Source organism: Molossus molossus, unplaced genomic scaffold (assembly GCF_014108415.1).
Source record: "Molossus molossus isolate mMolMol1 unplaced genomic scaffold, mMolMol1.p scaffold_m16_p_13, whole genome shotgun sequence".
NCBI lineage: Eukaryota > Metazoa > Chordata > Mammalia > Chiroptera > Molossidae > Molossus > Molossus molossus.
Genome location: NW_023425348.1, coordinates 71542421 through 71686599, shown reverse-complemented (window position 1 = coordinate 71686599; position 144179 = coordinate 71542421). Strand labels below are relative to the sequence as shown.

General features: G+C 36.8%; 2 protein-coding genes across 5 annotated transcripts; one reads left to right on the top strand and one right to left on the bottom strand.

Moving 5' to 3' along the window:
- The first annotated feature begins 23733 nt into the window (after window positions 1-23733).
- Window positions 23734-120011, top strand: CCDC73 (coiled-coil domain containing 73). The gene is made up of 17 exons (XM_036258588.1): window positions 23734-23871; window positions 42885-42956; window positions 45922-45993; window positions 47786-47821; window positions 48689-48763; window positions 58778-58816; window positions 76101-76236; window positions 76479-76558; window positions 95783-95911; window positions 96388-96447; window positions 98130-98234; window positions 104604-104714; window positions 108376-108507; window positions 109824-110007; window positions 110884-112353; window positions 114829-114962; window positions 119796-120011. The coding sequence occupies exons 1-17, from the start codon at window positions 23734-23736 to the stop codon at window positions 120009-120011; spliced, it is 3189 nt and encodes a 1062-aa protein (XP_036114481.1).
- Window positions 120012-120357: 346 nt separating this feature from the next.
- EIF3M (eukaryotic translation initiation factor 3 subunit M) lies at window positions 120358-138475 on the bottom strand. Of its 4 annotated transcripts, none has more exons than XM_036258584.1 (12): window positions 138354-138470; window positions 137472-137574; window positions 135599-135731; window positions 134009-134147; window positions 133361-133484; window positions 133123-133217; window positions 128370-128453; window positions 127327-127426; window positions 126647-126728; window positions 121951-122094; window positions 120974-121034; window positions 120358-120552 (listed from the first exon to the last, which is right to left on the bottom strand). In XM_036258584.1, exons 4-12 carry the CDS (start codon window positions 134131-134133, stop codon window positions 120432-120434), a joined length of 936 nt encoding a protein of 311 aa, XP_036114477.1. In that variant the 5' UTR covers window positions 134134-134147; window positions 135599-135731; window positions 137472-137574; window positions 138354-138470; the 3' UTR covers window positions 120358-120431. The 4 variants fall into 4 exon arrangements, with proteins under 4 accessions (XP_036114477.1, XP_036114478.1, XP_036114479.1 ...); XM_036258585.1 differs by lacking the exon at window positions 137472-137574 and adding an exon at window positions 137895-138004 and having other exon boundaries at window positions 138354-138446; XM_036258586.1 differs by having other exon boundaries at window positions 137472-137542; window positions 138354-138436.
- Window positions 138476-144179: the final 5704 nt, after the last annotated feature.

The following is a 144179-nucleotide window of genomic DNA, read 5'->3' as shown; positions in this document are numbered from 1 at the left end:
GCCAAACCGGCCAGGGCAGATCCTCTAAGGATTACCAGCCCTTCCATAAAAAATCCTGGGCTGGGGTCAGATGGGTAGAATGAAGCCCTCCTTTAGAATGTTCCCCTTTTAGTCTTTAGGCTTTCTTTTGCCTCTTCCCCACATAATTTACTAATACCACCAATTAGATCAGTGACAGATACAGAGGAGTAGGTAGCCTTGCTTCTAGTATGAGTCCTTTAAGCAATTATGAAAATTAGGTAATTAAGTAATCATGGTAATAATGTGATAAATACAAATTATATACAATAACAATGTTATGATTACAAAAAAGGTTTCCTCACAATAATTTTTCTAATTTCTTATGTAATCTTTAAGATGCCATTTTAGTGTAACTTAATTTACTGAATCATTCTTCTTTTATTATGATACTTAGGTTATTTCCAATTTCATTCTATTATAGATAGCACTGTGATAAATATCTTAGCAAACATAATTTTTTTCTCATGTTATTTCTTTTGTATAAACTCCCTGGAGTTGGAGGGGAAAATGAACATTTTCATAGTTTTTCTTGTGTGTGACCATATTGTTTTCTAAAAAGTTTGTATCAATTGTAAAGGCACCAGAGGAGTGATCAATTTAATCACATACTTCACTGGCATTGGGTATTATAATTCAACAAATAAAAAACAGTACTTATATAATTGGAGTAGAATAGTACTTCACGTTCATTTTGACTTGCAATTCTTTGAGGAGCTATAAGAATAGTCATTTTTATGGGTTCTCTCATTGTATGTAACAGAAAATTTCAATTATGGCTTAAGGCAAATCTACATAGTTATAATTTAAAAGAACAAGGCATTAGAATTATTCACATTTTATTAAGTACTTTCACAATCAAAAAAAGAATTTGATAAATTTTAATGAAGTTATATTGTGATAAAGTTTTCTCTGAGCCTTTTCAGAATTCAAAGATACATTTATAGTATCAATCAGTGTACCCATTGTTGGGTCCTGTCTTTTTCATTTGAGATTACATTTTAATGCATTGAAACAGTATACTTACTTTTAAAATGTTATAAAGGGTATGAACTTATTGATATAGTATGTTTTTCACATATCAACTACTTTAGGATGATTATTTTTAAATTTTCATTACTATAAATAGCACTGCTATAAACACCTTTGTAAAAATTGTTATTCTTTCTTCTGTCTCCATTTGATTATTCCCCTTGGAATGTTATCTCAAAAGTAGAATTATGGGGTCAAAGGATATATTTAATTTTATTGTTCTTATTAACATAATGATGAAGTTATTGTGATTAAACTCATTTAAAAATATTCACATCAATTGAAACCAAGGTGTTTTCCATTGAACTACAACTATTTATAGTGAATATTTTAGAAAAGGAGAAGTGGAAAAATATTATAAAAATTATTTTAAATAACTCTTATAAGAATAAGTTATATTTTATATTTACCAGTCATTGGAAAATTTGCATAGAATTAGAAGAGGTCCAGAGGTTATTAATTTCAACTCCTTAACCTCTCTACACCTTAGTTTCCTATTATGCAAAAAGTTTATAGAATTGTTGTGAGACTAAAACAAGAAAATATATGTAAAACACAGCTCATTGTCTGACACAAGTAAATTATCAGTAAATATTCATCATTATTACAGAATAGCTGTTATAGTTAGCATATACCAAACTGGTAGGTCATATTCCATCCATTTATTTGGCATTTAAATGCAAGGTATCGTGATAGAATTTGGTAAGCAAAAGTGAGAAAAGTTGTCTCTGCCTTCATGGAGCTTATGTTCCAGGATATAAACAATAAACAAATATATCATGTTAGATAGTGATTATATTATGGAGAAGAAAGCAAAATCCAGAAACTAGAGTATGTATGTGGGTATTACTATTATATATATAGTAGTCAGGGAAGGTCTCCCTAATTTGGTCACATTTGGGCAAAGACCTGAAAAAAGACAGGGAGTTAAAAGAGAGTGCCGGATAGACTTTTACTCAGAAATATGGTTAAACTTTTTAGTATAGGGACCAATTCTTTTGGATTTGGTAGCACAGCCAAAATTATCTATATAAAAGACCTGACTATATTGCATTCTATATTAGGTGTTGGAATAGCCGTGTTCATCAGTATGGTGATAGCTACCGTTTTCTCTTTATTTTTTCACTTAAAAATCAACATTTAACTTTTTGCATGGGTAGCACTTTTACACAATTCAAACATAAAAGGTATAAATAGGTAGAGAAGCTGCTCTATCCTGTCCTCATCTATATGGTTCTCATTGATCTCAGCAAACAGGTTACACATTAGATTTTAAAAAAATCTTTCCAAGTATTTTAATTCTTATTTAATTGGTTGATTTTAGAGAGGAGGGGCGGGGGGTAGACAGAGAGATATCAGTTTGTTGTTCCACTTATTTATGAGTTCATTGTTTGATTCTAGAGTGTGTCCTGATCGTGATGAAACCCACAACCTATCTGGAGGACTCTCTAACCAACCGAAGTATCTGGCCAGAGCCCCAAAGATGAAAAAACACACAAAAATCATGAATATGTAAGCTCGTAAATGTTTTGCTTAAACAAAGAAAACCATCCAACATCCAGAGATAGCTTTCCAGGAGCCTGTACCTTTAAAAAAGTCAATTCCATTTTGTCCCAGCGGTCCAGCTCAGCCAGGGATGCTGACTGGAAACCGGAAATGCCCTGGGGTGGGTAAAGGTCAACCGGAAGTCCTTCAGGGGAGACCGAGAGGCGCGTGGCTGAGGTAAGTGAGCGGGCAGCCGTAACTCGAGGGTGGGCTGTTGGGAAGCGGTCCTAATCTCTTCGTCCAGGGTTCGTTTAAGGGTTTCACCTGCTTCAGTGGTTGCCTGACCTTCCCCTTCCTCGCTCTGGCTGCTGAGCGGTTTACTTCCCGGGAGTCTCCTGACCAGCGTTGATGGTCTAGAACCTTCCATCACCCGCAGACCTCCCTCTCTGCTTGGGCTTTCGTGGCTTTTCCCGAGCCGCTGTCCAGGCTGCTGGTTTGCAAAGCGGGTCTTGTCTGTTCGTTAGAGAAGCGCCGTTCCAGAAAGGCGCAGATGCCGCCTGTACTTCTTTACTGGTTAAGGTTTTGTTTCATTTTGAAACATCATGTTTTCGTTGTGAACACAAGGCAGTAATGTTGGTCCTTCTTGGGGAAAATTTCAGACCAATCTGTTGCTCCAAGTCTGCAACATTTTGAACGGTGGTGAATCCGGACTTCCTTTGGCGGATGTTAACTCTGTGGCAGGTTTCGAGTGTAATGTCGACATTCTGCCGAGGCGATGAGCAGTTAGGCGAGTACATCCCCCAGAGAAAATCTCTCCCGTTTTCTTTACTCTCACGGCATTTTATTCCTTTGCAAGTGCTTTGCACAAGCAAACTGGAATGGAATTTCCCGCTAATTCTGGTAATGCCGAATTGTAGGTGTAAATGATCCCTGTCATTGTTTTAATCTTCGACTTGGTTTTTGGGAAACAGAAAACTCTCAGGGCATTTATGGGAGCCTTTATACAGGCATAACTGGGAGATATTGTGGGTGTGGTTCCAGACCAATGCAATAAAGCGAGTGGTAATCTTTCTGCAGGTGGAGGGTCTTGCCCTTAAATCTGTAAAAAACTGCAACATCTGTGAAGTGCAATAAAGCAAAAGTCAATAAAGTGAGGTATGCCTGTAATGGGTACACTCCATTTAGAAAGAAAGTGTGAAGATTCCACTAAGAATCTTCCACTTAGATTAATGGAATCTTATTTTTTTTTTTTTTTTAACTCATCCGAGGACATTTTTCCATTTTTTGTTCAGATAGAGTGGGAGGGAGAGAGAGAGAGAGAGAGAAACATCAACGTGAAAGGGACACATCTAGTGGTTGCCACCCACACGACCCAACCAGGGCCGGGGACAAACTGCAACAGAGGTACGTGCCCTTAGCGGAAACCGAACCCAGGTCTCTCTGGACCGCAGGCCGATGCTCTAACCGCTGAGCCAAACCGGCCAGGGTGGAATCTTTTAACTTTTGATTATTTGCTATGTTGCCTTAGTTGTGATAAATTACTATGATGCGTTTCTTTTGTACCTTTAAGGAAAAACCCTTACTGAAACAGTAGTCCAACCTATGGGGTGGAATTTTTCGGCAGCCCTTCACAGTTTTCTCCTCTGCCCATTTATTTAGTCAATTTGAGTGTTATAATAATCCTTCCTGGTTTCAGGATTGGCTTAAAGTATTATTGAATTTTTAAACATTGTATTTCTCACTTTAATGATTTATAAACGGTGCTGATGTAATGAGAGAATATTTTAATTTTTATACTGCTTCATACTATATCAGGAAGGAACCTGTTTTTAATTTTTATATCATAGTGTCCACTGGGTGGCAGCATAGTGTTTTTAGTTTCTTTAGTTTTGACTGGATGTGGTAACTACTGATGCTGTAGTAGTGTTGTTCTGATTGTAATAGATATCTATCATATTTTTAATGCTTATTATATGCCACGTGCTGGGCTAACTTTTTTTTATGTGTATTTTCTCATTTAATCCTAAATAACAAATTCCGAAACCTGTGACTTGAGTGTTCCTATCATTTTTTTTTTTTGGTTAATTCTAACCCGAGGATATTTTTCTATTGAGTTTTTTTTGTTTTTTTATCCTCACCCGAGGACATTTTCCCATTTTTTTGTTCAGGTAGAGTGGGAGGGAGAAAGAGGAGAGAGGAACAGAGAGAGAGAGAGAAACATCGACGTGAAAGGGACACATCGAGTGGCTGCCACCCTCACGACCGACCAGGGCCGGGGACCAACTGCAACCGAGGTACGCGCCCTTAGCGGGAACCGAACCCGGGTCTCTCAGGACCGCAGGTTGACGCTCTAACCGCTGAGCCAAACCGGCCAGGGCTTTTCTATTGAGTTTTAAAGAGAGTGGAAGGGAGGGCGGGAGGGAGAAAGAGAGAGAAACATCGATGTGAGAGAAACACATCAATTGGTTGCCTCCCACATGACCCAGACCAGGGCAGGGGATTGAACCTGCAAACCATGTATGTGCCCTCGACTCAATTGGAACCCATGACCCTTTGGTCCATGGGGCGACCCTCTAACAGCTGAGCCAAACCAGCCAGGGCATTCCTGTTATTCTTTTTTTTTTTTTTTACCATATGAGGAAGCTGTGTGAAAGAATAAATAATGTAAGGCTGATAACTACAAGCCAATAAAGTGATAGAGCCAGAATTGAAACGCAGGTACTTGCTACTTCGTGCTAATCAAATTAAAGCCACTGTAAATTTGACCAAGTAGTGAAGAACCAGCAGTTAATATGAGAAATATGGATATTCTGAAAGAGGTAAAAATTGAATACTGGTTTTATCTAATGGGCCTCAAAACAGTTGGGGGTGCATGGTTTCCAAAAGGGAGTTTTTCCTAAATTGTGTTCTAAGAAACACTAGTCCTGGGAGATGCTTCAATAAAAAAAAGGTTCCTATGGTCACAAATGCTCTTGATAATTCTTTAAAGGCTCTAAAAAGTCCTGCAGTAAAGGACCCTGTTTAACTCAACTGTTTTTGGACTCATAGCATTCTTAATTTTTTTTCTTTTTTTTTATCCTCACCTGAGGATATGCTTATTGATTTTTAGAAAGAGGGAGGGAGGGAGCAGGGGAGGAAGAGAAAGCGAAAGAAAGAAAAAGAAACAAACATCATTGTGAGAGAGAGACATCAATTGGTGCTTCCTGTACACACTTTGACCAGGGATTGAACCCATACCTAAAGTATGTGCCCTGACTGGGAATCAAACCTGAAGCCTTTTGGCATATAGGCCGATGCTCCAACCCACTGAACCACCCGGCCAAGTGCATTATTATGTTCTTATAATTACAGCCTACATTAAGAAGTGCATTTTACATGCAGGCTAATATAAATATATATATTTACAACTTAAAATATACATAAGGCAGTACATACCTTTATACTACTCTATATTTTCTGTTTTTCTAACTTAGCCTTTCATTTAATTTTTTTTTTTATTTTTTATCCTCACCTGAGGACATTTTTCCATTTTTTGTTCAGGTAGAGTGGGAGGGAGAGAGAGGAACAGAGAGAGAGAGAGAAACATCGATGTGAAAGGAACACATCGAGTGGCTGCCACCCGCATGACCGACCAGGGCCGGGGACAAACTGCAACCGAGGTACGCGCCCTTAGCGGGAACCGAACCTGGGTCTCTCAGGACCGCAGGCCGACGCTCTAACCGCTGAGCCAAACCGGCCAGGGCTCATTTAATTTTTTAAACTTGATTTTAGAGAGGGAGAAAGAAACATTGATTTGTTGTTCCACTTTTTTTTTTAATCCTCACCCGAAGACATTTTTTTGGATATTTTGTTCAGATAGAGTGGGGGTGGGGGGGAGGGAGAGAGAAACAGAGAGAAACATTGATGTGAAAGGGACACATCGAGTAGTTGCCACCTGCACAACCCAACCAGGGCCGGGGACAAACTGCAACTGAGGTATGTGCCCTTAGCGGGAACCTAACCCAGGTCTCTCTGGACCGCAGGCCGACGCTCTAACTGCTGAACCAAACCGGCCAGGGCTGTTGTTCCACTTTTTTATGCATTCATCGGTTGCTTCTTGTATGTGCCCTGACTGGAAATTGAACCTGCAACCTTGGCATATCAGGACAACACCCTATCCAACTAAGCTACCCAGACAGGGATAGCCTAGCCTTTCATTAAAAAAAAAAAAAAATCTTGAACAACAACAAAAACAACAAAAAGACCTTTTACATTGATTTCTTGACCCACAGATTGATCACAATCTATAGTTTTACTGCACTAGACTTTGAGTCCTATTTTTTATTTGAAGGACATTTTAATGGAACACTGAGGGAAACGTATAAGGCTGTGGTTGATGGAAGGGATTAATGTAATGGTAATATCTTTGATGAAGTTAATGTTCTTCTGTCCTGGTAATAGTTGAATGAAGACAGTGTTTTTATTGGGAAATTATTTTTCACAAATCAGGCCACTAGCAAAGTGAGAACATAGAACAGTTTTATAGATTAGGATTTCCAGATTACATTTATGTTCCTGAGAATATTAGTTTGCACTATGAATTATTAAAAAAATTATTCCATGGTCAAGATAAATGGGAAATTTGGGTTAAATAGCTTCTAACTGTGCTAAGAAGGGGATTTAGTATGCAGCATTTTCCAGATTTATTTGACCAGGGAACCTATTTTTAGAGATGTACCTGTGGACCTTGGGCCCTTTAGAATACACTTTGGGAAATGATTATGTAGATAATTAAGGTAAAAAGGTTTTTGTTGTAATATGAATATTTTAGATAAAAATTTTTATTGTAAATTATTCATGTAATTTTAATAATTCATTTATTCTCTTTGCTAATATCGACATGATAGAGCATGGCAGGAGACCATTCAGCATTCTTAGTTTTCTTACGACCCATGAAACATTTCTGATAATAAAAACCTTTATGAAATTCTCTGGCACTGATTAATTTCACATAAAACTAAAACTCTTAGTTTTAATTTATGTTCAATGAGCAATAAATTTCCAGCTATGTTAGAATCAGCCTTTATTAAGACATTTTGGCAATTTATCCTTGTTTCGTATTTCAAAAAATTTGGAGTTTATGTTAGTTAAAGGTATTAGTGTTTTGAGAAATCTTTAAAGGACTTTCCTACAGTTTATAAGGTGGGCAAAATTAGTGTTTATGTACTTGACCCAAAGATCTCTGTTGTGTTGCTTTAGATTAGTTAAATTTAGAATACTGTTAATAGTTTGTTTCATGTTCCATAATGATCCTTATGAAGAGAACTTCCAATTCTCTCATTTCCTTCACATGTCTGAGACCACTCTTTATTGAATTAAATATTTCTAAATAAAAAAATTTGTATGTGAAAACCCTATTTCTTTTTTTAAAACAAGAAGAATTTGGCAAAGATTTTATTGTGAATAGAGAATATTTTACTCATAATAATCTAACTTTTTTTTCAAGAGACTCAGTGTTTGTTTTTTAAAAATATTTTTTCTTTATTGATTTTAAAGAGAAAGGGAGAGGGAGAGAGAGACAGAAACATCGACGAGAGAGAACATTGATTGGCAGCCTCCTGCACGTCCGCCACTGGGGACTGGGCCCCAGCATGTGCCCTGACCAGGAACCAAACCAGCCACCTCTTGGTGCATGGGTTGACGTTCAACCAGTGAGGCACATTGGCCCAGCAAGAAACTCAGTGTTTTAATAATTTTGTATAATTTATAATAATTTAATAAAATATTTCTCAAGTGTTCCCAAAGCACATTTCCCACTGCAGCTTAATAAACCTACAAACATGAAACAGTTAATGAAAAAATAACATTATTAGTGGCAGCATTATAAATTGATGTTAAAAAGTGTAAAATTATGTGTAATAGACAATAAGAGAATGGGGCAATATACACATTAAAGGTGCTGATCATATGATACAGGCAACAGGTATAGTCCAGAAAAGAAGAAATTGGTGTGAGCTGGATTCATAAGAAAACCTTCACAGAGAAAGTGGAATTTGATCTAATTTTTAAATATGTTTAAACAGAGAAGATAGAGTAAGACATTCTTTATGAGGGAGCAGAATGTGTAGATATTAATTAGTTCAAGCTCCGTCCTGGCCGGTTTTACTCAGTGGTTACAATGGCAAGGGCACGTACCTGGGTTGCAGGTTTGATCGCCGGCCCAGGACGGGGTAATGTGGGAGGCAACCAATCCATGTGTCTCTCACATTGATGTTTCTTTTCTCTCTCCCCCTCCCCCTCTTCTCTCCTTCCCTCCCACTCTCTCTAAAAAGCATTGGAAAAATATCCTCGGGTGAGGATTAAATAATAATAATAATAATTAGTTCAAGCTCCTTAACATGGCATTAAAGACCCCCAAGACCTGCCTGCTTCTTGAGCCCCCATCTCATCTTCTTCCAGCCTTTTATGTTAGACTTGAATCTCAAACTGCATTTAGTTCCTCATTTAAGATGATGGTTCTTCCATCTATGCCTTTGCTTATGCTGTTTTTCTACTCTAAAATAGTCTTACCTAATTTTTCAGTGTGCTCATTTCATAACTTTTAAGATTTTTAGCCCAGATAGTCTTTTTCTCCAGGTAGTTGCTTGACCTTGCTGGATTAGAAACCCCTTCTTTTTCCCTCCCATAATATTTTCTAGGGATCTCTACCATTGCACATTGTATTATAATTATTTTTACATATTTGTATCTCTCTCTACCAGAGTTCCTTGAGGACAAGGTCTCTGTATGTTTAAATCATTACATTTTGACTGTAGAAGGGCTCAACAAATGTTTGTTGAATGAATGTAAACATTTTTTTGTTTCCTTTATTTATATTGATATTTTCAGGCTTTAAGATTCTCCTTAATTCTGGTATTTTGAAATTTATTAAACAAGAACAGGTTTACACTGGATTTTATAATATTCTATTCCTTTCTGGAACTTCAACAATCTTTGTATCTTAGCCCTTTCACTTTATTCTTCACTCTACTTTCTAAGAAGAAAAAGAGTGTTCTTTTAAAAAAAAATTTTTTTATTGATTTTTTTTTAGAGAGAAAGAAAGGGGGAGAGAGAGAAAGAGAAACACCGATGAGAGAGAACATCGATTGGCCACCTCCTGCATGCCCCCACACTGGGGATCGGGCCCACAACCTGGGCATGTGTCCTGACTGGGAATCAAACCAGTGACCTCTTGGTGCATGGGTGAACTCTCAACCACTGAGCTGCACCGGCTGTGTTCTTTTATTTTTTACCTAAGTTTAATCATTCAACAAGGTATTTTTTCTCTACCCAACTCTCAGACCTCACTTCTTCAGTTATCCCTTTTTCCTATTTAATCACTTGATCTTTACTGGCTTTTTTCTGTTAGATATAAAATGTGTCAGTTTCTCTCCTACCCCCTAGCTTTCCTTGATTATTTGTAACCCTAAACTACTACCTGTATCTCATTTCATATCTCATTTTGTGAAAACTGCTCATCAATAATCTCCTATTTTCCAAATCAATTTGTGTCAGTAAGAACCACCATGTTATCCTTCTGCCAAATTCGATTTCCCCATGAACTGTTTCCTGAATTCTTCAATAGCCTAAATTCCTCTCCATAGGTTAATTAAATCAGAATTATACTCTAACAAGTAGCACCGATACCATTTACTCCAATTATTGCACTTATAACTTTTGGTTAATGAGATTATTTATAAGTTAACAAATAAAAATTTAAACTTAATTAGGCATTCTTATTTTATAGGCAACATAAATGAGGTTCCAGCACTGTGTACTTTAAACTCTTTGAGCACTTAGAACAGTGGTTCTCAACCTTCCTAATACCATGACCCTTTAATACAGTTTCTCATGTTGTGGTGACCCCCAACCATAAAATTATTTTTGTTGCTACTTCATAACTGTAACTTTGCTACTGTTATGAATCGCCATCGGAAATATGTGTTTTCCAGTGGTCTTAGGCAACCCCTGTGAAAGGGTCTTTCAACCCCCAGAGTGGTCACGACCCGTAGGTTGAGAACCGCTGACTTAGAAGCACCCTTTTTTATTTATGTTGTATTTTATATCATGCTTAGTGTTACCATGTCTGTGGTTACACTTATTTGAATAAATGCTTTATTCACCTTTCCAGAACTTGAAAGTAAAGACCATTAACTCAACTTTGTATCGCCTATAGTTTCTTGAACAGAGAGATTTGTTGAATTATGTCACTCTGTTCTTTATGGTCTCTAAAAGAAGTCTGATTTAAAAAATTCATATGTGGATGCTTTTCCATTTTTCTTTGTTACATAATTTTTCTTCTCTATATCTTTTCTAGAGTTGTGATATCTATCAGAGGTTATCTATCACAGTTACAGGAAACCCTCTTATTGCACATACTACCTTATTTGACTTGGTTTCCCAATATCCTGCTTCCCCCTTTTCCTAAGGCTATGAGTGATCTGTTAAATTCAGTGCAACATGCAGTGAAACAAATATTGAGCACCTGACTTTTTCGTTTTAAATTTTTTGCCTTTATTGATTTTTAGAGAGAGAGGAAGGGAGAAGAAGAGAGAGATAGAAACATTGATGAGAGACTATATCAATTGGCTTCCTCCTGCATGCCCCCCACTGGGGATCAGACCCACAACCTGGGCATGTGCCCTGACCAGGAATCGAACCCGTGACCTCTTGGTGCATGGATCGATGCTGAACCACTGAGCTGCACCGGCTGGGCAAGTCTGATTTTTGTAAATTATACAACAAGGCAACGTGAGGATGTAAGAGTGAGTGAGATTTGGCCACTAGTCAAGAAACTTACAATATAATGGTTAACATAACCATTGCTATAATACAAGATAGAATATGAGTCATGTTTTGGTAATTTTTTCTCAATCTTTTAAAATATATATACACACTAGCTTGTGTGTGTGTGTGTGTGTGTGTGTGTGTGTGTATTTATAGTAGCAAAATTACAACAGCCAATATTTGGAAACAACCAAAGTGTCCATCAATGGATTAATGAATAAAGAAGATGTGAGGCATTGACTTTTTTTTAAATGACAAATTTTGATAATGCATACATGTGATCAAGGACTACTATAAAAGACTAGCATAAATTATAAAAATGGCAAGTATCAGAAAAGCTAAACACTAAAGTTTTATTTGCAAACAAAAAAAGGTCAAAGAGAAAAATGTATTGTTCCTCAGTATGTCATATCAAAAAAGAACAAGAATATTCTAGACTGCTTTTTGGTAACTGATTAAATAGCACTATAAGAAGGCAAAGAAAAGGCACAACTATTTACTGTGGTTAGAGAGCAAATGCCAACAGTTGAGTTTGTAAGTAATATATTACAACCAAAGATATCTCAGAATGGAACAGGGGTCTTAGAGATTAGCAAATTTGCTGTTACCAAAGTGTTCAATAATAGACAGTTTCAAACAAAATGTGAGTTGGTAAGCTAAAGGGATTTTAAATTTTATTTCAATGCTGAGAGTCTTTGACTCCAGATGATTGTTGACTTGGTTGGAGGGTTATAATCTGCAATAAAAAGAGCATGGTTTCAACAGGTAAGCACATATAATGCCAGTTGTTCTTTCTTAATTAGGAAATTATCATATATTTTTTTGTGTTAGTGTTTTAATATTCTTCAGATACATACCCAGAAATGGAATAGCTGAATTATATAATAGTTCTATTCTTGATTTTTTTGAGGAACCTATATACTCTTGTCCCTAGTGACTACTACTCAGCCATTAAAAAGGTCAAATATTGCCATTTCCGACAACTTGGTTCGATCTCAAGAGTATTATGCTAGGTAAAATAAGTCAGATGAACAAAGATGAAAATCATATGATTTCACTCATATCTGGAATAGAAAATAAAATATATATAAAAATACAGTTTTCACACAAGGATTCACTTTTTGTGACAAATGTCACCCATGTTTTACATCTAAATTTTATATTTATACTTAGAAAGAAGATATGCTCATAAGACTGATTTAGCGTTTAGTTCAAGTCTTCGAGAAGTATTCCTAAGAATAAAGGCAATATGATGATACCAACTTATGGGCTATTAAAAAGAAAAAGGAAACTTGGAAGTTATAACTCTTTAACAAAGAATATTTTGGGAAAAAATAAAATTTTTTTTGTATTTGTAAAGCTATTGTTGATTATGTTTATAGTCTTTGAATGTTTTAGCTAATGTCAAAGCCCACCATTCGTTATTATGTGAAATGATAGTGTGAAATTGATGCTGTTATAGTATAACAATAAGGACGTGACTCATGTATTTTATGTACACATGCATTCAACTGTAGTGACAAATGGCTTCATGCTGTGTGATTAAATGCATATTAGTGTTTGCCCTAGGCATTTGATTATTACCATCTTTACTTCATTACATTACCACACTGTATGGCCATATAATTTATAAGATAATACACACATCACTTTGTTGCTGATAGGAATTATTCTGTTTTATGGATGGTGTCCTTTAATTTTGCCTTTCATGGATTATAAAATTGGTTAATATCTGCTGAAGTGAATCACTGGAGAAGCAAATAAAGATGCTGGCCTCAGGTCACAGTGTCATTTGTGATACTGGCAAAATCTTACGGGCTCATTTATCCCTGTACATGATTGATAACAGCATGGGTTAAATGGAGAAAGCTTTGCTTCTATTAAAGGATCATCATGAATGAAGACCTCCCACTTAATAGTCAGGCATGATGAGAAGACAAGAGACTATCTACAGGTCAAATTAAATAACTTAAATAATTTAAGTAGAATGACAGTGTAATTTGTCCATTTTGTGTTATTACTCTGACCCCTATCAGGATTATGGACTAACTTACTTTCCACTGTAGAGTATTTAAGATGTAATTTTTAATAAATACTTTCAAAGATTTAAAAGCCTTTAAAGCTTTTAATTGCGGTAAAATATAGATTTTTACTAGGTGCTTTAAAAAGGCTTTTTAAAAGAAAAACAGCAATATTGTAAAATAGTCAGTAATATGGTGAATGCTGAGGTAACTTTTTAAGCATTTTATATATTTATAATGCATTAAGCATTTTATAATAAAACTATTTCAAATATATAACTATAATATTTATTATAAATATTTGTATTATAGAAAAATTTAGTATTATAAATTACTATAAATAAATAATTGCCAAGAATTTTTTAGTAACACTTTGAAGCCAGGTCTTAAAAATATAGTCAGTCTTTTTTTTAAATAAAGAAATCTTTTTTATATATTAAATTTTTTATTTATTGATGTTTTTAGAGAGAGAGAGAGTAACATTGATTTGTTGTTCCACTTATTTATACATTCATTGCTTGCCTCTTATTCATTGATTGCCCTGACCGGGGATCTAACCCACAACCTTGGTGTATTGGGTTGATGCTCCAACCCATTGAACTACCCGGCCAGGGCTAGTCTGTATTTTTTAATGACTACTTTCCTATTGGAATCATTGTTTGAGTTTAACTATTCAATTTATAATTCAAAATATGGGAAGGCATATGCATTTTTGCAGATACCTGTAATAGCAGCATTGAAATGTGAGCATATTTTAATTTAAGAGTAAAATAAGGAGGGGCAGAAGCAGGCAGGAGGGTGTCAATGGGGGAAAAAAGGAGGGACATCTGTAATATTTTCAACAATAAAGATAAATTTTAAAAAAGAATAAAATAAGATGAAGCTTCAAATTAAATATATATCTCTTTTAAATGACCAAAAAAGTACATTTTGTACATATAACCATCCTCATTTCTTGTTCAATGGCTATTTAACCACTGTGATAAGCCAGGACTTTAATACGTTACCTCATTTAGCCCGGCCGGTGTGGCTCAGTGGATTGGGCGTCATCCTGTGGACTAAGAGGTCCTGGTTCGATTCCTGGTCAGGGCACATGTCCCTTCTTCTCTCTCTAAAAAAAATCAATAAAACAATATTTGAAAAAATACATTACCTCATTTAATCCTAATACCCGGTGAAATGTGTCATTGTCCCTTATACAGATGAGGAAACTGAAACCCAGAGAAGTCACACAGCTAGTAAGAGGAGACAGCATTCGAATCCACATCTGTTCTGGATTCTGTTACAGGAATCTACAAACATGTATATATCTTTTTCAGAAGCACATAGTAAAAATCTATATTTACCACAAAACTTCAAAACTGGTTAATTTCTCACTTTATCATGCTGTTTTTTAATAGCATTGTAAAAACTTGTTTTGTATTGTGACTCACAGTAAGAAGTACCTTTCACATCATGATCCAGCATATATACATTAATTTACATATAATTAAAACAAAAGTTTTATGAAGTTTACTACAAGTGAAGATTGTTGATATATTCTGTTCTATTCTCTTTCATGATAAATGCTGCTTGCAACTAAACTGATTTCATATCTCAGGGTTCTCAACTAAAATAATTCTGTACCAACTTAAAATATATGCAGTAAAGTGTTTTCCTCCATTATAGAACTTATATATACTCTTTATAGAAAAAAAAGAATGAAGGGGAAAACTTCACCCCTACTTTTGATTACTGAAAGACAACTACAGTTAACAACTTCATGTATTTTCTTTCAGTATATTTTTCTGATGGTATGTATATTGGTATAGTTTTAACCATGATGCTTATATAAATTTGAATCCTGATTTTTTTTTTTTTGAGTTTAGTATTTTTATCAAAGCTATGTATGCGTATAATGGAAATAATTAAAAAATTTTTTACAAAATTTGTTCAGAAAAACAGTAATATCCCCTGCAACTTACTCTTCTCCAGAGTAGCTACTTTAAACTATTTTAGCTAATTCTTTTTTTTTTTTTTTTTATTCTCACCCGAGGACATTTTTCCATTTTTTGTTCAGATAGAGCGGGAGGGAGAGAGAGGAAGAGAGAAAGAGAAACATCGATGTGAAAGGGACACATTGAGTGGCTGCCACCCGCACTACCCAACCAGGGCCGGGGACAAACTGCAACCGAGGTACGCACCCTTGCGGGAACCAAACCTGGGTCTCTCTGAACCACAGGCTGACGCTCTAACCACTGAGCAAAATTGGCCAGTGCTTTAGCTGATTCTTTTTTTTTTTTTTTTTTATCCTCACCCGAGGATATTTTTCCATTTTTTTGTACAGATAGAGTGGGAGGGAGAAAGAGGAAGGGAAACATCGACGTGAAGGGACACATCGAGTGGCTGCCACCCGCACGGCCAACCAGGGCTGGGGACAAACTGCAACCGAGGTACGTGCCCTTAGCGGGAACCGAACCCGGGTCTCTCCGGACCGCAGGCCGACGCTCTAACTGCTGAGCCAAACTGGCCAGGGCTTAGCTGATTCTTTAGGCATTTATTTCCACACCTCTAAAGAATATGTTTATTATTGTTACATCATGACTTTCCATAATGAAATAGAGGATTTAGCTTTTCTTTCATCTTTTGCCCTAACCCTCCCCCTTTTCACATATAATCTATCCTTACAATATAGTTATTTCATAATCTTGATTCTATGAGTACAGTTATTATGACCACATAAATGCTATTCATAGCTGAACCGCTGGCATATGCTATGATTATTTTTTCTTATCTATACAATACCCCCATTTGTCTTTTTTTCCCTATTGATGATTTTTTAAACCATATTCATTACTAACTCAACCCCATACTTTTCTCAGATATATGGAGCTCTTATTACTGATTTAGAAACAGTTGGTAATCTGTTATTGTCATCCTATTGAGGAACTTTTTACTAGTGTTTACTAAACCACTTCCATTTGGACTGGTTGCTCTCCAGGTTTGCTGTACAAGTGTCATCTTGCTATCTCCCTTCATAGTTCCAGGAGTCCTTTTCCTCTCTTCTGTAGGATCCTCCATGTCCCACACCTTCCTCTTTCTTGGAGAACATTTTAAGTAGCTTCCTGAGAAAGGATGCTTAAAAGGTAAATTGGTTTGGACACTGCATGTTTGAAAATACCTTTTACCTTCATACTTGGGATGGCTCGTAAAATTCTAATTTGGTATTATTTCTCCTTATTTTGAAGACTTAGCTTCTTTATTCTAGCTTTCATTGTAAATGTGCTGCTGAAGTGCTAGCTTTCATTGTAGATATTAAAAACTAATTTTAGTCCTTTGTATGGAAAAAATATGTATTTTTTCCTTTCTTGAAGCTTATAGAATCATTTCCATTTTCTTCAGTATTATATTATTTCACCATGATGTGTCTTGGTGCTGGCCCTTAATGACCTCTTTGCAAACCCACATTTTTTATAGTTCTAGGAAAATTGATTTTGAAAAATTTCTTCAAAAATTTTCATGATTTATTCTCCTCCAATTTCTTTCTTTCTTTTCATTTTTTACTTTTAGGATATAATTATTGGATCTCCTGATTAATCCTTTGGTTGTTTAACACTTTTTTTCTTTATTTCTATTTCTTTGGCTTCTTGCTCTTTTTTTTTTTGGTAAGATTTCCTCAATTTTGTCTTCCAACTCTGCCACTGAATTAAAAAAAAAAAAGGTGCCCTGGCCAGTTTGGCTCAGCGATTGGAGCGTTGGCCTGCGGTACAGAGAGACCTGGGTTCGGTTCCCGCTAAGGGCACGTACCTCGGTTGCAGTTTGTCCCCGGCCCTGGTTGGTCGTGCGGGTGGCAGCCACTAGATGTGTCCCTTCACGTCGATGTTTCTCTCTCTTCTCTCTTCCTCTCTCTCCCTCCCACTCTATCTGAACAAAAAATGGAAAAAAATGTCCTCAGGTGAGGATAAAAAAAAAAGGTTTTAATTCTCACCTGAGGATATGCTTTTTAAAAAATATTGATTTTTAGAGAGAGAGATACATCAATTGGTTGGCTCCCATGCACACCCTGACTGAGGATCGAACCAGAAACCTAGGTTATGTGTTCTGACTGGGAATCAAACCCACCACCTTTTGGTGTATGTGCCAATGCTCCAACAAACTGAGCCACCAAGCTAGGGGTCTTCCATTGAATATTTTATTTCCACTATCTTAATTTTGAAAAGAACTTTTTGTGATTATTCATTTTATGGTAACAGCTTCCTTTTGTTCATAAATGTAATAGTATATACTCTTATCTTATAATAAGAATATTAATGATATTTCTGTTCTAAAAAAATTTTTTCCCCCTCTATTGATTTTAGAGAGAGAGAGAAAAAGAGAGAGAGAGAACAAAGCACCGTTGAGAGAGAACATTGTTGGCCATCTCCTGCATGCCCCCCACTGGGGATCGGACCCACAATCTGGGCATGTGCCCTGACTGGGAATTGAACCAGCGACCTCTTGGTGCATGTGTCAATGCTCAACCACTGAACCACACCCGTTGGACTGTTTATTTGTTTTTAACAAAACATTGTAATAGAAAAATTTTCTGTTATTAAAAACAACACAAGAGCATAGGTTAAGAATGCAGACCTGGAACCAGATTACTGGATTTATGTCTGGTTCCATCCCTACGCTGCCTCCTGCAAGACCCCTACTTGGGATCGAGCCCGAAACCCAGGCATGTGCCCTGACCAGGAATCAAATTGGGACTTCTCAGTTCATGGGATGACGCTCAGTCCACTGAGCCCCACGGGTTGGGCAACCTTAGAACTTTTATTGGGACACAGACTCTCTTTTTCTTGCTAGAAGAAGGAACAAGGAAGTGTGTAACCTTAGTAGCTGCTTGCAGCCATTTTGGCATTATGAAATGATAGTCTGTTTAGATTGTAATCAATATCAAGGGAACATAGGCAAAAGTTAGGAGAATAACAATTCAGATGCTGGTCATATTGCTTGCCTAAAGACTAACCTATTTCTAGATTTTTAAATTAGACAAGCCAATGCATGTTCTTTCGTTTTAAAGCCACTTTGAATAGTGTTTTCTATATTTTCAACTGGATTCACTGAATTAGCAGAAATGTTTATAAGAGTGCTTCCTACCATTTTTCACCTCACACCATGGCACATTTGGAAGATAATAACATAGTATTTGTGTGGTATAGAGGAGCATGTGGATAAAGTTACTTCTGACCAACTACAACCAGCTCTGGCTTTTTGCACAACTGAAAAGAATAATGACTATCAAACCCATAACTTATTCATAGTATGCTGTCCTAACACACTAGTTGCCAATCTCTGGGCTAGAACAAAATGCTTATCAATTTAAGACCATGGATTGATTCCCAAATGCTTTGCCTATTTTGCTTTTTCTATAGCACCTCTAACTCTGATCATAAGTTTTAAAAGTATACCAAATGGGGGAAACAATTAAATCTTCTTAGTCATTTGCCCTGGTTCAGATTTTTGGAATATTTGCAAATTTGTGAGTATGTAGCATTAATTTTCTCTTATTCTTAACATAAAAGATTAGAGTTGTCACCAGGTGTCTCATTTTTATTGTTGAGGCCTGATTACAGTACTCATAGTTTCATATAGTACTTTAAATCAGCATTTGGTATATTAAAACAAAGAAGCAAAAAAAAGTATTTTTCTAGACATCTAAATCTAAATTTCTTACATGTTTAAAAAATATTCAGTGACCCAGTAAGTATCACATGCTCAGGTTAATTTGTACCTGTGGTTCTCACACTTTAAGTGAACTTGTTGTAACACAATTGTTGGATCCTGCCCCCAGTTTTTGATTCAGTGGGTCTGAATTAGGCCCTGGAATTTGCATTTCTAACAAATCCTTAGGTGTTGCCGATATTGTTGGTCCACACTTTGAGAACCACTGATTTATTTCATTGCTTTTGTTGTTTAACACTATTGATTATTAAAGTTAAGAGGTAAGTAATACGATTTTCTACTCTTACCATAAAGATTTACTACTCCTGAATTTGCAGATATTTGGCTTATGATTTTGAACTTTGAGCATTAAAGATAAGTAGTGTTACATGTAGCAAGAAACAAATACCAGATGGATCACTAAATAAATGTACTTTAGTATATTTCTGATACATGAATAACATTTTGACATTGACTTCCCATCTAAAATAGAAGGAACATTCTGATAGAAATAATGTAGCCTTCTTTAGTAATAAAAATAAAAATATAGCAAGCCTCTTAGAGAAATCACTGCCTTAAATCTCTTTTGGGATATGTTGGGATACAAAAGTAACAGATAAGCTCTACTTAAAGAAATACAGCTTTGATAAAATATTAATATTTAAAGCATTACCATTATGTGTAGTATTTTAGAAAATCTCAATAGTGTAGAAAATGAGGTCAAACATAGTTGTAGATTTTTCCTATATTCTGTTCACAATTATTTATTAATTTAATGGATTGGTGTTGTTAATCCACTTAAAAATATGTTTCAAGCCTTCAACAGTGCTGAGCTTTTAAAATATGAGCCCCCCCCCCCCCTTTTTGGTTTAAACTTGGAATTTATTGTCAGATAGGAAATTGAGTCACAGAAAAATCTTTTTCCCGCAAGGTTACAAGGTTGACAAAGCAGTCAAGTTTTTACTTGAATCTAGGCCTCTGACTTTAAGTTCAACTATCTTTTTTGCCATACCACGTAGGAAGTAATACCCTAGAAACCTCAGAGGAGCAATTTAAGGATCAAAGGAAAAATATAGGTGAAATTGCCTTATAATATGTAAGAAGTTGTATAAAAATAAGCTTGTCTAAAATGCTATTTAATCCATCGAGTACTTACTTTGTGCCTAGAACTGTATTAAATGATGTGGGAGAGTAAATGAAGCAAGTGCATAACAGTTCTTGCCTTTAAGAAACATCTGTTTGGAGAGGCAGATCGAACACTAGAACAACTGGTAAATAATTGTTAAACTTTGTAGTGTTGAGTTTAAGTATGCAATAGAGATTTGGAGAATGGAGGGGTCATGGTGGTTTAGAGTGCTCAGGGAAGGATTCCTGGAGGAAAGGGGCCTTGAACTGGGCATAAAAGATGGATAGAATTTAGATAAGAGGGGAAGCTGAACAATTATTCTAGGTACAGAGGTGAGAATGAGGATGGATTAGGTAGGAAACAGTAAGGAAACTATAATAGAGGACATCTTGGTCATCTTGGGACCTCTGTTGGGTGCAGAAGATTAAATTTGATAAGGATGAAACTATAAAGTGGGGAACCCTTAAAAATTAGGGAGATGCATTTGGACTTGACCTATAAAAAGAGGAGCCATCTTGAATTTGGGGATTTCTGAGCTTTAAGTGGTGTTTTGAAAAATAATTCTGGAGAAAACATGCAGGATAGATTAAAGAGGGGGAGAAGATTAAATAAAAGGATAATAGGAAAGGTGATTATAACTCATGTCTGAGGTAATGAGGGTCTGACTAGACTGATAGAAGTAGGAGTAGTGATGCAGAATGAATCTAAGGCCCAATTAGAAGGAAGAACAAACAGATCCATTTAAAGATTAGATTTAGGGGATGAAGGGGAGTGAAAATGATAGAGAGAGAGGGAGAGAGGTGGTACAGAGAGGGAAGAGAAAGAACGAAAGAGATAAAAGATTTTGTGAATGTTCACTGGAGATTTAAATAAAATATGTCATACTACTGATAGGAATGAAGTTTAAAAGATTTGGGGAGAATGAAAAGCACAAAGTTTGATTTTTAAAATATGAGGTGAAAAAATGCAAGGGAGTACTTTTTTTTAATCCTCACCTGAGAACATTTCTCAATTTTTTTGTTCAGATAGAGTGGGAGGGAGAGAGAGGAAGGGGGAGAGAGAAAGAAACATCGACGTGAAAGGGACACATCAAGTGGCTGCCTCCCACATGACCTAACCAGGGCCGGGGACAAACTGCAACTGAGGTGCGCGCCCTTAGCATAAACCGAACCCAGGTCTTTCCGGACCGCAGAATGACGCTCTAACCGCTGAACCAAACCGGCCAGAGCAACAAGGGAGTACTTTTGAGATGACTAATGATTCATTGGAATCATTCACATTGTAGTCACTAGATAGAATTTTGGATCTGGAAGTAAATTTAGAGTTAAAGTAAAAAAGTAGATCCAGAAACATCAAGCTGTTTGTCTGCAATCCCATGACTACCTATTAGTAGGTGTGTTAATATCAACTAATTCTCAATCTGTTGCTCTTGAATTATTATCTGTGTGCCTATAGCAGGGTCCTAAATACCATCAAGGACTAGGGGAGTGAAGTAAATTAATTTAATATTCAACGGATATTTACTTAATAGCTGATATTTCTGTAGTATATCAGGCTCTGTCCTAGGTGCTGAAGACACAGCATGGCCAAGACAGGTGAGATTGTACTCTTACAAAATTTGTATTTTAAAGGAGGAAAATAATAAAGTTAATAGATAATTAATAGATACATTTTTGTAATGGTGAAGAAAGTAAAGCAGGATGGTGTGCTGAAGAGGGACGGAGTATGGTGCATACTGAAGAGTTAACATTTGAGTTGAGTGAGGCATGAAAAATATGACATTCTGTGTAAATGTGAAGATAGAACATTCCGGACAGAAGGAATAGCAAGTATATAGGAATATATTTGGTATATTTTTGAAGCAAAAGAAGATATAGTCAGTGTCTATTATGTGTCAGATACAATGCTAGGCTCTGGGGGATAAAAAAGTGAACAAAACAGCAATGCTGGTGCCCAAAGCTGGATGGCAACATGTCTAGATTTACACGATCTGGTAGACATTTCTGTTGGTAAATGGATGTATTTTATATAAATGATAAACAATGTAAACATATAATTATCATTTTTCTTATTTTATTTTTTCCCCATAGCCTTTGCCAGATAATATGTAAGCCTAGCACAGATATTATCTTTTCTATAACAGTATCCTTAAGTCCTGTGAATAGAATTAATTGCTTTCTAAATTAAATTTTTTTTTTCTTTATTGATTTTTAGAGAGAGAGAAAGGGAGAGGGAGAGAAAGATAGAAACATCGATGAGAGAGAACATCAGTTGGCCGCCTCCTGCATGCCCCCCCACTGGGGATCTGGCCCACAACCTGGGCATGTGTTCTGATGAAGAATTGAACTAGCGACCTCTTGGTGCATGGGTCAACACTCAACCAGTGAGCCACACCGGCCGGGCATTAATTGCTTTCTTATTTGTATTTTCTATAGGTACTTTGTATATGCTTCTATTTTAGTGCTTATCACACTGTTGGTTTCTGTGTCTGGCTCTCCAACCAGGTTGTGAGCTCATATCCTGAGAAATTCACATAGTGCTCTGCATATGCTAAGAACCTAATTAAAGTGTATTTGATCATCTGCTCTGTGCAATTTATCATAAATGTTTTTGAGGACTAACATTGTTCAAAGAGTGGTTCTGTGCTCACTTTGTATTTATTAGTTAATGGACATTTTGGGTTGTTTCTACTTCTTGGCTTTTATGAATAATGCTCCTATGAACATTCATGTACAGTGTTTTTTTGAGTACCTAGGAGAGGAATGTGGCTCATATGGTAACTGTGTTTAACCGTTTTTTGTTTTTTTTTAATCCTCACTTGAGGACATTTTTGCATTTATCTTCAGACAGGGTGGGAGGGAGAGAGGGAGGAAGAAAGAGAGAAACATCGACGTAAGAGAGACAAATCGAGTGGTTGCCACCCACACAACCCCAACCGGGACCGGGGACAAATTGCAACTCAAGCACATGCCCTTAGCAGGAACCAAACCCGGGCCTCTCTGGTCCATGGGCCGGCGCACTAACCACTGAGCAAAACTGGCCAGGGTTGTGTTTAATCTTTTAAAAAATATATGTTTTTGTTTATTTAAGAGAGAGGAAGGGAGAAGGAGAGAGAAATAGAAACATTGAGGAACTTTGTTGGGTTTAAAGATTGCATTGCTATTAATTAATATTTACACCATCCTTACAAAGTGCTTTATATCAAGGCATAGTTTAGGAGGCACAGTGTTTATCTCAGCCTTGGTATAAAACAGTTAGTGAAGGGCCAAGCCTTGACTGAAGCATTAGGAACCCAGCCTTTAGGAGACCGATGTTGGGGGAGGAAATGTAGTCCTCAAGGGGACTATGGTAACAGAAAAGACTCAGTCACAGAGAAATGAAATTCAGTCATTTTCTTTGCTAAGTGCTTTGTATATCAAGATCAGAATAGGAGTAATGACAAAACTTATTCACTGTTAAATGTGGAGGATTATGGGATACATGTTGTTATAACTGTGCTTTACTGGAAAAACCTAGATTAAATACCCTCCCCCCCCTTTTATATTATAGGAAATAAATGTTAGCATGGAGAATGATTTTAAAACTGACTCATCATCATCTACCTTTGCTCTTCAAAGTTCTTCAGAGACATTGTTTTCTATTCAGCTATTAGATTTCAGAACAAGTTTACTGGAAGCTTTGGAAGAATTACGTATTCGAAGGGTATGTACCCTTTTAAAATGCTATTTTAATCAGAGAACTTGATTTGTCCATTTTCTTTGTTTAAGAAAAAAAAAATAGACCTAACAAAATAACTTATTTGTTTATTTATTCTTAATCCTCACCAGAAGATATTTTCCCATTGATTTTTAGGTAGAGTGGAAGGGAAGGTGGGAGAGAGCGAGAGAGGAAAGAACATGGAAGTGAGAGAGACACATTGATTGGTTGCCTCCCGACCAACCCTGACGGGGGCCAGGGATGGAAACTGCAGTCCAGGTACATGCCCTTTGGTCCATAGGCCAACACTCTTAACGGCTGAGTCAAACCAGCCACGGCAACAAAATAACCTTTTATTTGGAAAGAAGAAATATGGTCCAAATAATGAAGCAGAAAAGAAAAGGATAGATTTAGTTGACGTCAGGGAATGGGAAAGAAGGAGAATTTATAAACCAAAGCAAAAAATATAGTACATTTTTAGATTGTTAGGTACTTTATAAATCAGCTAATATTTATTGAGTGCCTTGAAATGCATAGATAACACTATAGTTAGACACTATGGATTAGAAAAACCTGTTCTTTAGGAGATTACATTTTTTATTAAGGTTATGAATTAGGTACCTATGAAATGATTAAATGATGAAACAAGGCAATACATGATTAAGTGACAAAATAAATGTATATAGTAAGTATTCTGAGCTCAAAGAATAAAATATTCTAAGTTTTAAAGTGATAACCTTGAGATTTTTATCTAGTATAAAATTGTAAAAGATCTTTCATTTAAGCAAGAGACATATATTGTTCATAACTGCCTAAAAATATTTCATTTCTGAGACTCTGGTTGTAAATTTAAAGAGTATGTTGTCAACTCTCCAAGATAGTTTGGAGTTGGTAAGATTTTAAAGAGAGAAAAATAAACTCTAAAACTGCTGTAATGATCTAGAGATGGAGGTCACTAGGACTTCTATATAACTATGAAGATAGAATAGAAGAGACAGAAAGAAGAGTCAATAGAATTTGGTGACTTCCTGAAAATGAGCTGTTAAGTGAGGGGGAAAAAAGAGATGTGAAACAACATTTTTATCATATGAACCTTGTTCTAGGATTTAAAAATATTGAAATTTGTTGTTATAATAAGAAAATTTAATTACCACAATGTTCATCCTATCTAAAGCTTATTATCAAAATAACAAAAGTCTGTTTAACAAAGAAGAAATTCTGCTTAAAAAGGATATCTGGAGAAGCATTAAAAATAACTAATTTTTGTAAAATTTGCTTAAAATGATATCTTTTCTAAGTGAAGCAACTTTAGATAACTTTAAATTTTTTTTTTATCCTTACCCGAGGACATTTCTCCATTTTTTATTCAGGTAGAGTGAGAAGGAGAGAGAGGAACAGAGAGAGAGAGAGAGAGAGAGAAACATCGACATGAAAGGGACACATTGAGTGGCTGCCACTCGCACGACCAACCAGGGCTGAGGACAAACTGCAACCGAGGTACATGCCCTTAGCCGGAATTGAACCCAGGTCTCTCTGGACCACAGGCCGACACTCTAACTGCTGAGCCAAACCGGCCAGGGCAACTTTAAATTTTTATATTCTGTTTTGTTATGTTTCAAACATTGGATTTTGTTCTGTTTATATTTCCAATTGAGAAATAAGCTTCCTTAAAAGTCTTTTTAAAAATTTCAGGGTAGCAACAGAAACAGTGTTTTTTAAAAAATCTTTGTTTTTTTTTTTGTTGTTGTTGTTCAGGTAGAGTGGGAGGGAGAGAGAGGGTGAGAGAGAGAGAGAGAGAGAGAGAGAGAGAGAGAGAGAGAGAGAAACATCGACGTGAAAGAGACACATCAAGTGGCTGCCACCCACACAACCGACCAGGGCCGGGGACAAACTGCAACGGAGGTACGTGCCCTTAGCGGGAACCGAACCCGGGTCTCTCAGAACCGCAGGCCGACGCTCTAACCGCTGAGCCAAACCGGCCAGGGCTAAAAATCTTTATTGTTGAATGTAGAATGTATTACAGATGTTCCTCATTTTTCCCCCATTGACCCCCTCCTCCCCACTCCCGCCCCCCTCCCGCCTTTTCTCACACTATTGTCTGTGTCCATTGGTTATTCATATAAGTTCTTTGGTTTATTTCTTCCCACCCCCCAACCCCTTTCCCTTTGAGGTTTGTCAGTCTAGCAATGAATTTGTGCTTCTTAATCCCTTCACCTTTTTCACCCATTCCCCCAACCCCCCTCCCATCTGGCAACCAACAAAATGTTCTCTGTATCTATGAGAATGTTTCTGTTCTGCCTGTTCATTTTGTTTGTAGATTCCATTGTCAACAGATATGTATTCATTGCCATTTTGTTTGTTCATATATTTTATCTTTTTCTTCAAAAAGACCCTTCATCATTTCATATAATAATGGTTTGGTATGATGAACTCCTTTAACTTTTTCTTGTCTGGGAAACTCTTTATATGGCCATCAATTCTAAATGACAGCTTTGCAGGATAGAGTAATAGAGTAATCTTGATTGTAGGTTCTTGCTTTTCATCACTCTGAATATTTCTTGCCACTCCCTTCTGGCCTGCAAAGTTTCTTTTGAGAAATCAGCTGACAGCCTTATGGGAACTCCCTTGTAGGTAACTAACTGCTTTTCTCTTGCTGCTTTTAAGATTCTCTCTTTGTCTTGAACCTTTTGCATTTTGATGATGATGTGTCTTGGTGTGGGCCTCTTGGGGTTCATCTTGTTTGGAACTCTCTGTGCTTCCTGGACTTGTATGTCTGTTTCCTTCACCAAGTTAAAGTTTTCTGCCATTATTGTTTCAAACAGGTTTTCGATTTCTTGTTCTCTCTCTTCTCCTTCTGGCACCCCCAAGATGCGAATGTTGGCACGCTTGAAGTTGTCTCAGAGGCTCCTTACACTATCCTCATTTTTTTGGATTCTTTTTTCTTTTTGCTGTTCTGATTGGGCATTTTTTGCTTCCTTATATTCCAAATCGATGGTTTGCTTCTTGGATTTACGTACTCTACTATTGAATCTGTGTAAATTATTCTTTATTTCAGTTAATGCCTCCTTCATTTCTGACTGTGCATCCATCATTTCTGACTGGTCCTTTTTTATGCTCTTGAGGCCCTCACTAAGTTCACTGAGGTTCTCACTAAGTTCATTGAGCATCCTTATAAGCAGTATTTTGAACTCAGTATCTGTTAGGTTGCTTATCTCCATTTCGCTTAGTTCTTTTCTTGGGGTTTTGTTCTGTTCTTTCATTTGGGACCTGTTTCTTTGTCTCCTCATTTTGGCTGGGTCCCTGTGTTTGTTTTTGTGTATTACTTAATGAGAGGTATGGGGCTATCTGAGACCAGATGCTGCTTGTTTGGAAGAATTCAGGAAAAACCCGAAGCAGTATCCAAGAACGGCCAATCCTATGATTAAGCAACTGGCAACAGCTTGGGTGAGCCTGAAAGTTGGGTGGGGCGGGGCCCTCAAGGAGTCACCAGGGCCGGGCAACCAGTGTGAGCCAGGTTGCTGGAGTCTCTGATATGGCTGCTGTCTGCCGCCCCAGGGATTGGCTCACCAAAGGAACAAAGGCCTCTGACAGCATGTTTGTCCCGGAGAAAGCCCCCTCTCCAGCCCTCACTCCAATGCCAAACAGCTCAGTTCTTCCCTGTATGTCTCTCGTGCCCCTCGAGTTGCCTCTCCTCCGAGCTTAGAGGGAGTGAGTCCGATAAGTCTGTGTGCGGGCCCTTTAAGGAAGTGCTTGGGGCTCCAGCGGCTTCAGCTTTCCTGAGCCTCAGTTCCTGCTGGTTTTTCCAGCCAGAAGTTATGGAGTCTTCTCTTCCTGGCACTGGAACCCTGAGCCAGGCACCTGGTGTGGTACGGGGACCCCTCAGTCCTCACTTCCCTGCTGAGGTGTCCTCCTGATTTTTATCTGCCACACGTGGGTGTGGGACCTGCCCGTCACCCCTCCGCCCCTCCTACCAGTCTAGATGTGGCTGCTGCTTTAATTTCGTAGTTGTAGGACTTCCATTCAGCTAATTTCAGGCGGTTTTGAATGATGGTTGTTCTGTAGTTTAGTTGTAACTCTGATGTGGTTGTGGGAGGACACGATACTGCGTTTACCTATGCCGCCATCTTGACCGGAAGTTCAGGAACAGTGTTTTTAATAACCAAATGCAGGTGCATATACTACTTTTAATAACATTCCTCATTGAAAGAACTTTATTCTTAAAAAGGGGATATTTTTTCTCTCATTGGGTAAAGATATTCATTGATTTTCACATTTACTATAATGATAGCACTTGATCCATATTGTTGGATTTTATTTTATTTTATTTTTATCCTCACCCGAGGACATTTTTCCATTTTTTTGTACAGATAGAGTGGGAGGGAGAGAGAGGAAGAGAGAGAGAGAGGGAAACATCGATGTGGAAGGGACACATCGAGTGGCTGCCACCCGCATGACCAACCAGGGCCAGGGACAAACTGCAACCGAGGTACATGCCCCTAGCGGGAACCGAACCCGGGTCTCTCCGGACCGCAGGCGAACGCTCTAACCGCTGAACCAAACCGGCCAGGGCCATATTGTTGGATTTTAATCTCCCCCAAATATTATAAGGAAAAGTCTAAAAATATATAATAGTTAAAAGAATTTTACACTGAGCATCGAAAAACCCACTCTGGTAGGCAGAATAATGACACCCTGATGAAGTCCTCAGAACCTCTGAATATGTTACCTTACACAGCAAAATGGGACTTTGCAGATGTGATCAAGTTATGAATTTTGAGATAGGATTATGCTGATTTTTTCACGTGGGCCCGGTGTATTCACAAGTATTCTTGTAAAAGGAAGGAAAAGCCCTGGCCAATTTAGCTCAGCGGTTAGAGCATTGGCCCACGGACCAGAGAGACCTGGGTTTGGTTCCCGCTAAAGGCATGTACTTCGGTTGCAGTTTGTCCCCAGCCCTGGTTGGGGTCATGTGGGTGGCATGCAGTTGATGTGTCTCTCTCACATGCATGTTTCTCTCTCTCTCTCTTCCTCCTTCTCTCCCTCCTGCTCTATCTGAAGATAAATATAAAAATGTCCTCAGGTGAGGATTAAAAAAAAAAAGGAGGAAGGAAGAGTTATCAGAATCAGAGAAAAAGATGTGATGATAGAAGTAGGGGGCATGGTCACAGATAGAGTTGAAGATGTTATGCTGCTGGTTTTGAAGATGGAGAAAGGAAGCCATGAGTCAAGGAAAGCATGTGGAAGCTGGAAGAAGTGAGGAATTCTCCCTTAGAGACTTCAGAAAGTATTCAACCCAGCCAACACCTTATTTTTAGCTCAGTAAGAACATTTCAGACTTTTGACTCTAGAACTAAATTTGACTCCAGAATTAAATTTGAGTTGTTTTAAGACAATTTTTTGTAATTTGTTACAAAAGTATTAGGAATCTAACACACCCATCACCCAGATTCTATGCTTGATCTCATATATATCCTTCTATCATTGGTATTATTATTATTATTATTATTATTATTATTATTATTTTGTTTAGTCCTCACCCAAGGATATGTCTTTCCTTTGATTTTTAGAGAGAGTGGAATGGAAGGAGGGAGGGAGGAAGAGAGAGAGAGAGAAAGAGAAAGAGAAACATCAGTGTTAGAGAGACATCTATTGGTTGCCTCCTGCACAACCCAGACCTGGGGCTAGAGATCTAACCTGCAACCTGGATAGGTCCCCTTGGCCGGAATTGAACCTGAGACCCTCTGGTCTGCAGGCCGATGCTCTAACAGCTGAGCCAAACTAGCCAGGGCTAGTCATATTTATTTTTAAATCCTCACCCAAGGATATTTTTCCATTTATGTTCAGACAGTGGGAAAGAGGGAGAGAGAGAGAGAGAGAGAGAGAAAGAGAGAGAGAGAGAGAGAGAGAAGGAGAGAAAGGAATGAGAGAGAGAGAAACATCGATGTGAGAGAGACACATCAACTGGCTACCTCCTGCACGACCCTGACCAGGGCCCAGGACCAAACTGCAATCAAGGCACATGCCCTTAACTGGAATAGAACCTATGACTCCTGGACTCCTGGGTCAGTGGGCCGATGCTCTAACCGCTAAGCCAAACCTGCCAGGGCTAGTCTTATTTCCTGATGCATTTCCATGTAAGTTTGAAATTAGTATACTTCAATATGCATATCATTAACATACAGTTCAATATTTCTTTTTCTTTCTTTTTTTCTATCCTCACCTAAGGACATTTTTCCATTTTTGCTCAGACAGAGTGGGAGGGAAAGAGAGGAAGAGAGAGACAGAGAGAGAAACATCAACGTGAAAGGAACACATTGAGTGGCTGCCTCCCACACAATCCCAACCAGGGTCGGGGACAAACTGCAACTGAGGTACGTGCCCTTAGTGGGAACCGAACATGGGTTTCTCTGGACCGCGGGCCGATGCTCTAATCACTGAGCAGAACCAGCCAGGGCCAGTTTAATATTTCTTTATGTATTTTTCTTTTAATATAAAATGAAGTGTATAGTTTTTTTTTTATTGATTTTAGAGAGAGAGGAAGGGAGAGGGAGAGAGAAAGAGAGAAACATTGATGAGAGAGAACATTGATTGGCCACCTTCTGCATGCCCTACACTAGAGATTGGGCCTACAACCTGGGCATGTGCCCTGACCAGGAATCGAACTAGCAACCTCTTGGCGCTTGGGTCAACACTCAACAACTGAGCCACACTGGCCGGGCTGAACTGTGTAGTTTCTAAGTGCACCATTTTATGAGTTTTAATAAATCATACAGCTGTGTAACCCCCAACCCTTGTCAAGATATAGAACATTATTTTTACCCACAGAAAGTTTCATGTTTGTTCTTTCTTATTCTCTCATCTTTATCCACCCAGAGTCAGCCATTGTTCTTATTTTTTCACCATGGATTAGTTTATCTCTGTTCTAGAAATGTATAATAATGGAATTACATAGTATTTTTCTTTTACATAAGTTTTCTTTTATTCAGCACAGTGTTTTTGAGATTTGTTCATGTTGTTGAACATATCAGTAGTTTGTTCCTTTTTTATTGTTCAGCAGTATTCTGTTAATAAATGTAATACAGTTTTTTTTTTTCAATTAATTTATTGATGGACACCTGCATGGTTTCACGTTGTTGACTATTATGACTAAAGCTACTGTGAACATTTTTGTGTGTGTTTTTAAGTTTTTTTTTCTTTACTGATTTTGAGAGAGAGAGGAAGGAGAGAGATATAGAAACATTGATGAGAGAGAACATCGACTGGTCGCCTCCTGCATGCTCTCTCTAGGGATTTGGCCCAGAACCTGTGCGTGTGCCCCGACTGGGAATCGAACCAGCGACCTCTTGGTGCATGGGTTGATTCTCAACCACTGAGCCACACCAACTAGGCTATCGTGTTTATTTGTTTTATTGATCTCTTTTATCTTTATTAATTTCTTATTTAATTTTCTGTTCTTCTTGTCTTGAACTTTAGAGATGGATATTTAGTTAATTAATTTTAACATTGTTTTTCTAATATAAAGCATTTAAGGCTATAAATCTCTCTCAGCATGGCTTTAGCTGGATCCCACAATTTTTATATATTTTATCTTTATTATCATTTAGTTCAAGTTATTTTCTACTTTTTATTATAATTTCTTTTTGACTTGAGTTATTTAGATGTGTACTACTACTTTTACAAATATTTGGGAATTTTATTTTTAGTCAAATTTAAAATTGATTTCTAGCATAATTCTATATCAGATAAATATGCTCTATATAATTTCATTCACTTAGTATTTGTGGAGCTTTGCTTTCTAGCAAAACATGTAGTTGCCCTGGCCGGTTTGGCTCAGCAGTTAGAGCGTCGGCCTGCGGTCCAGAGAGACCTGGGTTTGATTCTCGCTAGGGGCGCGTACCTTGGTTGCAGTTAGTCTCCGGCCCTGGTTGTGTTGTGCTGGTGGCATCCACTCGATGTGCCCCTTTCACGTCGATGTTTCTCTATCTCTCTCTTCCTCCCACTCTATCTGAACAAAAAATGGAAAAATGTCCTCAGGTGAGGATTAAAAAAAAAAAAAGCATATAGTCAATTTTGGTAAATATTTCAACATAGATGAACTTGGAAATAATGTGTGTTCTGTATTTCTTGGGTGCAGTGTTCTACAAATATGAATTTGGTCAACTTTGTCCATCTTATTCAAATCTCCTATATCATTACTGATTTTTTTGTTTATATTTTCCTTTTTCTGTTCATGTTTTAGTTTGGTTATTTTCTTCTGTCCTTATAGTTCAGGAGTAATTTCTTTCATTTATTTAATCTTCTAATAAAATCAATCTATTGAGTTCTTAATTTTATTTCTTGTATTTTTCAGTTCTAAAATTTCTGTGTTTTTTTTAAAAAATAATTTTCAATCCTCTGCTGAAATTCATTTTGTTATATATTTTTTGAGCATAATATTTCATATATTTTAAAGTTTATGTCTGTAAAGTCTTAATATCTGGACTTCTTGTAGATTCATTTCTATTGTCTATTTTTTCCTCTTCATTTTTTTGTTATTTGACCTTCTGGAATGTACGGTAAATTTTTATTGAATGCGACTGTTTGTGCATGAAAAATTGCAAAGAAAATTTGAGGCTTTGGCCCAGTTGGTGTGGCTCAGTGGTTGAGCATCGACCCATGTACCAAGAGGTCGCTGGTTTGATTTCCGGTCAGGGCACATGCCCAGGTTGTGGGCCTGATCCCCAGTGTGGGGCATGCAGGAGACGGCCAATCGATGTTCTCTCTCATTGATGTTTCTATCTCTCTCTCCCTCTCTCTTTAAAACCAATAAAGAACAAACAATTTAAAGAAAGAAAAAGTAAATTTGAGGCTTTGGATGCTGTCTTCCTCCAGAGAGATTTACTTTGCTTCCAGACGTTAGGATGGGCAAATCATCTTACCTATCAGAGATTGAGGTAAATGGAAGTTCAGTTTTCATCTTTATGAGGGCTAGTTTATTTCCACCCTCTACTCTAAGAAGATACCTCTTTGGACTTCCAACTCAAATCCTAGAATATTTTCCAAAATTCCTCCTATTTGGTGGGTCCTGAACACTAAGTCAGCCCTCATAAGACTGCTGGTGGAAATGCCTCACTTAGCCTTTATTGAACTGGTGAATGGTGATTGTCAGAATCATCTCTCTTTGCTCTCCTTTTCTATATGATCTTAGAGATGTATTTTAACTGATCATTCTTTTTGAAGGATCATGAAATTGTAGAATTTTCGAGGTGGAAGTGACCTGAGATAGCTTCTAGTCCAACCTAAACCCCAGAGATTTTAAGAAACCAGTACTCTGATCTCTCTATTTCTTGTCTAATGCTCTTCCATTTATATATTTAATAAATTAAGGGGGAGAGATAAACCACAGAACTTATATGCATGTATGCATGAACAATGGACATGGACAACAAAGCTGGGGAACAGGGCAGGGGGGATGGGGAAGAGGGAATGAGTGGGGGGAAAAGGAGAAACATCTGTAACAAAAATAAATTAATTAAAAAATAAATTAACTGGAATGAATAATTGGTCAACATAAAATTGGGCTATACTGTAAAGGGTTAATAAAGTTTCTTCAAAGAAGTAAACACAATAGGTAATAAAGTCAAAGAAAGAGACTATTACCCAACTAAACTACATTTTAATACTTAACTATGCTGGAATTAACAAAAGAGAGAGGGATATCACTCATTCTTTCCCTTATGGACCTAAATTGGTAATTATAATATTTGAAAAAAAATCTTCTAAATTAATAATGATTTCTATAGATAAACAATCTGAATCAATAAAAAAGTTTATATTGAATTTATAATGTGTGCTTTTTAGAAGTTAGACACCATTTTTGGTAAATTCCCTTATCTGATAGATATACAGAATAACTGATAAGTAGTGATGAACAATTACAGAAGGGTCACAAATTCAACTTCCTTTGGGATTCAGGTAGTGGCATGTGATACAAATAGGGTAGGAGTTGGGTTGAACTGGAGAGCCTATGTCTTCAGTTCAACCTACTTCTCATTCAGCTTCAGAAAATTGTTGCCATGTAGAAAAATAGGCCCTGTGCTATCAGCCCTTCCAATTATTGAAGAAAAACTAGAAATCAGGACTTTAATGTAAAATCTGTTAGATTCTAAATATTGGCAGTGGATTGAAAGTTTTAAAAATATATATATTTCAAAGTCAGATTATCTATATAATGGGAATGAAAGATTTCTACCACAGAACTTTCAAACTTTAAAATATGCATTTATTTGATAACCTTTGAAAAACTACTCAGTCTTGCCTTAAGAGAGTTTAAATTTTAGTAGTTATACCATACAAATTAATCATACTCTCACATATTATATATTATGGATTATGAAGAAAGTATTATGGGAGTTCAGAGAAAGGACACTTCCAATTTATTAAATAAACAGAAGTAAATTTTGGAATTTTACATTACCAATAAATAAAAGCCCATGGAAATTCTGAGTGTTCTACAATAGCAATGATTTGCTAAGGAAATTGTGAAAGAAAACTGGACAATTAATGGTATAACATGTGGTGAAGCAGCATTTCAGTGCCCCATAAAATTAGTTTGCTCTGAGTGGAATCATACCTCTTTGTAATTATAATGATTTGTAGAATGTATGTATTTATACTACATGGAAAACTGATAAAATAGGTGTTATTTACATTGCTGAAAGGTAACATTATATAATATACTTCTATATTAGTATTTTAATTTAACTTCATGCTATTAAAAAGTATTTACTGTTTTTGGAACTTTTTATTTTTATCTTCTAAGCATTCTTCAAACAGCTTTCAAAAGTTATTAATAAGAATTCTTATTAAATTTTCAGTGAGAAAAAATATGTTAAATTTGGTAGGAATATCCCATCTGTAACTTCAATAAAGTATCCAAGAATATCGAACCTTAAAAGTGTTTATTTTTTATTAGCTGCCTTAGGACTACAAGGATTTAAGTGTTTTACAAAAACAATAAAAGAGGAGTAATTTGATGGCTTATTTACTCTTTATAACCTTTAGAAAGTGTCATGCTTTTTTCAAAGTGCTTGCTTCAGGCTGTAGTTTTACAAGATGGGCTGTGTATTGGTCAGACCTCTTCAATTCTTGACCCTGAACAGATTTAGGGACATAGTATGTACAGCAGGCACATGTCAAAGCGGCCAAAACTGTAACTGGGTACTTTTATTTTCTTTTTCAAACTCATAATCCACCTCCTATGAAATTGCCCAATTCAGTTTCTCATGTTGTCTAGTGAAACACTAATCACTCTTTTAGACAGTTTATTGGTTTGATTAGCTACAAGTATTCTAGATAAATATGTTTATTATGCAATGGATAGCCTACAAGTTCATGTTTTTAAAAATCTCTTTTCTAATTAGTTTAAACTACTGTCTTCGTATTAGTCAACTTAATCTATTACAATGATTTCTGAAATAGAAAAATATTAATATTAGAACATTCATAGCAATGCTTAAAGTTCTGTTTTTCCATTCAACAAACATTTGTAGTGGTTTTGAAATGTTCTACCAAATAATCAGACTATACTTTTATGTTTAAAATAGTTAATATGATTTTGGGTGGTTTTCTAACTTTTTGGGACATGAAGATTAAATTCTGAAGTTTTTGAAGGAAAGGAGTACGTATATCATAACAATCCATATGGTCCTACAGAACCCACAGTCTTTTAAAGGTAATATAAGGTGTGTTAAAGAGACTCTGGAGACAGATTCTCTAGGTTACCTAGTATGTGACTTTAGGCAAGTTACTTATTCTCTTGTTAACCCAGTGTCTTCATCTATAAAATGGCAATGATAGAGTACGTACCTTATAAAATTATACTTAATATTAATCAATGTATAAAAAGTGCTTAGAACAATATTTAAATCATAGTGAGATTTCAGAACCCACTCCAGCCATTAAAAGAGAAGTGTATAACCAGGCCCACATGAAGAGAGCAGTATTTTGCACATTTTTAGTTCTGCTTTGGGAAGATATGCATGTTACAGTGTGTACCTCCCCTCAAATATGTATACATTTATTTTATTTTTCAATATGTTTTGACCATAAATATTTATTACTGTTGGTATACATTCCCTTCCTTATTCCATTTTGGAAGAGCCCTGATTGTGTTAGGGTCCACCTCTCACCATTGTGAATCGGGTAAATCCTGACTGGTGTTAACCACTCATGAAGGTCCAGTGTATTCACCCTGCCAATACTTGATTTAGGAGTGGGCATGTTATGGCCAATGAATGTAATATCTTTTCCGTTCTTAATGCCTGCAGTTAAAGTACCTGAGGGGTGAAAAACCTAAGGAAAATCACTTCATTTTTTGATGATTTCAGAGTAAGCTGCAGGCATCAGTACACTTTCTTCTAAATACTTCAGAAAGCATGTCATTAAGCCAAGTTCAATGTTTGTTTATAGATTTTTTTCTTTACAGTAAAATTTACATACAATGGAAGGCATAAATCTTAACTGTATATTCAATGAGTTTTGACAGATACATACGCTTATATAATGCAAGATATAAAATGTTTCCATCAACCCAGAAAGTTTCCTCATTCATGCCCCTTCTAGGCAACCATCCTTTTGATTTTTTTTCCCTGGACTCAGTTAGTTTTGTGTTTTCTAACATTCATATAAATGGAATCATACAGTTTATAGTCTCTTTTTTTTTTTTATCCTCAACCAAGAAAATTTTTCCATTTTTTGCTCAGGTAGAGTGGGAGGGAGAGAGAGGAAGAGAGAGAGAGAGAGAGAGAAATATCGATGTGAAAGGGACACATCGAGTGGCTGCCACCTGCCCGACCAACCAGGGCCAAGGACAAAGTGCAACCGAGGTATGTGCCCTTAGCTGCAACTGAACCGGGGTCTCTCTGGACCGCAGGCTGATGCTTTAACCGCTGAGCCAAACCGGCCAGGGCCAGTTTGTACTCTTTTAGGTAAGTGTTCTTCACTCAGCATAATGTTTATAATCCATCCACGTTGTATGTTATCAGCATGCAGATTCTGTACATGTTCAAGTGCATACCTATTTATTTCATTTTCTCTGGAGTGATTATAAATTGTGTTGTTTTTAATTTTGGGAACTGCATTTTTATTGTTAGTGTATAGAAATGTGATTGATATTTTTGGTTGTTCATCTTGTATCCCATGACCTTGTTGAGCTTTTTTTATTAGTTATGGTAGATTTTTAAAAATAGATTCCTAGGGATTTTTTATATATATACAATCATATCATCTATAAAGAGAGACAGTTTACCTCTTAAGTCTCATCTGTTTCTTTGTCTTTCTGTCTCCCTCTCGCTCCTCACCAACTCCCACTTTCCCGCTTCCTGTCTATTCATACATCATCCATCCATGCTTTAAAGCAGCTAGAACTTTCAGTAGTATGTTGAATAAGGACAGTGAAAATAGATAACCCAGTCTTGTTCTTGATCTTAGAGGGAAAGCATTTAGTCTTTCATCATTAAATATGTTAAATGTAGTGTTTCTATAAATGTTCTTTATCAGATTGATGTAATTCCCTCTATTCCTACTTGGCTGAGACTTTTATCATGAAAGCCTTGGATTTTTGTCAAATGCCTTTTCTGTATCAATTGATATGATCATATGATTTTTATTCTTTAGCATGTTGATATTGTGTATTTGATCAACTGTTGTACTAGCCTTGCATACCTGGAATAAATTCTACTTGGTCATGGTATATAATTTTTTATACCCTGTTGGATTCCATTTGCTAATATGGTATTGAGGATTTCTTTCTGTCAAAACTTGTCAGAGATATTGGTCTTAGTTTACTTTTTTTGTACTGTCTTTGTTTGGTTTTGATGTCACAGTAAACAGGCCTCAAAAAAGGAGTTGCTGTGTGTTCCTTCCTCTTGTATTTTTATGGAAGGGGCTATGTGAAAGTAGTGTTAACTTATCTTGAAATATTTGATAGAATTCTTCAGTGAGACCATCTGGCCTGGAAATTTCTTTTTAAGGAGCTTTTAAGTTAAAGCTTGTGGAGCTGTTTAGATTGTCTATATCACCTTGGTTGAAATTTGGTAGTTTATGGTTTTTGAAGATTGATCTATTTCTGTACATTGTCAAATGTTATGTTCATAACATTCCTTATGAACTTTTTAATGGTTGCAGTATCTTTGTACATGGTTTCTTTTAGCTCTTTGAGCATATTTAAAGTTGTGGATTTTAAGTCTTTGTCCAGTAAGTCCACCATCTGCTCTTGCTCAGGGATAGTTCCTATTAATTTTTTCCCTGTGTACGGATCACACTTTCCTGATTTTTTTTGGCATGCCTTGTAATGTTTTGTTTAAAACTAGATGTGGCCATTTTGAATATGTGTCAGCCCTGAAAATCAGGTTCCTCCTCCTCACCAAGGTTTCTGCTTGTCATTGTTTGTTTTTGACATTTCTGAAATAATTTTGTAAAGTCTGCAATTTTTGTTATGTATGGCCACTGAAGTCATTGTGCTCTTTAGCTTAATTATCAGCTAGAGATTTTTTCTTTCTTTTTCAACAGATTTCTTTAAATACATGGAGCCAAAAGAAAAAAAAAAATGCCCTGGCCAGTTTGGCTCAGCATTTAGAGCGTTGGCCCACTGTCCAGAGAGACCCAGGTTTGGTTCCCGATAAGGGCAGGTACCTCAGTTGCAGTTTGTCCCCAGCCCCAGTTGGGATTGTGAGGGTGGCAGCCAGTTGATGTGTCTCTCTCGTGTTAATGTTTCTTTCTCTCTTCCTCCCTCTCTCCTTCCTGCTCTGTCTGAAGACGAATGCAAAAATGTCCTAGGGGGAGGATAAAAAAAAATACACTTCCTAGTCTTTGCAGAAGGGCTCTTTGTTTTGGGACACACCTTCAACACTCAATCAGGCAGTTTTCAAGTCCACCTAATGGAAGTTTTCAACTGAAGCTTTAGATTTCTCTAGTGATACCTTGTGTTATGGTGTGGGCTAATTCTGGAGTATTACATTATTTTAAACAATATCAGAGAATTTTTCTACATAACTGCTTCCTGTCAGGCTTTGGGCCTTTCTGCTTGACTTTGGGTTTTTCTTTTGTGCTGCTTCCCAGAGAGAGTCTCTGTATCTCCTTCTTCTTGCTAGTGAGGTGGTTGCAGCAGGTGGGAGAACAGGTGCATTCTCTGATGTTCTTACTAAGCCAGATTCTCAGGGTAGGGTCTTCACAGGAGTGTTTTTTAACTTTTTTTTCTTTATTGATTTTTTTGTTTAGAGAGAGAGGAGGGAGAGGGATAGAGAGATAGAAACATTTATGAGAGAGAACATCAGTTGGCCACCTCCTGCATGCCCCCCACTGGGGATTTGGCCCACAAACTGGGCATGTGCCCTGACTGGGAATCGAACCGGTGACCTCTTGGTGCATGGGTCGACACTCAACCACTGAGCCACAACGGCCAGGCTTCACAAGTTTTGATCCCTCCTTCATATTTTTTTGTTTGTGTGTTTGTTTTTTTTTTTTTTATCCTCACTCGAGGATATTTTTCCATTTTTTGTACAGATAGAGTGGGAGGGAGAGAGAGGAAGGGAGAGACAGACAGAAACATCGACGTGAAGGGACACATCGAGTGGCTGCCACCCGCACGACCAACCAGGGCCGGGGACAAACTGCAACCGAAGTATGTGCCCTTAGCGGGAACCGAACCTGGGTCTCTCCAGACCGCAGGCCAAGGCTCTAACCGCTGAGCCAAACTGGCCAGGGCCCTCCTTCATATTTAATGCTCAACCTAGCATGTATTCCTGCCCCTCCTAGAGCTGTTTTATTTTCCTAGTCTTCTACTAGCTCCAGTGGGTTTCCATGGGTGCTGTCATGCTGTAGTTTTTATTGCCCTTCTCCCTGTAGATTAGGCTTTTGTTCTTTAGGAGAGATAAGGAAGACAGGTCTATCTAGGTAGAGTTTTCAGTGGTGGCTGTTGGTTCCTTTTCCCTGTGTCAGAGGGTTTCCACTAGTGTCTTTAGCTATAGTTTTTATTGTCCTTTCTCCTGCAGAATAAGGTTTTTAGTCTGGAGGGGAAAAAGGGAAGATGGCTTATAATTGCTCTTCTCCCCAGTCACTACCACTAGAAAAAAGCTTTCTCAAGGTTTTCCCCATCCTTCCCTATAATATAAGTATCTGATGGGTTTCCTGGGAAAAAAAGCCTGGTAGAAGATATAAACCTCCTTATTTCTGGGGCCCCCAGGGGATTCACAGTCTTACACTAGCCCACATTCTTCCTTGAGCAATTTATTAAGTTCTTTTAGTTGAGGTTTCTTTATCAGTGCTCAGTGGCTTATGTCCCAGGTAAACAAGTGCTGTGGTTCTGTTCTCCCTGCAGGCACCTGTATCTATCCAGATTTTGGATGACTTGTTTGATCTGAGACTTTTTATTTTTTTTATTTTTTTTATTTTTTTTCAAATCTTTATTGTTGGATGTAAAATGTATTACAGATGTTCCACATTTTCCCCCCATTGACCCCCTCCTCCCCACTCCCGCCCCCTTCCCATCTTTTCCCACACTATTGTCTGTGTCCATTGGTTATGCATATAAGTTCTTTGGTTTATTTCTTCCCACCCCTCCAACCCCTTTCCCTTTGAGGTTTGTCAGTCTAGCAATGAATTTGTGCTTCTTAATCCCTTCACCTTTTTCACCCATTCCCCCAACCCCCCTCCCATCTGGCAACCAACAAAAAGTTCTCTGTATCTATGAGAATGTTTCTGTTCTACCTGTTCATATTGTTTGTAGATTCCATTGTTGATAGATATGTATTCATTGCCATTTTGTTTGTTCATACATTTTATCTTTTTCTTCAAAAAGACCCTTCATCGTTTCATATAATAATGGTTTGGTAGTGATGAACTCCTTTAACTTTTTCTTGTCTGGGAAAGTTTTTATATGTCCATCGATTCTAAATGACAGCTTTGCAGGATAGAGTAATTTTGGTTGTAAGTTCTTGGTTTTCATCACTCTGAATATTTCTTGCCACTCCCTTCTGGCCTGCAAAGTTTCTTTTGAGAAATCAGCTGACAGCCTAGTGGGAACTCCCTTGTAGGTAACTAGCTGCCTTTCTCTTGCTGCTTTTAAGATTCTCTCTTTGTCTTGAACCTTTTGCATTTTGATGATGATGTGTCTTGGTGTGGGCCTCTTGGGGTTCATCTTGTTTGGGACTCTCTGTGCTTCCTGGACTTGTATGTCTGTTTCCTTCACCAAGTTAGGAAAGTTTTCTGCCATTATTGTTTCAAACAGGTTTTCGATTTCTTGTTCTCTCTCTTCTCCTTCTGGCACACCCAAGATGCGATTGTTGGCACGCTTGAAGTTGTCTCAGAGGCTCCTTACACTATCCTCATTTTTTTGGATTCTTTTTTCTTTTTGCTGTTCTGATTGGGCATTTTTTGCTTCCTTATATTCCAAATCGATGGTTTGCTCCTTGGATTTACATACTCTATTATTGAAGCTGTGTAAATTATTCTTTATTTCAGTTAATGCCTCCTTCAATTCTAACTGTGCATCCATGATTTCTAACTGGTCCTTTTTTATGCTCTTGAGGCCCTCACTAAGTTCACTGAGGTTCTCACTAAGTTCATTGAGCATCCTTATAAGCAGTGTTTTGAACTCAGCATCTGTTAGGTTGCTTATCTTCCTTTCGCTTAGTTCTTTTCTTGGGGTTTTGTTCTGTTCTTTCATTTGGGACCTGTTTCTTTGTATCCTCATTTTGGCTGCCTCCCTGTGTTTGTTTTCAGAGGTATGGGGCTATCTGACACCAGATGCTGCTCGTTTGAAAGAATTTAGGAAAAACCTGAAGCAGGATCCAAGACCGGCCAAGCCTATGGTTAAGCAAGTGGCAACAGCTTGGGTGGGCTTGAAAGTTGTGTGGGGTGGGGCGGGGCCTCAGGGAGTCAGCAGGGCGGGGCTACCAGTGTGAGCCAGGTTGCTGGAATCCCAGATTATGGAGACTGTCTGCCGCCTGCGGGAAGGGCTCACCAAAGGAACAAAGGCCTCTTACAGCACGTTTGTCCCCGAGAAAGCCCCCTCTCCAGCCCTCGCTCCAGTGCCAAACAGCTCAGTTCTTCCCTGTATGTCTCTGGCGCCCCTCGAGCTGCCTCCCCTCCAAGCTTAGAGGGAGAGAGTCCGATAAGTCCGTGCGCGGGCCCTTTAAGGAGCTGCCTGGGGCTCCAGCCCCTTCAGCCTCCCTGAGCCTCAGTTTCCGCTGGTTTTTCCAGCCAGAAGTGATGGGGATTCTCTTCCTGGCACTGGAACCCTGAGCGGGGCACCTGGTGTGGGACGGGGACCCCTCAGTCCTCAGGAAGGACCTTCCCAGCTGCGGGAGACTCCTGATTTTATCCGCCACACGTGGGTGTGCGACCAGCCCATCGCGCCGCTGCCGCTGCCGCCACCGCCCCTCGCGCTGCTGCCCCTCCTACCAGTCTGGATGTGGATGCTGATTTAATTCCGTAGTTGCAGGACTTCCGTTCGGCTTGATTTCAGGCAGTTTTGAATAATGGTTGTTCTGTAGTTTAGTTGTAACTTTGATGTGGTTGTGGGAGGACGCGATACCGCGTTTACCTACGCCACCATCTTGACCGGAAGTCCTGATCTGAGACTTTTATTTATTTATTTATTTATCCATCCATGCATACTCACCCGAGGACATTCCTCCATTTTTTGTTCAGATAGAGTGGGAGGGAGGGAGAGAGAGAGAGAAACATCGACTGGTTGTCACCCACACGACCCCAACTGAGGCTGGGAATGAACCGCAACCAAGGTATGTGCCCTTGACCGGAATTGAACCTGGCACTCTTTGGCTGGTGTTCTAACTGCTGAACCAAATCGGCCTGGGCCTGAGACTTCTTTTCTCTGATGGGTTTGTCTATTTAATTTGCAATTTGTCCAGCTTTTTCTTGTTGTAAGGGTGGGGATATGTTCTTTTTATCTCTATAGAAAGAGCTAAACCTGGAAGATTTAAAGTCCTCATTTTCATAGCATCTTCTTTTTGACTTAGGAAGCAGAAATTCAATATGAAGAGCAGATTGGTAAAATTATTGTGGAGACACAAGAACTTAAATGGCAAAATGTGAGTATTTTTTCTCAGATTAATATTCTTAGCATCTATTTAAAAATGTATTCTAATCTTTAATTGCAAAGTTAATTTTTAAATTTCCTAAACATACTCAGAGTATTGTGTATCTTTTGAAACAAATTCTCAAGAAAATTCCCTCTTTAGCTGTTAACATTTGTGCTTCCAGAAAACTGAGAAAAATTTTTATTCAGGCTTTATGATAAGAAAATAAGAATAGCCCTGGCTGGTTTGGCTCAGCGGTTAGAGCATCCGCCTGCGGTCCGGAGAGACCCGGGTTTGGTTCCCGCTAAGGGCATGAACCTCGGTTGCAGTTTGTCCCCGGCCCTGGTTGGTCGTGCGGGTGGCAGCCACTCGATGTGTCCCTTTCACATCGATGTTTCCCTCTCTCTCTCTCTTCCTCTCTCTCCCTCCCACTGTATCTGTGCAAAAAATGGTAAAATGTCCTCTGGTGAGGAAAAAGAAAATAAGAATAATAGTGTAATGCTGGAAACTGTGAACTATTTCATATCTGAGAAATATATTGTGTGTTATAGAGGAGTCAAAATATTTTTTTAAGAAGTAAAACCTCAGAACTGTACGTGTTCCTAGGTTGTTGTTACATATTGTAACCAAATATTTAAAAAAATCAGATCTGATTTCCTCTCCAGCCTTATCTATATAAAAGCATTTTTATAGTGCTTGACATGTCTTGCCATGAAAGTAATCTTAACAGCTAAATACTGAAAAATTGACAATGATGGCCTTTCTATTTGGCAATATTGAAACAGGTACAGAAGGTGACGTAGGAATCAGAATTCAAGTGGCAGAGGATGATTATTAAAAATTAGCTATGAGAATTAATGTATTTTAAAGTAATTGCTAACTTCTGGAAAAATAAATGTTATATGAGAATAGAAATGTAGTTGTGGTATACTATATGGCTCTGCATTGAATAAGAATTGCATAGTCATAAGAGTAAAAATACTGTTGATTTAAGCCACAATTTTTATATAACTCTGTTGGAAGTATAGAGGGAGGAGATGTAGGTTAATGGCTGTACAAGAAAGCTAAACTCCTAACTATCATAATAGATTCATAGATAAAATTTTAAATTGTTAAATCAACATAAATTTAGAAACATGGGGTCAAGTAACAGTAACATTTGAAAGTGGTTGCTACTTTTAGGCCTAATTTTTTACCAAAGAGTATTATTTGATAAAAATAGAAGAAAAATGTAAAGTTATCTTGAATTGGAAGTATAGAACACACAACTTCTACCAGAAAAAGAGGTGAGGGAAAAAAAAAGAAATGGAATCGTATATGCAGATAAAAAAAAAAAAGACCTGTGGTAGAGTAAAATCTCTGACATTTCTCTTAGCAGTATTTTTTCTGATATATCTCCTTGGGTAAGGGAAACAAAAGAAAAAAATAAACAGATAGGACTACATCAAACTAAAAGTTTTTGCACAGCAAAGGAAACCAAAATGAAAAGATAATCTACTGAATGGGAGATATGCCAATGGTACATTAGATAAGGCATTAATACCCAAAATTTATAAAAAACTTACACCATGAAAACAAACAATCCATTTAAAAAATGGGCAAAGGACCTGAAGAGACACTTTTCCAACGACAACATGCAGGTGGCCTGTAGACATACAAAAAAGTGCTCAACGTCATTAATTATCAGAGAGATGCAAATTAAAACTATAATGAGGTATCTTCTCACATCTGCCAGAATAGCTACCATCAATAAATCAACAAACAGCAGATGTTGGAGAGGATGTGGAGAAAAGGAAACCTTAGTATACTGTGGAAAGCAGTATGGAGGATCCTCAAAAAATTAAAAATAGAATTACTTTATGATCTAGTGATTCCACTTCTGAGTATGTATCCAAAGAAAGCCAAAATACTAAGTCAAAAAAATATATGCACCCTTATGTTCATTGAAGCATTATTTACTATTACCAGGCTGTGGAAGCAACCCAAGTGCCCATCAGTAGACGAATAGATTAAAAAAGTGGTGGTACATATGTACAGTGGAATACTGCTCGGCCATAAAGAAAAAAGGATGAAATTTTAACATTTGTGGCAGCATGAAGGTATCTAGAGAGTATTTTGCTAAATGAAATAAGAGAAAGACAGATACCATATAGGTGACTATATGGATCTAAAGAACAGAATAAACAAAAAAACAAAATTGAAACAGACTCATAGATACAGAGAACAGGCTATGGTAGCTGGAGCGGAGGATAGTTGGGGAACGGGGCGGGGAGGGAAGGCGAAATGATTAAACAATACAAAATGGTAGTTACAAAATAGTCATGGGGATGTAAAATACAGCACAGGGAGTATTGTCAATAATGTTGTAATAACTGTGTACAGTGCCAGGTGAGTATTTTGAAATATCAGGGGAAACACTTTGTAAAATACATGATGTTTAACCACTACGCTGTGCACCTGAAAGTAATGTAAAATAATATTGAATGTAAACTGTAATTGAAAAATAAAAAACATTGAAAAATACCCTGTGGTCATTTTGGTTTGGTAAAAATTTATTTCAGTGCTTTTAAAGAATCATATGTTGCTATGTGAACATTTGTGCTTAGATAATAAAATCGTTTTCTTTGGAAACACTAAGACTATAGTCTGCTTGTGTACATGGAGTGTTAATTTTAGTAACTTTTGATGAAACATATTTTCTTGAAGAAAGCTTTGGAGCAAGACATTTTTAGAGTTTATTTAAAAAGCAATGCATTTTATCATAAAGAAGAAACTGGAAGCAAAATTATTGTATGCTGATTTCATGACACTTAAAAAATCATAAAATCGGTTTAAAGTTGCATTTCAAAAGCATGAAATGATATATGCTATAAATAAATATGTTTAACTTTTATTTAAGTAGTGAATCCAATTAAAATTTAAAATGAAAGAGTTGCTAGAATTTATGTTTCAACTTTTCATCATTTTTTAAAAATAGGAAACTCTTCAGAATCAAAAGGAAACTTTAGCAAAGCAACACAAAGAAGCAATGGCAGTTTTTAAAAAGCAGGTAATTTCATAAGGGTAGGCAAACTCTATGGTTTTAAATATAGCATTCACCCCTTTATGAATATTGTAAGTTGTTTTCCATACACACTGAAGACAAAAAAAAGGGTATTATTGAAAGCAGGAAATGAATAAAGTTCTTTTTAATCATAACTGATAATAAAGAGTATAATGTGGTAGATTGAGTTAGTTATGGAGAAAAATTGGGAAAACTGTTTTCTTGGAGATGTGTTTTCATCTGTCCAAAATAAATTAGGTTAGTGATGTGTGTGTGTTTATTTCTTTCTCTCCCTTTTCCCCTTCTTCTGTTTGAGTATCCTAGGATCTTACCTTTTCCATAATACTCCTTTACCTAAGCTAGAATTATAACACTGACGAAAAGCAGAGATGCAAGTAGGGAGATATAAAAGATGAGGGGATGTGATTATCATGCACTGAAGCCTCCATAAATATTAACCATCAGCAACTAAGAAAGACTAGTAGACAAATAGAAAAAAAGGAAAAGATTTTTAAAGAACTGAATAGCAGCCCTGGCCGGTTTTGCTCAGTGGTTAGAACGTCAGCCTGCAGTCCTGAGAGACCCGGGTTCGGTTCCCGCTAAGGGCGCGTATCTCGGTTGCAGTTTGTCCCTGGCCCTGGTCGGTCGTGCGGGTGGCAGCCACTTGATGCATTCCTTTCACATCGATGTTTCTCTCTCTTTCTCTGTTCCTCTCTCTCCCTCCCACTCTACCTGAACAAAAAAATGGGAAAATGTCTTCGGGTGAGGATAAAAAAAAAAAAAAGAATTGAATAGCAGCTCCTTTGTTATTTTGATTTCTATAGATCTTCTTTACAACTTCAAATTTTATTTCAGTCCCTAATTAGAAAATGTAAGTCTAAGAAATGTGCTCAGAGGAAATATCCTCTGGAAGTGTTTTTTCTTCTAGTCTTTCCAACATCACTGTTGTATTTTATCCTTTTCTTTGTCTTCATCTCCATATAGGTGTTTGTACTTAGAAAAACACATGTATAAAAAGAAATAAAGCTATATAATGTAAATCACTAGTGGGTTAAGTGTATTGGTGATTCACACAGTAACTTAGATTTATTTAAGCAAATGATAAACTTTCTTTTTAAAAAAATTTTTTAAATCTTTATTGATGTGATATTACAGAGAGAGAGGAAATGGAGGGAGTGATAGAAACATTGATGAGAGAGAACATCGATTGGCTGCCTCCTGCACGGCCCCCAGTAGGGACTGGGCTCACAGCCTGGGCATGTGTCCTGGCCGGGAATCAAACCGGTGACTTCTTGGTGCATGGGTCAGTGCTCAACCACTGAGCCATACCAGCTGGGCAACTTTCTTTTTTTATCCTCACCCGAAAACATTTTTTTTTTTGTTCAGATAGAGTGGGAGGGAGAGAGAGAGAGAGAGAATCATCGACAAGAAAGGGACACATAGAGTGGTTGCCACCCGCACGACCCAACCAGGGCCGGGACAAACCGCAACTGAGGTACACGCGCTTGGCTGAACCCGGGTCTCTCCCGACTGCAGGCCGTCGCTCTAACTGCTGAGCCAAACTGGCCAGGGCTGGGCAACTTACTTTCTTTTAATCTGAGATTGGCCTCACCACAGTTACGGAAGTTTTAATGGAAGGGTAAGAAAGCAAAAGCCAAATAAATGTAAATGTAGCATATTCACATTATATTAAATTCAAACAATAATCATGTAAAATATATCTATAGTCTCACTGACCAGTGTAAATCACTGTTAATAGTTTACTTACCTGTATTTTAATTTTTAAAATTGCTTGTAGTTACAACTGAAGATGTGTGCCTTGGAAGAAGAAAAGGTATTAATTAATTTTTTTTATAATTTAAGGCATAGTTAAATGTATTTAAGTATTAATTGTTCCCCCAAAATGGAAAGGAGCATTAGTAATAAACTAATGGAGACTGTTACCTGATCACTGTTATTTTACAATTGAGAATACTGAGACCTAAGAAAATTAAATGACTTGCTGAAGTCTCATTTTGAAGTGGCAAAGTTGGGACTAGGACCCAGATCTCCTCACCCCCCAAATTAATGCTCTTTCCTCTCTACTGCAATTAAGTATAATATATTTTTAGTGCTTTTTAAATGTAATTGCCTTCTTTAAAAAAACATTAAAGTGATTGGTGTTTGGATATTGACCAACTGGAAAAAAGGACTCCAAACAATCCTAGAAATTCATCTGGCATTAAATATTTTCTCTAGCTATCTAATAGTTAGTAAATATTTTGAGTATATCAATGAACACATAATTTATAATAATTGATAATTTATAGTTTATTTTTAGTAAAAGACCTTTTAAAAATTTTTCTATATTCTTAAATTTGTAAGACAAATATACTTGTATCTTATTAATTAGAATATATTTATTCTAGCTATATGAATTAAATACTTAATTATACAATATTTGTAAGTTCTTAGAATGCTCTGATAAAATGAGGTTATCATGAGATTTTTCCATTTCATGATATGTATAATTTTATAAAGGACAAACTATTTTGCAATAGTTTGAAATCATTAGAAATTTAAGTTGTAGTGATGATACAAGTGTAAAGCCTATGAAGTATTATATTTAAAGTAGATATTTTGGTTCTTGAGCTCTTATATTTCACTATTAATAATATCATTCACACTGGAAAGTACTTAAATAATAGTTTTTTACTTAAAGGGAAAATATCAACTTGCTACAGAAATAAAAGAAAAAGAAATAGAAGGATTGAAGGAAACATTAAAAGCATTACAGGTAAAGTAATAAGTATTGCTTAAAAAATAATTTGGCACTTTAGCATTGTATCAGTAAAACATCATGAAACATGTAAACTAGCAAAGCAAAGCTAATAAAAAATTCACCTATGATATATTATATAATTTAGTACTTTTCCCCTGAGAGTCTTGAATTTCAAATTAGAAGGATTTTTATTTTTAAAAGAAATATTAAAATAACTTTCAATATATAGTAACATAATTAGTTATATATTGTTTTTGATACTTTATAGATGAGGAAAACAAGTCAGGTCTGTATATTATGACAGATTCACCCATGGTTCTTAACATTTAAAATAACATTAATTGAATCATTATCATTTGCTAAGTAATGTACTTATTTTCTGTAAATACAAAGATGATGAAAATATCACATTTGCCTTTAAGTCGTTCACAGACTCATAGAGAATATGGAGGTGTACAGCTAATGATTATTATTTAATATATATCTATTGAAGGTCTACTGTGTGCCAAGTACTGTTCTAAGCACTGGGGATACAGCAACAATAAAAAGGACAAAAATCTCTGCCCTCGTGAGTTTACATTCTAACAGGGAAGACAGACATTAAAATGAGATTAAAAAGTAAAATAAAGATTGTTGGGAGAGCCCTGGCCAGTTTGGCTCAGCGGTTAGAGCGTCGGCCTGCGGTCCGGAGAGACCCGGGTTCGGTTCCCGCTAAGGGCACGTACTTCGGTTGCAGTTTGTCCCCGGCCTTGGTTGGTCGTGAGGGTGGCAGCCACTCGATGTGTCCCTTCACGTCGATGTTTCTCTCTCTCTCTCTCCCTTCCTCTCTCTCCCTCCCACTCTATCTGTACAAAAAAATGGAAATAATATCCTCGGGTGAGGATTAAAAAAAAAAAAAAAGATTGTTGGGAGAGAAGATATTCACATGATTTCAGAGTATCATCCTATAGATAACATTAACTACAGAGAGAAAAATATATTTTTACAATGGAAGGGTCCGGATGGTCACTACTTTAATCAGGTAATTTATACTGTAGTGTGGACGTGTTTAAGCAGATGATAAACTTTCTTCCGTTAGTATGATTAAGGTAGTACAAGGGTTCCCTTTTCTTCACATCCTCATGAACACTTATCTTTTTTATCATAGCCATCCTAATAGGTGTGAGGTGATACCTCATTGTGGGTTTGATTTACATTTCCCTGATGATGAGTGATGTTGAGCACATCTTCATATATCTGTTGGCCATTTATGTGTTTTCTTTTGAGAAATGTCTATTCAGGTCCTTAGCCCCCCCCCCCCTTTTTTTTTTGCTGTTGAGTATATGAGTTTCTGATATATTTGGATATTAATTCCTAATAGACACACGGCTTGCAGATGTTTCTTTTATTCCATAGGTTGCCTTTTTGCTCTGTTGATTATTGCCTTTGCTTTGTAGAAGCTTTTTAATTTATATAATCCCTTTTGCCTGTTTTTGCTTTTGTTACCTGTGCTTTTGGTGTTATATTTTTAAAAGTCATTGCCTAGACTAAAGTCAAGAAGCTCTTTTCCCATTTTTTTCTTCTAGTAGTTTTATTGTTTCAGGTCATATGTTTAAGTCTTTAATTCATTTTGCGTTGATTTTTGTAATGATGTAAGAATTTGCATATGGTATGAGATAATGGTCCAGTTTCAGGCTTCTGAATGTAGCTGTCCAAAACCATGTATGGAAGACTGCTCTTTCCTTATTATGTATTCTTGGCACTCTTGAAGATCAATTGGTCGTAGATGCATGGATTTATTTCTGGGCTCTCTTTTCTGTTCCATTGGTCAAGATGTCTATTTTTATGCCATTCTCATGCTGTTTTGATTACTATGGTTTTTAAATATATTTTGAAATCAGCAAGTATGATGCCTGCAGTTTTAGTAATCTTGCTCAAGATTGCTTTGGCTGTTTCGGGTCTTTTGTGGTGCAATATGAATTTTAGGGTTGTTTTTTTCTATTTCTGTAGAGATTGGCCCTGTGATTTTTTTTTTTTTATCCTCACCCAAGGACATTTTTTTCCCCCCATTTTTTGTTCAGATAGAGTGGGAGGGAGAGAGAGAGAAACATCGACGTGAAAGGGACACGTCGAGTGGTTGCCACCCACACGACCCAACCAGGGCCAGGGACAAACTGCAACTGAGGTACATGCCCTTAGCGGCAACCAAACCCAGGTCTCTCAGGACCACAGGCCAATGCTCTAACCGCTGAGCCAAACCGGCCAGGGTGGCCCTGTGATTTTTATAGGGATAGCATTGAATCTGTAGATCACTTCAAATAATATGGACATTTTAATTTTTTTATCCTCACCCGAGGACATTTTTCTATTTTTTGTTCAGATAGAATGGGAGGGAGAGAGAGGAAGAGAGAGAGAGAGAGAAACATTGACGTGAAAGAGACACATCGAGTGGCTGCCACCTGCACAACCAACCAGGGCGGGGACAAACTGCAACCGAGGTACCTGCCCTTAGCGGGAATCGAACCTGGCTCTCTCTGGACCACAGACCAACACTCTAACCACTGAGCCAAACCGGCCAGGGCAATATGGACATTTTAACAATACTTTTTTATCCATGAACATAGGATATCTTTCCATTTATCTGTGTCTTCAAATTTCCTTTATCAATGTTTCATAATACTTAGTGTACAATTCTTTTACCACTTTGGTTAAATTTATTCCTAAATGTTATTTATTTTATTGCCATTGTGAATTCTATTTTTGTTTTAAATATCTTTTTTGGTTCATTTGTTTTTTGTTTTGTTTTTTTGTATATGGAAACATTGATGTGAGAGAGAAAAACATGGATCAGCTATCTCCTGCACACCCCCTACTGGGGATTGAGCCCACAACCCAGGCATGTGCTCTGACCAGGAATTGAACCAGGACCTTTCAGTCCATGGGACGATGCTCAATCCACTGAGCCATACCAGCCAGACTCTTTTAATCTTTTAAAATGATTTTTATCTCTTGATTGAACTTCTCATTTTGTCTTTCTTATTTCTTTGAGTTTTCTATCTGTGTTCTCTTGTAGTTTGTTGAGCTTCTTTAAAACAATTATTTTGAATTCTTTGTCAAGTAGTTCACAGATCTCATTTTTTGAGGGGACACTTACTGGAAATTTATAATGTTGCTTTGTTGGTTTCATGTTTTCTTGATTTTTTCATGTTCCTTGTAGCCTTGTGTTGGTGTTTGTGCATTTGAAGAAGCAGTGATCTCTTCCAGAGTTTTCAGACTAGCTTCAGTGGGTATAGATCTTCACTTACTGATGAGTGTGGCAGCACCAGGTATGGTGCTGGGTCTGGCAGCTCTGGCTCACTAAAGGGAGCATGGTTCCTATGGCCCCAAGGAGGGCCACTATGGCATGGGCTCCAGGCAACTCTGTCACTTGGGGTCAATGTAGGCCTTTTCCTTGGCAATGAAGTCTGCTGGTGTTCTAGGTGGCGGTGAGTTCTGCTAAGGTCCTCAGTAGTGAAGACTGTTGTTGTCCTTCTGCTCTCTTTTTCCCCCACTGGGGAGGAGTGTGACTGAGGTTATTCCTTTTGGTGTCAAGCTGCCTTAGCCTATAAGGTGGAACAACATGGGTAAAATACATTCTGCACTCTTCTATTTGGCCATTCCTGTGGGGTTTTTGTGTGTGTGTTCTACTGAGTTGCTGTAGCTTCTTTTTGATACAAGAGTATCAGATATAACCTCCTTTTTTTATTAAAGATTTTTTAAAATTGATTTTTAGAGAGGAAGAGGGAGAGAGAGTGAAACATCGATGTGAGAGTGAAACATCTATTGGCTGCCTCCCGCATCCCTCATACCAGACATCGAGCCCACGACCCAGGCATGTGCCCTGACCTAGAATCAAACCGGCAACCTTTTGGTGCATGAGATGACAATCAATCAACTGAACTACACAGGCCAGGGTTGTAGCTGCTGCTTCTTCTTCTTCTTTTTAATTATTTTTTTCCTTTATTGATTTGAGAGAGAAAGGAAGGGAGCGGGAGAGATAGAAACATCGATGAGAGGGGGCATCGATTGCCTCCTGCATGCCCCTCACTGGGGATTTGGCCCACAACCCGGGCATGTGTCCCAACCGGGAATCGAACTGGCAACCTCTTGGTGCATGAGTCGATGCTTAGCCACTGAGCCACACCAGCCGGACAGGGCTGTAGCTTCTTTTTTTTCATCCTATCCTGAGGACATTTTTGCATTTCTCTTCAGATAGACCAGGAGGGAAAGAAGGAGGGAGAGAGAGAAAGAAATATCAATGTGAGAGAGACACATTGACTGGTTGCCACCCACACGATCCCAACTGGGGCCAGGGACAAACTGCACCCAAGGTATGTGCCCTTAGCGGTGACTGAACCCAGGACACTGGTCCGTGGGCCGATGCTCTAACCGCTGAGCCAGACCTGCCAGGGCTTCTTAATTGTACTACAGAGTTCTTCCAGAGCTATATTTTCATTCATAGGTAGTTGTTAAAGTATGTGTGTGTGTGTGCGTGTGTGTATGCATGTGTACGTGCGTAAGGGCTGGGACCTACTAGTCTGCCATCTTGCTGTCCCTCGTATAAATTCTTTATATTTCTCACAAATAAGTTCTTGCTGTGTGTGTTCTGAGCTTCATATAGTTTCTTTAGTTTGTCATTTTTTTTGTTTTGGATTTTTCTTTAATTTTTGCTATGAATTATTTTTAATGGCTTTTACGATTTGTAGGCTTTCACCACTCCAAACTTATAAAGGGATTTGCCCATGTTTTCTTTTATTACTTCCTATGTACTAAAATTTTACATTATATCTTTGATGACTTGAAGTTTGTTTATTTATTTTTATTTTTATTTTTTTTATCCTCACCCGAGGATATTTTTCCATTTTTTGTACAGATAGAGTGGGAGGGAGAGAGAGGAAGTGAGAGAGAGAGAGAGAGAGAGAGAGAGAGAGAGAGAAACATCGATGTGAAAGGGACACATCGAGTGGCTGCCACCCGCACGACCAACCAGGGCCGGGGACAAACTGCAACCGAAGTACGTGCCCTTAGCGGGAACCGAACCCGGGTCTCTCCGGACCGCAGGCCGATGCTCTAACTGCTGAGCCAAACTGGCCAGGGCTGAAGTTTATTTTTATAACAGAGTATGAGATGTGGATCTAAGTCTGTATTTTTCTAGGTTGTTATCCAGTTGACTTAACATTGTTTCAATTCTCCTTATTTGAGATGTTAGGCAGTTTTTATTTTGGATTTCTTTGTTACTTAAAAAAAATTTTTTTTTTCTTTATTGATTTTAGAGAGAAAAGAAGAGAGAGGGAGAGAGAGAGATAGTAATATCTATGAGAGGGAACATTGATTGGTTGCCTCCTGCATGCCCCCCAATGGGGATTTGGCCCACAACTTGGGCATGTGCCCTGATCAGGAATTGAACCAGAGACCTCTTGGTGCATGGGGTCGTTGCTCAACTACTGAGCCACACTGGCTGGGTTCTTTGTTACTTTGATGTAACAAAGAGAATAAAAATTAAGTACAACAAAATGTCAGTGTGTTCTAAGAATAATGTTTTCAATAAAAATAAGGGAATGAATTTCATGCCTCAGATTGGATAAAAAAGAGGCTGGAAGATATTAATGATATAGTAAAGAATCCTTGTATCTTGTTTCAACTACAAAAAAAGTAGAAAGTGATTAAAAACTCTAGGGAAAATAGATGATTGTATAATTAAGGCATAAAGCATATTAAAATTTGGAATAGTTTTGAGCAGTTGATAGAATATAAGAAGAGAGAAGGTAGTTATATCCTGACCCTAGTAAAATCATTTTTCATGTAGCATGTTGGATCTATGGAGAAGGAAATGTTGTATTAGCACCCTGTTGGGTTCTGCATTAAACAATATTTATATAGATTGCAATAACATAAACAATGTTGGCTTACATTTTTATAATTAACATATAAATAAAGAATGGAAGACTTAATTATGGCTACAGAACAAAACTTAAATGTTACTAAACTTGTTGAAAAAGTCAAGTGTGGTAAACGAAGTTGAATACAATATATAGAAATATTCTTTAAAGTTGATGGAACAAGAAATAGAGGTTTAAGACTTCTATTTAAAGTTTATATAGTTATATGGTTTAGTGATTCTTATACCTCAGATATCTAGTTTAAAATAATCCCACTAGGTAAACTTTTTTCCTTACGGTTTATAGAAATTTAAAAAATTATTGATGCCCGGCTGGTGTGGCTCAGTTGGTTGAGCATCATCCCATGCACCTGGAGGTCATGGATTTGATTACCAGTCAGGCTGTATGCCTGGGTTGTAGGCTCAATCCCTAGAAGGGGGCATGTAGGAAGCAGCCAATAGATGTTTCTCTTTCTCTCTCTCCCTCCCTCTCTCTGAAATCAATAAAAAACATATTTTAACAAATTATTCTTATAAAAGAGTAAACAGAAATTACCATTGTAGCTATTGTAAAAGACTTTCTGATTGTTTTCTTACAGTGTCTTGAACTCAGTATAAATAATATCTTGTTTTGTTTAATGTCTTATTTCTTGGTAAATCTTGAAAAAGTATTACATTTTTTCTACTAAAATTTTGTCCCTACTATGATGGTTAATTTATACGTCAAAATTAACCATCATAGTAGCAGATAATAAATTCAGGATTAGAGTGAAAGTATTCTGAATTTTGTCTTTTTCTTTTCTTATTTATCTAGTGACCTCTACTTTTTTTTTTAATCCTCACCCGAGGACATTTTTCAATTTTTTGTTCAGATAGAGTGGGGGAGAGAGAGAGAGAAAGAGAGAGAGAGAGAGAGAGAGAGAGAGAGAAACGTCAACATGAAAGGGACACATTGAGTGGTTGCCAACCGCATGACCCAACTAGGGCCAGGGACAAACTGCAACCAAGGTACATGCCCTTAGCGGGAACCAAACCCAGGTCTCTGGACCGCAGGCCGAAGCTCTAACCGCTGAGCCAAACCGGCCAGGGCGACCCTAGTCTTCTTTAGCATTAACATAACAGAGTAAGTCTGGTTTAGAACCTTTCAGTGGCTTCCTGTCTCACTCATGATAAAAACCTAAATCTGCCTCATGCATTACAAAGACCTACAATGATTTGGCCCTCTTACTTTCCCCTACCCTTACTCTTCTCTGAACTCATTTTTTGCTTTTCTTCCCCTTGCTTACTCCCTTACAGCCACATTGGGCTTTCTTGCCGTTCTTTGAAGACAACAGATATCCAGATATTTTCCCACCTTAGGCTCTCTGTACTTGCTGGAATACTCTTCATTACTTCTCTTAAGTCCTTTTTTTTTTTTTAATCCTTACCTGAGGATATTTTTTCATTTATCTCCAGATAGAGCTGGAGGGAGGGAGAGAGGAGAGAGAGAGAGAAACATCGATGTGAGAGAGACACATCAACTAATTGCCTCCTGCAGGTCCCTGGGCCAGGGACGAACCACAACTGAGGTGCATGCCCTTGACCAGGATCAAACTCTGGACTTTTTGATCCGCAGGCCGACGCTCTAAATGCTGAGCCAAACCAGCCAAATTGGCCAGGGCATCTCTTAAATCTTTACTCAAAAGTTGCCCTCTCAGAAGGGACTTTCTCAGCCATCCTATGTAATTGCTTTTACTGATTTTTTATTTTTCTTTAGCACTTATCAATATCTTTTTTTTTAATTTATTTTATTTTTTTTATCCTCACCTGAGGACATTTTTCCATTTTTTGTTCAGAGTGGGAGGGAGAGAGAGGAAGAGATGAAAGGGACACATCAATTGGTAGCCACCCACACAACCCAACCAGGGCCGGGGACAAACTGCAACCGAGGTACGTGCCCTTAGCGGGAACCGAACCTGGGTCTCTGGACCACAGGCCGACGCTCTAACCGCTGAGCCAAACCGGCCAGGGCTCACTTATCAATATCTAATAGACAATATATCTTATTTATATTGCTTATTATCTACCTTTTCCAGAATTTAAGCTGGACAGATTGTTTTGGCCCAATATTGCACCCCCAATGTCTACATCAATGCTTTACTTATAATAAGCATTCAATATTTGTTGAAGAAATCAACCATACATAATTCATCCCACCAAAGTGAAATAAACTTATTAGCTTGTTCACGACAGTATGCTAAAAATTTTATTTCATAGTAAATGTAAAGAAATTATTGTATTTTTGCTTAAAATTTAACAAATATAAGCAGGATTTAAGATAATTACTTCTTGTACTTGGCTGGTTTAGGTTTAACTTGGTTAACTACTCTGGAGTAAGATGTAAAATTGTGAAAAGTCTAAAAATGAACAAAACTTAGGAATTCAGCTCCTTGGAATTTTATCCTGCTAAAATGAACTGTAGAGTTCTTGGTTCAAGCATGTTTATTTCATAATAGTTTAATAAAGCTGAAAACTGGGTAAACTTACAAAAATTAGAGTGATTTGATAAACTATGGTATAAAAACCAAAATACAATGCAGCCATTAAAAAGTTATGTTATAGGTTAATTTGTCATAGAAAGGTGTTTGTTATATACAGTGATACCTCGGTTCTCGAACATAATTCGTTCCAGGAGGACGGTCAAGAACCAAATTGTTCGAGAACCGAAGCAATGAAACCAATAGGAAATAATGGAAACTAGATTAATTCGTTCCAAGCCCCAGAAAATGCCTATTTACTGGCCTAATTTGTATATAATATGTAGAAAAACATAAGTCTCAACAAGAAATAAAAGTATACAGTATGTCTAAGGGTTAAATTCAGTGTAAAGCGTGACTCTCTCCACAAAGCGTGACTTTCTCCACAAAGCGTGACTCTCTCTCTGCACTCACACTGATGACGCAAGCAAGGCGCGCTGGGCCGATTGAACGCCATTCGGCTCAACTCGGCTCATCTCGGAAGTTCGAGTTCCAAATATTTGTTCGGATTCCAAGACAAAAGTTTCTCGAATCTCCTGGTCGAATACCGATTTGGTCGAAATCCGAGGCGTTCGAGAACCGAGGTATCACTTATTAGGCAAAAATAGTGTACAAAATAGTACATGTAACATTTAGTTTAATAAAGCTGAAAATGGGGGGGTAAACTTACAAAAATTAGAGTGATTTGCCCTGGCCGGTTTGGCTCAGTGGTTAGAGAGTCGGCCTGCGGTCCTGAGAGACCCGGGTTCGGTTCCCGCTAAGGGCATGTGCCTCGGTTGCAGTTTGTCCCCGGCCCTGGTTGGGTCGTGTGGGTGGCAACCACTCGATGTGTCCCTTTCGCATCGATGTTTCTCTCTCTCTCCCTCCCACACTCTATATGAACAAAAAATAGAAAAAATGTCCTCAGGTGAGGATAAAAAAAAATAATAATAATAGAGTGATTTGATAAACTATGGTATAAAAACTGAAATACTGTGCAGCCATTAAAAAGTTATGTTATAGATCAATTTGTCATAGAAAGGTGTTGTGTACAAAATAGTACGTATAATATGTATTGCTCTCCCCACTGGCTCTCTCTTAAAATATAAATGCATAGAAAAATATCTGTTAGAATCAAAATATTAATGATGGCAATTTCTGGTTTGTGAGATGATTTGTTTAAAACAACTTTATCTCTATGCTCTTTTCCTATCCTTAATCTATTTTTATCAAATTTTCTTCAATGAAGAGTAGTAATAAGTTACAAACTCTCCTAGATTGCTCTTGTTATCCCTCTTGCTTTATTTTTCTTCATAGTAGTTGTCACTCTCTAACTTCTGTACATTTAATTTATATTTTATTGTATGTCTACCACTACCCCCACTGGACATAAAGCTTTTTAAGGAAAGGAACTTTGTTTTGTTCACTGCTATATCCAAGGATCCTAGAAAAGTGCCTGGCATATCGCAGGTGCTCCATAAATATGTGCTGAATAAATAAATGAATGTACTGTTTTTGTTTTAAGAAAGAAAGTTATGGAGGGTAAGTGCCACATTTTATAGCATACACTTTTATTTTCAGGAGGAATTCGTAACTAATTAGGAATTTTAATGAGATTTTCTGTTTGTTTTTTTCAAGGTTTCTAAATATTCTTTACAGAAGAAAGTGAGTGAAATGGTAAGGAAATTACAAAATATTCACCCTCCCCCCAGATTAATATGTAATGTACATAGTATTTTTGTCAATATAAATGTGACATTTATAGTAAAAAAAAAGTTGTAATTGGATATTACAACTTTAGTCCTTTAAAGGACTAAATTACAATTTCAAATGTAGCTTAATCTGTTTCAAAAATTTATTTCCAGATTACATGGTGTTTATATATTATAAAATAAATTTAACATAGTTTCAATATTATTGGTAGAGGTTTTATATAAAACAACAAAGAAATAAGAACAATAATACCTCTTAGATATATATATATTTTTAGGTGCTTATGCAAACATAAAGTTATTAATTATAGCCTGAAAAATTAAAATAATATGAAGTAGCATTTGAATACAGCATTAGGGCTATGGTACCCATCCTTTATCATTCAACAAGTGTTGTGTATTCCTCTTCTATAGTATATTAAAAGTTAATATTTGCATTTTTATAGCATAACATTTTATGGAATATTTACTTTGATATTCTCTTTTTATCCCTATTGAAAAGGATTTATTTTTGTATTTTTGAGTAAGCAAAATTCTTCGATATCCACTTATATCTTCAAAGGGCTTCTTAGGTGGGTTTACCTTATTTTCAGTCTTCTTTCTTTGGAGCAGACTGTAAGGCAAATAAAATTAATTTTTGAGTAAGGTTTATATATTATATATATGAGAAGTAAGAAATGAAAGATTATTCTTTGGACATTAAATACAAAAACATAAAGTATTTTCTTCTTGAAATTGTTTTGGTGTGTTAGAAAATAAAAGAGCCATACAAAGATTGCTAAGCTTGATTGAATAAAAGATGTGAAAATTGTGTCATTGTTCAACTGGAAAGAATAAAGATAATATTGTCAAACTGTTTTAAACTATGATTTTAATTAAAAAGCTGAAAAACTAGATTCCAGTTTAGCTTTAAGTACCATGACATTTGTACTGAAAGTCATCTTCAACGCTACAGTGGTTTTACACAAAATATAGTGAAATTGAATAATGTGCCCTCTGACCTGGGAGATAAGGCTACAAGTTAAAGATCAAAAGCAACATAAAATGTATTTTATTTATTCCACTTTAAAATTTCATCAAACATTTATAATCTTTAAAAAAGCATGGAAACATGCAGTATACTTATGGTAGTTTTTGGTCACTTCTGAGGATTTTGTTAATATGAATTACAGCCTCTTAAGAACCCTCTAAAATGATATTTGAGTTATAGTTATAATATTTTTTCTGATAGTTTGAAGCCTTAAATCACTTTGCATTAAAATAATTTTATAGAGAGAGATGTACATTTATTATTTTATGCCCATTGTGTCAGAATATTGTATGTTTTTTGATGCTTGATCTTAAAAAGTAATCTTTTTCCTGAAGATTCTTACACTTTTTACATTATTTTTATATAACTCAGCTAATCTTTGTATTTAACAAGGATATTTGCTCTTGCTATTTTTAAAATAAATTATTTATTGTTGATTTTAAAGAGAGAGGAAGGGAGAGGGAAAGAGAGAGAGAGAATCATCGATGTGAGAGAAAAACACCGATCATTTGCTTCCTATGAACGCACCCAGACCAGGAATCAAATCCACATCATGAGCATGAGCCCTGACCAGGAATTGAACTGGCCACCTTTCAGTGCACAGGACAATGCTCAACCAACTGACCTACCCTGGGCAGGGCCAGACGATCTTTTCTTTAATCCTCACATGAGGACATTTTTCCATTTTTTGTTCAGATGGAGTGGGAGGGAGAGAGAGGAAGAGAGAGAGAGAGAAACATCGACGTGAAAGGGACACATTGAGGGGTTGCCACCCGCACAACCCAATCAGGGCTGGGGACAAACTGCAACCGAGGTACATGCCCTTAGCGGGAACTGAACCCGGGTCTCTCTGGACCACAGGCCGACGCTCTAACCGCTGAGCCAAACCGGCCAGGGCATGATCTTTTCTTTATTCAAAGTACCATACAGTATTAATTCAGTTAATCTCATTTTATTTAAATTAGTACATTTATATTATTTGACTCTATGGGCAAGACAGGATGTTACTGTGTCAATGCAGGACTTAGGGGAGCAATTGATAAAGTTAAGTGTGCTGAAAGAAATAATTTTAAAAATAGTATTAAGAAATCCTTAAAGAAGTTTATGATCTTCTGTTGGCGAGCCCTTAACTACTAATAAGTTTTTGTCTTACTGCATATAAGTACTGCAAATTCAGTAAGCTCGTTTTGTGTAAAGGTGGTGATATGTCTCTAAATTAACACAGTTATGAATTGAGAGATTTATCTATCTCTAAAAGTACTCTTGAACAAAGGGTCACATTGATTATTACCAATAAAAAGAATGCAACAAAACATGATAAAAAAAACAAATGAGAGAATATCCGAGTCACTGTCATTGTGATTTGGTCATTGATGAAAATCTTTTCTGTGTGTTTTTGTGAATACTGAATTAGGTCAATATGCTGTGTAACTGAGTAGCTAATAGAGCTTAATGAATGAAGTAAAAACTTGTCCAGCCATCTCTTGGTTATATTTTATTTCTTTTTTAATATATTCCTTTCCTCTAAAGAAAAGATTTATAAGAAAGACTTTTTTCCCTGTCCTCACCTGAGGCCATTTTTTGCATTTATCTTCAGATAGAGCGGGAGGGAGAGAGGGAGGAAGACAGAGAAACATCGATGTGAGAGAGACACATCAAGTGGTCACCACCTGCATGACCCAACTGGGGTGGGGGACAAACTGCAACCGAGGTATGCGCCTTTAGCGGAAACCGAACCCAGGACTCTCTGGTCCGTGGACCGATGCTTCAACCACTGAGCCAAACCAGCCAGGGCAGAGACTTATTTTTTAAATTAAATTAAAACAATGTTTCAATATTGAAGGTTTTCATATGATATAGAATTACCACATCTTTTCTTTCAGAGTAGAATATTTTTAGACTGAAGTCTTATCTGGAAATACTCTTCATGATTATAAATATTATGTATATCTGTACACACATACAAAGTAGTTGTAACTAGATTTTTTTAAGTCGTGTATATCTTATATTTGTGACTAAAAAGGTAAAAGTAGCTTAAAGATGCCATAGTTTTTAAAAAGTAAGTTTTATAACCTCATTGCTTTATTTTGAATTTATAAAGAAGAAATTGAAAGGTAAGTTGCAAAATTAGAAATGAAGACTATATGAAGTTTAGTTTTTTTTTACTTTAAATAGCTTTATTACATATAATATATAAATGATTATAAATTAATCATTTTAATTGTATTCTTATGATAAAAATAGAAAGTATAGTGATTATTACTATTGCAGAAATATTGCTTTACTTTATAGAAGTATTTTTTAAAACACTAAACTCTCCAAGTATATTTACTCATTCTTTTTTTTTCTTTCTTTTTTTTAAAATCTTTATTGTTGAATGTAAAATGTATTACAGATGTTCCACATTTTTCCCCCATTGACCCCCTCCTCCCCACTCCCGCCCCCCTACCGCCTTTTCCCACACTATTGTCTGTGTCCATTGGTTATTCATATAAGTTCTTTGGTTTATTTCTCCCCCCGCCCCAAACCCCTTTCCCTTTGAGGTTTGTCAGTCTAGCAATGAATTTGTAATTCTTAGTCCCTTCACCTTTTTCACCCATTCCCCCAACCCCCCTCCCATCTGGCAACCAACAAAATGTTCTCTGTATCTATGAGAATGTTTCTGATCTACCTGTTCATTTTGTTTGTATATTCAATTGTTGATAGATATATATTCATTGCCATTTTGTTTGTTCATACATTTTATCTTTTTCTTCAAAAAGAGCCTTCATCATTTCATATAATAACGGTTTGGTGGTGATAAACTCCTTTAACTTTTTCTTGTCTGGGAAACTCTTTTTTTTTTTATCCTCACCCGAGGATATTTTTCCATTTTTTGTTCAGGTAGAGCGGGAGGGAGAGAGAGGAACAGAGAGAGAGAGAAAAACATCAACGTGAAGGGACACATCGAGTGGCTGCCACCCGCACGACCAACCAGGGCCGGGGACAAACTGCAACCAAAGTATGCGCCCTTAGCGGGAACCGAACCCGGGTCTCTCAGGACCGCAGGCCAACTCTCTAACCGCTGAGCCAAACTGGCCAGGGCTGGGAAACTCTTTATATGGCCATCGATTCTAAATGACAGCTTTGCAGGATAGAGTAATCTTGGTTGTAGGTTCTTGCTTTTCATCACTCTGAATATTTCTTGCCACTCCCTTCTGGCCTGCAAAGTTTCTTTTGAGAAATCAGCTGACAGACTTATGGGTACTCCACTGTAGGTCTCTTTGTCTTGAACCTTTTGCATTTTGATGATGATGTGTCTTGGTGTGGGCCTCTTGGGGTTCATCTTGTTTGGGACTCTCTGTGCTTCCTGGACTTGTATGTCTGTTTCCTTCACCAAGTTAAGAAAGTTTTCTGCCATTATTGTTTCAAACAGGTTTTCGATTTCTTGTTCTCGCTCTTCTCCTTCTGGCACCCCCAAGATGCGAATGTTGGCACACTTGAAGTTGTCCCAGAGGCTCCTTACACTATCCTCATTTTTTTGGATTCTTTTTTCTTTTTGCTGTTCTGATTGGGCGTTTTTTGCTTCCTTATATTCCAAATCAATGGTTTGCTTCTTGGATTTACGTACTCTATTATTGAAGCTGTGTAAATTATTCTTTATTTCAGTTAATGCCTCCTTCAATTCTGACTGGACCTTTTTATGCTCTTGAGGCCCTCACTAAGTTCACTGAGGTTCTCACTGAGTTCATTGAGTATCCTTATAAGCAGTATTTTGAACTCAGAATCTGTTAGGTTGCTTATCTCCATTTCGCTTAGTTCTTTTCTTGGGGTTTTGTTCTGTTCTTTCATTTGGGACCTGTTTCTTTGTATCCTCATTTTGGCTGCCTCCCTGTGTTTGTTTCTGTGTATTACTTAACAAGCGGTATGGGGCTAGCTGAGACCAGATGCTGCTCATATGAAAGAATTTAGGAAAAACCTGAAGCAGGATCCAGGAAGGCCAATCGTATGGTTAAGCAAGTGGCAACAGCTTGGGTGGGCCTGAAAGTTGGGTGGGGTGGGGCAGGGCTACCGGTGTGAGCCAGGTTGCTGGAATCCCAGATGTGGTGGCTGTCTGCTGCCCCAGGGAAGGGTTCACTAAAGGAACAAAGGCCTCTGACAGCATGTTTGTCCCGGAGAAAGCCCCCTCTCCAGCCCTCACTCTAGTGCCAAACATCTCAGTTCTTCCCTGTATGTCTCTGGTGCCCCTCAAGCTGCCTTCCCTCCAAGCTTAGAGGGAGTGAGTCCGATAAGTTCGTGCGCGGGCCCTTTAAGGAGCTGCCTGGGGCTCCAGCCGCGTCAGCTTCCCTGAGCCTCAGTTCCTGCTGGTTTTTCCAGCCAGAAGTTATGGGGATTCTCTTCCTGGCACTGGAACCCTGAACGGGGCATCTGGTGTGGGACGGGGACCCCTCAGTCCTCAGGAAGGACCTTCCCAGCAGAGGCATCTTTCCTGATTTTTATCTGCCACACGTGGGTGTAGGACCAGCCTGTCTTGCCACCGGCCCTCGTGCTTCCGCCTCTCCTACCAGTCTGGATGTGGCTGCTGATTTAATTCCGTAGTTGTAGGACTTCCTTTCAGCTTGATTTCAGGTGGTTTTGAATGATGGTTGTTCTGTAGTTTAGTTGTAACTTTGATGTGGTTGTGGGAGGACGCGATACCGCATTTACCTACGCCACCATCTTGACCGGAAGTCCATCTCTTTTATTATCTTAAAAAAAAATTTACTTACATTAGTTGTCTCATGGGAAATTAATTTCATTTCTAAATGTTTTTAAATCAGTCTTCATAAGGAAGTGAGAAAAGGAGGAAATGAGTAAATGTAGTAAATTTATTAGTAAATGTAGTTCTAAAAAGTTGCATGTACATATTATTTTTAAATGATTCCTCTTTTAAATGCCTCAAGGCTTTTAAGTAACCACACACACAGACACACACACACAGACACACACACCCCTACTTGTTAATTATGCATATTCTATCTTTTTTAAAAAAACTTATCTTTATTGTTGAATGTATTACAGATGTTCCTCATTTTTTCCCATTGACCCCCTCCCCACTCCTGCCCCACCTCCTGCCTTTCCCCACACTGTTGTCTGTGTTCATTGGTTATGCATATATGCATATAAGTTTTTTGGTTTATTTCTTCCCACTCTCAAACCCCCTTCCCTTTGAGGTTTGTCAATCTAGCAACCAATTTGTACTTCTTAATCCCTTCACCTTTTTTACTAATTTCCCCAACCCCACTCCCATCTGGCAACCAACAAAATGTTCTCTGTATCTATGAGAATGTTTCTGTTCTGCTTGTTCATTTTGTTTGTATATTCAATTGTTGATAGACATATATTCATTGCCATTTTGTTTGTTCATATTTTTTATCTTTTTCTTTAAGAAGACTCTTCAACATTTGATGTAATAATGGTTTGGTGGTGATGAACTCCTTTAGCTTTTCCTTGTCTGGGAAACTCTTTATATGGCCATCAATTCTAAATGGCAGTTTTGCAGGATGGAGTAATCTTGGTTGTAGGTTCTTGCTTTTCATCACTCTGAATATTTCTTGCCACTCCCTTCTGGCCTGCAAAGTTTCTTTCCTTTTTTTTTTTTTTTTTTAAATTTTAAATTTTATTTTTGTTACAGATGTTTCTCCTTTTTTACCCCATTGACACCCTCCTCCCCATCCCCCCTGCCATCCCTGGCTTTGTTGTCCATGTCCACTGGTTATGCATACATGCATATAAGTTCTGAGGTTTATCTCTTCCCTCCCCTCCACCACACCCTCTTCTGAGGGTTGTCAGTCTGTACCCTACTTCCATGTTTCTGGTTGTACCCTATTCCTCAGACTGTTATGTTCATTATATTCCATAAATAAGTGAGATCATTTGTCTTTTTCTGCTTGGCTTGTTTCACATAGGATAATACTTTCCAGGTTCCTCCATGTCATCTCAAAGAACAAGAGATCTTTCGTTCTTACTGCTACATAGTACTCCATTGTGTATATGTAGCACTGCTTTTTTATCCTTTCGTCTAGTGATGGACACTTGGGCTGTTTCCAGATCTTAGCTATTGTAAATAGTGCTGCTACAAACATGGGGGTACATATATTCTTTCTGATTGGTATTTCAGGCTTCTTAGGGTATATTCCCAGCAGTGGGATCACTGGGTCAAATGGAAGTTCAATTTTTAATTTTTTGAGGTAACACCATATTGTTTTCCATAGTGGCTGCACCAGTCTGCATTCCCACCAGCAGTGTACTAGAGTCCCCTTTTCTCCACACCCTCGCCAACACTTGTTTTTTGATGATTTGTTGATGGTGGCCATTCTGACAGGTGTGAGGTGATACCTCATTGTTGTTTTAATTTGCATCTCTCTAACGATTAGTGATGTTGAGCGTTTCTTCATATGTCTCTTGGCCATTTGTATGTCCTGTTTGGAGAGGTGTCTGTTCAGCTCCTCTGCCCATTTTTTAATTGGGTTCTTTGTCTTCCTTTTGTTGAGTTGTATGAGTACTCTATATATTTTGGAAAGTAACCCCTTATCTGATGTATCATTGGCAATGATGTTCTCCCATACAGTGGGTTGCCTTTCCATTTTGATGGTTGTGTCTTTTGCTGTGCAGAAGCTTTTGAGTTTGATGTAGTCCCATGTGTTCATTTTCTCCTTTGTTTCTGTTGCCTTAGGTGATGTATCAGTGAAAATTCTGCTGTGTATGATGTCTGAAATTTTGTTCCCTACATTTTCTTCTAGGATTTTTATGGATTCACAGGTCACATTTAAGTCTTTTATCCATTTTGAGTTTATTTTTGTGTATGGTGTAAGTTGATGGTCTAGTTTCATTTTTTGCTTGTAGCTGTTCAATTATCCCAACACCATTTATTAAAAAGACTGTCTTTACTCCATTGTATGCTCTTGCCTCCTTTGTCAAATATTAATTGAGCATAGTGTACTGGGTCCATTTCTGGGTTCTCTATTCTGTTCCACTGGTTTATATGCTCTATTTGTGCCAGTACCAGGCTGTTTTGATTACACTAGCTTTGCAGTATAACCTGGTATTGTGATCCCACCTACTTTGTCCTTCTTTTTCAAGATTGCTGTGGCTATTCGGTGTCTTTTTTGGTTCCATATGAACTTTTGAAGAATTTGTTCTAGTTCTGTGAGATATGTCCTTGGTATTTTGATGAGGATAGCATTGAGTCTATAGATTGCTTTGGGTAATATGGACATTTTAATGATGTTAATTCTTCCAATCCATGAACAAGGTATGTGCTTCCACTTTTGTTTATATCTTCCTCTATTTCTTTTTTCAGTGTCCTGCAGTTTTCTAAAAATAGGTCCTTTACTTCTTTGGTTAAGTTTAGTCCTAGGTATCTTAATTTTTTTGCTGCGATGGTAAATGGGATTGTTTTTTCAGTTTCTCTTTCTGTGAGTTCATCATTGGTGTATAAGAATGTCCTCGATTTCTTGATGTTAATTTTGTATCCTGCTACTTTGCCAAATTCATTTATTAAGTCTAGTAGATTTTTTTTTTTTATCCTCACCCGAGGACATTTTTCCATTTTTTGTTTAGACAGAGTAGGAGGGAGAGAGAGGAAGTGAGAGAGAGAGAAACATCGATGTGAAAGGGACACATCGAGTGGCTGCCACCTGCACAACCCAACCAGGGCTGGAGACAAACTGCAACCAAGGTACGTGCCCTTAGCGGGAATGTAACCCGAGTCTCTCTGGACCGCAGGCTGATGCTCTAACCGCTGAGCCAAACCAGCCAGGGCAAGTCTAGTAGATTTTTAATGGAGTCTTTAGGGTTTTCTATGTATAATATCATGTCATCTGCAAATAATGACAGTTTCACTTCCTCCTTTCCAATTTGGATCCCTTTTAGTTTTTCTTCATGTCTGATTGCTGTGGCTAAGACTTCCAGTACTATGTTAAATAAGAGTGGCAAAAGTGGGCATCCCTGTCTTGTTCCTGTTCTTAAGGGAAATGCTTTTAGTTTCTGCCCATTGAGTATGATGTTGGCTGTAGGTCTTTCATATATAGCCTTTATTATGTCGAGATATGATCTCTCTATTCCCACATCACTGAGTGTTTTTATCAGAAATGGATGCTGGATCTTGTCAAATGCATTTTCTGCATCTATTGATATGATCATGTGGTTTTTATTCTTCATTTTGTTTATGTGGTGTATCACATTTATTGATTTGCAAATATTGTACCAGCCTTGCATCCCTGGGATGACCCCCACTTGGTCATGGTGAATAGTTTTTTTTGATGTATTGCTGAATTTGATTTGCTAGGATTTTGTTCAGGATTTTGGCATCTATGTTCATCAGGGATATTGGCCTGTAGTTTTCTTTCTTTGTTGTGTCTTTTTTTGGTTTTGGAATTAGAATTATGCTGGCCTCATAAAACGAGTTTGGAAGTCTTCCTTCTTTTTAAATTTTTTGAAATAGTTTGAGGAGAATGGATGTTAGTTCTTTTTTGAATGTTCGGTAAAACTCCCCCGTGAAGCCATCTGGGCCTGGGCTTTTGTTTGCTGTGAGAATCTTAATTACCTTTTCAGTTTCCTTAGTTGTTATTGGTCTGTTCAAGTTTTCTATCTCTTCCTGGTCCAGTTTTGGGAGACTGTGTGTTTCTAGAAATTTGTTCATTTCACTTAGGTTGTCGAATTTGTTGCCATATAATTGTTGATAGTAGTTGTTAATGATTCTTTGTATTTCTGTGGTGTCAGTTGTTATACTTCTCTCATTTCCGACTTTGTGTATTTGGGTTCTCTCTCTTTGTTTCTTGGTGAGTCTAGCTAAGTGTCCATCAGTCTTGTTTATCTTTTCGAAAAACCAGCTCTTTGTTTCATTGATCCTTTGAATTGTTTTTTTGGTCTCTATGTCATTTATTTCTGCTCTGATCTTTACTATTTCCTTCCTTCTACTTGCTCTGGGGTTTTCTTTTTGTTTGCTTTCTAATTCTTTATGTTGTAAGGTTAGACAGTCAATTAGAAATTTTTCTTGTTTCTTGAGGTAGGCCTGTAATGCTATGAACTTCCCTCTCAGAACTGCTTTCACTGCATCCCATAGATTTTGTGTTGTTGTGTGTTCATTTTCATTAATATCTTCCTTAATCTCCTCGGTAACCCATTCATTGTTTAATAACATGCTATTTAGCCTCTATGTGTTCAGATGTCTTTGCATGTTTTTGTTGCAATTTATTTCTAGTTTCATGCCATTGTGATCTGAGAAGATGCTTGATATGATTTCAGTCTTCTTGAACATGTAGAGATTTAGTTTGTGTCCTATCATGTGGTCTATCTTTGAGAAAGTCCCATGTGCACTTGAGAAGAATGTGAATTCTGCAGTTTTGGGGTGTAATTCTCTGTAGATATCTATTAAATCCATTTCATCTAGTGCTTCATTTAGAGTCTGTTTCCTTGCTAATTTTTTGTCTAGAGGATCTATCCATTGGTGTCAGTGGTATGATTATATTGCTGTCGATTTCTCCTTTGATGTTCTCCAGAAGATTTTTAATATATTTTGGTGCTCCTATATTGGGTGCACATGTGTTTATCAAGGTTATATCTTCCTGTTGGATAGATCATTTCAATATTATGTAGTGGCTTTCTTTGTCTCTAGTTATGGCCTTCATTTTGAAATCTATTTTATTAGATATGAGTATTGTTACCCCAGCTTTTTTTTGCTTGGAAGATTTTTTTTCATCCCTTCACTTTCAACCTATGTGAGTCTTTTGTTGTGAGGTGGGTCTATTGTAAACAACATATAGATGAGTCATGCTTTCTTATCCAATCAGCTACTCTGTGTCTTTTTATGGGAGCATTCAATCCATTTACATTTAAGGTGATTATTGATATGTACTTATTTATTGCCATTTATGCTTAGTTTGGTTATATTTTTCTTCTTATTTCTTCTACTAATTACAGAAGTCCTTTTAACATTTCTTGCAGTGCTGATTTGGTACTAATGTATTCCCTTAGCCTTTTTTTTTTTTTTGTCTGGGAAGCTCTTTATTTGACCTATTTTGAATGACAGCCTTGCTGGGTAGAGTAGTCTTGGATTCAGATCATTGTTTTTCATGATCTTGATTACTTCATGCCATTCCCTTCTGGCCTGTAGGGTTTCTTTTGAGAAGTCAGCTGATAGCCTTATGGAGATTCCTTTGTAGGTAACCTATTTCTTATCTCTTGCTGCTTTTAGGATTTTCTCTTTGCCTTTAATTTTTGGCATTTTAATTACTATGTGTCTTGGTGTGGGCCTGTTTGGGTTCTTCTTACTTGGGGCTCTCTGTGCTTCTTGAACTTGAACGCCTTCTTCCTTCACCAAATTAGGGAAGTTTTCTGTCACTATTTCTTAGAATATATTCTCTAACCTTTGCTCATTTTCATCTTCTTTGGGCACTCCTATGATGCTAATATTATTACGTTTCCAGTTGTCCCACAGTTCTCTTAAGCTCTCTTCCTGTTTTTTAATCGTTTTTTCCTTTTGGGTTTCTGATTGGTTGATTTTTTTTCTACCCGTCTTCTAATTCACTGATCCGGTCCTCAGCTTCCTCTACTCTGCTGTTTAGACCTTCCAATGTGTTCTTTATTTCTGATATGTCATTCTTGATGGTTTTTTATTTCCAGTTGGTTGATTTTCAATATATCTATGTCCTTATTCATGCTGTTGAGCTTCCTCAAGATCATGGCTCTGAATTCTAGCTCTGTTAACTTGCTTAACTGTTCCACATTTATCTCATCTTTGGTAGAGGTCTGTTGTTCTTTCATTTGGCTTTTGTTTCTGTATTTCACCATTTTGGCTATCACAGTGGGCTTTGGAGCCTGCCAAATTTTCCATGAGTGTTGGTGTTCTGCTGTTTGTGGCTCCCTCTCCTGGGTTTGGATGAGCCAGGGAGGACCCACATTAAACACCACTGTCAAGTCTTACTTTCCTGGTTAGAGTTGGTAGCCCAGGTATAGTAGTTATCCTCTAGTTTTTGCCCTGGAGTCTATCAGTAGAGGTTACTTGAAGAGCCTTGGGTTCTCAGTTGAATGTATAACTTCCTCAGGTGCTCAGCATAAGGGGATTTTCCGAGGGTGGGGCAGATGCTGGTTGTTAGTGAGCCTCAATTTGCATTTCAATGGTCCACCTGGGTGGGGTTGAATCTCCAAGGGAGGGGCTGCTGCCTCTTTCCAGAGCCCTGGGAAAGAGTATGATGGCCACCGCCCTGTGTGGCTGCAACTCAGCAAAAGGTCTGAGCCCCCTCCAAATCCTGAGTGTCCCCACACAGTCCATTCCAGTCCGCCCTCCCTCTGCCCGAGCCCAAGGTGAGTGGCTGTGGCTCTGTGGGTCTGTTCCAGCTCTGCGTTGTGAAGCCACTTGGGAGTTTAACCCTAGGGTGCTGCTCACAGCTAAGGCCGCTGCTGTCTGTGGGCTCCCAGCTTCCCTCTCGTGCCTCTGCAATCCTACCAGGATCGAGGCAGTGTCCCTGGTTATATGCTCCTCGGAAGCTGCTTTTCTGTTGCTTTTTCCCATCGATATGTCTTTTTTTTTTTTTTAAGTTGTAATTCCAGTTTGGTCCTAGGAGATGGTCTGTGTAGCTTCCATTCACTCTGCCGCCATTTTGGAATTCTCCCAAAGTTTCTTTAGAAATCAGCTGACAGTCTTATGGGAACTCCCTTGTAGGTAATTAACTGCTTTTCTCTTGCTGCTTTTAAGATTCTCTCTTTGTCTTGAACCTTTTGCATTTTGATGATGATGTGTCTTGGTGTGGGCCTCTTGGGGTTCATCTTGTTTGGACTCTCTGTGCTTCCTGGACTTGTATATCTGTTTCCTTCACCAAGTTAGGGAAGTTTTCTACCATTATTGTTTCAAATAGGTGTTCAATTTCTTATTCTCTCTCTTCTTCTGGCACTCCCAAGATGTGAATGTTGGCACGCTTGAAGTTGTCCCAGAGGCTCCTTACACTATCCTCATTTCTTTTGGATTTTTTTTTCTTTTTGCTTTTCTGGGTGTTTTTTGCTTCCTTATATTCCAAATTGATGGTTTGCTTCTTGGCTTTACCTGCTCTACTATTGAATCTGTGTAAATTATTCTTTATTTCAGTTAGTGCCTCCTTCATTTCTGACTATGCATCCTTCATTTCTCACTGGTCCTTTGGTATGCTCACCAGGCTAGGGCAAACAGTGTGAGCCAAGTTGCTGGAGTCTCAGATATGGCGGCTGTCTGCCGCCCCAGGGAAGGGCTCACCAAAGGAACAAAGGCCTCTGACAGCACCTCTGTCCAGGAGAAAGCCTCCTCTTCAGCCCTCGCTCCAATGTCAAACAGCTCAGTTCTTTCCTGTATGTCTCAGGCGCCCCTTAAGCTGCTTCCCCTCTGAGTTTAGAGGGAGCAAATCTAGGTAAGTCTGTGCACAGGCCCTTTAAGAGGAGCTGCCTGGGGCTCCAGTCACCTCAGCCTCCCTGAGCCTCAGTTCCTGCTGGTTTTTCCAGCCAGAAGTTATGGGGACTTCTCTTCCTGGCACTGGAACCCTGAGCGGGGTTCCTGGTATGGGACAGGGACCCTTCAGTCCTCAGGGAGGACCTTCCCAGCCGAGGTGTCCTCCTGATTTTTATCCGCCACATGTGGATGTGGATCCCGCCTGTCTGCCTTTGCCCCTCCTACCAGTCTCAATGTGGCTGCTTCTTTAATTTTGTAGTTGTAGGACTTCCATTCAGCTTGATTTCAGGTGGCTTTGAATGATGGTTGTTCTGTAGTTTAGTTGTAATTTGATGTGGTTGTGGGAGGATGCGATACTGCGTTTACCTATGTCGCCATCTTGACCAAAGTGGAGAGTTCTATAAATGATGTTCTATCTTTTCTTTCTCTAATCTTGATTTTTATAGATTAAGTTTGTTTAAAATGAGGTAGACCTGTATTTGGAAAGCAGTGGATCCTGGCATTATTTTCTTGTGGACAGATTCTTTGCATTTGGTAGTAAAATTTTGTAAAAGAATAAATAGCTTGAACGAATTCACAGAGGTAAAAAAACAAAACCCATATGAATTAACTATTTGTTAGTCATCTTAATAAAATAGTCTTTATTTATTATGGTGTAGTATGTGATGTCAAAATTTTTAATAATACTAACTTGTAATTTTTAAAATGTTCTTAACGTTTTTAGGCAGGTGTTACCAATTTACTGTTTGTTATTATTTCCCAAAGAATTTAAACTATTTGCTGACAGTCATTCAGTTAGTGGTGAACTTGACAATTGTCCTCTTCATCTCATTATCAGAGCAGCTGAGATTCATGTATGAACAGTCCCATATAGGCCTGTATGGGCTAATAAGCTATAGGTATTCATGAGTTGAAATTCTTTATAGTATTTATTGTGGCTATTGAATAGACTCATGTGTTTGAATAGCAGAATTATGTTATGCAAACAAATTTAACTGCATTTTAATTTATTTCAACTTTGGTACTCAAGCAAAGGATGTTGGAGTAGAGTATATCACAGATTGTCTAATGTGTGTAAGAGCTCTATGTATGTAGAGAATACCTATGAAATCACTTGATCTTTGCTGCATTTTTAGTTATCAACATTGTTAACATTTGCAGGCATTGATAGCCTATTTTATTTGCCACTTTTAAACTGTAAGTTAAGGAAGGCTATATTAATATGTAGGGAACAGTAGTCTCAGAGGCTATTATAAAAATGTATTTGAATTGAAAATTCGAAAAATTCCTTGCATCGGAAACATGTGTTTAGACCAGATTTTAGTGAAATCATATTAGGTTTTTACACATCTGCTGAAAGCAAATATAATTTTCTGGATTAGAGAATTAAGTGATATTTTAGAGGAATGGAATATGGTTCATTATTGTTCATTGTTTAGTTATTGATAATAGTGACTACTCAGGCATAAGATCTTGGGGTAAGTACACTTGTCAACTCGTTTGCTTTTATAATTGCTATACAATTAATTCAAATGACTAAATATTGAATTTAAAAAGCCCACAGATGTGCATGAGAAACTGTCAACGGATCTGCCATAATCATTACCAATTATGTTTTCACTTTGCTTAAAATCATTAAAAAAATCTTTGAAAAAGTTAAAATTATCATCAGATTTACCAAGGTAATAGTCAGATACAACTTAAATTGTAATGTGTTCTTTATTAATATTCAAGAGGGCTGTTCTTACTTCAAATAAAAATTAGACCTATAGAGGTACTTTTATTAGTTAAGGAATAATCATAACAAAACATTGTGATGTACTTATGTGACAAGTTCTGTTCATAGTGCCTTGTATGTATTATTTTATCCTCACAGAAACACTATGATGGAGATACTATAAGAATCTTCGTTTTAGCCTGGCCGGTGTGACTCAGTGGTTAAGCATGGACCCATGCACCAAGAGGTCACCGGTTCGATTCCCAGTCAGGGCACATACCCAGGCTGTGGGCCCAATCCCCAGTCAGGGCTTGCAGGAGGTGGCCAATCGATGTTCTCTCTCATTGATATTTCTATCTCTCCCTCTCCCTTCCTCTCTCTCTAAAATCAATGAAGAAAATATATATATATATATAAAAAGAAAAGAATCTTCATTTTAAAGACAGGGTATATGATTTTCCCAAGGTCACACCGCAACTAAATTACAGAGGCAGAATTTAAACATAGGTAGACTGTCTTTTGACCATTCTATACTGCCTGTCCTTTGGTTTTTAGCAGTACAAAGTAGCTCTGGTTAACTTATGCAAATGGAGATTTGGTGGAGGCACTCACAATAAATCAGAGAGTGAAGAATGGCGTTGAGAACAAACAGAGAGCAGAGTAATCTCAGAGTTTGTGAAACAGGATATAGGAACTCAGGATAAAGGTCTCACATCAGTCTGGATGGGATCAATCATCACTGAATTTCTTTAGTGTTATACTCCTTTTGCTCAAGATTTAAATTCCCAAAAGGTAGAAATCAATTGGTTTATTTTGGGTAATATGCCCTCACTTGACTAGGGAAAAGTAGGAGCCCTAAATTTTAGTCCTACTACATTGTAATGAAAAAATATTTCAAGTAAATACTTGAAGTTGTGGTACTGTTGGGTAAGGGAGATAGATGGCCAGGCAAATCAAACAAATTTCCACTGTTGAGACTCTATGGAATAACAACAGTTCATTCAGAAAACAGTTACTGAGTGCTAGTCAATGGGCCTGCCTTATTCTCTATCGCTGCTTATCATAGGAGCTGAAGCATGTGGCAAAATGAATGCAAGTTGTGAAACTAGTCAATGATTCTGCTAATGCCAAGTCAAGACCAAGACCTTTAGAAATGTTAGTGATTCTATTAAAATAATATTTCTCTTTAAAATATCAAGTCGTACTTCTACGTATGGTAAAAAGAAGCTCTTTTAGCTGAAAGCATGAAGGCCCATATTATACGTAGAGTCCAATTTTCACCAATTATACCTCTCAGCTTAAGTAGACTTTTTACTATATTATATTGCCTCCCTGTCACTGATAGATATTGTCCTCATCAATATCTTTTTTAATGCAGTGAGAAAGTGCTATATTCATTAAAATTAATCTCAGAAAAATTACCCAAATTTTGATAATGCATGCCATAATTATGCCAGCAAATTTAGAAAAAAAATTTTCTTTCCTAAATTATAAAAATATTGCTTTAACATTTCCCCCACATTGCTTAGTGTTGGGCTGGACTTATTAAATTTTCAATAAATAAAACAGCCCTACTGGTTTTGTCTGGCCCACAGACCAGAGGGTCATGGATTTGATTCTAGTCAAGGACACATACCTAGTTCGATCCTCCACCCAGGTAGGCAACCAATTAGTATGCCCTCCCTTCCACTTGCTCTCAAAGTCAATTGAAAAATATCCTCTGGTGAGGATTAACAACAACAGAAATAATAATAAATAAAAATAAAACAACCAGTTGATATTTGAAAAAGAAACCATAAACAAGGGAAATATAATCATAAGTGACTATTTTGTTATGGGGGGGGGGAAATGTGCTTTAATTTTACATAGATTTAGAAATATCTGCTAAATTTTTCTCCCCATAGTGTACTCAGTACTTTTTCATGACATGTTTATGTTAATAGCAATTAGGAAAAACAATAGCTTTTTATATGTTTAATATATACATGTGCTTATATGCATGTATGTGTGCATATTTATATATGTGTGCGTTATCTATGTATAACTTTTAAAACTTTTCAAAATAGGAACAAAAAGTCCAGTTACATCTTCTGGCTAAAGAAGATCATCAGAAGCAACTGAATGAAATTGAAAAATACTATGCCACAGTAACGGGACAATTTGGATTAGTAAAAGCGAATCATGAAAAGTTAGAACAAAATGGTAGGTGCTATCTTATTTAAACTTATGTATTTAATAGGAAATGTTTAAATGAACTTATTTATAATGAATAAATTGAATTTAAGAGACTAGTAATAGTAAATGGCAGTTTAGTGAATTTTATTTAAATTCAGTAATAATTATATGCATTGCACTGAGGCTATTTTTTTTTGTCCTTATTAGTGATAATTTCCTTAAAATGTAAATTGAATGTAATATTTTCCTAAATGTCTTTCATGTTGCAGTACAGGAAGCAATACAGTTAAACAAAAGACTTTCAACTTTAAATAAAAGACAAGAATCTGAAATATGCAGTTTAAAAAAGGTATGATTGATACGTTATAATATTAAATAAAATTATAGTGTAAAATAGTTTTATGGAATATTACCAGAAAAATTTGGGTAGATTTTTTTTGTTATACACATAAATAAAATGTTTTAAATACAAATTCATAAACTTTTAGTTATGATTCCAATACATGTAATGAGTGAGTTTATTCTAACCTATTCAAAATAATGTTTGACTTCTCACCAGTGGCATGCATTTTTCTGGTGACATGAATAGCCTATAGGCATTCACTATATGTCAATCTTATTAGATTCATTCATTCAATCAATCAATCAGTGAATCCGTCAATCAATCAGTATTTGAGTGACTCTGTGTGCCAGATATTATGTGGTACTGAGGATATAGTTAATAAAAACATGTCCCTGCTATTTTGAAGTTTATAGTTCAGTGGGGGAGCTGGACATAAAACAATCACATATATTAAATAATTTAAAACTGTTATAAGTGATATGAAGAAAAGTAAAGCATATAATGACATTCTAACAGGTGACATTATCACATTGGAGGTAAAGGGATGGGGAAGGGAAGAAAATAATGTTACACACAAGAGAAACGGCATATGCAAAAGCCTTGTAGCAGAAAAGAGTTTAGTATATGCGAGGAACTAGTGAAAGTGTGGTACAGCTGGAGCATCATAAGTGAAGGAGTGCATTGGACACTTATTGGTTGCTTACTGAGCATCAGTATCCAGGATCCCCTTTCTCCTTCCTATACTCATCCAAATTTTTGTTTTGATGCCTCCAGCTTTATAGATGAGGCCTAAATTGGCAGAAGGCCATCATTCCTCTTGCCATAGTCATTGGTTCAGGAGTGGATAAATGACCTTGGGTAGTGGTTATAAACCAGGAAGAATGGAACCCCACTGTGGCACTCAGTCATCCTACAACCATAAGAAGCCAAAAAGGAGGAACCTGACAATGTGGATGACAGATTGGTGTAGTATAAAGAAGCCTGTATTTTGATGACATTCTTGAGTCCCTGGATCAACCAACCTTACTTACCCTTTTCCTACCTATAGACTTTTCAGTTGTGTTTACAATAGATCCTCATTGTTATTTAAGCTAATTGTATAGGGCCAGTGTAATTTTCCAATATCCACAACTAAAAATCTCCCCACTGCTACAAGGGGAGAGTGGTACAAGGGAAAGGAAAAAAGTAGGCAAGGCCTTATTCTTTCTACAGAGAATGACCTCTTGTTTCCTTTCCCTACTTCCTTCACAGCCCCATCTGAAATAATACCCCTTTGAACCACCTTTCTATCCCTGAGAGAATTAAGTACCTATTCTTACTGACACTCAATAAATGCTTTGAAATGACATTTACTGAGTATCATTTAAACATTTACTAAAAAAGTATTGCTACTTTGTAGTGATTTAATTTATTGATGTGCAAAATATCTTTCGTTTGTCCCTCCAGATCCAGACTTATCCATCCTTTTCTCCTTGTAAGACTTACCTGTGTGGATTGCATCAGTGCCTCTATCTCTCCTGGCTTCCTGTTGAGTGGGGCCAGGGCAGGAGACGGGAGGAAGGAGAGTGAATAAATACAGGGTGTGGCAACATTGGTTTACAGTTGTTCATATGGAAAATAATATAATAATTAATAAATAATGCAAAGCATAAACTGTGTTGCACATACTCACAACTGGAAGCCTACTTTTGTGCATCCTTCCCCCCGTATATATTTATTCTCCCTGTTCCCTCCCTCTGACGGGACTTCAGGGTGGTCTTACCCCTCAGCACATCACTACTTCTCTCAAGTTGGCCCATTCTATATGATCCTCTCTTTCTGGGTTTCAGTAACCTTCTCTTGTCCTTTTGGGTCCAGGGGTGACAGCTCTATTGCTGCTAGCCCCGAGAACTTGCGCCATGTCTTATGGTTCCTTTATAGCATATCCACACCTTTGCAAATAGTGTGGATTTGCAAAGATGACCTTAATTTGTGTCTACCATTTAGTCCCTGTTGGGATCCTGAGTATACACTGGTTAGAGCATAACATTAGGCCATCGTTGTGGATTCAGTTTACTTATAGGCTAGTTGATTCAGTACAGAGAAATTTCTTTTTCACAGTCAAAAATTACATTCAAACCTCAAATGGCCATTTTAAAAATACATATTTTGGACTAAAAAAAATAAATGAATATGAATGATGTTCAGACACATCATGAATTTGAGGAAGATTTAAGTTTTGGGTCAATGTTTTCATCTTGATGCTAAAGGATTCTAGTTTTTAATGGGGGAAAAAACCTACCCCAAGCATTTATAGCTTTATGTATACATTGAATTTCACTATTCTTACTTATTTATTTTAATTAATCAACTTCACTTTTTAGAGCATATGCACATTCTCTCCCATTATCAACATCCCATACCAGAGTGGTGCATTGGTTACAGTTGATGAACCTACATTGACACATCATTATCATCCACATTCCATAGTTTACATTATGGTTCATTCTTGGTGGTGCACATTCCCTGGGTTTGGATAAATGTTTAATGACCTGTATCCATCATTATAGTATCACACAGAATAGTTTCACTGTCCTGAAAATCCTCTGTGCTCTGCTTTTTCATCCCTCCCTCCCACTAACCCTTGGCAACCACTAATCTTTCTACTGTCTTCGTAGTTTTGCCTTTTCAAAAATGTCATTTAGTTGGAATCATATAGTATGTAGCCTTTTAAGATTGACTTTTTTCACTTAGTAATATACATTTAAGGTTCCTCTATGTTTTTTCATGGCTTGATAGCTCATTTCTTTCTATTACCTTTATGTACCACAGTTTATTTAGCCATTCACCTACTAAAGGACTTCTTGGTTGCTTGCAACTTTTGGAAATTATGAATAAAACTGCTGTAAATATATGTGTGTAGCCCTGGCCGGTTTTGCTCAGGGGTTAGAGCATCAGTTCGAGGACAAAAGAGTCGCAAATTTGATTCTGGTCAAGGGCACGTTGCAGTTTGGTTGCAGTTTTGTTCCCATCCCTGGTCAGGGTTGTGCAGGAGGCAACCAATTTGATGTATCCCTCTCACATCAGTGTCTCTCTCTCCACCTCCCGCCCTCCCTCCTGCTCTATCTGAAGATAAATGGAAAACTATCCTCGGGTGAGAATTTATTAAAAAAAAAAAAAAGTGTGCAAGTTTTTGTGTGGAGATAAGTTTTCTGCGCCTTTGGATAAATACCAAAGAGTATGATTGCTTAGGAATTATGATAAGAGTAATTTTAGTTTTGTAGACCTGCCAAACTGTCTTACAAAGTGACTGTACACTGTGCATTCCCACCAGAAATGAATGAGAATTCCTGTTTCTCCACATCTTCACCAGCATTTGGCATTGTCAATATTTTGGATTTTGCCCATTCTAATAGATATATAGTGGCATCTTTTTGTTGTTTTGATTGATTTGTTATTCCCTAATGACATATGTTGAGTATCTTTTCATATGCTTACTTGACATCTGTATATCTTCTTTAGTGAGGTGTCTGTTGAGATCTTATATCTATTTTTTATTTTTTATTTTTTATTTTTTATAATCCTCACCCAGGGATATTTTTCTATTTATCATCAGATAGGTGGGAGGGAGGGAGAGAGAAACATCAAGGGGAGAAGTACACATCGACTGGTTGGTTGCCTCCCGCACCATCTTGTCCAGGCTTGGGGACCAAATGCAACTGAGATACATGCCTTTGGCCGGAATCAAACCCATGACTCTTTGGTCCAGGGGCCAACACTTTAACTGCTGAGCCAAACCAGCCAAGGCGAGAGTTTTATCTTTTTTTTTTTTTTAATTCTCACTTGAGGACATTTTTTTTTTTTTTTGCATTTATCTTCAGATAGAGTGGGAGGGAGAGAGGGAGGAAGAGAGAGAGAGAAACATCGATGTGAGAGAGACACATTGAGTGGCTGCCACCCTCACGACCCCAACTGGGGCCGGGGACAAACTGCAACCGAGGTACATGCCCTTAGCGGGAACCGAACCCTCCACAGGCCAATGCTCTAACCCCTGAGCCAAACTGGCCAGGGCCTATTTCTTAATTGGGTTGTTCATTTTCTTTTTTTTAAATCCTCACCCGGAGATATTTTTTCCATTGATTTTTAGAAAAACTGGGAAGGATTGAGAGAGAGAGAGAAACAGCAATGTGAGAGAGACACATCAATTGGTTTCTTCCTGCACATGCCTTAACCAGGGCTGGGGATCGAACCTGCAACCCAGGTATGTGCCCTTGACTGGGAACCAAATCTGAGACCCTTTGGTCCTCAGGCCAATGCTCTAACAACTGAGCAACACTGGCCAGGGCAGGTTGTTAGTTTTCTTATTGGTGAGTTTTAAGAGTTGTATCTATAATTTGGGTAACATTCCTTTATAAGAAATATTTTATCCTACTCTGTGGCTTATTTTCTCCTCTTGACATTGTCTTTTGTAGAACTGAAGTTTCTGTTTAATATTTTAATCTTTTTCCTTTATTGATTTTAGAGAGAGAGGAAGTGAGAAGGAGAGAGAGATAGAAACATTGATGAGAGAGAACATCGTTTGGTCGCCTCCTGCATGCCCCTCACTGGGGATCGAGTCCACAACCTGGGCATGTGTCCTGACCGGGAATCGAACCGGCAACCTCTTGGTGTATGGGTTGACACTCAATGACAGCCACACCGGCTGGACAGAAGTTTTTAATTTTAATAAAGTCTATCTTATCAATTATTTCTTTTGTGGATTGCCTTTAGCATTGTTCCTAAAAAGTCATTGTCATATTCTAGGAGTTGTATAGTTTTAAAAAAAATGTTTTATATGTTTTTATTGATTTTTTTAGAAAGAGAGGAAGGGAGAGAGAAAGATAGAAACATGGATGAGAGAGAAATGTCAGTTGGCTGCCCCAGACATGCCCCCCACCAGGGATTGAGCCCCCAACCTGGGCATGTACCCTGACCGGGAATTGAACCAGGACTTCTCAGTCCATGGGGTGATGCTCAATCCTCTGAGCCACACTGGATGGGCTATAGTTTTGTGTTTTACATTTAGGTCTGGGATACATTTGAGTTAGTTTTTGTAAAGGATATAAGACTGTCTAGAGTCTTTTTTTTTTTTTTTATACATGTGAATGTCCAGTTGTTCCATCAGCATTTGTTGAAAAGATTATCTTTGCTCCATTGTTCTTTGCTCCTTTGTTAAATATCACTTGACTGTATATATGTGGGTCTATTTCTGGGTTCTCATTTCTGTTCCATCAATTTAATTGTCTTTTCCTTCACCAATGCCACACTAGCTTGATTACTGGAGCTTTACAGCAAGTCTTTAAGTTGGGTAGTGTCAGTCCTTCTGCATTGTCGAATTAGTTATTCTGGGTTTGCCTCTCCATTGCAACTTTAGAATCAGTTTGCTGATATCCACAAAATAATTTGCTGGGATTTTTATTGTGAATGTAGTGAATTGATAGGTCACATTGGGAAGAACTGACATCTTGACAATATTGGGTCTTCCTATCCATAAATATTTAGTTCTTCTTTGAAATCTTTCATCAGAGTCTTGTAGTTTTTCTCATATATATCTTATATTCTGTTACATTGATACCTAAGTATTTTATTTTGTAGGGTGCTAACGTAAATGATAATTGTTTTTATTCTCAAATTCAACTTGTTTGTTGTTGGTATAGAAAAGTATGAGGTATTGGTCTCTGCTCCCAGCTCTTGGCACAGAGCTCTTAAAACCCTTGTAATTTTCTAAGTGATAAGAGCACTAGGAGCACCTTTTGTTCTAATGAGGTGACTCTAGGTGGGCTCCTGGATGGGGGCTTATCACTAGAAAGATCAAGTCATGATTAGAAACTTAAAAATTTCAGCCCTGCTTCTTCATACCACTCACCTCTCCATAGAGGGGAGAACGGCTAGAGATGGAGTTAATAATTTACCATGCCTATGTGAGGAAGCCTTCATAAAATCCCAGTACGGATTTTGGAGAGCTTCCAAGTTGGTGAACACATCCATGTACTAGGAGAGTAACACACCCAAACTCTAAGAGGACAGAGCTCCAGTGCTTGGGACCCTCCCAGATGTCACACTGTGTATCTCTTTCTCTGGTTGTTCATCTGTATTCTTTTGTTGTTGTTGTTGTTAATCCTCACCTGAGGACATTTTTTCATTTTTTGTTCAGATAGAGTGGGAGGGAGAGAGAGGAAGAGAGAGAGAGAGAGAAACATTGATGTGAAAGGGACACATCGAGTGGTTGCTACCCGCATAACCCAACCAGGGCCAGGGACAAACTGCAACTGAGGTATGCGCCCTTAGCGGGAACCAAACCTGGGTGTCTCTGGACCGCAGGCCAATGCTCTAACCGCTGAGCCAAACTGGCCAGGGCTCCATTGATTTTTAGACAGAGTGGGAGGGAGGGAGGGGCGAAAGAGAGTAACATCAATGTGAGAGAGACCACCTGCAACCCAGATACACACCTTTGACCAGGAATCAAACCCGTGACCCTTCAGTCTATGGGCCCATGCTCTAACCGCTGAGCCAAACCTGCCAAGGCCATCTGTATTCCTAACATACCTTTTAATAAACTGGTAAACCTAAGGGTTTTCCTGAGTTCTGTGAGCCACTCTAATAACTTAATTCAACCAAAGGAGTGGATCCTGGGAATCTCTATTTGTAGCTGATCCATCATTCAGAAGCATTTGAATTTGTGATTGGCATCTGAACGTTTCTTTTTGGTCACATCTTAGAATATTAAAGATGGCTCTTTTATTTTTTTAATTTTTTTTTTCTTTATTGATTTTTAGAGAGAGAGGAAGGGAGAGGGAGAGAGAGAGAGAGAGAAACATTGATGAGAGAGAACATCAACTGGCCACCTGCATGTCCCACTCTGGGGATTTGGCCCATAACCTGGGCATGTACCCTGACCGGGAATCGAACTGGTGCATGGGTCGACGCTCAACCACTGAGCCACACCAGCTGGGCAAAGATGGCTCTTTTAAATATAAGGAGGAGAAACTGTAATTTGAAAAATTTGTCTATAGTCTCAAATCAGAAAACAGGACCACTAATTTTTATCAATATAAATTTCAAATGCTGAATTCAGACTGTGAAGAAGTGATATCTCTTTGGTTCACTTATTTTTTATTTAATATTTTTGGTCAGTAACTTAAGTGATTAAATAATAATTTTGATGACTATATTAAAATATTAATTCATTTAGTTTTTGCATTATGAAAAGATTCTACCTCATAAATTTCTATACTAAATATGTATTTTTTACTAAATAAAGACAAATGTTTCATTGTAACATAGTAGACTAGTATATTTCTAATGTATAGTTGAAGACTGACCTGTAGATGGAGACGAGGCTCATGTAAATCCATGGAGAGATACCCTTAGTGGTTTTATGTAAAAGGATGAAGAGTGTCTCTTTCTGTGCACAAGTGTAATTGTGTCTCCCGAACACACTTGCACTTTTCCCCAGCTCCTGGAGCCTAGGCCAGGGCTATCGGACTGTACTGATGTGTCATGCACCGGCGGCCTCTGTCACTCTAGAAAGCATTACAGTGACCATGCTGCAAAATAAGGTAAAGCGAGAGAATTTTATTAACTTTGCAAGTTCTAAATCTAAGTAGCTGAAAGGGTGAGAATTAAAATATATATATATTTAACAGACATTTTTAGTATTTCAGACATTCTAGGTATAAAATTTTTGCATTTTGTATTTTTAAATATAATCTTGATTTTTAACTTTAAGGAACATTCCTTTGTTTTTTTATTTTCTTTTTCAGAAGCTAAGTTTAGTAACAGTGGTTATATCACTCATTTAAAACTTTTAATCATTAATTGCCCCAGAGATAATTTTAATTTTATACTATTTTATGATTTTGTCCAGAGCATTTAAGTTATTGGTTTGTGATAAGATGGAATTCTATTTTTTGTGGAGCAAAGTTAAACAGACCAAACTTCGTTGTTAGATTAAACTAGGTATTACAGTTCTGAATGCTGGATTCATTGTTATGGCAATCATGAAAAATTCCCGATACTTATCTGTGAGCAGAATTCATAACCTCTGCTGTTTGTCTGAGTAAACGTCAGAGCACTCAAGGAGATAGTGATATTTAACAGACTACCCCATACAGAAAAGGAGGGGTAAAGGAGAAAAGGGCACACTATTTATGACTCTAGGAACTATAAGTTGTAATTTAATGAGATCAAAGCATGTGCTGTTTATTTGCTGCACTAACAGCTTTAAATAAAATGGTTAGAAAACAGACAATACTAAAAGTTCAGGATATTTAAACGCTATAAGGGCTATAAAATCACAAGCTATTTTCAGTTGAAAATCATTTCATGGAGGTCTCTGATTTTAATTTATTATGCTCTTAAGATTAAGTAATTAATTTATAATAGAAAAAGATATAAACTATTAGTTTTTACTTTTGTCAGTCATATACTGGGTTTTCACTTTTACCTCCCCCTTTTCTCATCTCTGTTTTATAACAATTATTATAAGAGGAATTGATGCATTTTAGAGAATCTCCTATAAAACTTGGCTGATTACAACAGCTACATGTTTTTAGTTGTTGAAAAATGCCGTTAAGACATAGAAGTTTGTTGTACTTTGTAAACTTGACAGAACAAAAAACTTTTAGAAAACCAAGCTTGCCCTTGGCCAGTTTTGCTCAGTGGTTAGAGCTTTGGCCCTCAGACCAAAGGGTAGAGAGTTTGATTACTGGTCAAGGGCATGTACCTGAGTTGCAGGTTCGATCCTCAGCTCTGGTCGGGCTAGTGCAGGAGGCAACCAATCGATGTGTTTCTCTCACATTGATGCTTCTCTTTCTCCCCTTACCTCCCTTCCATTCTATCTAAAAAACAACAGTGAGGTATCACCTCACACCTGTCAGAATGGCCACCATCAACAAATCATCAAACAACAAGTGTTGGCGAGGGTGTGGAGAAAAGGGGACTCTAGTACACTGCTGGTGGGAATGCAGACTGGTGCAGCCACTATGGAAAACAATATGGTGTTACCTCAAAAAATTAAAAATTGAACTTCCATTTGACCCAGTGATCCCACTTCTAGGAATATACCCTAAGAAGCCTGAAATACCAATCAGAAAGAATATATGTACCCCCATGTTTGTAGCAGCACTATTTACAATAGCTAAGATCTGGAAACAGCCCAAGTGTCCATCAGTAGATGAATGGATAAAAAAGTGGTGTACATATACACAATGGAGTACTACACAGCTGTAAGAAAGAAAGATCTCTTATCCTTTGAGATGACATGGAGGGACCTGGAAAGTGTCATCCTAAGCGAAACAAGCCAAACAGAGAAAGACAAGTATCATATGATCTCACTTATTTGTGGAATATAATGAACATAACAGTATGAGAAATGGGGTAGTCCCAGAGACGTGGAAGTGGGGTACAGATTGACAATCCCCAGAAGAGGGGTTGGTGGGGGAGAGATAAACCACAGAACTTATATGCATGTGTATATGAACAATGGACATGGACAACAAAGCTGGGGACAGGGCGGGGAGGGAGGGAGAGGGGAGAATCGGGGGGGGGGGAAGGAGAAACATCTGTAACAAAAATTAATTAATTAAATTAAAAAAATAAAAATCAATGGAAAAAGGGAGAGAGAGAGAGAGAAGAAAACCGTCCTTTGTTAATTCAGAGAATTGTAAGCCACTTTATGTGAACATAAGTTTTAGCCATATACCTCAATTCTATTTGATAACTTGGGCATTGTTTCTTAGGAGTCGATTTAGAACATATCACTAGTATAAAAGAAGCCATGTAGTAATTTACTTGCCAAGTTTGAATGTTTATTTATTTCATATAGGTGTGTCTTTAGGAAAAATCAATATAAAAATTTTTAAATAAAAAAATTAGTGCAAAGAGCAGCTTGAAAAGCCAGTGTTTAGAAACACTATTGTGTGAGAAAAGGTGTACATTATTTTAAACCACATATTGGTGTCTTATGTTAAAAATAGAATCAGTTGAGCATAAAAGATTTCTTTTTATTACTCAGAGGATACTTGACTAAATAATGAGTAACAATATAAATATTAGTCAAACATCCTATAAATCTGAGTTGAGGTTAAAACTTTGAGATCCTCTAACAGGTGTTTTCCCCTTGAATTAAATTCTTGAATTTTTGAGAAGTTAAAATAATTGCTGAAATTACTAGATTTATTTTTATATTCTTCTGTAGCCATAGTCCATTTAACTACCATCCTGTTTTGGAATATTTATTCAGGGTAGACATAATAAGATCCATAAATTCTTTTTTTGGATATATCTTTATATTGTTGAAAGTATTATAGATGTCCCTCCCTTTTTCTCCCATTGACATCCCTCCCCCACTTTCACCGCTCCCCCCCCCCCCCAACCTTCTCCACATTGTTGTCAGTATCCTTTGGTTATGCCTATATGCATATAAGTTCTTTGGTTTTTCTCTTCCAGGCCCTTACTCCACCCCCCTCCCCCCCTCTGAGGTTAGTCAGCCTGTTCCCTGCTTCCATGTCTCTGGCTCTGTTTTGTTCAACAGCTTATTGTGTTCATTATATTACACAAATAAGTGAGACCATGTGATACTTGTCTTTCACTGACTGGCTTGTTTCACTTAGCATAATACTCTCCAGGTTCCTCCATGTTGTCTCAAAAGGTAAGAGTTCTTTTTTTCTTATAGCTGCGTAGTGTTCCAGTGTGTAAATGTACCACAGCTTTTTTATCCACTCTTCTGATGATCCATAAATTCTTTTTTTTTTTTTAAATCGCCACCTGAGGATAATTTTCCATGTATCTTCAGATAGAATGTGAGGGAGGGAAGAAGGAAGGGAGGGAGGGAGAGAGAGAGAGAGAGAGAAAAAAAACATTGATATGAGAGAGACACAGATTGGTCGCCTCCCGTACAACCCCAACCAGGGCCTGGGATCAAACTGCAACTGAGGTATGTACCCTTGACCAGAATTGAACCCATAACTCTCTGGTCTGTAGGCTGACGCTCCAACCTCTGAGCCAAACTGGCCAGGGCCATAAATTCTTTTGCTCATTATCTTTATTAAGTCAAAGACCATCTGGCTTATGAACTAGAGTAGTGTTTTATTTACTGTCTTATTTCTGTTATTGTTTTCTAGCATATTCTTGGATGAGCACTTACAGTGCAGAATTAATCTATTTTAAGCTCACAAGTTTAGGGCTGTTAATTACAATAGTTGATTACAACAAAAAATATACTATTCTTTTAAAGATAACAGTGCTAGTGACTCACCATCTACTAAGATTTATTTCTCCATTATCAGTAAGAAAATTGCACTGCTTGTTCACATTGAAACCAGGAGCATCTGTCTGTAACAAGGTGGTCTATAGGGCTGTGGTTGTTACCTTGAACAGAGTGAAGCTGGCTGGTTCAGTCAGTGCTGAAATCCTCAGCCCTATACTTATATAATTCTGCAAATGCATTGTGAACAGTTGTGTCATTAACAGTAGTCTGTTGGCTGTAATTGACTGCTCTCACCAAGTATTTTTTATTGCCATTTAGTTTATGCTGAAGAAATGAATCTTTGGTTTCACCAAATCTTATTTTAGGTAAAGATAAATCAGTTTTTTCATATCATGTTCATCACTCTTGTCTTCTTATGTTCATCATAATTTTCAGTTCCTCTAGATCCCCGAATGTATTACAGTGCTATGAAAAAGTATGAAACATGGCACCTTTCCTCAAGGAGCTTATAGTCATAGGAAAAGTTTTACTGCTATCAGCTATGAAAAAAATCAATCTTAATTCTTTAAATAAATAAAATGTAATCATTAATACCACTATTAAGAATTCAGACTGGTTTATTTTAAAAGTAGAGAAAATAGTCCGGCCTGTGTGGTTCAGTGGTTGAGCATCGACCCATGCATCAAGAGGTCGCCAGTTTGATTCCCAGCCAGGACACATGCCCAGATTGTGGGCCCGACCCCTAGTGGGGGTTATGTGGGAGGCGGTCAGTCAATATTCTCTCTCATCAATGTTTCTGTCTCTCTTTCCCTTTCACTTCCTCTCTAAAAATTAATAAAGGAAAAAAAAAATAAAAGTCGAGAAAATAATCATAGAATATTTTTAATTCACTTTAGTAGTAGTGATAATTAACAGTGCCTAGCACATAGTAGGTGTTCAATAAATACTGTTGCATGGAGTATTACATGACAGGCATTTTGTTAGTTTTTAAAAAATTATTTATCAATTTTATAGATTAGGAATTTTATAGATGAAGATAAGTAAACTAAGTTTATACAAAAAGAAAATAGAGCCCTGGCAAGTTTTGCTCAGCCGTTAGAGCGTCGGCCTGCGGTCCAGAGAGACCCGGGTTCGGTTCCCGCTAAGGGCACGTACCTTGGTTGCAGTTTGTCCCCGGCCCTGGTTGGTCCTGAGGGTGGCAGCCACTCGATGTGTTCCTTTCACGTCAATGTTTCTCTCTCTCTCTCTCTCTTCCTCCCACTCTATCTGAACAAAAAATGGAAAAATGTCCTCGGGTGAGGATAAAAAAAAAAAAAAAAAAGAAAATAGAGCCAGGATAGACTCAGACAAAACCTGTGATCTTAATAAGTATTCTATCAATAATAGTAGCAGCAAAAGCAATTTAGTCACATAAGTTTCTTCTCTCCTTTATTCCCCACTTGAAAACATATATTTATTAAAAGGAAATTTGTTAACTATTTATATTCCTTAACTAACAGCTCTTTATATGCCTTGACTCTAGCATATCCCTGCCTTGAAACTCATCATTAAACACTGCTTCCTCTGGGCTCTGTCATTCAGCCCTCCTCCTTCTCTAACCAGAGAATCTTTTTTCTGTTATCTGTAACACTGCACTCCCAAGTCAGTTTTCTTTACCTCTTGTCCTTCAGTCCCCACTACTTCACCCAGTCCATTGGCCTATTTCTGCACACAATCCCCCACAAAATTTTTCTCATTTATTCTGTTTATCTTAATCCATCACATTCCCTTTTTCTTAAAACTAAATCTTTTTACTATAGTCATCCCAAGGAGGTGCATAGCCCTGACCACACTGGTGTTATTTCTCTTTTTTCCCCTTTGTATTTGTTTTTGCAATATGAGTATAATGATGCCTTTCCTGTTTTATATGTGTGTGATACATATAAAAATAAATACATAGAAAAGCACTTCAGAAAGTTTAACATGCTATAGAAATTTATGAGATCATTGTTACTTGCAGGTGTAATTAGGTTAAAATTAAGATTAAGGCAGTTTTGATGGATTCAGCTTCTCTGCACTGTATCTATAAGGAGGGGGTATTTATTTGTAGACGCTTTCAAGACCACTGAAGCAACCTCATTTGCCTCTGAATTCCTTATCAGATAGGGAAATCTGAAATCTATCTGACTCATCAATTGCTCTTTCTCCCTTCAGGCTTGAACTATTTTCTGTTTCTACAATGACTAGCTGTCTCCAGACTATTTTCTTCCGATCATCTCATTGTAACTCATGCTGACACTTTTTGTTTTTCATTACAGAACATTGTGTTTTGTACAAATTTACAGATGTTTAAAATATAAACTGTATTAGTTTTATAACATTTACATGATAGTTTGCTTTTAAAGGGTCTTTTGGTACAAATAAATTCCTCTGGGTCTGATTGCTTTTTTCCCTACCATTCCTCCAAAACTCTATTCTAAGGTCTCTGTTCTTTTTTTTCTTTCCATTTTTTTTCTTTCAATTAGCTCACATTCCTTAATTCAGTCATTCACTTCATATAGATGACTTCATATCTATATTTCCAGTCTCAAATTTCTCTTAATCTCCAGTTCTATATTTTCACTGCCTTTGTGGTCATCTCCTTTAATGATTTACTGTAATTTTAGGGTCAACAGGGAACATATTGGATTGATTTTTATACTCCTTATCCCCCCCCCCCCCCCCAAAATTCATACTCTCCTGTCAGAGGAAACCATTTTGCTGCCTTTGAAGGTGAACAAACTGTCACTGGTACATTGAAACTTTATTTGGAGGACTTATTCACGTGCAACCTTTTTTTTTGTTACAGATGTTTCCCCCATTGACACCTTCCTCCCAATCTTGCCCCCCACATGCAACCTTTTATAACTTATAAAAATATAAATGGCCTTGGCCAGTTTGGCTCAGCGGTTGGAGCGTCGGCCTGTGGTCCGCAGAGACCCAGGTTCGGTTCCCGCTAAGGGCACGTACTTCGGTTGCAGTTTGTCCCCGGCCCTGGTTGGTTGTGCGGATGGCAGCCACTCGATGTGTCCCTTCACGTCGATGTTTTTCTCTCTCTCTCCCTTCCTCTCTCTCCCTCCCATTCTATCTGTACAAAAAATGGAAAAATATCCTCGGGTGAGGATAAAAAATATATATATAAATGAAGGTCCTTCTTTTTTTTATCCTCACCTGAGGATATTTTTCTGTTTATCTTCAGATAGAGTGGGAGGGAGGGAGAGAGAAAGAGGGAGACAGAGAGAGAAACATTGACATGAGAGGGACACATTGACTGGTTACCTCCCACACAACTCTGAACAGGGCTGGGGATGAACCACAACCAAGGTACGTGCTCTTGACTGGAATCAAACCTGCGACTCATTGGTCCGAGGGCTGACGCTTTAACCACTGAGCCAAACTGGCCAGGGTGAAGGTCCTTCTTTTTGAGAAGAATAACAACCTATGTCTCAAGCTTAATGATTTGTGCTTTTTGGCTTTCTTAGTTAATCTCAGAACGTTGTTCATCTCGTTTCTTATTGTCTTAAATACATTTTTTTATCTATTTCATTACAGAATCAGACTTTCTATTTCCTTTCCATTTTTTTTTTTTTTTTTTTTTTAATCCTCACCCGAGGACATTTTTCCATTTTTCACTCAGAGCGGGAAGGAGAGAGAGGAAGAGAGAGAAACATCGATGTGAAAGGGACACATCGAGTAGCCGCCACCCACACGACCCAACCAGGGCCGGGGACAAACTGCAGCCAAGGTACATGCCCTTAGCGGGAACCGAACCCGGGTCTCTGTGGACCGCAGGCTGACGCTCTAACCGCTGAGCCAAACCGGCCAGGGCTCCTTTCCATTTTTATGCTTCCCTCTTTCACATTTTATGATCCCCTTTTCATTTCTTCTAGCTTCTCTAGATATTCTGGGATCATCTTTTTCCTTCATTCCCTTTGTTACTAAATTGTATCTTCTTAGAATGTCTCATATTTTTTGTTCTCCATTTCTGAATAGAATAGACATTCATCATCTCATGCCTGGATTAATAAAAAAACCTCTTAGCCAGTGTTCTTTTTGCTAGTTTTTCTTCACTCTTTTTGCTGGACTAACTTTACTAAGCTACTAGTTTAATGTATTGCTTCTGTGTGCCTGACATATGCTAGATACTTAGTATATGTAGAAGGACTGATAGATTGAATAGTTCTTCTTTGCTTACCAAATCAAAGTCCCAAATTGTTTTACAGCTTTATTGCAATATAATTGACATATAACATTGTGTGGGTTTATGGTGTACAATATGTTGATTTAGTCCCAAACTTCTTTTTTTTTTTAATCCTCACCCGAGGACATTTTTTCCATTTTTTGTTCAGATAGAGTAGGGGAGAGAGAGAGAAACATCGACGTGAAAGGGACACATCGAGTGGTTGCCACCCGCACGACCCAACCAGGGCCGGGGACAAACTGCCTTTGCTCTAACCGCTGACCCAAACTGTCCAAGGCCGAAACTTCTTTAATTGGCTTTCCAGAGCTTTCATGGTCTGGCCCCAGTCTGCATTTTCAACATTGTTTCCTACTACCTCCTAAAAAGCATCTTCAGTTCTATTTAATCCCAGATTTTTGTTGCCATTATCATAATTCTAAATTCTTTTTGCTTTTGCTCTCCTCCATATTCCCTATCCCTACTTGGAATGCCTTTTCTCAATTCATTTGTATTAAATAGTATTGAGGCAGGAAACAGATGGCACACTGGAATGGGTCACTGAGCAAAGTTTAATGAAGCTATTTACAAAGTTCTGGGTAGAGTTAAGGGAAACCAATAAGGGGGTATGATAGAGAAGCACCCTGGGATAGAAGCTGTGGGGGAATGATATGCCACCTAGCCCTGGAGGGGCAGGGGAAGGAAGCAGATACTGGAAGCTAGAGAGAGCTGTAGGTACAGCTGTAGAAGTGCAGTTCAGAAGCTGTGACCTCTGGTAAAGGTAGAGAGCTATTGCTAATTTATGGTCCTGTACGGAGAGAGCTGGGGAAATACCTCAATCTCTCTCTCTTCCTAGCATACTGATTTACTGGGGCCTCCCACAGATTGAACCCATCCAGGAGCCAGAGGGCAAGAGAACCTGTTAGCTGTATGCACAGATACCAGCCACACAGGCCACAGAGCAGTGTGGGAAAAAGGTGGAGAGAATCAGGAGGGACAAATGGGACAAATATCCTCCTGATTCTTCAAGGCCTACCTCCTTCATTCAAACTTTTTTCATTACTCAGTTCCTGGTGATTGTTCTTTTCGTACCAGACATTGATTTGTCTGCCTGCTTTTCTGAGAATGAAGCCCATCTCCTGACCCACATGGCTACTTTAGCAGTAGTTATTTTATGTAGTGCACATAGCAAAAGGGGATATGTGAACTAAGACCAGTGAATTCTTTCTCCTGGATTCTGAACTAGGGGTTAAATAATCAGGCAAGTTTCCGTCTGAGTGGCTAAGGCTGTAACATGTAGAACTCTGGAGATACTGGTACCCCTGTTTTCTGCTGCTCCTTTTTAAGCTTCCTTGATGCCACACTCTTGGTTTTCCTCCTTCCTCAGTTAATTGTACTTCTCAGCCTTCTATACTAGCGATTTTTCTAATCCTGAATGTTGGAGTTTTTTAGGACTCAGTCATTTGCCATCTTCTCTCTCTCTTCTTTTAAGAGTTTGTTTATTTATTTATAACTGAAATTTTTATTGAATATATTGGGGTTGATACTGATTAATAAAATTATATAGGTTTCAGGTGTACAAGTCTATAATACATCGTCTGTATATTGTGCATTCATCTTTTGTCTTTTACCTTAGAACTCTAAATGATTGTACTGGTTTCCATAGCTTTAAGTACAATTTTAAAAACTAATACATGAGAAATATATATTTTAGAGAAAAAAAATAAAAGATACTCAATCACCACAATGAAGATTTTTATTTAAAAATTCCAGAGAATTGCACCACCCTAGTGAACCAACTTTTTTCTACAAAAGAGCTGTTTATCATTATTTATTCAGTTCTTAAATACAGCCTTTTAAAAACTGAAGTATATTAGTCAAGTTTCTTAATTGTAAGGTGGTTTTCATCAGAAAAGGAATTTGGATGTTGGTCATCTCAGACTTAGACAATGGTCAGAAACAAGGGAAGCTATGCAGTATCCAAGACCACAGCATAAGACCAATTTCCAGTACTGAGGACTGTGCACCGCAGCTTGTATATCACTGTTGACCGTAGTGGGAGCTGCTGCTGCTGCAGTGGTATCACTGTTTCCTATGGAAGCTTGAAGTTCTTAGCACTGCACCTGTTGTCTACCAACATGTGGATTTGTAACAGTTCTTGTTCTTTGTGATACTAGTTCCCCATCCACTATCAAGACAGGTGCATCTGATTAGCAGAGCCTGGTCTCATACTTATCAAACTGGCATTTCAGCTTGTCTAGTGGATGGTGAGCTTTTATATTGTAGAGCTTATAAAATTCAAAGGGAGTTCAGATGCTGTGTAGTCAAAAGAGTGAAAATCAGATCCTTGCGTTTTTAATATAATCAGCATACAGAGGACAGCAGTAGAGTAAGAGAAGTTTTTATTTCAGGATTTTAATGTGTTTGGGGTGTATCTGTTATGTAACTTCACAAATTAAAACTTGTTTGATAGCCCCTCCAAATCTATCCTCTATTATGATTACAGAGTTATTTTTCTAAAATGCAGATCTTTTTATGTTATTCTACTCAAAATCCTTCAATGGTTAATTCTTCGTTGCCTATAGGATAAAATTAAAATTCTTATCTGGCCTATAAATCCTTTTCAATATTTGGATCCTGCCAAATTTCTATCCACAATTACCAATATTCTTCTTCCCCTTCCTCATAACATATTAGTTCTAGCCATCTCATATTGTTTCCCTGAAAAATACCATGTTCTTTCCTGTTTCTGTACCTTTGTGTTTAAATCTTTTTGCTTAGAATATCTAGTCCTTTTTTGTCTTTGCAAATTTATCTTTTAAAGACTCAATTCAAATACCATTTTTCTGTTTCTTGCCTTCCTGATGCCCTCAGCCAACTGTGTTGTTCATGTTTCTATGTATTCCCACAATATAGCGTTCATTACATTATACTGTAATCATTTCTTACACAATTTTCTATTAGATGCTCATGGACTTAGGAATTTAATCATCTGTTTATATCAGAATATTTTTATTGAATAAGTAATGAAGGAAGATATCCTACTTCTGGTTGGTTAGTGCATTTAGGTTAGTGTGCTCTTTTTAATAGCAGAGATCAAGCATTCTGTCCCTGTGTCTATTTGTGTCATTCCATAGACACAAATAATGTTCTCACCTTGGCTAATTATCTTGCAGTGGAACTAGGGGAAATACATCTTGATGGACCAGTGGCACTACCCTGATATGTGAAATATAGTAAATTATACTGATAGGTTTAAAAATGGACTGTAGCATTGGCCTATGGACCAAAGGGTCTCAGGTTGGATTCCCTGTCAAGGGCATGTACCTGGGTTGCAGGTTCTATCCCTGGCCCAGTCAGGGTCGTGCGGGATGCAGCCAATCAGTGTGTGTGTCTCACATTGATGTTCTTTCTTCCTTCCTACTTTCTACACTATCTAAAAATCAGTGGAAAAATATCTGCAGGTAAGGATTAACAACAACAAAAAGGACTTTAAAACGATCAGAAATGGCCCAGCTGGTGTGGCTCAGTGGATTGAGCATCCTCCCATCGACCGAGAGGTTCTGGTTCAATTCCCAGTCGGGGTATATGCTCTATCCCAGTCGGGTTGCAGACTCTATCCCCAGTAGGGGGCATGCAGGAGACAGCCGATCAGTGTTTCTTTCTCACATTGATGTTTTTATCTCTCTCCCTTCCTCTCTAAAAAAATTAATAAAAACATATTTTAAAAAAGAAAACTGTCAGAAACATACCTTGCTTTGATGAAATATGTATACTGAGTTTTCTGTTTCATGTTTCTTTTGTTAAGGAACTAAAGAAAGCAACCTCAGACTTGATAAAGTCCAAAGTCACATGGCAACATAAGATGGGAGAAGAAAACATCAATTTAACAATTAAAGAACAAAAATTTCAGGAACTTCAAGAAAGACTCAACATGGTATTTTATTAATGTATTCATGTTTATAAAACTTATATTTTTGTAAAATTTTTGAGAATTTCATGATTATAATACAAAATGGTCCCTTGTAAAGTTAGTATACATAGGGAAAATGGTGTTATGAATCTTTTTTAATTATTAGATTTTTGCCATTATCAATAAGAATTTAAGACAATAAAATTTGTCTATAATAATTTTATTAGCACTTTAACATGGTGTCAAATTATCTTAGGGTACAGTGGTGTCTCCAGAAAAGCTTTTGGAGATCAGAAATTCTGTGAATTGAACATTAACACATATAAGTCTGTACCAGCCTGTATTGGGTATCTAATACCACCTTTGGTTCACTAGAGTCACTACTTCAAAAGCAAACACATGTTGGCACTCATGACCCACCTAGATTTGTTGGGTACTGAATTGAATATAGAATTTGCTGAATTTTCTATCATAACCTAAAATTGTTCAAATTTTTTAAGGAATTGGACTTAAATAAGAAGATTAATGAAGAGATTACCCATATTCAAGAAGAAAAACAGGTAAGCAATTAAAAGATAGTTTGGAAGACAGTAAATATTTTTAAAACCAGATATAATATGGGGAATAAAGTTAAATAACAGATAGAATCATGCCTAGGTCAATTCCTAACACATAGTAAGTACTGAGTTAGTGTGTATTGAATGGATATATGTGTAACTTTTGAACCAGGTCTCTCACATACTTCCAATAAAAAAGAAATTGAGTTTGGCTGATGTCGCTCACTGGTTGCGCATCAACCCATGCACCAAGAGGGTGCTGGTTCAATTCCCGGTCAGGGCACATGCCCAGGTTGTGGGCCTGGTCCCTAGTGGGGGGCATGCAGGAGGGGGCCAATCAGTGTTCTCTCTCATTGATGTTTCTATCTCTATCTCTCTCTCTCTCCCCCTTCCTGTATCTCTAAAATCAATAAAGAAAAAAAAATTTTTTTGTAATAAAATAAAAATAAATCAGGAGATATTCATCAAAGGGTACAAATTTTTCATCAAAGGGTACAAACTTATAGATATAAAATGAGTAACTTCTGGGAAATTTAATGTGTGGCATGACTTTGGTTAACATACTATATTATGTACTTGAAACTCGCTAAGAGAATAGATCATACACGTTCTCACCACATATACAAAATAGTAATTATGTGAGGTGATAAAAGATGTTAATCAACCTTATTGTGGTAATCTTTTCACAATATATACTTGTATCAGATCATTACCATGGACACCTTAAGCTTAAACAATGTTTGTGTCAATTATATCTCTGTAAAGTTGGAGAAAATATTACATTAAAATATTTTGTAAATAACAAATAAAAATAAATCAGTGTTTTCCTTCATGTTTTAGACTAGTGGTATTCTGGCAGATAATTATTAAAATTTATATATACTTAAAACATATGTTTATAGGACATCATACTCATTTGAATCTATATTTATAATTCTATTTTTTTAAAAAGATATATGAAAGAAAACTGCTTTTTTTTTTTAAATTTAATCTCTTTTGCTTTTCGTCTATTTGATTCTGAATGCAGTCCATGGCATCATAGGCAATTAGTAATATGACATTTTAGCATGGATATGTTTACTAGTTTGGGGACAATCCAACAAAAGTTTTAGTTTTGAATTCTTCATATTTTTCAATAGTGTCTCAGAATCAATGGTCCATTTCAAAGAACTTTATTTGAGGAACTTTTGGAAATGGTACTCTGTAAGAAATCATGTCATATAAATTCTTTTAGGTATTAAATTAGTAAAATGTGTCATTAACTTTTTTTAGTATATTCTTTTTTTTATTGTTTTTAATTTTTAATTCCTCACCAGAGGATACTTTTCTATTTATCATCAGATAGAGGGAGAGGGAGGGAGGGAGGGAGGGAGAGAAAGAGAGAAACATTGATGTGAGAGAGACACATTCACTGGCTGCCTCCCACATGACCCGACCAGGGCCAGGGTGAACTGCAACCCAGGTATTTGCACTTGACCAGAATCGAATCTGTGACTCATTGGTCCGCAGGCCGACACTCTAACTGCTGAGCCAAACCGGCCAGGGCAGTATATTCTTTAATATGGTCTTAAAATTAAATTATAAAGATAAGTTAAGAAACTAGAAAATATATTTTAAGAAGGAATTTAGAAAGATTCCTATTAAAGTTTTTTAAATTGATATATCATATTTACACTTTTTTAAAGGATATCATCATTTCTTTTCAACATATGCAGCAGTTACTCCAGCAACAGACTCAAGCTAATACTGAATTGGAAGCAGAATTGAGGTTGCAAAGAGAAAATAATCAGGTTATATTTATATGTATATATATTTTTAAAGCATATTTTCATATAATGAGCTTTACCTGTTTATTTGTACTCATCTGTCTAACTTTATGAGATCATTTTGAATTTTAGGGATAAGACATGGGTTCCTTAATCAACTTGATATCAATGTTTAAAGTAAGGAGCATATTTTTAAACATTTAAGACACTAGTTAAATGTTCAGTTGTATCAAGTATCTGATTTAATTTTGTAACAGATTGAATGGGAATTTTTTCTTTGTCTTAGAATTGTGGCCAAGATCAAAACTGAAAATAAAAGGTGACAAGTATACCATATTCTAAGAGAATAATCAGTGAGCTCCCAGATATTGGGACAGATCCCTCTTTATAGAAATAGGATAGAACTGGCCCTATTACCTCAACATTCACCCATCATCTTCTTTCCAGTATATGTAAGAATATGATTGAGGAGGGGGAGAAGTTATGGTCACTGATGTTTGGGAGTTAGGGTTCAATGAGTGGCTTTTTTTCTTGCATTTCTAGTGGAGGGCTATGCGTTTCCTCTCGTGAAGCTACGTGAAAGAGTCTTTAGGAAAATCACTTGTAAAGATTGGGGTACAAGAAAGGCAGGGCAGACTGCCATCTTGTTTCTTAGATGAATGCTTGTGATGCTGTAGAAACCTGAATGTTCACTCTGGTGTTGCCAGTAGAATAGAATGTGATTCAGTTAATGTGGAAGGACTTGACATGTTTCTTGAGGTTTGGATAGGGACTAATGATCAGCTTTGGTCTAGAAATGTCAAGGAAGAAAGTTTTTGGAGTAATCTGTGCCAGTGGGGCTTGAAGTGTATTATGCATGTCCCAGTACTGTATGCACCTGGAAGGACACAGAAGAGAGAACTTTGGTTACCTTGGCTCCACAGGAAGAGCCATGAAGGTTAGTGGAAGGGCGGGAACTGCCCTGTGTTCTACTGGGCCAAGAGATGGGATGTCCAATTCAAGAGAAGGAGCTGAAGACATGTTCATATTGGGTCATATTGGTGGGGAGAGGCCTGTATTCTACTGATGCCCTATACCCCTGGAGGAGGCCCAGGTACAGCAGGGAGGGTCTGAGTCAAGTGCATATACCCCGCAGCATCCTCTGTCCCAGGCTGGCAGTACCTTGGCACATTAGGTAGGTGCCTTGGCAGGGAGTGAGTTCCCAGTCCTAATATGAGGTGCATCTCTTCCTTGCAGTATCTTAAATACTCTAAACGCTTCTCTCTTTAACTAGCACAATTATTACCTGAGCCTTAATAGTGTATAGAGAAACTAGATTTCATATGGTAAAATTTCAAACAAAGTGTTGGCAGGAACAGGATAGAATGTCAGCTTTTTATTTGGATAAGTAAGGACATTAAAAAACAAAAACAATACCATCTATCATCATTTTCATTTTATAAAAGAACATTTTAACATTAAAACTGTATTAAGGATATAATCTCAGGAAAAAGGACCGTCAGTTACAAGAAAAGACACTTGATGCCCTTATATTGACATTTTTGCCATGGACTAGTGAAATTTTGTCATGGATCAGTGCTTGTTTGCAGACTGGTGCTGGAGAACCACTGATATATAGTATAACAAAATATTAACGTAGAACTGTTGCTGAGGATTATGCTGCATGGATATCTCAAGTGTTTTCTCGAGCATTCTAATTCCAGCTGTATTAAAAGGGACCATTACTCTTCGTAATGGCCTGCTGTTTTTCAGTGCTCTGCAGTCATGCTGTCATCTGTCTTATTTTTTTATTGTACCATTTGGAGCATAAAGAACTAAATTCTTATGATGGAGAATATTTTCTGCTATGATTTAATTATAGTTTAGTCCACATGTAAGTATAGTTATACTGCTAAGTGTTAACAAGAATAATTTACTTAATTTGCTCCTACAGTCATAGTACTAACCAGGATAATTTACTCAGTTTTTTGTATATTAAAACCAGCAACAGATGGTTTTATTTTGGCTTTCCACAATATCCATTTTTTTTTTTTCAGCTAGGGTTTTAGATTGCTAATCCAAGTGCAAATAATACCAAATAATTTCCTGATAGAGTATACATTGCATGAGAACAGAACATTTTCACTAACAGCATTAGAGCCTAAAGAGTATTTGGCACATAGTAGGAGCTCATTAAATTTTATTAAATTAATGAATGGTTAACAATAAATTAATTCAGGCTCTTTGCAAGTTCAGATTTTTCCAGGTTAGGGCTTCTAGTTAAACATATTGAATTGAACCCACACATTCACTTCTATTTCCTTCTGAAACTGCAATAAAATGACAACAGTAAATCCACAAGGACAAGAAAATAGGGAGAGGAAACAATAAAAATAGAATTTTAAAAAGAAAACAAAAAAAGGGGAGGGGGTACCAGATGGAAAATTAGTTATGTGCTTAGTAAGTGAGAGAAAGTAGAAACCCAAATCAAAGATGCAGAAATGGCCAGAAAGTGCATGTGCCTCTCTCCCTCCCAATTGCAACTGAAGCCCAAAACGAGGTCTTTGTAAGAAGCTCTTGCACCTTCTTTTCTCTTCCCTGCCCTCACAAATAAGTACTGCAGGTCTCCCACTTGGAAGAAGATTGGAGGTATATATTGGAAGTTGGAGAGACAACTGAGATTGGAGAGATCCAGTGGTGTGCTGGAGACAGCTTTACCAGGGAGAGCTCGTTGTTAGAGCTGTTGTGGTGGGAATATTTAACACTAATGAAATTGGCAAGTGATGCAAGTCAGGGTTTTTTTGTTGTTTTTAGTTTCAATTTATTAGCTTACTACTAACAGTATTACATCGAAAACAGGGTAGAAAGACAAAATACTGAATTCTCAGACCTCCCAGCCTGGTTTCTCTTTACCGGGTAGCTAGTCTTATAACTTCAGGCAGCAGAATGGAAGATTCATTTCTGGGGAACTAACTTGCTCATGAAAAAGACTATTGCTGCCGCAGTTAAGCTCTTGCAGTGAAATAGCTCAGCCAGATCAACCTGCAGTGAAGCCCACCATTTGACAAATTTTTAACCAGATTTTTAATACTTTATTCCTTAAATATGAATAGGCAGTTAAGGATCATTGGACATTGGGAGAAAGTCTCCAAAGTGAAAAACAGACAAAACAAACAGGGTAATGAAAAACACTTGGAGAAAATAATAAAAAAGAAAAAGAAAAATACTTGGAGAAACTAAGAAAATATATCCATATAAGAGAACTATATTTATTAATCTACAAAACAAGAATTAGGAGTCTATGAAAAAGAAACATTTATAGAATAAAAGAGAACCCTTAAATATATTAGCAGACATAAAATGGAAAGGTTGGAATATAATATTGAAATAGTCTTCCAGAAAGTAGAACCAAAAGACAGATGGAAAATAGAGAAAGAAAACAGGGACTCGGTCTAATAGAGATCTGGTGAGTTTTAGAACAGAGAAAGTGGGAGGAGAGGAAATGACCAAAGAAATAATACAAGAAAGTAACCCAGAACTGAAGAATTTTTGCCCAACACCAATGCATATCATTATGAAATTTCATACTGCACATAAAGAGAAAAGTCTAAAAACTATAAAGGGAAAAAAATGGGTTGCATACTAAAGATTCAGAATGAGAGTGGCAACATAATGACTTCAGACTTCTCCATGACAATGCTGGAAGGGAGAAGATAATAGAACCAGGCCTTCAGAGGTTGAGGAGAAATTAATTTCCAAAACAGAAGTAAATCATATTCAACAAAATGAATTTTAAGTATTAGTCAAATAAAGATATTTTCAGACATAGAGTCTTAAAAATGTACTATTTATGATCCCAAATAATAGAAAGTTTGCTTTACCAAGACAATGGAATAAACCAGGAAAGGAATCCATGAAATCTAGAAAACAGGAGACTCACCACAGAGGAGGAGAGAAGGAAATCCTCAGAAATAACCTGATCAGTGTAACAGACTGAAAGAGCAATATGTCCAAATTGTAGTGGAAAGTTGGAATGTCTCAAAAAAATGGAAACTTAGAGAATACCTAATATATGCAGGTTTGTTTTTTTTTAAGATGGGGCTATGGGTGGAGACAGGAAATGACTAACATATCTAATACACTTTTAAGAACACAATGCTCTTGATCATTTATTATTACTAAGATAGAGACTTTGGTATATTCTTTCATATCTCCTCTAAACTTTGATTTGTATATATCTGAAATAGTGTTAGCAATATAGATACTATAAAATATTTGTCAGAATATTAAAGTACTGCCCTGGTCGGTTTGGCTCAGTGGTTAGAGCATTGGCCTGTGGCCCAGAGACCCGGGTTTGGTTCCCGCTAAGGGCATGTACTTTGGTTGCAGTTTGTCCCCAGCCCTGGTTGGGTTTGTGTGGATGGCAGCTGCTTGATGTGTCCTTTTCACATCCATGTTTCTCTCTGCTTCTCTCTCTCTCCCCCTCCCTCCCACTTTATCTGACCAAAAAATGGAAAGGTGTCCTTGGGTGAGGATAAAAAATAATAATAAAGTACTAAGTACCCATGAAATATACACCATTGTAAATATTTAGAAATTGCCCTATTATGATGTGTACCTATAAATTAAGAAGAAAACATGACTTCTATAAAAATATTTACATTAGCATGGCCAGTATGGCTCAGTGGTTGGGTGTTGACCCATATACCAAGAGGTGACTGGCTTGATTCCTGGTTGGGGCACATGCCCAGGTTGTGGGCCTGATCTCCAGTGGGGGGCATGCAGGAGGCGGCCAATTGATGTTCTCGTTCATCAGTATTTCTATCTCTCTCTCCCTCTCCCTTCCTCTCTCTCTAAAATCAATAAAGAAAAAAAATTTTTTTTTAAATTTACATTATCCTAAAGTAGAGGCATCCAAAATAGGTATTCATTGAGTGCTCTCAAAGTGCATAGCTCTTTATGAGCTAGAGGAGAATCTTCACGTTAAAATCATAAAATGCTCTTCATTGGATGTTCCCATAATTTGCATAATTATGTCTGCATATCGACATTTTAGATATAATTGAAAATTCTTTATATAGATGGAACACTATGAAGCCTTTAAAATGAGAGAGATCTATATATAATGACATGCAAAAGTAAACGACATTATTCATTTTTTAAAAAGATTGCAGAACAACATGGTATGTATGGTATTGTCTTATCTGTATTTTAAAAAAATGTATTCTATATTCTTTATGCTTATAGACAATTTATGGGAGGGTACACAGGAAACTGCTAAAGTGGTTACCTCTGGCCCTGGCCTGTTTGGCTCAGCGGTTAGAGCGTCGGCCTGCGATCCAGAGAGACCCAGGTTCGGTTCCCACTAAGGGCATGTACCTCGGTTGCAGTTTGTCCCTAGCCCTGGTTGGTCGTGCCCTGGTTGGTCATGCGGGTGGCAGCCACTCGATGTGTACCTTTCACGTCGATGTTTCTCTCCCCCCCCCCCCAATTAAAAGAAAGAAAGAAAGAGAAAGAAAGAGAGGGAGGGAGGGAGGAAGGAAGGAAGGAAGGAAGGAAGGAAGGAAGGAAGGAAGGAAGGAAGGAAGGAAGGAAGGAAGGAAGATAGAGGAAAACTTCACCTTTTCTTTCCTTTGTGTAGCTGGAAATGTTTATCCTGAATGTACATAGCTTTAATAATGATGAACAAATGAACTTAAAAATTCCAGATGTATTATACATGTAGAGTTCTTACTATTCGTCTTTTTACTGAGGTTCACTTGGGTTATCAGCAGACATTAGAGAAACCTAATAATATTGGTGACACTGATGTTAATAGCTTTAAAGCCCATGTCTTAGAAAATACTTAGGAGTGGTTTTACTCTTTAAAGGTTTTTTTGAGGGAGAGAGGGTAGTGTGATGGTGTTTATATTATGTTAATTTATGAAGTAATAAGTTAATATAATAAATGCTGAAGCTCTAAAAATGTGTTAATTTGAAATTTAAAATTAAAATTGTATTTAAGGTTTTTCTAGCCAGTTAATTTCTAAAATAAACAGATATGGAAAAGTGTTTTGTGGTAGTTAAAATATTTTAGTAGGGTTATGCTGGATTATGCTACATTTCATATTTTTCAATGCTGTACTTTATATTACTTTTTCAGTACATTAAAACTTATGCAGTGAAACTGAATAATGGCAATGTTTTTATACCCTTTTATAGCCATTTCTTTTTCATAACCTCCCCCTATTTCCTGTTAACTAAACTATAAGCACCTTTCTGTTAATTTATGAAAATTATTGTTGAGATAGCACATTATCACTGATCTGTATGGCACTTTCAGCATGTTAGAAGCAAAAGTCCAAGCAACATAAAACACATCAAAATTCATTAATGTGGTATTGATTATTTTTTGGATAATTAATTTTATTGCAGACCCTTGAAAGAGATAATGAGCTGCAAAGGGGGAAGGTAAAAGAAAATGAAGTAAAGTTCCTTAATCTTCAAAATGAGCATGAGAAAGCACTGAGAACTTGGAAAAAGCATGTATGTTTATTAAATATTAAAATATTTGGAATAGTTGTCGACATTTAAAATAACTGTTAAATAAATGCTAAGGAAATATTGCAAAAATAATATAGGAATAAAGTCAGCCATATTTTCTTCTTGGAAGTGAATGCTTTATAAAAGCTAAATTTAATAAAATTTCCTGTAATACTTTTATGCACGAAAAACCGTGTGTGTGTGTGTGTGTGTGTGTGTGTGTAATTTGAATGACTTCCCATATGTGACAAAGAAAAATTAATTTAACTTTTCATAAAACCATTGCTAGTATTGTAGTAAATGATTAAAATAAAGAATTATATAGGTATTATTGCTGGCTGATCTTTTTAGCTTTCCTCAGCAGTTTTGTTGAAATGTATTAAAGCTATGTTTAGAACATTTATACAGTAGTTGAGTTCTATAGTGTTAACATTTCATCATAAGAATTGATGTTACAAACTTGGCTATTTTCTTAAACCACATCTGTTTGATACTAAATTTTAATTTTAGTGAAGTAGATAATAAAAGTGTAAAATGATGTAAAAGTGAAATACATAAAGGTTCACTTTAAAAATTGGTGAACCCCAAAATTGATTCTTCTGTTTTAATATATATTTTCATTGCCTTTCAATTATTTTATAAGAATTGACACAATAGAAAGTCACTATGAGTTTATAAAATCTATATTTTGGGAGAGTAAGATTATATTTTAGACTATTATACTAATTATACTATATTCTAATACCATACTAATATATTTTATACTAATATACTATATATCTAAATGCCAACTTGATAAAGTTTACTGTAGATGATTTTGTTTAAGTTATTATATAAGTGCTTAATTTTGCAGCTAACATATTCTCTTAATCTGTATTTGAGAGATCTTCATAATTTGATAAGCTTTCCCTAAATCTCAAAAAATATTTGGTCATTCATTGTATCAGAATGCTAAAAAATCCTCAATAATCTCTAATAAAGTTTATCATTAGGAACCAAGCATAGTAATAATATTTATTCATTGTGGCTCCTGCTAATCCACATTGTGTCCTGACACTTGCTTCATATTCCTAATGTGTAAAAGACCATGGAAATGGTAATCAGGATAAGGAAAAACTATAAAGTGAAAATAGAATATAGACTTAAATGTGCCAACCATGCATGCGAAAAAAAATTAGTTGAGCTGAGAAAATTAAACATTTATTTTTCTTGATGAGACCACAACCATACCTCTCCCTCGAGAAAAAAATCAATTGAATTAAAAATAAACATTCAGATTCACTGGTGAGGTCTCAATCTATAAATTTGGATAAAACTGGTTTTATTTTAGGATTTTTACCTTCTACAGTTATTTCACTTTTATATGCTTTAGTACTAAACAGCAAATAGATAAAATTTTAAAGCTGCTTTGGTTTTATAGTTTTCTTGAATGGAAGGTCAGCTCTGCTCTTTAATTGTATTTCTGTGTAAGTTTTTTCACTATTCTTGAGTGTATTGCCACTGACATTGGATCAAGTTAGGTTAAAAAAACAAAAAGATACAAAAATAATATGGAATCATATAAAATGTTTTGTAAAAAAAAAAGTGAAAGAAAATACAAATGAAATAGAGAACAGTTAGATTATTTATTTAAAATTATATATTTAAAATTCATTGAAATATAAAGATCAGTGTGACATGTATTTTTCATTTGACAAGATTTATGGGTAGCCAGTGGATAAGTATAGACAAAAAGACAGTACATGATGTTCAGAAATTATTAAAGGAAGGGGGAGGCCACAAAAGGAATCAAAATCACAGCATTTGTTGAGCATCTATTATCTTTTAGGCACTATACTAACTAGGTACTGGATTGTCAAAGATGCCTGATCAGAACAGTGAGAAAGGGGGGAGGAGGAGAGAGTAGTGCCATGAAAGTGAAGAAGAGAGACCGGTTCAAGAATGGTCAGTGGTTAGAGCATTGGCCCATGGGCCAAAGAGTCATGGGTTTGATTATGGCCAAGGGCACATACCTTGGTTGTGGTTCATCCCCAGCCCTGGTCGGGGCCATGCAGGAGGCAACCAATCAATGTGTCCCTCTCACATCGATGTTTCTCTCTGCCCCCCCTGCCCCAACTCTATCTAGAGATAAATGGAAACAATATCCTCAGGTGAGGATTAAAAAAAAAGAATTGAGACAGAGAATTGGGTCAATAAGAAGAAAATTAGGACTGTGAGAAGAGCATATTTGTGGGCTGAGGAGAACATGCTGGCATAGCAGGACAAATGAGGCAGGAGAGAAGACATCATTGCTAAAGCTAGGCACTGTGAGAACTGGGACAGGGTGTGATGAAGGACACATGGAGAGTTGAACCTGTCAACTTGCAGAGGTAGATCGAAAGATGATTAAAAACATAAAAATGAAGGGAAAAGAATAGGTGAGCTCATGTCTGTTAGGCTCTATAACAAATATCATATGCATTTGTGGAATTTTTGGTAGTTTAAAATAGTTCAAGAGAAACTTTTATAATCTTTCATGAGAAAAGGGTATTTATCTCCTCAATGAAACTTTATTTCATATTTGAGGTCCCCATGAAAGAATATTCCCCCAAGAAAAAGGTTATGAAAGTTTATAACCAGTCAAAGCCCGTTTATAGATGTAAATATTAGGCTGAAGAGTCAGTTCTATTGTACTACTTAGTACTCAGTACTTTTCATGTAGTTGAATTAAAATCTGTGTATCTGCCCTGGCCGGTTTGGCTCAGCGGTTGGAGCGTCCACCTGCGGTCCGGAGAGACCCGGGTTCGGTTCCCGCTAAGGGCATGTACCTCGGTTGCAGTTTGTCCCCGGCCCTGGTTGGTCGTGCGGGTGGCAGCCACTCGATGTGTCCCTTTCACGTCGATGTTTCCCTCTCTCTCTCTTCCTCTCTCTCCCTCCCACTCTATCTGTACAAAAAATGGAAAAATGTCCTCGGATGAGGATTAAAAAATAAATAAATAAATAAATAAAAGAATTATCCTTTTTGTAAAAAAAAAAAAAGATCTGTGTATCTAATATGCAACAAGAAAATAAAAATTTTAAAAAGCAATGAAGGCCTGGCCTGTGTGGCTCAGTGGATTGAGCAGTGAGTGTCCCAGGGACTGAGACGTCCCAGTTCAATTCCCAGTCAAGGCATATGCAGGAGGCAGCCAATCGATGTTTCTCTCTCACATCGATGTTTCTATCTCTCTCGCCCTTCCCCTCTCTCTAAAATCAATAAAAACATATTTTTAAAAAAGCAATGAAAGTATAACTTTTATAGAATTTTTAGGATTAATAGTAAGTTTTCATTTGTAACTAGAGGTGGTTTAATGTAGCAGTGAAGAACACAACCCCTAGATTTAGCTTTGGATTTGAATCCTACCACTTTATAGCCACCTGATCTTTGGCACATTATTTAATTTAATGTCTGCAAGCTTCACATTTCTCACCTATAAACTGGGGATTGAAAATGCCTCCTAGGATTTTTTTTTTTTTTTTTTAGTATGAAATTGATAATATTAAGTGCTCAGTGCAATTCAATAAATGATAATATTAGTAACTACTTTGGGAGTTTTCATTTTTTATTATTTCCCAAAACTTGTGTTAATATTTTCATACAAAACCCATTTTTATATGTGCTCATTTTGACTACATTTTATATTAGGTTGAAGAACTTAATGGAGAAATTAATGAGATTAAAAATGAGTTATCATCACTTAAAGAAACTCATATTAAGTTACAAGAACATTACAATGAATTATGTGATCAGAAGTTTGAGGAAGACAGGAAGTTCCAGGTAACATTCAAGTATTTTGGGGTACAAACTGTTAAATAAAGTAGGGCAAGGGTTCCCTTTTCTCCATATCCTTGCCAATATGTTGTTTGTTGACTTTTTGATAATAGCTACTCTGACTGTTGGTATCTCACTGCTGTTTTGATTTGCATTTCCCTGATGATTAATGGTGTTGAGCATCTTTTCATGTCTATTGGCCGCCTGTCTGCTCTGGAGAAATATTTATGTATGTCTTCTGCCCATTTTTAATCCAATTGTTTATTATTATTGAGTTCCTTATGTCTTGAATATCAACCCTTATTACATATATCATTCATGAATATATTCTTCGGTTTAGGGTTTGTTTTGTTTTGTTCATGTTTTCCTTTACAGCTTTTTTTAGTTTGATAAAGTCCCATTTGTTTATTTTTGCTTTTGTTTCCCTTGCTCCAAGGGACATATCCAAAAAGATATTACTAAGACTTATATCAGATTGTTTACTACCTTTTTTCTAGAAGTTTTATGTCTTACATTTAAGTCTTTCATTGGTCAGCTCATTATTCACCTTGTCTGAAACCCTTCCATGACTTCTCATTGTCTTCCTGGTAGTTGGAACTCCTTAGTGAGCTGTATTAGGTAATGACCTTGGCCTAGCTTGCCTCAAGCCTTATTTTTCTGTTCTTCTCCTAGCATGTAGTTCTAGCTAAAGCAAACCACAAGCAGTTCTATAAAGAATATAATCTTGCTTGCTTTTAAGCACCTGTACATGCCATTTGTTCTCTCTAGAAGTGCCCACTTATCCCTGTCTATATTCAAGTTGCCTGTTACTTCTTATTCTGTCTTCCCCCTTGGACTGATACATTTTTGAGGATAGGGACTGTATTTTTTTTTTGGTCATTGTACCTCAAAGCTTAGTGCAGTGTTCCCATGTATTGTGTGCTTAGTATACAGGGGGAATAAAAGGATGTTGAACTGATTCACTCTTTTAAAGGTACATAAAAAGGCAAGACTATGCCAGCACAACTACCTTGCTTTTAATAATGATTCTATTATTCCATATAATGTATGGTATTATATAATAATGGGGAATGAATATTTGAAAATATCTAAAGGTCTCTATTTTGCTTAAATATGATAGATTATATATAGAGAGAATAAACTTAAAGTGATCTAATTATAAATAGTATTAAATTTAATTAAAAAGTCATTTGGCTTTCAAATAGAAATTGCTGAATGGTTAAATTGAAACAGATTCCATTTTTATCAGCACAATCAGTTTAAATGTTTTATACTTTTTAATCTGTTTTTACATTAAAGGAATCTTTTCCATTTTACACTAGAACCTTCCAGAAGTAAATACTGAAAACAGTGAAATGTCAATGGAAATATCACAAAACATAGAGAAATATAATTCTGGGCAAGAAATAAGGGAAGAAAATACTGTGAGTTTCTATTTAGATACTGAATATCAAGAAAAGGAGGAAAAGAAAGAAGATCCACTTACAGAAGAAATCATTATAGAAGGTAACTAAGGTTATATTGTTATTTTCTAATTTGTATATTGAGCTTGTAAAGGAATATCAATTACAGCCTTTGCTTTGAGGATCTTATAGTGTAGTTGGAGAAATCTTTATTTGTATAAATCTTAACAAAAGAGCTATTCTTAACAGTTACTATTTGGGGTGGGGGAGCACATTTCTGCCTTCCCTTCTCATTACTTCTTTGCTTTTTGCACTTTGGTTTCTGCCTTCACTGCTTTGCTGAGAATGTCCTAATGGGCTACCAATAACCTTCTGATGTAGATCATGTTTCTTCATTCAGATAACCTTTCTATAACCATTAAAATAATTTACAAATTCGTCCAGCTTGAAAAAGAATTGTTTAAAGACAGTACTGATTGTTTGAAGGTGTTCAAAACTAGGCTGAACAACCACTTGGTGGAGATGTTGTAGAGAGAATGATTGGACTGAAAAAGCCCTACAAGCCCTGAACTGTATATTCCAGATTATTGTGACTCTACTGAAATTTTAAAATCTATGGTTGGAACCTAGATGAATAAAATTAATGTCTTAAGTAGCTATTCTATATACACTTGGCCAAAATATTCCAAAATTTAAAAATGTTTACATGGTAGTGAAAAGTGATGATAGTGTTAAAGAACCAGCTAGCTATTTCTAGATCTAAGTAGTAATAGAAATTAGAGTATTACCTGTTAGGATAAATTGACTTTTATCTAATGTTATGTGTTTATGTGGACTTGTACTGTATGCCCAAAAGGAAATAACAGGCTAAAAAAAAAAAACAACTTGTGATACCCTCAACCTCTCCTGTTTTCAACCAAAAATACTTTTACTTTTTTAGTGTATCATATAAAAATTTATTGTGTTCTCATCATGACAGATTTACAGCATATTGAAAAGATCTCCAAGAATGAAATTGATACTACTGTACCTCAAGACGAAAATCAAAGCAAAATCTCCCTAAGCAAAACCCTCTGCACAGAAAAAAAATTAATTAGTCAAGGACAAACCTTGAATATTACAGACTTTAGAAAAGCAGTTACTACAAAAATAAAAGACAAGGTGGGCCTGGAAAAAGACAATGGGTGTACAGAATTTAAATCACCAAATAATTCTTTTTTAGTGGCAGATATATCAATAGAAACAGAGAACATACACACAGAAAGAACTGAAGGATTCAATGTTCACTGTTCAGATTTACATCTGGAAGTTGAAAGTAACAGAACATCATTTAACAGTGTCTTAAATGAGATGGCTAACAGTACAAATCATAAAAAAGGTGTTTCTGAACAACAGTTCAGATTGCTTCCAGGGACTCAAGAAAATATCACAAAGAAGGAAATTACAAATAGTGACCAAACCAAAACAGATTTGGATTCATCTCTGGATGTAAAAAAGAATCCTGTTCAGTGTCAGAAATACAGTTTGCGTGAGTCAAGTAATGACAGCTTAGATGACAAACAGTGTGAAACAGAACAAATACAATTGTTAAATAAAAAAAATGAGTGCAGTACATTGCCATTTAAACAAACTTCAGAGAAACCTGAACGAACTATTCCCTGTGATGTTGCAATCAACCATCCCGGTTCATCTGCTGTTTTCAGTGATAATTTGAAAGTATTTCTTAAGAATTCAGATAAAAATGTGAATATTATACCTGTGTTGGCGAAACCCAACTCAAGCCCTGGGAAAAGAGCTGCATGTAAAAATCTGAATGACACACAAAACAGTCCATTTAAGAACTGTTTGGGATATTTAGAAAACAATGTGAACATTTCCCATCTTCAAGTTAACAATGAGAGTGTACATGCTTCACAAGCCAAAGACTTGAAAACTGCTGTTCACATGAAAACTTCCACAGAAGTACAGTTTTCCAACAAAGAGAGTCATGTGGATGAGAATCAGTTAACTGAAGCCACAAAAAATGACCTTTTCCTGTTTGTGGATGTTAATGAAAGACAGCATACATTGTTAAATAATACTGAGAAAACAGAGTCATTAAAAGACATCGTTTTAGGAAAAATTTACAGTGAAGGACAGCTAGAAGAATCATGTTCTTTTCACATAAAGCCATCTGGAGATTTAGTAAACATAAGTGGAAAGTCAGCCTTTGATCTTTCAACTTCAGATAAAAAAACTGAGAAAACTGCAGTATATGTGAATTTTTTAGACCCCAGTCCTCGGTCAAAAGTAAATCAAACTGAAAGTCAAACGGCGAGCACTTCAACTTCTGGCATTCCCTTGTTGCTGCACGAGAGACCAATAGGACCATCAGAAAACAAAAAGATTGTTTCAATGACACTTTGTAAAAATGTGGGTGTGGATGATGTCAGAAAGAGTATTGGGCCAGGTAAGAAAACCAGGTTTGTTTTCTTTTAAAATTTGTTATTTCTATTTAATATTCTTGGTAAAAGTTCTCCAGATTATGTTTAAAATGAAAACATATATTATTTATTTATTGCCTAAACTTAAAATACTCCATATATAGTAAAAGTAGTAAAGGTTTTACTTAAGTGAAAGATTTCTTTTCACCTAAATCTGAACCAGTATTATCAACATGTACTGAGGTACAATTGCATTTTGGAAATGAAAAAAAAAATCATCAATGAACTGAAAATAACAACCACCACAGGTCCAGGTGACTAATTTTAAATTAGGAACAGCTACCTAATCTGAGGTCTTTATTTTCTAGAGCAAATGCAGTAAATTGAGGTAAGGCTTCTTCCAGTGCACGTTTATCCCTTAAAAAACAAAAAACCACCACCAAAAAAAAAAATCACACTTCCTTCCCTCAGAACCACATTTTGTCACTTACCTCCCCCAATTATTCCCTTTCCTTCATTTTTCTATTTTATGTCCCTTCACCAGCACAAATCCAGCTCTTTTGTTTTACAATATTGAAGTATAACATGAATACATTTCAAATCATTGCTGTTTGTCACTGAAACACTTTAAATTGAACCCCTTAAAAATTATGTACCTATATTATTATTCAAATGCTTAATATTTCAGACAGTTCTGTTCTTTAAAACTACCAGATGAAGTTTTGCTTTAAAAATACACCACAATTTAATAAATAGAGGGAAAGCTAAATGGAAGAAAGATGTATGACTTAATATGGATGGGTATTGAAGCTGGGTAATGGTTACATTGAAATTCATACTCTATACTTTGGTGTACTTGAAATTTTTCATATTAAAAATATATCACAAATCTTGTATAGGTGCTGTATAAATGTAACTTGAAGATAACAATGAACAATAGTTTAAGAAATATGATCATGAGGGAAATGTTTACTTTGCCAATAGCAAAGTTGTTTAGGTTGTTGAAGACAGTCTTAGATTTTATTTTCATTGTTATTAAATCCTCACCCAAGGATATTTTCCCATTTATCTTCAGATAGAGTGGGAGGGAGAGGGAGAGAGCGAGAAACATCGATGTGAGAGAGATACATCAGTTGGTTGCCTCCTGCACAACCGCAACTGAGGTACATGCCCTTGACCAGAATCAAACCTGAGATTCTTTGGTCTGCAGGCTGACGCTGTAACTGCTGAGGCAAACTGGACAGGGCAAGATAGTCTTAGATTTTAAGGGACTTTACCTGTTTAACAATATGCATTTAGACCTATTAAAAGAAATGCTGATTGCCTAGCTGGTGTGGCCCAGTGGTTGAGCATTGACCCATACCAGGAGGTCTCGGCTCAATTCCCAGTCAGGACACATGCTCAGGTTATGGGCCTGATCCCCAGTGGGGGGTGTGCAGGAGGCAGCCAATCGATGTTCTCTCTCATCAGTGTTTGTCTCTCTCTCCCTCTCCCTCTCCCTTCCTCTCTCTCTAAAATCAATGAAGATAAAAAAGTTAAAATAAAAAAGAAATGCAGATTACAAGGAGAGCTTTGCCTGACCCTCAGACTTGCCAGGCTTCTTTTATTTTTATTTTAAAAATATTTTTTCTTTATTGATTTTAGAAAGAAAAAGGGAAAGGGAGGGAGAGAAACACTGATGAGAGAGAACATAGACTGGCTGCCTCCTGCATGCCCCCCACTGGGGATCGTGCCCACAACCTGGGCATGTGCCCTGACCGGGAATTGAACCAGCAACCTCTTGGTGCCTGGGTCGACGCTCAACCACTGAGCCACACCAGCCGGGCTTGCCAGGCTTCTTTTAAAAGAGAGTATTTTAAAGGGAAAGACAGAACTAAAAGCAAAATAAGTACTTCTTGCTTATCAAATGCTGTGGTTAGCCAAGTGCTATTAGTCAAGGATCTGGTCTAATGTTTACCATTTTCTCACAGGTCCTTCTAATTAAATCTCAATGATTATAAATAGTAAGAATGGAAGGGGGAGATGGCAAAGCACTCGAACTCATAAAAGATTCTCATAAATACCTTTTAACCTTCAAAGTAGACGTGCTTCTCTACATTACTTTTATCTATTTATTAAATATTAGACAGCCCTTTGTTGGGAATCTTACTATGGCCAATTTCTTTTCATCTGAATTGGTAAGATGTTCACTATATAAATGTTTACATGTACTGGCAATGTAGTTAACGGGGGAATAAGGATAACACTTTTTATAAGACATTTATACCATTTCACTCATTTTAATGTAGTACCAGGTTTTAGAAAGTAGCAGTAAAACTTTGTTTTCTGAAGTAAAATGACTAACGTAAGAGCAAAGTAGAAAAAGTTCTAAGTGAAAAGAAAATAGAAATTGTTACTTTTTAAATACAAAAGCATAGAATGAGAGAAAAACAAGTTCAGCCAGTAGGATGAGTGCCTGGAGAATAAAATTCAGTTGTTGCCATTTCCTCTTTGTCAAGCAGATACTACCAGCATTAACAGAGTTGCTGACACTTTGAATAACTCCACTATCCATCCAGATCCCAAGGGAGAGCCCAGTGAAGAGAGGAATGCAATTGCAAAGGCTTTTTATGATTCTTCTTTTCCCACAGAACATGTAAGTCAATTAAAAATATTGCCAAGCAGACCTTAGTGAGCTAATTCTACAGATATGTGTAGAACTGTATGCATCTGGATGCTTTAAGACCTAACTGATCTCCAAAATAATATCAAGAGGGCAGCATGGCACCATTTTTCACAATTAAGGTTGATGGAAAACAGCAGGAAAAAGTCACAGTGTATAAATCAAATAGATATAATCCAGCCTGTTTTGGGAAGGAGAGTGTGAGGTAGTGTATTATGTATTTCTATATTTTAGTCACTTAAATTTAGAAATAGTAGCATTTGAACATTTATTTAAACTTAAAATGTTCACTAGTTTGAGCATTTAAAATTTTATCATAATTAAAGATGCCTTACATAATCTAATCATAATAAATTCAGCTATTTTTAGTAGTTCTTAATGTAATTTACATTTTGGGAAACTGTTGTGAAGGAAATTTATTTTAAATTATTTCATTTAGAATACAGAATAGTGAAAGGACCAAATATCCATAAATATATGATATCAAGTATGAATGTAAATATTAAGCAAAGTATTTGTAGAGATTATATGGCTCCAGGAGTCCTTTTGTCATATGAAAAGCAACTAACTACAGCTGACAGATTTTTGGGTAAAATTTGTAAGTTTTTTTTATCTTAGTTTGCAAAACTTTAGTGCAAAAAAGGCTACAATGCTCAAAGTGAAAAAACAAAAACCCATACCAATTATAGGTATAACTTCTAAAAGATAACCTAAAAAGGTTAGGAAAGGTTATTTTAAAAAATGCATAGTGAGTCCTGGCCAGTTTGGCTCAGCGGTTAGAGTGTCGGCCTACTGTCCAGAGGGACCCGGGTTTGGTTTCCTCTAAGGGCGTGTACCTCAGTTGCAGTTTGTACCCGGCCCTGGCTGGTGGTGCGGGTGGCAGCCACTCGATGTGTCCCTTTCATGTCGATGTTTCTCTCTCTCTCTCTCCCCCCCCACTCTATCTGAACAAAAAAATGGAAAGTTACTATATTGTTTTAAATGTTAGAGATTCACATTAAGCAACTTTCTCTTTAGCACATATAAGATGAATTATAACACTAACAAAGTCTTAATATATAACAGCTTTTCACAATAAATTTCATTTTCCTTTTAAATATGAGACACCCCCACTGAGATAGTATAACTCCTTTTGGGAGGGTTCAAAGTAAAATCAGGACCCACCTTTTCATCATTGCATCAGCATAAATAGTTTCAGCTTGATGTACACAAATGTGTATTTTTAAAAGATGGTAACTAAAGTCCAGTAAATCTGGAAAATCCCTGGCCAACTAGGTAAGTTAGTGAATCAAAGTAAAAAGAAAAAGCTAGACACCAATTTCTAATTAGACTGAATACTTAACACTTATAATTGTCCTGTTTTCAAACGGTTTAAGGGTATGATGGAAATTTCATGTCTCCCTTTCAAACCCATTTATAATTAACCCAGCAGTTCTGTGTCTAATTGCTAATGCTTTTCTTGCAATTAATGTTTTTAAAAATTTACGTTCATAGAATTAAAACTTTTCAAAGAAATAGTCCCACAATAGTCCTGTAAGGTACATCTATTTTACAGATGAGTAAGCAGTGAAGAAATGTGAAATAACTTTCCAAAGAATTGAGACACTATTTGTGATGGACTTAAACTAGGTCTCTTGGCTCTTAGTCAAATGCTATCTACTTTCTCAACTGTCATAATAGAAAAAAAAGTTTCTTTTCAAAATACTAGTGCATGTAAAACAAACCCAGCTCAATGGCTAAACAGACACTTTCCAGATGTTTTACTATATGTTAAGCATTATGCTAAGTACCACCATCTCCACCAAAGCTTAATTACCAGTTAACACATTTAAAAGCAGATCTTTTGCCTAGACTACTGAAAATGCTGTTATCCCTGCATTAAGCCAGACAAATCTAGTCTCTTTTTGAAGTCTGTTTACTTGCTCCTTAATATGTTCCACTTTTCTAAATCAGGCTGTCAAGTGACAGCTGGTGGGCCAAATGCAGCCCCCTGCCTCATTTTAGCAAGTACGATTTTATTGGAGCACAGTCACAGCCATTCCTTTACCTGTTGTCTATGACAAGCAGTTGTGAGGGAAGCCACTTGGCCCACAAAGCCAAAACACTCCTGGCTCTTTACAGAGAAGTTTGCCAACCCTTGTTCTAAGTGAATTTTACGAAGACTTACAGCCAGAAAGGGAATAAAACTCTATACTTTTCAACATATTTTTAGGTACATTCTCAACACCAGTCCTGTAAAATTTTAGGTATTATGAGCTAATCCACCTTTTTTGTTCTTGGAGGGGTTAGGTTGGTAGCCTGCTGCAATTTTGATCATACCTAAGAATGAGGATGGGAAAGAGGGGCTGCAGTAAGCAAAGAAAGCCACTTTACACATCCAGTGAATTAGGTTCATTTAAGTTAAATTTTAAAATGCAGCCCCAGGGCTGGTACTAGATCTTTTGAGCCAGGCAGAAGGAGGTTAGGTGAGAGAAAGGAAGGAGCAAGGATAGGTGGCAACATATTTAGAAGTAGAATTACTGCTGTATGCTGCAAAATCTGTTAAGCTAAAAAGGACACATTTCATTAAAATGTTTCTCTCTACAGCTAGTTCCTGCTCCTTCCCCTCCAACCAAGTAAGTAGCTCAGGGATAAAAACTAAAACAGATATGTATAAATGTCTCATTTCTTTCCATCATCAAGATAGAAAGTCAAAGAATCAGGATTTTGGAAAATGGGGTGATTTGTACTTGATGTCAAATGTATCAAGCATTTTGGTGGCAAAACAACCATTAATCATAGGTCATCCATCATTTAACTTCAAAATCAGTAGCAACCTAGATTTGATATATTTCTGCACATCAGTATTGCGTAGGCGACTTGTAAACTCATTTTGGCCCTGTAAGCTAAATGAAGTGTGAACACACTTATATGCCAGACATGATCAGAAATACACATTTATACACTTTTATTCATGATCGTTTTTTGGGTGTTTTTTAATCCTCACCCAAGGACATGCTTTTATTGATTTTAGAGAGAGGGAAGAGTGAAACATCAATGTGCGAGTGAACATCAGTTCATGCGCCTTGACCAGGGATCAAACCCACAACTTGGGTATGTGCATGAGTGGCAGTCTTCGACCTTCTGGTGTGTGGGGATGACACTCCAACCAACTGAGCCTCACTGGCCAGGGCACCAGTTATTATTTACAATAGCATTTTGTAACTAAAAGGAGTGATGAAAAAACTAAGGCTCACAAAAGTTAAATGACGTCCCTAGTCTCTTGGCAGATCTTGTCAACACTTTTATTTTCGTCTGTTATTTTGTAAGAACACTGGCAATCAGACTAATATGAACATAGCATCCTAAGGATCAGAGGCTAGGACTTTGAGGGGACATGTGGCTGACGGTAGAATTCTCAGGAGACTAAAAGAGCAGTCCTTAAAGAACTGAGATCAAATAGAAACATTTAAGACCATATAAGAAACAATTACAACTTCTTTGAAAACAACTTTCTGAATATGCCACTTTTACCAGTGCAATTGGAAAAGATGTATATAAGGCAATATTCAAAGATCTTCAAAAATTTAGGAATAAATGACATTATTCATCATAGCCTAATTTACAACAATAAAGGTTTTCCAGCAACTTAAATGTCCATCAATATATTAAATATGGAACATGGAATATACTGGAGTCATGTTCTTAATAGACTTTTAATAGAAGGAAATGCTAAAAATGTTTTTAACACAGCATACAAAATATATGATTCTAAATTTTAAAAAAGTGTGTATACACAGAAGAGACCAGAATATTTATGTTAAATTGCTTAATGGTGGTTGGAATCTTGGGTAACTTTAGTGTAATTCTTATCCTTTTCCCTATTTCTAAAATATAATATTCCCTTTTAACAATAGGTTCTATCTGGTAATCTGAGAAGACCATGAAAGACTCTTTTAAAGAAATTAATTCAAATTATTTGATAGGGGTAAACTGAAACAAAAATTCAATTAGGAGATAAATTACCACATATCCACAAAAGGGAGTATTTTACAGCCCCTGACAATAGTTTATAAGAAATTTTAATGACCTAGGAAACAGCTCAGAGGGAAAAGCAAAGATACAAAATTCTAGAAAATGATTGATCAATTATATTAAAAATAGAAAAAAATACTAGCAGCAAACAGTACCAAAATGTTGACAAGGTCTCTCTGGATAGTGGATTACTACTGATTTTTAGTTACTTTATTTTCCAAATTTCCAATATTTTATTATCAGAAAAAAAAACCCTTAAAATGAAAAACATTTTTAGCACAGTATTATAAGTATAACCCAATGCAGTGCTTTGGAAACATGCCAACTTCCAAATACTGCACTGTTCTTTGTTTCTCCAAAAATGGTGCTCTGAAGCATGAGAGGAAACATGAAGTAAAGGCAGTTTTTATATGGTAGTTTACATCTGTTAGCATTTTTAATTTCCCCTTGTTTTGATAGAAGATACAAAACATAGACATGTTTGGGAAGAGAAGGGAGTAGAAGACAAAACAGATTTTTATCTGCCTATTTTAAATATCTTTTCTTTCAATGTAAGCTCAAGACCATTTAGGAAATGTTGTGGTATTCCTGGAATATATTAAGAGATCTTGAAAAGCTGTTACATAAGCCTACGAATTCACATTTTATACTTTTTCGTGCCAACACCAGTAGTTGGAAATAAGCCAAGAAAATGGCAGTTCAATCACATGCTCATCATCACAAAAACTCTTTTGTTGATGTTTAGAAAATAAGTAATAATTTCAGTGGTTAAACAAGTTTGGTCTTTCCTAGGTGAAAATAAAGCCTCTGAAATCAAATCTACAAAGCCATGTTCAGGCTCTCAAGATTAAAGATACTACTGATTTAACTGAGTCTTCTACTGGTGAAGGCGACTGGCAGAGCCTGATAACAAATCAAATCAAAGAGATCGAAAAGTTCCTAACCTTAGAAAATGACAACCAATCTAAAAAAAGAAAAGCAGAAGAGATGTTGGAAAAAACAGATTAAAATAATGCTTTCAGTGGTGAACTACAGTACTGATGTGGTTTTGACTAGAGCAAAATGACTGTTACATCTAAAGCTTTACATCTGTACTCACTTTTCCAACTTTTTCTGGTGTGATGTTGCATTAACTATTATGGTTTTTGCCCAGCAAATTAAGATAACTAAGACCTCAAGGTTGTTGTTAGCACCTAATTCCCCTTAAATTTGTTACACCTTCAAAACCCTTCCTTATAGAACACAACTTACGTATTATGCAAGATAGACAATGACCCTTTGCAATTTATTACATTGTATCCTTTGAAGATTGTGATTTCTTTTGAATTTGAAGCAATAAATGTTCAGACTGTAGTCAGATTTCAGCTTATAATGTTTTACTATCATTTAGATATTTTCCCCAAAAGAAAAAATTTATAGCATAAAAATTCAGGTATCAGAAAGACTCAAAAGGCTGTTTTTCACTTTGTTCAAGTTTTGTTTCCAGGCATTAAGTGTGTCATACAGTTGTTGCCATTGCTGTTTTCCAAATGTCCGATGTGTGCTATGACTAAAAATTGAAAAATTAAAAGTCATTAGTCAACCTTTAATCCTCTGGTATTCTTTTACAATACTACACATTTGTAATCTAGTCAAAAGCAAGGTTAAATATGCATAAGACAATTTAGAACTGTAAGAGAAAATGAGCAGCTTATTTAAAAAAAATCTTTATCATATTGATCCTGAACCTTTATTTTTCTGAATTACAAAAACCAGACACAAAAGTCATTAGTATTCTAGCCAATGCTGAGCCATTAAATGAAATGTGCTGGAAAATAGGACTTTCATTAAATAAGCTAATCACATTCAGTCTGAACTTTAATAAAATTATGATAAATAGCAACTATTTAACTACAGTCAACTTATAAGAACACCACCTTGGTTCTCTAAACATTTAAGTGAAATAATCCCAACAAACTAAAGTGTCTTACCTGACAACTACTTTTCTCTGGGTCTGATCAATTTTGCAGTAGACCATTTTTGTTTTCACTGCTGGAAAAAGATGTTTTGCATGATATATTATATGTAAATTAACAAGAAAAATAGCCTAAGGTATGAAACTGACCAATTAAGCTAAAGCAAACTTTACATTTTCCAATATTATTTTATAAACTGGCTCTGAATCTAACAGCAAGCACAGCAATATGATGCGACCAAGAGGAAGGTCATGCATTTATTTATCCTATGGTTGCTGGGCAACCATATCAAATATCACATACAGTTTTCATTAAGAATTCTAGATGTTCTCCTCCACAATCACACACTGGAGGAGGAGACTAATTTCCTAATAAGGTATTTTTTTATAGGTATGGTTAAGACTTAGAGCACTAGAAGCCATGTCAGTAGTTCTGTTCATTTTATTAATCTTAATTATACAATCCCTCAAACTTAAAAGGCTCAGAAAAGAAATCCTGATTAACAGTTAAATTACTTTATAATACAATTTTTGGAGAAGAAGGTCCTGCTTCTAGGCCAATCATAAACTGGTAACATTTGCAGAACATATATACTATATGCCAGGCACTGGGCTAAGTGTTTTACCTGCATTAATTCACTTAATCCTCACAATTACAAATTACTCCACTCCTATATTCCTGTTTCACAGGGGAAGACCTAGTCTTAAATCCAGGTCTGATACAAAAATATAGGTATACCACACCTAAAGGCCTTTGTTCTATATGACTTCAAGGGATAGAACACACACAAAAAAACACACAGCAATTTATATTTCCACTGAATTTTCAGTCTACTACAATTATAATCTATTCATCTGCTATACATACACACTTGCTACAAAATAATCTTGCTTTGTTAGCATACGGCTCGATTTCAAGACTAAAAATCTTATATTCCATGGGGAAAAAGACAGATAATAGGGAAAAAAAAGAATATGTTCTAATTGCCTTACCATCAATAACAAATGCTTCAACATCATCAGCTCCAATCTGAAGTTCCTGTTGCATTGTATCAAAGGAAATTTCTTTATTTTCCACTGCCATTCCCATAAAAGTAAGTAGTCTCATTTTTGCCATATTCTGTTCATGTAATAGTCCTGCATAACAACATAATGAAATCTAGTAAGTAGAAATGCTAATAAAAGACCTATAGTTACAACTCTTGTGTTAAATTGTGGAACTCACTGTGTTTGAGCAGTTTTATACAGAGTAATTTTGACAAAGCTTTATATATTTTCAAACCATAAATTGACCTCATAATTAGATTCTTTCTCTAGAACTACATTTCTTTATTACTACAGTGCCATTAGTAATAGATTCAAAGTTAAGAATGGGCTATAAAATGGTATTTTTAGGACCTAAAAGATTTTTACATCTTAACATTTTTTCTTTAAATTTTTTTTCCCTTTATTGATTTTGAGAGAGAGAGGAAGTAACAAGGAGAGAGATAGAAACATCAGTGAAAGAGAACATTGACTGGCTGCCTCCTGCATGCACCCCCCACTACCACCAGGGATCGGGCCCACAACCTGGGCATGTGTCCAGGAATCAAACCAGCAACCTTTTGGTGCACGGGTTGACGCTCAGCCACTGAGCCACACCAGCCAGACTACATCTGAACAATTTTTAATATTTATACACTTTAGAAGATAAAATGTACAAAATGCATTTCATAAGAAACATTTTTATCTACCTGAATTACTTAAGCTTATTTTTACTAACAGCTCTCTTATTTAAATGAAGGATTCCTTATCTACTTATAATTTGTTCTGTATTTTACTGGTAAACATGGAGTTTAAAAACATTTTCATACAGATTGTCATGAAAACATTCCATTTCCCTTCTGGTTACTTTGGATTTAGTATTAAAAGTCAAAACTGTAAAAGCGTGTTCATCACTTAACATTTACAGGCTAAGATGATTAGTACTAGAAAAAATTTAACAGTACCATTAACATACTTGTTCTTTACAAGGCATAAGTAGAAAACTGTATTCAATTCAATTTTCTGCATTCTAATTTCTAATGCAACATGATCTTATAATTATTCATATCAAAAACAACTGTTAGATCTAAAAGGAAACTTTACAAATTACCTGATCCTAATGCTTTCACTTTAAAAAATAATAAAATTGAGTAAAATGAAATGGCTTACTTATTAGTCACAAAGTAGCAGTACCAGGCCTCAAAAATATAGGTTCATTTATAAGATAAATGACTTGAAATATAAAATATTTATAAAGCCTGAATATCCAAATATTTACATATTCCGAAGTAGAAGCTAAATTATATCATATACACTTGATTTGATGCTAACTTATTAACTATAAAAACAAGTTTCTAAAATTAATCTAGAATTACATGTCCCTTTTCTCTGAACTTTCAAATTATGTAAACTCACCAAATGATCATTATGCTGTAGTAATTAAGTGCCTCAAGTTTGTATTGTTAAAAAAAAAAGTTCTCTCTAAGCACTCCATAAATAAATTTGAAATGTGTAACATTCATATATTAGCAGATGACTAGGGAAGTCCATTAATAATGCCTGTTAATTAGCTGTAATTATGATGCAGGCTTTCTATTTGGCACAGATTCAACAAAAACACGATCATCATAACTCAAATGAATGAGGTACCCAAGTAAGTATTGCTAACCAGTTTTAATGGAAGTCTACAAGCATCAAAAAAATCAATTAGTGCACATTAACCCTAATTAACAAATGAAAATTAGATGCTGATTAACTTTCTGAAGCAAGAAGGTAGCAACAGGATAACACCAGATTACATGTGAACATGTTAGGGCAATTCAGATGACACAAGATAATGCTACTGTTGGCCCAAATTGTCAGTGTTAATAAAACAAAGTGTTTTGATAAACTATTACCACCTGTGGAATATACAGATTTTGTAACCAGACTTTAAACTGTAATAAATGTCTAATAATATATCTAAAACTAAAAATATACAATATGATGTTTTCCTCAAAACACCTTTTACAAATTTCTAATAAAATATTGCTAATTTGCATACAGGTTCAAGAAACAAAAGGCAAAACAGAGAATTTGATTTTCGGTTGGCACAAATAAATAAGAAATACTGTTTTTCCTGTCACAGAGAACAAATACTAAAGGTTTTTCTCAGTAGGAAAATTCCTTAACATTCTCAATTCTATGGGCATATATAATTCCTTTTTAATATGTTAAAATTATAGAAACTCCTCAAATTTCTAAGATATAATTAAAAATACTCTTGAAATAAAATTTTACTGCTATAATTACAAGCTTACCATAAATCAAAAAACTTATCAAAGGAATGAAAATTATTTCTAGAATAAATTATGTAAAACCATTATATATTGTACATGGGGGAACCCGTTTAAAAACATTTCAAATTCATGTTTAAAGTCACTACTACTTCAAAAGAAATCACCAAACTTATAGCCTTTGAGACTCTTGCTCTCAAAATCAAGCTATTAAGCCAGTGAAGTATGAGTTAAAGACTTGTAGGAAGCTGTGCTTTATTTCATAAAAGTAGAACATTACCTTCAAAGAGGAAGTCCCAGTGTTCTGTGTCATATTTCAATTTTAAAGTTATAAAAAAATCTAATTTTATGGAAACATTTATTCATTACTAATATGTCAAAACCTTAATGCAGTAATAAAAAAATGTGCATCATTGAGCAATTTCTGCATTGTCACTGACCCCTGCCTTAAAATGCTGCAATATAGAAAACGTAATTTTAATGCATGCAATAGCTTATGAACCTGTGCTCCTTTGAAACAGTCAATTACACATCAATGGGGGAGTGTCAAAGTGTTAATTACTACTCCTTTTTCCTTGGTGAGTAAATAAAGAGGTTGCTGACATTAACATTCCATCACATAGCTTCATGCCACAAAACAAATTAACTGGGACAGAATGTGGTTTTCTGGGTCCAGTGCACCTGGCAAAGCATTCTACACAAACACACTCGCATCTACTTTATCTTGGTGTATTTCAAATGCCTTATTATGTTCAGAATAATTCAATCTTGCCCAATGCCAATGGCTGCACAGTTTATAGGTGACAAGAATTAATGATTACTACATTGAGGACTAACAGTATAATCAAAGTAGATTACAAATGTATTCTTTACCTATGTCTCAAACAACCAGGAAGACTAACAATTCAATTTCAATATAAAAAATATATAACGTATTTTGATTATTGCTTGGTAGGAAAACAAAGCACTTTAGTTTCATAGTTGACGTCACTCTCAAAATCTGGTAGTTTTAAAACAATTTAAACCTGTTCAACTACAGATTTTCCATGTTTTCTCCTTGTAATTTTAGTATGCTAAAGACGTGCTCTGGAAGGAAAATAGTGAATATATAGGGTGTCCCCCTCAAATGTATACACAACTTTGAATAATTATAAAGCCAGTGTTTATTAAAATATATTTTCAAAATGTAATAGAATGTACAGACACCCTGTAAACACTTTTTTGGGACACCCGTATATGGAGTTTGCTCACTGAGGATGAGGAAGATTCAATTCAATTTGGCAAACATTTACTGAGCTCTGATGCTCTAGAAAGACAAAGGCAAAATCATAAAGCTAAGACTTACTTTGTAGTCTTCAACAAACTGTAATTAGGAAAGCTGCTCCTATCATGTAAAATCTCAACTTCATTTCTAATCTGATCTACAGCTTCACTTACATTTACTTAGCAATACCATATACTTCTGTAATTTGTTAATTTGGGGTTGGGGTATGCAACAAACATGCATGGGGATTTATATTTTTGTTGCTTAAAAATAAGTCATATTCACATAATTGTAACGAATAGTTTCTTCCCCTCTGATACAGTATTTTATGTTTGGTGCATACCCCCTACCCCAAATTAACAAATTACAGAAGTTTATTTTAAACAGTTAATACAGTGCCTTTAATCATATTTTGTCAGCTCTTAAAATGGGTACTTCTTAAATTATGATCATAGTAATGGTGATCCTTTAAGTTGCTTTCCTGCTCAGTCCCCCATGCCAAAATTTTAAAAACATATGTATCAAGGGAACTATTAATACCGAATCTTCTCGAAACACCTGCTTCTTACTAGAACTTTACCTAAGAGAACCATGGTATAGAACAATTGGAAAGGCCAACTCTACCATACAAGCTCTTAAGGGGAGGAAAACATGCCCAGGGTTTCTGACTCCTAGTTTCATGCTATTTCAGTCACAAATGCTTTTGCTTTCCGAGTTTCAATTCATTCTGAGTAATCTTTTTTTTTCCCCCTTAAAATATGTTATTATTGATTTTTTTTTTTTAGAGCGAGAGGAAGGGAGAGAGAAAAACACTGATGTGAGAAACACTGATCAGCTGCCTTTTGCACACGGCCTACTGGGGATCAAGGCCACAACCTGGGCATGTGCCCTGACCAGGAATCGAACCAGGACCTCTCAGTCCATGGGACGATGCTCAGTCCCCTGAGCCACACTAGCCAGGCAGTCTGGTAATCTTTTAAAATGCCTACCTATGTCGGCTGCTATCCATCATATACTTCTGGTTAGGCCACAATCATATTTGCTTGATCTCACAGTACAAAAGAGTTCTAGAATAGCACATTCCCATCTCTGTCTACCCCTCCAAAGAATAAACCCCAAAACTTACCAAGTGAATCTATGAAGTCTTTATTATTCTGATAAAACTTGACATATGATGCCAACTTAGCACTCACAAAAATGGTTAAAAGCTATAGACAAAAAATAAAGATACAATTTTCAATATATTTATAGCTCGATAATTTTATGACATGGATTCCTAGCAATATATTTCTTTCCCTGCAGAAATTTCAATCTGTGTGATCAAATTAACATCTAAACCATTTGTTTAATAAAAGACTCACTCAGATGAAAGAATCATGAAATACAGTGAGCTCTAAAGATGGTGGTAATGGCATAATATAAATGGAAAATAACCCAAAACGTACTTAATGCTTGCACTTGAAAAGGATGTTAATGTGTTTTTAAATATCAGATTTATCTTCTTAACTGGGGTTAGCTGACACTACATAGTAAAAATAAACTTGTATTATCTAAGTTCATAATGGCAAGGCTACTGAGGAGATGAAGGAAAGGGAAAAAGAACCACTGTATTTAGTGGTAAGAGAAAAGCTAAGCCTAAATTTCAGTCTGTTCCTGAGATAAAAAGAATAAATAGTTCTCTTTCCAGATTTAATAGTCATGTTCACTAATATAAAGTAAAAGAGTTCATTCATACCAGCGAAAGAGTTCTGCTTCAATGTTAAATTAAGGAAAAGAACATTTTTCACATTAAAATAAACTACTCACATCATGAATAAGCTCGCCTTCCAAAAACTTGACTGGTTTTAAAGTAAGAAGATGGTCAAAAAGAAACGCATTTGGATCTTTCAATGCTCGTACAATACACCTTAATTAGAAAACAAAAATCCAAACTCAGAAACTTGAAATTCAGGTATGTTTCACTGAGTTTGCAGGATGCAACACATTTAACTCAGTAAAATGTCTAAGAGTTCAATATACACAGTGTAAGAAAAGCTTTAAGACTGAGGTTAAAATAGGCCAATAGATCTATGTATCAAGTTATCTGTTTAACAAAATAAAATAATAAGATAGCTGTAGACAGAAACATAGCTGGAAAGTACCACAAAGTAATCAAAGAATAAATAAGAGAGTGTAGCATCTTATCATGTCAGACACTAAGGTAAGTGCTTTACGTGCATGAATTCATTTAATCGTCACAATACTCTGAGAGTCATAGTCTTATCATGCCCATTTTATGAATGACAAAACAGGCTCTAAAGAACTGACCCAGTAAGGGCTAATTAAGTATTGGAGTATTTGAAGGCAGGGAGTCTGACCCCCAAAGATCTTTCCACTAACTACCATTCAATCAATATAAGTTCTTGTGTGAAGCAATACCCTGTAAGTTATCATAGTCTGTTTCATAAATTTAAAGCCGGTTCTGTTCTTTTTACTACTAAGTAGACTTAGGACTGTTTGAACCCATTATTCTTATTAAGAATGGACTAATTTCTGGCAAGCCACCAACTTTTCCTCATTTACACACCTTAATAAGTTAAAAATTACCTAAGATTAGATTCTGTTTTTCAGTATTTTCACCCCCATACCAACAATTCCCCAAACAGCAAACACCATGTGGCCAGTTCACATACAATCTATGGTTCTTTCAATATCAAATCTTGAGTTAGTATCTCCATTAGAATCACCAGAGAATCAAATGGCTTTGGATTATTGGTGGATGCAAAGATGACTTTAGGTATATGATTGAACACTGTAGCTTACCTCTAAGCCGCAGATGGCCATCATTAGAACAATATGTTTAACATTACCTGTGGGCATCAACTCGAGCCTGGGAAGCATTGTCCTCAGTGTAACTTCCTAGCAATTCGACCATGACTTTTGAAGCGGCATCACTAAAAAGAAATACTGTTTTAAGAATATCAGAATATCTTATTGCCAATTCACTCATTCAAAAATATTTACTATGCCAAGCACTGAGCTGATGATACATACATACAATAGTGACAGAGAGAGACAAGGTCTCTCTCTAATGAAAAAAGATAAAAGACTCAAATAAAATCTGAAATTTAAGAGATGTTACAATGGACACCACAGAAATACAAAAGATTATACAATACATACTACAAAGGGGCTATACACCACCACATTAGGTAACTTAGAAGAAACGAACAAATTCTTAGAAATATATAACCTTGCAAAACTGAACCATGAAGAATTAGAAAACCTAAATATACCAAACACTAGTAAAGAAATTGAAACAGTAATCAAAAATCAAATGTCCAGATCCAAATGGCTTCACTGGTGAATTCTACCAAACACTCCAAGAAGATTTAATATCTATCCTTCTCAAATGTTTCCAAAAAATTGAAGGGGAGGGAATACTCCCTAACTCATTTTTTAAAATTGATTTGAGAGAGGGAGGGGGAGAGAGAGAGAGAGAGAGAGAGAGAGAGAGAGAGAGAGAGAGAGAGAAACATCGATGAGAGAGAACATCGATTAGCCACCTCCTGCATGCCTCCACCATTGAGGATTTGGCCCACAACCTGGGCATGTGCCCTGACCGGGAATTGAACTGGCGACCTCTTGGTGCATGGATCGACACTCAACCACTGAGCCACACCAGCTGCGCTCCCCAACTCATTTTATGAGGCCAACATTACCCTGATACTAAAACCAGTCAAGGGCAATACAACATCAACAACAACAAAAAATTATAGGCCAATATCTGATGGACATAGATCCAAAAATCTTAAACAAAATACTTGCAAAATGAATACAATACATTAAAAGGACCATACATCATGATTAAGTGGGATTCATTCCGGGGATGCAAGGATGGTTCAACATATACAAATCATCCAACGTGACACACCACATTAACAAAATAAAAGATAAAAACTGTACGATCTTAGCAATCGATTCAGAAAAAGCATCTGACAAGACACAACATTCATTTATGATTAAATGCTCAAATGGATAGGAAGGAAAGGACCTCAACATAAAAAGGGCCACATATGACAAACCCTCAGCTACTATCACACCTAAATGGTGAAAAACTAAAACCTTTCCAAGATCAGGAAAAGACAAGGATGCCCACTCTCACCACTGTTATTCAGTAAAATACAAGAGAAGTCCTGGCCAGAGCATTCAGGCAAGAGAAAGGAATAAAAGGCATCCAAATTGGGACTAAAGTAAAATTGTCACTGTTTGCAGATGACATGATTTTACATACAGAAAAACCTAAAGACTACACCAAAAGACTATTAGAAACAATAAGCAAATACAGTCAAGTTTCAGAATACAAAATCAATATACAAAATCCATTGTATTTCTATATACTAATAATGAAATACCAGAAAAAGAAATGGGGGGGAAAAAAAAAAAGGTCACATTTATAATAGCAACAAAAAAGGATAAAATATCTAGGAGTAAACATAAAGAAATAAAGGACCTATACACTAAAAACTACAAGACACTTTTGAAAGACACTGAAGAATGCAACACAAAGAATGCAACACAAAGAAGTAGAAAGACATTACGTGTACTTCAAACCACAGTACAAATTAACAATCAAAACAATATTGTACTGCACAAAAACAGATACACAGACTAATGGAAGAGAACTTACAGTCCAGAAATAAGCCCACACACATCTAAGCTTTGACACGGGAGCCAAAAATACACAATGGAGAAAGAAGAGTCTCTTCAATAAGTGGTGTTGATAAAACTAAAGAGCCACATGCAAAAGAATGAAACTAGACTGCTGACACCATACACAATAACTCAATGAATTAAAGAGTTGACTATAAGACCTGAAACAATAAAAGAAAACATAGGCACTAAATTTATGGGCCTTGGTGTCAAAGGGGTTTTTGTGAATCTGATCCTGAGGACAAGGGAAGTAAAAGAAAAATTAAATGAATGGACATCAAACTAATAAGTTTCTACAGAGCAAAAGAAATCATCAATAATACAAAAAGGAACCAACCTAATGGGAGAAGATATTGTAGATGATATTTACAATAAAGGATTAATATCAAAATATAAATTCACATAAGTCAACAACAAACAACAATCCAATTAAAACAAGGGCAGAAGACTTGAACACTTTTTCAAGGAAGACATAACAGATGACCAACAGACATATGAAATATGTTTTGAAATCACTAGTTATAAGAAAAATGCACATCAAAACCACATTAGATACCGCGTCATACCTGTTAGAATGGCTATTATCAATTAATAAGACATTACTTCTTAGTAAGTGTTGGAGAGGATGCGAAGAGAGAAAACTCCTACACTGTTGGTGGGCATGTAAACTGGTGCAGCCACTATGGGAAAAGTATGAAGGTTCCTCAAATTAAGAATAGTACTAGCCTGGCCAGTATGGCTCAGTGGATTGAGCACTGTCCCATGGACTGAGAGAGGTCCTGGTTTGATTCCTGGTCAGGGCATATACCCGGGTTTCGGGCTCGATCCCCAGTGGGGAGCATGCAGGAGACAGCTGATTGATGTTTCTCTCTCCTTTCTTCTCTCTCTAAAAAATCGAGCAAAAACAAAACAAAACAAAAACAGGATAGCTCTACCATATGACTCAACAATCCCTCTTCTGGGTATTTACCTGAAAAATGTGAAAACACTTATCCATACCCTCATGGAAACAACCTAAGTGCCCTTTCACAGATGATTAATGATGTGGCATATATGTACAAAGGAATACTGCTCAGCCATAAACAGAAATAATATCATTTTCAACAACATGGTGGATCTTTAGAGTATTATGCTAAGTGAAATAAATCAGAAAGGACAAGAACCGTGTATCACTCGTGGAATATAAAAGAAAAAAAAGAACAAATGAACATGCAAAACAAACATATAAACAATAAAACAAATTCATAGATATACACAACAGTATAGTGGTTACCAAAGGGGAAGGGAGGTGGAGGGGGTTAAAGAAGAGGGAAAAGGAAGTCAAATATATGGTGACAGAAAGAGCCTAACTTAGGGTGGTGAAAACATAGCAGAGTATACAGATACTGTATTATAAAATTATACACCTGAAATTACATAATGTTATTTAATAACCAATGTTACCTCAATAAATCTAACAAAAAATTTTTTTTATAAAGGAATGAGTGATCATCTGTGACAAATGCTGCCGATAATTTCTAACATGTTAACATTAGGATATGTCTAGTAGGGCACAGATGGGTAGGTACTCATGTCCTGTATCAATTTCTCTGAGAATTAGCTTTGGAATTCTTTAGAACATTACTTCAGTTACTTCCTTACTACATGTAACAGACTGAGGACCTAGTAAACAGCAGTTAGAGAAATCATCCAATGAGTAGTAATGATCTACGCTATGATAAGCACCAGACAGAGGGAAATAACAGCCATTATTTTAATTTACTGTACCAGAAAAAGACTAACTTCTTAAAGGTAAGCTTGAAAAAATTAAAAGGATAGTGATAGGAATGTTCAACATTTACTAAGTGCTTTCTCAATAATTAAGCCACTGTTTTAAAAACTGTATACTATCTTATTTAACATTTTTGACAACCCTTTGAGATAAGTACTATTATTTCCACTTTCCTGTTGGAAACAGAGGTACATAGATGGTAAGTAATTTATGTAAAGTCATACAAGTAGGAAAGCCAAGATCTGAATCCCAGTAGTCTGACTCCATAGCCTGCATATTTCAAGTGTAGATTCGAAACAGTCTGTTATAACTACAAAGTCTTACTGCTTTACTGACAACTGACTGGAATGCTGCCACAGTGTACCAGCATATAAGAGATAGTAGCTACTGCTTCAGAAAGAAATAGGCTATTAATGCAAGATCCCCTTCCTATCTTTTATAATAAAATGTTCCAACTTTCAAACCAAAAATATAATTTCCTCTTGTATTGTTAAATTTAAATAGTCTGCAACAAAAATTACATTACTTTTAACATATTAATCTTGTTGATCCTCTCTATTATATTAAACACCCTAGCACTGCAAGCCAGTATAAAAATCGTACATTAAAACTAAACTGAATACTGATTACTTACTGGGTATATTGAAGAATAAATATTTTGGAAACAAAGTTTGCTAGGCTGGATACAAGCCTTAAAAACCCAAGATCTTGCAGAAACCTAATAGGTCCTATTTCATTCAGTCTATTGCAAAGTTTCAACTAGGGAGCATTGTTTCATGTAAAAGACTTAGACTATGGAAAGTGATAGACCCTCACCACCATTAAACAAAAGCAATAGCACTACTCTGTACTAAGACATCAAAGCACCATTAAATAACTTAGTCTAGTCATACAGACACCTTTGGGATTAATAGATATACCATTTTTAGAAGATAAGCAAGTTTTACTTTTTACGAAGATAGGAAAAAGACAATTTTTAAATGTGCAGTTACCTTTAACTTAATAGGCGAAATTTATAGAAATAGATTTATATCAACTCCATGGAGAACAAATATAGCAGTCACTTGTCTTTAAAAAAATCAGCCCTCAACTACTCATTTTGCCTGTTAAATTTTAAGTTAGACATTAATTCTGAATACCTTTTCTTACAATCCACAAGTGCCTCATAAAGTAGCCTTAAAAGGGTGTGTTTCTTTTCAGTGGTGAGGTTCCAGTCAGAAATCCATTTTCTAACCTGATAAAAGGAGGAAATGTAGTGACACAGATGAATACATTTTCACAATTTAAAATATAACATTCTGAACACATATTTGCTAATTTTATTATAATATAAAACTATACTTATAAGCAGAACAAGTATTTCACATAATAGCTCACCTGATCCAGCTCAGTTGGAATATACTGGATGGCCCCACAAGATGCTGCTACTTTAATGAGGCTGCAATATACTGTATATCGTACAGGAGTATTCTTATCCATCCCATGGAAAAGGTTGCTTAGTCTAGTTAACAAATAACCAAAAAAAGTTTGAGATCAGTAACTATAGTGATTAAGTTGAAAGTAGCTTCTCACAACAAACCTGGGACAAATACTATTAATAACTTCATATTACAAGGAGGAAACTGAGGCACAGATAGATTAAGTGACTTGTCCAAGGTCACACAGCTAATAAAAGCCACAGCTGACAGTCAAGTTCTAGAATTCTTGCTTTTAACCATCAAATGACAGTGACATGAAAAAGCCCCCGGGGAAACAGCCTCTTTCAGTTCTTTTTTTAAAAAATCCTCACCCAAGGACATTTTCCCATTTTTTTTCAGGTAGAGTAGGAGAGAGAGAGAAAGAAACATCGACGTTAAAGGGACACATTGAGAAGCTGCCACCCATACGACCAACCAGGGCCGGGGACAAACTGCAACTGAGGTACGTGCCCTTAGCGGGAACTGAACCCAGGTTTCTCTGGACCGCAGGCCGACACTCTAACCGCTGAGCCAAACCTGCCAGGGCCGCTTTCGGTTCTTAACTTACAACTGCAGTCTTAGAGATGGCCGTTCACCTTCCCGAAATTTGACCAGCTTTTCACAGAGGTTTTCAATCAGAGCTTCTTGCTTTTCTGGTTCCAGGATCAACAGGAGGGATACCACGCTGTTCATCACACTTTCAACATCTACATATGCATAGATAACACCACATTGATACTATAACACTTAATATATCTAGTTCAACATATATTTCCAGTATTCAAAGACCATTACACATAAGATACTTTATTTATTTATTTATTAATCCTCACCCAAGGACATTTTTCCATTTATCTTCCGATAGAGTGAGAGGGAGAGAGGAGGAAAGAGAGAGAGAAACATTGATGTGAGAGGGACACATCAACTGGTTGCCTTCCACACGACCCCAACCAGGGTCGGGGACGAACCGCAACCGAGGTACGTGCCCTTGGCCGAAATCGAACCTGCGACACATTGGTTCACAGGCCAATGCACTACCGCTCAGTCAAACCAGCCAGAGCAAACGTTAAGACACTTTAAAAAGATGTAATCTAGCTACTGGGAAACAGTTCTAGAGGCCACTTTTCCTTCAGTGGTGTACATTATACTAAAAATATAATATATGTGAATTCAACCTAAACCAACTCTGTTGTGTAGGTAACATTCAGAAAACAACTTGTACATCTTGCCCTGGCTGGTTTGGCTCAGCAGTCAGAGCATCAACCCGAGGACCAAAACATTACAGGTTCGACTCCCAGTCAAGGGCATGTAACTTGGTTGCAGGTTCGATCCCTGGCCCCGGTAGGGGTCGAGCGGGAAGCAACCAATGGATATGTCTCTCTCACATGGATATTTCTCTCTCCCTTCCTCCATGTCTATCTAAAAAAAACTACCAACACACACACACACACACACCCCAATGGAAAACTATCTTCCAGTAAAGATAAAACAAAAAAAGAAACTACTACCTAATTTCAGTAAAACAGAAGACTGATTTACGCATCTATACATAGTTTCAATTTTCACTAGCAAGATATACAATCATGTGGAAGTTACTGGTTAGGTCTTAGGCTAGGATGCTTTCCCAATTGAAGAAAACATACAAATAGAAAAATTATTTAGAAATGAAAGCTGTTTATATTCTGGTTGGGTCACTAATTTTCAAGTGTAAGATATTAGTCATATACCAAGTTTAATGTCAAACCTTAACTAGAGATTTCAGGACTCCCAATTATCAAAATTTTCTATTTCATTTCAATAAATAGGGCATCAGCCAAATAATTAAATAGCTTTTAGATTACTTGTTATTATATCCCAATTGCTATTAATCTAAACCTTAGGGAAAAGAAAGAAGTGCTTCATTTTTCTCTTCAGTTCATTCTGAAATTATCAGTATTTAGTGTGTGCATTAACACTCAAAAACATTCCTGATGTAAAAAAGATATTTTCTCAAAATGGTCTTATTTCATAAGTCTAACAGATTAGAATAAATAAAAATTATGTGCAAAGATTAGAAACAAGTGCTTAAAAGTTCTAAGGTCTGAAATAAAAATATAATTCACAAGAAAATGTGAAAAATAGATTATCAGAAATATTACAAAAAAAATTAAAAACAAACCTTTATCATCTTCCTTCAGACATACATCACAAGCTTCAATAATCTGAGCTAAATCTACATGAAGTCCACCTTCTGAGTTCTCTTCTGAAATTTCAGCTCCTTTAGATTTCAGATAAGCTCGAAGCTCAGCAGCCTGTCAAATCAAACAGGATTGCTATGTATCTATAAACTATGAATTACAAAACACAAGACATCAAACCATTCTGCCCTATTTATGAAAATACAAATGCTATATTTAACAATGACTTTACCCCATCCATCATCACAGCCCCCACAGGTTTTCCTCTAAAACACCCAGTGGGTACATAAACCCACTATGTTCTGCGTGGATCACCTTCAGAATTTCTCGCATATTACCTATATCCTGCTGGAGTACCAGTATGTAGCAAAAATCTAATATAATCCAAAGCCTTTTGGGGATAGTGAGGGGCATGGGGAGTGGAATCTAACTTGGTAAATTCAATTTGTTTTAAAGAAATGAAATTGTATTGCTCTCAGATGTACATAACACAGCAACTTAAGAAAGTTAGACATTACCTTGACAAGAGAGTACATCACTTGTTAATTGTTTGAGAACCTATCTGAGATGAGCATTTTGGAAGCCAAAGTTAAAAAGATGATGCCTTTGGCCCTGGATAGTGTGGCCCAGTTGGAGTGTCATCCCATACACTGAAAAGTTTTGGGTTCAATCCCTGGTCAGGGCACATGCCTGGGTTGATAGTTCATCCCTGGTTAGGGCCCTTAAGGGATGGCAACCCATTGATGTCTGCCTCTCTCTCCTTTCCTCTCTAAAAAATAAATAAGCATGTCCTCAGTTGAGATTAAAAAAAAAAAATGATGGGGCCTTTGAATGTTTCCTTGAATAAAATATTCATATTAGATTGAATCTACTATGTAATTTATCTTTTAAAATGCAAAATGCATTATCAGGATTAAAAAGCACTTTTGTAGCTATAAAAGTATAACTTCAAGACTGCATCCAGTATTTAGTATATTTTCGATTCTAATGTGTATATATTATAACTTGTTCTTTTTAGAGCTTGGTATGTATGACAGCCAAACATGAATGCAGATGATATTTAAGATAGTAAAATGAAGAAATAAAACAGGGAGAGGTAAGGATACCATTAACAAATGCCTAGGTATCTCATTTTCTAAACCCAAAAATATGTTTTGGCTACCTAAGAAAAGTATATTAAATCTAAAGATCTGATGGTACTATCCTTTGAGATAAGAACATAGTAACTTCACATATGAGTTGGTTGTAAAATAAGACTTCATAAAACAACTGTGACCCTGTCAGCACAAAATATCACTAGAAAGTATACTTCTGTATGAAGAAAAACATAACATTGTTTATAAGGGGGGGGGCGCTTTTTCAGATTCTGCTTCGGAGACAGAGTGAACTTTTTCTAATAACTATTCAATCAACACTTTATTGTTTTTAAATGGTCATCCTTACTGGTCACAAGCAGTGGTTGTGGAGTGGCACAAACACAGGAAAAGAAACAAAAATTCTGAACTCCATTTCTCAACTTTATTTAAGCAAAGAATTTTATCAAAGTTAAACTCCTGAAAACAATCACCTACTTACCTGAAAGGAATGGCTAGTAGGAAACTGATATATTACAAGAACATTAGTGACAGTAGAAATGACACTTTAAAACTAAAATATGATCAATGACAAGAACTTCCTGCATTTATCCCTTTCTGTAGTAAAAAAAAAATATTTTTCAATAACCTAATAGTCAACTGTTGATAACATGATTTCATTACCAATTTTTCCCCCTGTCGTTCACATCTTTCTAACTACGCTCAACTCCTTCCCCAACTTATTTTTCATTTGTTTCCCATTTTCATTTCCACTTCTTACTTTGCTCTTCAGGGCTGAGGGTCTGCATTTCTACGGGGTGAGGAGTGGGGAGGTGAATCACAGCTGCAATTCTAAAGGTATGTTAGAATGGTAATGTCGTCTTCTACGGAAACCCGAATTTCCATGTTAGTGGAATAGCAGAAAATACAAAATGACAACATGACTTCACAAGATAGTTTTCAGTTCAGCAAAGTTAACTTAGAGATTATTTCATGTTTAGTTGAACTCCCATCAACTAGTTTAACTTCTGTTAAGGGGAAAAGTGCAAACCCCAAAAGGAAAGTTTAAAAACGTCAGGGCAGCTCACTCGATGTACATGCCTCACAGAATGAAGGTGAGATTGACATTTTATTTTCAGGTTACAGCCCTCTCATCCCTGCATAGTAAGAATTTAAAATGTGGTTTATGTACAAAATAGATCACCTGGGCTTCTGTAATCCCATAACACCACTTTGATCTTCAACAAAACTGTTTTTCCTGAGACGGCTTACACCATCTCAGTATCTGCCACCTCCCACTCCGGATGTGGCGGCCTGTGGGGGACCGAAGCAGATACCATTCCCAGTAAGCCAAAAAGTACTGTTGCCCGACGTGACTCCGGGCTGAAAGAGTACTGACTCCGCCCAGGAAGGTGGCGTGGGGCCTCGGGCCCAGCGCCGGGACGCCGGCCGGCCGGCCGGCCGGCTGGTGCAAATCCGAACCACGAACGCGCGCCACAGCCTCGAGGCCTCTCCATTCTCACGCGTGGAGAAGTGAGGTGCGGCTCTGAGCCCCTAGAGCCGCCTGCGGGGGCGGCCCATTCCGCCCGGCCCGGACTCTGGCCTTCATACCCCGAGGGCTCCCCAACCCCGCCACGCCGGCCCCCGCGGCCCGGGAGCGCACCTGGTCTTCCTCACTGATGTCGATGAACGCCGGGACGCTCATGGTGAAGGCCCGGGCGCGGCGGACGCTCCACTCGTAGACCACGCCAGCCGGAAAAGGGAGCTAACACGCTCGGTGGCGCCTCACAACCGCTTCCGGGTCACCGCGCACGGGCCTTGAGGGGCGGAGTTACTGAGATGGACAGGGTGCGGGGACCAATCCCACCGCGCGCTGTGGCCGTGGCTGGGGGCGGGGCGGCGTGCTCTCAGGGGCCACCTCCCTGCGTAGCCTTTTCCGGCTTCTAATTTCTCCGAAGGTGTCGCCAATCTTCCGTGTTGCAGCCGCGCTTGCTCCTCACTTAGCCCACCTCCCCATTGAAGCCTTCGAAGTGTTGGGTGAACGAAAATTACTTGTGATCAGAAAAGTGTTCCATTCTAGCCTCGCCCCCTCTGCCAGTCTCTCAGGCCGCACTTCCAGGTGCCTCAGACGTAGCTGCCACCAGCCAGTCGGCCCTTTCTCCCTTTACCCGCCACCGAATCCACCCACCTCTTGGCAGTCGCGAAACGGCCTTAAAGGCTATACATTTGCTGCCGAGACCGATAATTTTTTTTCGAGTTATAATTTAACCCATTTTTTAGCCTTTATTTAGGGGTGACCTGACGGCAGTATTCTCTGCGCAGGGGATAACAGTAGCTTTTTTTAAAGCCCCTCTCACGTGCGCTTACTTCTAGTGGGGACACACACCACGTAAACATTACGAAGTAGAAAGGCAGGCCTGGCATCGTGTTTTGCAGCATGGACTCCAGAGTCGAATTCCTTGGGATGGAATCCCTGCTGCACCATGGGATGGATGTGCGAGTTGGGGCAATTGCTTAACCTCTGTGTTTCAGCTTCCTCTTGGAAAATAGGATTAAGTACCTTAAGTGTTGTGAGGATAAAGTAAATTAATATGCCATAAAGCACAGGGTGAGCATTGAATGTTAGCTATTATTAAAAAATTACCGCAAGTGCGTTGGCCGGTTTGGCTCAGCGGTTAAAGCGTCGGCATGCGGTTCAGAGAAACCCGGGTTCGGGTTCGGTTCCCGCTAAGGGTACGTACTTCGGTTGTAGTTTGTCCCCGGCCCTGGTTGGGTCGTGCAGGTGGCAACACATTTGATGTGTCCCCCTAACCAGCACTAAGAAGACAAAAGTCAAGAGGGTGGTGTACATGAGTGTGTACGTGCCTTTTTAGATAGAGTGATCAAAGAAAATAGCCCAGATGATACTGAGAGCTGAAGGAGATGAGTACCAATGAAGAAAACTGCAAGTAAGCTTTTCATGCAGAATAGCAAAAAAAAAAAAAGTGTGGAAGGAAGGTGGAAGGAGGACTGTGGGCTGGATTTCAGTAAAAGAGAAGGAGAGCAATAGAAATGACAGCGCCATGGCCAGATCATGGTTTTGTAGACCATAGTAAGAATTTTAGCTTTGACTCTTAATGAACTGGCAAGCCTCTTACAGATTTGGAGCAGAAGAGTGAGATCAAACTTACCTCTTTTTTTTTGTAAAGGATCACTCCAACCTTTGAAAATTGACCACTTCTGTATCTGGCTTATTTCATCTAGCATAATGTTTCCAAGGTTGTATCATAGATCAGTTTTTTCATTCCTTTGTATTGCTTAACAATACTCCATTGTTATGAATATACCACATTTTATTCATTTATCAGTGGGTGCATATTTGAGTTGTTTCCATTTTCTGTCTATTATGAATAATGCTTCTATGAACATTTATGCACATTCTGAGTTTGTGTGGACATATGTTTATATTTCTCCTAGGTACATACCCAGGAGTGAAATTACTGGGTTATATGGTAACTTGAAGTTTAGCTTTTTGAGGGGCTATTTTCCAAAAAGGCAGCAGCTTTATTTTTAGTAGCCCAGAAACAGGCAGTAATCCAAATGTTCATCAACAGGTGAATGGATAAACAAACTGTTATTTATCTATGTAATGGAATACTACTCTGTAGTGAAAAAAAGGATGAACTACTGATACATGCAACAATATGGATGGATCGCGAAAGAATTTTGCTGCATCAAAGAAATCAGACATACTGTATGATTCCATTTATATAAAACTCTAGAATATACAAACTAAAGTAGCAGCGCTGTGGATTGTTGTTGCCTGGGGGAAGATGAGCAGGCATGGAGTAGGGAGAGAGGGTTACAGAGCGGCATGAGGGAGTTTCGGGGGGTTATGGATATATCCATTGTCTTGATTGTGGCAATTGTGTCATGGTTGTGTACATAAATAAGATTTATTGAGTTGTATACTTAAAAATGTGCATTTTATTGATATGATTATACCTCAATATAAAAAATGATAGGCAAAACAAACAAAAAAAGAGGGGTGAGTAGGACAGAAAACATCTGGATAGACTAAAAAGGATTCATTATTGTATAGAATACCCTTGATGATGGAAAAACACCTGAACCTGAAGGCAGGGAACTTATGTGCATGTTTACACAGCATTCATTGCACATACCTCAGTGCCCAGCACCCAGCAAGCAGTCATATGGATAACTGTTGGTCCTGAAGGAATAATCCCTGAGCTCCTCCCCCAAGACACTTTATTACTGCAAATTTCTAGGAATACAAACTGAAAAACACAAGTATGGTTTCATTGAACATTTCAAGGTCTTATCACTTTTGTTCTTTTTCTTTTTCTTTTTTATCCTCACCCAAGGATATTTTTCGTTCAGATAGAGTGGGAGGGAGAGAGGGGAAGAGAGAGAGAAAGAGAAACATCGACGTGAAAGGGACACATGGAGTGGCTGCCACCCGCACGACCAACCAGGGCCGGGGACAAACTGCAACCAAGGTACACGCTCTTAGCGGGAACCGAACCAGGATCTCTCTGAATTGCAGGCCGACGCTCTAACCGCTAAGCAAAACCGGCCAGGACTGCTATTTTTCTTCATTCTATGGTCTTTGCGAAATAAAAGAACATCTTTTCAAGGAAGTTCTTGAGAGGGAAATGGTGAAAGGATAAGGGCAAAATTATTTGAAACTAAACTTTCATTTATTTATTCATACTTCATCCATTTACTGATTCATATATATTTATCTCTACTGTGTGACAGATACTGTTTAGGCACTTGGGATACGAGAGTAAACAAAATTAAGAGATACATCTTGAATGGGGATAGGAATGCTATGTGCCTCAGCTTGAAATCCAGTTTTCTATACTTTTCTCCTAATTTTCAAAACACAGGAAATTGGGTTTCATTCCTAATAGCTACTGGGTAGAAGAACAACTCCTGGGGGGACGGTAGAGACCATCCTCATGAGAAAAGGTGTATGTTCTATATTCCTTTGCTTTATAGTCATTTTAAAATTATACCTCAGGTCAAATTGATTTTTAAATGAATTTTTAAAAATTTTAGCTTTATTTTTGTTAAAACAGATGTTCTGTAGGCCCCCCCCTTTTTCACGTAAGTCTCTCTCAGACAAATGGTATAAGAAATATTGTCTATTCTTCTGTATATGGCATGTTCCATATGTTCTAAATGTTTCACATGAAGAAATTTGGAGCCAGGTGAAACTGGAGCTGGCCAATTTCAACTTGATCTTATGCTCAAAATAAAATACAGGTCACTGGTGTGTTAAAGGCACTAAAATAAGAATTGACATTTATACCACTACAATAGCAACCTGTTATTGTACTGTATGCTTTGGAGTTTCTTATAAACTTACCTAGGAACTTTCAAAAATGAATTACCAAGAAAGTAAACAAGACCTCAATCTTCTGCAAGACAGTATTTTCTTAGCTGATTTTTTTACCTAAAAAATATAACCAAATATTGCCCTGGCTGGTTTGGCTCACTGGTTAGAGCGTCAGCCCATGGACTGAAGGGTCGCAGGTTTGATTACCGCTGGGTCAAGGGCATGTACCTGGTTGCAGTTTTGCTCACCGGCCCCAGTTGGTCGAAGGTTGTGCGGGAGGCAACCGATTGATGTTTGTCTCTCTCTCCCCTTCCCTTCCACTCTCTAAAAATCAGTGGAAAAATATCTTTGGGTGAGGATTAAAAAAAAAAATTTGTCAAATCTATATCAGGTATCTCAAAACTATGGAACTATTTTTCTGATAAAGGAAAGTAAATTTTTATGTTAAAATAAAACATGTAGTCAATTACCTAAATAGTAATGCTATATTATATAGGGTAAACCCTTCAAAATGCCCATCCTTTATAAAAGGAGTCATCATCCTTTAACTGAATTGATGTACTGTGAGCTCTGAGAAGGTGGCAATGTGTTCTATATTTCATCCCTTCAAAGACTTGATACAAAGAAGGTACAATACTTTTATATTAGTGAATGATACTATAAAATTTAACTAAATTGATTTTTAATAAATCTGACAATTGCTTTAAATTTTAATTTTGAATGAAAAATAGAAGAATAATTACAACATTCTAAAAAGACATGGGAAAGAGTTTAGAAAAAAAAAAGTGTGGCAGACCTGGCCTGTTTGGCTCAGCGGTTAGAGCGTCGGTGCGCAGACTGGAGAGTCCCGGGTTCGGTTCCTGCTAAGGGCATGTACCTCGGTTGCAGTTTGTCCCCTGCCCCAGTTGGGGTCGTATGGGTATCAACCACTCGATGTGTCTCTCTCACATAGATGTTTCTCTCTCTCCCTTCCTTTCTCCCTCCTGCCCTATCTGAAGATACATGCAAAAAAAAAAAAAAAAGTCCTCGGGTGTGGATAAAAACAAACAAACAAAAGTGTGGCAGAGATGGTTACTTGTCAATCTGTTATCCATCCTCTTATTTCTTCGTCACAAACCCCTCCCTATAGTGTGGGTGTGGCAATGCACCCTCCTATGCAAGTAAATGTATCAGCCTTATTATGGCTAGCAATAGCCTATGACATATAATGGGAATTTGGGAGTAGCTCCTGGGAAAACTCTATAAAAGGAGTTGACTCAACCTGGGAGCTGACTCTTTTGTCCTTGCCACATTTCTCCTTGCTTCCTAAAACATGAACTTGATGGTGGAAGTTGCAGCAACCAAACTAAAACCAAGACATGACCTTAAAGGTGGAAGCCATGATAGTGGGGAGGAGAAATGGAAGGAGCCCGTAGCCCTGATTACAACAGGAAGATGTGGTGTCCGCCCATGACTGTCCACCTCTGGGTTTGTTTTACATAAGAGGAAAATAAACCTCCATCTGGATTAACCTACCATTATATTGAATTTCTCCTATATACAGCTGAACCTAATACTGATTGACACAGAGAGAAAACTTTGAAATCTAAAGTTAAAAATTTTGTAAGTAAAAGGTTTATTAAGTGCAAGTTAACAAATTTTTGTAATGTGTATTTAAAATGGTGGGAATCTTGAAATCTCTCTTAGTGCTGTTATGGTATAACACTGAAAGAACTATCATCTTAGGATTGCAGAGATTTATAGCTAATAATTAAATTTTATACTAGTGATGCAACATATGTTTATAAGGACTTTATAGGTGAAACAACTAATGTTTAAACCACTTGATTGGTAGGTTACTGAAATATATTGCACCTGAGCTGTAGATTTAGCAGTAGAACGAATACAGTGCCTTAAATCTCAAACACTTTGACCATTAGAAAATATCAATCTTCCCATTAGTCTTTGTAGGAAGAGAAAATTCATGTTAACTTCTTCACTTCCCATGACATAGCTGATTATTGAAACATTCATAAATTTGTGGAATCCAAGAAAGACATATTCATCACTTATGTTTTTTAAATGACTTCAAAAAAGCAATTCTATACCAGAGGAGAAAAACCGCACTAGTCAAGAGGCTTATCAGTGGCAAACAATACAAAAGCA

Excerpts from the sequence above, each read along its gene's own strand:
- CCDC73 (XM_036258588.1), top strand. The coding sequence starts at position 23,734 with ATGGAGAATGATTTTAAAACTGACTCATCATCATCTACCTTTGCTCTT. Across the intron at positions 76,237-76,478 it reads TGAAAAGTTAGAACAAAATG|TACAGGAAGCAATACAGTTA; the intron begins GTAGGTGCTATC and ends TTCATGTTGCAG. Across the intron at positions 110,008-110,883 it reads AGAAGAAATCATTATAGAAG|ATTTACAGCATATTGAAAAG; the intron begins GTAACTAAGGTT and ends TCATCATGACAG.
- EIF3M (XM_036258583.1), bottom strand. The coding sequence starts at position 138,395 with ATGAGCGTCCCGGCGTTCATCGACATCAGTGAGGAAGACCAG. Across the intron at positions 122,095-126,646 it reads AGACTTCATAGATTCACTTG|GACTATTACATGAACAGAAT; the intron begins GTAAGTTTTGGG and ends GTTGTTATGCAG. Across the intron at positions 121,035-121,950 it reads TGAAGCATTTGTTATTGATG|CAGTGAAAACAAAAATGGTC; the intron begins GTAAGGCAATTA and ends ATCTTTTTCCAG.